At 39.8% G+C, this 115,704-nt stretch overlaps 1 protein-coding gene across 4 annotated transcripts; it reads left to right on the top strand.

Annotated features, from left to right (window-relative positions):
- The first annotated feature begins 17,400 nt into the window (after positions 1–17,400).
- CUL4B (cullin 4B) lies at positions 17,401–64,149 on the top strand. Of its 4 annotated transcripts, none has more exons than XM_043896164.1 (22): positions 17,401–17,429; positions 18,240–18,334; positions 32,907–33,455; positions 35,516–35,631; positions 44,908–45,011; positions 45,673–45,742; positions 46,519–46,592; positions 47,396–47,558; positions 47,846–47,935; positions 48,175–48,257; positions 48,928–48,995; positions 50,221–50,339; positions 50,943–51,135; positions 52,113–52,217; positions 52,708–52,818; positions 53,277–53,362; positions 54,474–54,581; positions 55,516–55,629; positions 56,367–56,472; positions 57,441–57,613; positions 59,678–59,830; positions 61,753–64,149. In XM_043896164.1, exons 1-22 carry the CDS (start codon positions 17,416–17,418, stop codon positions 61,846–61,848), a joined length of 2,790 nt encoding a protein of 929 aa, XP_043752099.1. In that variant the 5' UTR covers positions 17,401–17,415; the 3' UTR covers positions 61,849–64,149. The 4 variants fall into 4 exon arrangements, with proteins under 4 accessions (XP_043752099.1, XP_043752098.1, XP_043752100.1 ...); XM_043896163.1 differs by having other exon boundaries at positions 53,277–53,368; XM_043896165.1 differs by lacking the exons at positions 17,401–17,429; positions 18,240–18,334 and adding an exon at positions 31,976–32,155 and having other exon boundaries at positions 53,277–53,368.
- Positions 64,150–115,704: the final 51,555 nt, after the last annotated feature.

Below are 115,704 nucleotides of genomic sequence, written 5' to 3'. Positions count from 1 at the left end.
TTTTTGTTTGTTTGTTTGTTTGTTTTTGGTTGTTTTTTTTTTTTTTTGAGGTATAACTATACCTCATCCATACTTAAGACTAAGAAAAAAAAAATACTTGCTATCTGAATTTAATTGGGCGTCCTGTATTTTAATCTGGCAACCGTGTTCACTGACCAGTGAGGTGCCCCCAAAGAATTATTCACGAGGTTGCTGTCCCCTGCCTCACCCTCATATGAGTTGAGCTATAAACCTAAAGAGGTACCTCCCTTGAATGGTAGAATGGCCTCTAGGCGATCAATACTAGGCTAATCTGATTGAAGAGATAACAGATAAACACGTTTTACCTGTAATTTTAAAAAGGAGAGCAAATCAAGGGTTTTGATCTGCAGAGAAAGCATGCCTACGTTAGTCGCTCAGCCGTGTCGACTCTGCGACCCCATGGACTGTAGCCCTCCAGGCTTCTCTTCCATGGAATTCTTCAAGCAAGAATACCGGAGTGGGTTGCCATTTTATTCTCCAAGAGAAAGCGTAGAAAAATAAAAAACCTGAATAAGCACTACCCAGGCGGTGGGGTAGGGTGCACTGATCTGTAAAACAAATAATAGCAGTCTCTTCCAAGAGCAAATACTCTGCTGGGGAGATGGACGCTTGGAACAATCACAGCAAACAGCATTATGTGTTTGAATTGTACAACTAACAACTCATCTTGCCTTGATTCTATGGTAGCAACAATCTTCTGATTATAATTTAGCTTCCCATGAAGCTCTGCCCAGAAGGAACTCTATTTTCAAGTCATATTTGCATGAACAACTGTAAATTAATGAATTGTCATTCAGTTTATACATCAGTTTGTTGTAAATGTCTTTAGCATTAATCTGCTTTCCCAGCATTAGTTGACTCCCTAACATTGAAAATATTGTTTAGGAACATGCAAAACTGAAGCCCAGACCCCCAGCTGCGGTTAGTGTTATCCTGCTAGGACTTCTCACAAAGCAGGAGAATATTACTGGCAACTCTCACATCATCCTAGAAGCCTGCCATGGAACAGCTAATACATTATAACAGCCATAAACAGTTACTATTAAGCAGTTTGAGGTGGGAGAAAACAGATATTTTGCATCCAATCTAAACATGTTAACACCATAGTAGTAACAATGTATTCCACTAGTAAATAAATTTTAACTTGATGAACTCCCAAACTAAAAACTTCCCAGGTGGTGTTAGTGGTAAAGAACCCGCCTGCTAATGCAGATTAGACATAAGAGACACCAATTCCAACCATGGCTAGGGAAGATCCCCTGGAGGAGGGCATGGCAAACCACTCCAGTGTACTTGCCTGGAGAATCCCATGGACAGAGAAGCCTGGCGGGCTACAGTCCATGGGGTCACACAGAGTCGGACAGGACTGAAACAACTCAGTACACAGCACAAACTAGTAACACCTTGATGAAATTCCTAATTTCTTGGACTTCTTAATTTCTTTTTTTAATTTTACTTTTTGGCTGAGGCACAGCTGTTCCTGAACCATTGGTGGAACCAGCGCCCCCTGCCTTGGAAGTTCGCAGTCTTAACCACTGGACAGACAGGAACTAATTTTAGACTTATTAAAAAGTATTATGCTGAATATTTGCAGTGCTAGAAATAATAGCCAACATTTAATTCTATAAAAATTATACATACTCTAGGGGACTTCCCCTGGTGGTCCAGCTGTTAAGATTCAGCGTTTCCACTGCAGGGGGTTGTGGGTCCAATTTCTGGTTAGGGAACTAAGATCCTGCTTGCCACCAGTCGCAGCCAGAAAGTACAAAAGAAAAAGAAATTATATATACTCTAAATTATAACAAATCCCACATACATGGAGTAGACATATAGCTATACGTGCATACATATTTTAATCCACTTTCATATACTCTGATAATCACAGAGACCGAATCTGAAGTATTAATATAACAAATGCCAAGTGAGGTCATTAGTATTAATGAGGGAGATATTTAGTTATGTATGCATGCATGAACACCTTTATTCATAACCCACCTACATGGATACATGAGCAGGGTCCACCTTTCACTGTAGTGTGTTTCTGGTTTTGCGTTATTCAGAGGATCATTGTAAAGTGGCTTCTGTTTTTCCAAGACTGCAATTGGGGGGTTATTCCTGACAGAACTCATCTCCAAATAAATCACTGCTACAACAAACAGCATGTCATAAAAGAAGAAATATCTCAAAATAAACCTCTTCAAAAACCGAAACAATGAACTTCATTTATTCACACACTAGTTGTAAAGGACCTTGATGTTTTAAACATATATGCTGTCTCTACTATATTTGATGCAGAAATGTTCTGCTCAGTTTATTTTACAAGAGACCTCAATGTATATGCAGCACAGGACACAGAAAACTCAACTCTAGCATACATTTTACTAAAACAAGTAACCTAGCTATAATAAGCTTTAAACATTGCGTGATTGTATTGCCATCTCAGAATTTTGAAAGAATTTTATAGGGTCATCTTGACATGAGGCTCAAAAATGCTGCCCAAGGAAGCTTACAGCAAGGCCTCCTTTTCTTCTTCATCAACTTCCTCAAGCAACAAGCAAGGCACCAAAACCCTTCAGTGAGTGCAAGTCACTCAGTCGTGTCCGACTCTTTGCAACCCCATGGTCTATACAGTCCATGGAATTCTCCAGGCCAGAATACTGGAGTGGGTAGCCTTTCCCCTCTCCAGATCTTCCTAACCCAGGGATCAAACCCAGGTCTCCCGCATTGCAGGTGGATTCTTTACCAGCTGAGCCACCAGGAAACCCTTCAGAGTGTCCAGTAAAAAATGGTTTCTTTAGGAGGTGGGCCATAGCTTTAAACACTGGGGGAGGTGCTTTCAATGCAAGAAAGAATTGGGCCACTGCCAGACCCCTGAGACCCCTCAGATCCCCTGAGATGGATCTCTCATCTCAGAATATGCAACCTGTGAAGCCTTTCCTTAAGGTCACTTTTCCCACAAACTGCCCCTCACCCTTATACTTTACAGACCCCTGCAGCCTGGCTTTATATCCCCCACAAGATCAAGACATACCTAAGAATCACACCACTAACCCCACCTATCAATCACTCTGCGGACCACAAGTGAGAAAATACACTGGCCCAGCCACTGCCTGGATCTTTCCATACAGAACAATATAAGGAACACCAACAAAACAGCCTCTCCTAACTCCAGTCCCAAATACAGTTAAATCTGGGGAGAGCAGAGACCCCTGTTTATCAGAACTGTTAGAACTAATCATCTTGCCAAATTTATGGTAAGCCAAACGCACTGTGCCTCACTCACATCCCTGTTCTCTTTTGTCATTGTCCAAGGGGCTTCCCTGATATCTCAGTTGGTAAAGAATCCGCCTGCACTGCAGGAGATTCCAGTTTGATTCCTGAGTCGGGAAGATCCGCTGGAGAAGGGAAAGGCTACCCACTCCAGTATTCTTGCCTGGAAAATTCCATAGACTGTATAGTCCATGGGTTTGCAAAGAGTCGGACACGACTGAGCAAGTTTCACTTTCACTAAATATGTAAGCATCCAGTAGAGTCTATTTGCTATGTGACCTTGGGCAAGTCACTGAAACTCTTGTGCCTCTCTTCTCAGCTGCAAAACAAAGGCTCTGCTTTCTGAGGCTGTTATGAGGATTAAACGAGAGAACCCATGCAAAGTGTTGTTAAATTATTTGTATTGCTGTTATTAAACTACTGTTGCTGTTATTCTGCTTCTCTAACTTCATTCCTACATTCCTCTGTGCTTCTCCTCCTGCCACCTGAGCTCTCATTTCTACCTTAACTTCCAGGTGCTTCTGACGCCTCCCTGGAACACCATCCCAAGATGAACAAACTCTCCTACCCATCCTCCAACTCATCCCTGAGTGTCCACTGATATTCCTGGCTCTCCCCTGAGGTTGGAAATTCCCTTTCAGCCCTTTCCACTCACATCAAGACACTACATGTATTGGGGAGTCAGGAGGTGACCTGGCATCCTCTTCCAGCCAAACTACAACTTCCAGATGATTCATCCTTCACTCTCAGGTAAAACACACAACACAACCCTGATCCTCCTTCCTCTAAGTTTCAGACCATCTGGTTACACCTTGACTTCCTCTGTGTTGTCCTCTACTCATGGTTCATTGAGGGCTTCTCCTGTGCCTCAGCCATAAAGAATCTGCCTGCAATGCAGGAGATGAAGGTTCGATCCCTGGGCCAGGAAGATCCCCTGGAGGAGGGCATGGCAGCCCACTCCAGTATTTTTGCCTGGAGAATCACCATGGACAGAGGAGCCTGACAGGCTAGAGTCCATAGGGTCGTAAAGAGTCAGACATGACTGAAGCGACTGAGGACACACACACTCACTCGTTCATTGAAGATCCTGGTTCATTTCATTTTCTGCTACTCTCCACCTCCTTCTCTTCAGTTCAGTTCAGTCGCTCAGTCGTGTCCGACTCTTTGTGACCCCATGAATCGCAGCACGCCAGGCCTCCCTGTCCATCACCAACTTCCGGAGTCCACCCAAACCCGTGCCCATCGAGTCAGTGATGCCATCCAACCATCTCATCCTCTGTCCTCTCCTTCTCCTCCTGCCCTCAATCTTTCCCAGCATCAGGGTCTTTTCAAATGTGTCAGTTCTTCACATCAGGTGGCCAAAAGATTGGAGTTTCAGCTTCAACATCAGTCCCTCCAATGAACACCCAGGACTGATCTCCTTTAGGATGGACTGGTTGGATCTCCTTGCAGTCCAAGGGACTCTCAAGAGTCTTCTCCAACACCACAGTTCAAAAGCATCAATTCTTCTGCACTCAGCTTTCTTTATAGTCCAACTCTCACACCCATACATGACTACTGGAAAAACCATAGCCTTTACTAGATGGACCTTTGTTGGCAAAGTAATGTCTCTGCTTTTTAATATGCTATCTAGGTTGGTCATAACTTCTCTTTCAAGGAGTAAGCGTGTTTTTATTTCCTGGCTGCAGTCACCATCTCCAGTGATTTTGGAGCCCAGAAAAATAAAGTCTGTCACTGTTTCCACCGTTTCTCCATCTATTTGCCATGAAATGATGGGACAGCATACCATGATCTTTGTTTTCTGAGTGTTGAGCTTTAAGACAACTTTTTCACTCTCTTCTTTCACTTTCATTGAGAGGCTCTTTAGTTCTTCTTCACTTCTGCCATAAGGGTTGTGTCATCTGCATATCTGAGGATATTGATATTTCTCCTGGCAATCTTGATTCCAGCTTGTGCTTCTTCCAGCCCAGCGTTTCTCATGATGTACTCTGCATATAAGTTAAATAAACATGGTGACAATATACAGCCTTGATGTACTCCTTTTCCTATTTGGAACCAATCTGTTGTTCCACGTCCAGTTCTAACTGTTGCTTCCTGACCTGCATACAGGTTTCTCAAGAGGCAGGTCAGGTGGTCTGGTATTCCCATCTCCTTCAGAATTTTCCACAGTTTATTGTGATCCACACAATCAAAGGCTTTGCCATAATCAATAAGGCAGAAGTAGATGGTTTTCTGGAACTCTCTTGCTTTTCTGATGATCCAGTGGATGCGGGTAATTTGTTTCCTCTGCCTTTTCTAAAACCAGCTTGAACATCTGGAAGTACGTGGTACAAGTATTGTTCAAGCCTGGCTTGGAGAATTTTGAGCATTACTTTACTAGTGTGTGAGATGAGTGCAGTTGTGCAGTAGTTTGAGCATTCTTTGGCATTGTCTTTTTTAGGGACTGGAATGAAAACTGACCTTTTCCAGTCCTGTGGCCACTGCTGAGGTTTCCAAATTTGCTGGCATACTGAGGGCAGCACTTTCACAGCATCATCTTCAGGATTTGAAATAGTTGAACTGGAATTCCATCACCTCCACTAGCTTTGTTCGTAGTGATGCTTTCTAAGACCCACTTGACTTAGCATTCCAGGATGTCTGACTCTAGGTGAGTGATCACATCGTAATTATCTGGGTAGTGAAGATCTTTCTTGTACAGTTCTTCTGTGTATTCTTGCCATCTCTTCTTAATATCATCTGCTTCTGTTAGGTCCATACCATTTCTGTCCTTTATTGAGCCCATCTTTGCATGAAATTTTCCCTTGGTGTCTCTAATTTTTTTGAAGAGATCTCTAGTCTTTCCCATTCTATTGTTTTCCTCTATTTCTTTGCATTGATCGCTGAGGAAGGCTTTCTTATCTCTCCTTGCTATTCTTTGGAACTCTGCATTCAAATGGGAATATCTTTCCTTTTCTTCTTTGCTTTTCACTTCTCTTCTTTTCTCAGCTATTTGTAAGGTCTCCTCAGACAGCCATTTTGCTTTTTGCATTTCTTTTTCTTTGGGATGGTCTTGCTCCCTGTCTCCTGTACAATGTCACGAACCTCTGTCCATAGTTCATCAGGCACTCTACCAGATCTAGTCACTTATATCTATTTCTCACTTCCACTGTATAATCATTTGGGATTTGATTTAGGTCATACCTGAATGGTCTAGTGGTTTTCCCTACTTTCTTCAATTTAAGTCTGAATTTGGCAATAAGGAGTTCATGATCTGAGCCACAGTCAGCTCCTGGTCTTGTTTCTGCTGACTGTATAGAGCTTCTCCATCTTTGGCTGCAAAGAATATAATCGATCTGATTTCGGTATTGACCATCTGGTGATGTGTCCATGTGTAGAGTCTTCTCCTGTGTTGTTGGAAGAGGGTGTTTGCTATGACCAGTGTGTTCTCTTGGCAAAACTATTAGCTTTTGCCCTGCTTCATTCTGTACTCCACAAGGCCAAATTTACCTGTTACTCCAGGTGTTTCCTGACTTCCTACTTTTGCATTCCAGTCCCCTATAATGAAAAGGACATCTTTTGGGGTGTTAAGTCTCCTCCTCTATTCAGCATCTGTGACTTTCTTGTGCATGTTTTTTCCCTTGGTTACACTAAAAGCCAGTTTCATAGCTTTAAATACCATCTATATACCATGGATGTCCAATTTTAAATCTCCAAACTGGAAATCACCTCTACACTTCAGACTATCCAAAGTTAATATCTCCACTTGAATAATAGACATTGGAAAACAATTCATATCCAAAATAGAATTCTTAATTTCAGCCCCTTCCCCAACATGCAGTCATCCTCATCTCAATAAATGGGAGTTCTATCCACATATTTTCTTGTGTCAAATATCCATGAAGCCCTCTCTTTCTCACACATCCTTCACTTAGTCCATCACAAAATACTGTCTCTATCAAATATTTTTACTTTCAAAATATATCCAAAATCTGATCGCTTCTCACATACCTCCAACAGTATGACTTGAGTCAAAATCACTATCATCTGTCAACTTGACTATCAAACTTGTCTCTTACTTGTTTTGCCTTTTCGCTTTCATTTCTTATGCCTGCCCCCTTACAATCTATTTTTTACACAGTAGGTAGGATGAACCTTTTAAAACATAAGTCAGATCCTCTGACTCCCTTGCTCAAAACCTCCAGTGGCTCCCATCTCAGTGATAATAAGATCCAAGGTCCTCTTCCTGCCCTGAAGGCCCGCCACAGTTCAGCCCCCTCCACCCCTCCATCTACTATTACTCTCCCTTTCCCTCCCTCTGCTCCAGCCACACTGGCTTTTTTGCTACTTCACAAGTATGCCAAGTATGGTCCCTTGTTTCTCAGAGTCTTATTTTTTTCCATTGGGCCTTGGATGTATAGAATTAAATTAATCATAATCTTTGATTGATGGCACATTCTCTTATTAATCCAAGCGTATTCACTTTTAGTTAGTTGTTTTTAATAATATAACAAGCATCCATGAACCTAATAACTAAATCTAACTATATGGCCCCCAATCTCATTTGTCGGCCTCCCCTCAGCCCCTGGCAAAGGATCATCATCCTGAATCTTGTGTTCATCATTTTGTGGTGCTCTATGTAATACAGTTTTACTTTATACATACATGTTGTTGTTGTTTAGTCGCTAAGTGTGTTCTTCTGTCTGACTCTTTGCAACCCCATGGACTGTAGCCTGCCAGGCTCCCCTGTCCATGGGATTTCCAGACAAGAATACTTGAGTGGGTTGCCATTCCCTTTCCAGGAGATCTTCCCTACTCAGGGATCAAACCTGCATCTTCTGCATTGCAGGTGTATTCTTTACCACTGAGCCAGGGAAGCCCACACATATATTCACACACATATATAGATATATATGTATATGACATATATATATATATATAACATACAAATATGTTATATATGTGTGTGTGTATGCATACATATGTGGATATGGGTCTTTCTTAAAGTATATATATATAAACTTTTTGGTGGCATGGTACAGCATGTGGAATCTTAGTTCCCCCACCAGGGATTGAACCCATTCCCTCTGTGTTGGAAGTGCACAAACTTAACCATTGGACCTCCAGAGAAGCCCCTCTTAAAGTATATTATTTATTATAATTTATTTTAACTTTATAGAAAGGTTATTAGGTTGTATGCTGTATGTACTCTTTCAGAACCTAGTTTTTCCTCCTTAATATTTACTTCTCTAAGACTCATCTGTGTATCTTTGCATATTACTATAGTTCATTCATCTTGATTGATGTAGAATATTTCATTGTGTGAATAACACTTCAGGGTCTTGCCACTTTTCCCCTCTGCCTAGAATGACTTCTCTTAGATGCCTACTTGTCTCTCTGTCTCCCTTCATTCATGCCATTATTCAAAGGCCACCTCATCCTAACATGATCTACAACAGTGCCCCATTTTACACTCTCTTTTACTCTTCTTTACCTTTCCCCATAGTATTATCACCCCTTCCCTGAATATTCTTGCTTTGCCTATCCAGATCCACTTTCCCCCTTTCCACCCTGCTCTGTGCCCTGCAGTAGATTTTAATGATTAAATCCTTATCAATCCTTCATTTTAAATGTACCTCTCTTTTCTGCCAGTACCCCGACTGAAAGGACTGCCTGATATTACTTATCTTTTTTTTGATTGTTTCCCCCACTAAATGGTAAATTCCAAGGATCCCTGCTGTATTACCAAGGCCTAGATTGGTGCTGAACTCATAATCAACATGCAATAAATATTTCAGTGAATTGCTCATACACAGAATACCACATTTTAAATGCTTACACACAAAAATTGCCTGCATATATCCCTTTCAAACAAATGCTAATATTTCTTTTTTTTTGCCAATATTTCTTTGAGCTATATACCTAGTAGAATAGTAAAGTTGAAGCCTAAGTGGATATTTAATTTAGTAGATAGCACCAAATTTTCTCTGTTCTCCAATAGAAGGAGCCAGGGCTCCATAGAGAAATGGCTGACTCTAGGACTGGGGCAGGGAAAATATAAAATGAGCCAGGAGCACCATAATTTTTTTGTAATTATATAAAACTGAAAAGCAGATAAACAAGAAACCCCTGCAATTATAGATATATGTTAAAGGGATACAGGAGCCAACTGAAAGAGCTTTCAGTGGCCAAATTTGAAACAATTTGAGTAACAAAATTAAATATCATTGGATTATAATTCAAAGTATAGAATAAATATTAACAAATCCATACTGATATTAACAAATGATTGAATAAATAAATAAAAGGAGAGTAGATAAATCTTCTGTACAGAAGAATTCCAAATAATTTATGTAGATGCTCTCTAAAGCCAGGGGAGCATAACTGCCCACTCCTTAAGTGTAGGATGTGCATAATAACTTCCTTATAAAGAGTGGAGTTTGGAAAAAGAGAAAAAGAGGAGTGTTGCAATAGAGAAAAAAGCCAAACACTGCCTCAGCCAGGCACTCAAGGTGTGCTCATCAATGATAAGTCATGTTGAGAACATGTACCCTTGCTGTGATGTAGAATTATGGAAAATGCATTAGACAAACACAAGCTGAAGGATATTCTACAAAATATCTGACCAGACTCCCTAGAATTGTCAAGGTCATCAAAAACAAGGAAGGTCTAAGAAATGGTCACAGCCAAGAACAGCCTTAAGTGATATGATCACTAAAGATAATGTGGATTTTGGATGGGGTCCTGAAAGAGAAAAGGGGGCATTTTGGTAAAAACTAAGGAAATCTGAAGAAAATATGGACATATAGTTAATAATAGTGTATCAATATTGGCTCATTATTAGATGGCATCACCAACTCAATGGACATGAGTTTGAGCAAACTCCAGGAGATGGTGAAGGAGAAGGAAGTCTGGTGTGCTGCAGTCCATGGAGTCGCAAAGTGTCAGCCACAACTGAGCAAGTGAACAACAACATGGGTTAATTAGTTGTGATAAATGTACCATAGTAATATTAACAATAGAGAAAACTGGATACAGGGTATATTTGAGCTCTCTGTAATATTCTTTCTTTTTTTTTCACTTCTACCACTTTATTGCTACCAACCCATCTCCCTCCACCCTTGTGCACACATGCTCAGTCATGTAACCCCATGGACTTCAGCCCGCCAGGCTCCTCTGTCCATGGACTTTTCCAGGCAAGAATACTGGAGTGGGTTGCCATTTCCTTCTCCACTGAGCTCTCTGTAATATTCTTATGTCTTTTCTGTCAATCTAAAACTATACTAAAAGAGTTTGTTAAATGTTTGGAAAATACCCTATCAGGATGGCTATAATTAAAAATACAAGAAATATCATGTGTTGCAAAGGATATGGAGACACTGGAACCCTCACACATCACTGTGGGAAGATAAAATAGTACAACTTTGGAAAACAATTTAGCTGTTCCATGTAATGTTAATTAGTTAAAGTGTTAGTCGCTCAGTCATGTCCAACTCTTTATGACCCCATGGGCCATAGCCTGCCAGGCTCCTCTGTCCATGGCATTCTCCAAGGAAGAACACTGGAGTGGGTTGCCATTCCCTTCTCCAGGGGATCTTCCCCACCCAGGGATCAAACCTGGGTCTCCTGCACTGAAGGCAGATTCTTTAGCATCTGAGCCACCATGGAAGCCCAATGTTAACTATGGAGTTACCAAATGGTCCAGCAATTCCACTCCTAGGCATCTACACAAGAAATGAAAACATAGCCCCACACAAAAGCTTGTACATGAATGTTCATAGCAACATTATTCATAATAGTTAAAAAGTAGAAACAACCCAAATATCCTTCAGCTGGTGAAATAAACAAATCTGACTTACCCATTCAATGGAATATGATTCAGCCATAAAAAGGAAGAATTCTGAGACATGTTACTACATGGATGAGCTTTGAAAATATTAGGCTAAGAGAAGCCAATCACAAAAGCCACATATTATATAGCTCCATTATATGAAATGTCCAGAATAAGCAAGTACATAGAGACAGAAAGTAGATCAGTGGTTGCCAGGGTATGGGGAAAGGTGGGAATAGGATGTGTCAGCTAATGCATACAGGAGTCTTTTTTTTTTTTCCTGCAGCAAAGAGCTCGGTTTTTTATTAAACATGTTACCAAAAAGGTTTAGTCAAAAAAAGCCAAAGTCCATGTCATCAACAGACTCTTCAGATTCTTCTTTCTTTGCTTTACTTTTTTCTCCTCAGCTGGGGCAACAGTGGGGAAGGGGCAAAGACCTCCTGCCACAGCAGGTCCACCAGCCCCCACATTGCAGATGAGGCTTCAGATGTTGACATTGGCCAAAGTCCTTGCAAACAAGCCTGGGCAGAAAGGCTCAACATTTACACCAGCTGCTTTACCGAGGGCATTGATCTTATCCTCCGGGACTGTCGCTTCACTTCACTGTTGTGCAGGATGAAGACCAGCAGATGCAGGTGAGCTCGGAGATGGAGGCTGTGCTGCAGGTGAATGCTAAGCAGGGGCTGCCTGAAATGATCCTAGTGGCTGGATGAAGTGAGGGCCTCACCTCAACACGGCCTCAACTTCCTCAGAAGGACCGATCACTTTAGAGGCAGCTGAGGAAGGGGACAGGATGTCTTTATGGAGTGGTGACCATGTTCTAAAACTAGAATGTGACAATGGTTGCACAACTCTGTAAATGTACTAAAACCATTGAATTGTCTGCTTTAAAAGGGTGAATTTTATGGCCTATAAATTCTATCTGGAGAAAGCTGTTATCTAAGGGACTTGAATCAGAAAAGAATTCTAAAGTGTGTTAATTCGGGGGACGCTTTTTCTGTTTTTAATTTCTAATGTTATTGTATTGTGATCAGAGAATGTTATTCCTGTGATTTCTGAATTTTTGCAGACTAAAAAATGAGTTATTTCTGAAAATGTTCTTATGGGTATTTGCAAAAATAAATGCATTCTATATTTGTACAAGGTAATCTCATATATTGTGGAAAATTCTGAAAGAGATGGGAATACCAGACCACCTGACCTGCCTCTTGAGAAACCTGTATGCAGGTCAGGAAGCAACAGTTAGAACTGGACATGGAACAACAGACTGGTTCCAAATAGGAAAAGGAGTACATCAAGGCTGTATATTGTCACCGTGCTTATTTAACTTATATGCAGAGTACATCATGAGAAATGCTGGGCTGGATGAAGCACAGGTTGGAATCCAGATTGCTGGGAGAAATATCAATAACCTCAGATATGCAGATGATCCCCCTTATGGCAGAAAGTGAAGAAGAACTAAAGAGCCTCTTGATGAAAGTGAAAGAGGAGAGTGAAAAAGTTGGCTTAAAGCTCAATATTCAGAAAACTAAGATCATGGCATCTGGTCCCATAACTTCATGGCAAATAGATGGAGAAACAGTGGAAACAGTGGCTGACTTTATTTTTCTAGGCTCCAAAATCACTGCAGATGGTGACTGCAGCCATGAAATTAAAAGACGCTTGCTCCTTGGAGGGAAAGTTATGACCAACCTAGATAGCATATTGAAAAGCAGAGACATTAGTTTGCCAACAAAGGTCTGTCTAGTCAAGGCTATGGATTTTCCAGTAGTCATGTATGGATGTGAGAGTTGGACTATAAAGAAAGCTGAGTGCAGAAGAATTGATGCTTTTGAACTGTGGTGTTGGAGAAGACTCTTGAGAGTCCCTTGGACTGCAAGGAGATCCAACTAGTCCATCCTAAAGGAAATCAGTCCTGAATGTTCATTGAAAGGACTGATGCTAAAGCTGAAACTCCAATACTTTGGCCATCTGATGTGAAGAGCTGACTCATTTGAAAAGATGCTGATTCTGGGAAAGATTGAGGGCAGGAGAAGGGGACGACAGAGGATGAGATGGTTGGATGGCATCACTGACTCAATGGACATGGGTTTGGGTGAATTCTGGGAGTTGGTGATGGACAGGGAGGCCTGGTGTACTGCAGTCCATGGGGTCACAAAGAGTCGGACACGACTGAGCGACTGAACTCAGTATATATATATACTGAACCCTGTTAAGTAGTGGTATGAGCTTCTCTATATCCTTACTTATTCACATGATCTGATGATTTCTTAGAGAAATACCTCACTTCAAATATGTCTGAAAGTCTGCCCAGCAGCCCCAGTACTTATGTCTTGTTAGGTTATTCTGAACTATTTCAAACCTTCTCCATGTTTCTCAAATTTTTGCTACCCTTCTCCTAATCATCACATCCTACTTTATATATAAGATATAAAGGGTCAAACTGGATCACCTTCATCTGCCTGGTATCAAACATACAACTTACAACCGTCTACCCTCATCCCGTTCCATTTAACTTTTTTTTAACTGTTTCTTTGCTCACCGCTATTTCTTTTTTTTTTTTTTTCACCGCTATTTCTATTTCACATCATTCTCTTTTTCAGATTCATTTATTTCATTTTGCTGTAATTGGGCTTCCGTGTTGTCTCAGACAGTAAAGAATCTGCCTTCAGTGCAGGAGACCCAAGTTCAATCCCTGGGTGGGGAAGAGTCCCTGGAGAAGGGAATGGCAACCCACTCCAGTATTCTTGCCTGGAGAATCCCATGGACAGAGGAGCCTGGTGGGCTACAGTCCATGGGGTCGCAAAGTTTCAGACATGACTCAGTGACTAACACTTTCACTTGCTGTAATACTTACCTGAGTAATTCATAAAGGTTCTGAATATGCCTACAATGTGTTCTGAATATATCAGAAAATTAGAATCTGCAAATTGGAGCTTTGTTCCTTGTATTACTTCACTCCTCATCCTTCCCCACTCAGGGCCAGTCATTCTATTTACAGTCATCCCTCCGGATCCACAGAGGATTGGTTCCAGGACCCCAGTGGATGCCAAAATCCTCAGATGCTCAACTCTCATATAAAATGACATGGTATTTGCATATAACCTATGCACATCCTGCCCTGTACTTTATTATTATATTTTGGAGTGTATTTATTTTTATTGAAGTAATGTTGATTTATAATATTAAATAAGCTTCATATGTATATTTCTACTTTCGTATACCTTACAATATGCTCACCACCAAAAATTTAGTTTCCATCCATAACCTTACAGTTGATCCCCATTTCATCCTCCCCACCTTCCTCTGGTAACCACTAGTCTATTCTCTGTGTCTATGTCTTTGTTTTGGTTTGATTTGTTCATTTATATTGTTGCAATGGAATATACTAAGCCAAAGAAAAGAAATCTTGCCATTTTGCAACAACATGGATGGACCTTGAGGTTTTTATGTTAAGTGAAACAAGTTAAATGGGAGAAAAACAAATACTGTATGATTTTACTCATGTGCAGAATATACGAAACAAACAAAATCAAAACAAACTTTTAAAAACTGAAGTATGGTTGATTTACAGTATTATACGTTACAGGTGTACAATACAGTGATTAACATTTTTAAAGGTTATATACCACTTAGAGTTATTATTAAAACTCCCATGATACTTTAAATCATCTCTGGGTTACTGATAATACCTAATACATGTCAATGCTATGTAAATAGATGTAAATACAATGTAAATGCTATGTATATAGTGGCCAGCTCTGCAAATTCATGTTTTGCTTTTCAGAACTTTCTGGATTATTTTCTATCGAAAGCCTTGGTTCTTCTTTTTATGTTGTAGGCTTTCTCCAACTATTTCTGGTAATCCTTTGTTGTCTGTGCATATTGGTGAATAAGGGACAACTTGATTAGCAAAGATAGGTTGCCTGGGTTCCCTCTGCAGTTGTGTGTCTCTGTCCCCTCTCCTTAGCAGAAGGACTTTGTATAAGTGGGTTGTGTGTGTTGAACTGTCAGGCTCCCCTTTAAGGTAAGTGCCTCTGCCAGAGTCAGAAAGGGCCATTCATTCTCCTTACTCCCTGCAAACTGCCGAAACAGTTTTACTCTGGCAGTGGAGAACTTTAGTGTATTTCTCTCCTGTTCAAATTTGCTTCTCTCTTTTTGTTTTTCCATATATTTTGTGGAAGTCCAGATTACACCAAGGTCTGTTCTGTTGTTTTCTTCCCCTAGGATCCTGTATTCACACTAGCAAATTTTTGGAAGCAAATAGCTCACTTTCTTTAGTGTGAAATTTTAGGCTTTAACCTTGGAATGGGTTGGGGAAGGGGGTGTAGGACTGATCACAAGGGGGCCCAACTGATCCTTCTTTCCTGAATGCAATTCTTTAATTGACAAGACAGCTTCCCCTCCTCTTTGCATTTATTTATTCTGAAATTTTATTTTCTCTGGATTTAATCCAGTAATTTTCCCTTGCAGGTTTTGAACTGGACTCCTCTTTTATCACTGTGATCATATTCAATTTCTATCCTCAAGGGATCTTCACAATTTCTGAACTGCTGAAGGTACAGTTTGCTTTAATTATACCAGTCTCAGTCCTTTTGCTATTCTGATGTTTTAAGAGATTTGGAGAAGAGAGGATGGAGACAAAGTTACAAGCACTTAGGCTGCCATCTTGATCTAATCTTAACAAAATCATTTTCTTCTGTCAATTTGACTGAGGCAATGATAGTGGCTCACTCTGAGAGACCAGAGGAAAAGGCCTCTTCCAGTTCTGGCTTCTGATTAGTCAAGACTTCTAATAAGGGTGCATTAAGATTAATCTAGTTTTCTGCAGGCCAGTGCTTCTGAGAGCACCAAGGTGACAAATAGCAGGCATGATCTCAGAAAAACTGTACACAAAAAAATGTGCCCCCTCTCGGTGAGCTGATTAGAAAAAGGCACTCCTTTGGGTTGTTCTAGTTTAGTTGATAAGTCATGTCTGACTCTTTGCAACCCCATGGACTATAGACTGCCAGGCTCCTCCTGGGATTTTCCAGGTAAGGATACTAGATTCGGTTGCCATTTCCTTCTTCAGGGAATCTTCCCAACCACAGGATGCAGAGGTAGAGGGGACAAAACCTTAAGGGTATGAGGTGTCTTTCACGGGTTTCAGAAATGTTCTGAAACTGACTAGTGATGGTTACATGTACCTGGAATTCGCTAAAAATCATTCAATTTTACAGCTTGAATGTGTAAATTGTATGGTATGTGCATGGGTGCTTAACTGCATCTGACTCTTTTGTGACCCCATAGGCTGTAGCCCACCAAGCTCCTCTGTCCATGAAATTCTCCAGGCAAGAATACTGGAGTGGGTTGCCAGTTCCTCCTTCCTCCAGGGGATCTTCCCACCCCAGGGATAGAAACCAGGTCTTTTCTGTCTCCTGCATCAGCAGGCGGTTCTTTATCATTAGCATCACCTGGGAAGCCCTTTAAACACAAAGGAAAGTTTAAAGAATTTCACAACGAACACCAATATACCCCCCAGGTAGATTGTACAATTAACATCCTATCATTATATCCCAATAGCTTTATTGTATTCTAGCAGTACTAGAAATAGAAACAGGAAAAAGAAGTATCCCATTTACAAAAGTGGAAAAGTTATGTGTGAAACATCAACTGGCAAGACAAATGAGGACTCCCCAAATTCAGCTGTCCCTAGACAAAGGATCAGAAAGGAGCAACCTAGCAAGACAGAACATTTTAGAAAACTGATGTATTCTAGCCAAATGCCACGGAAAAACTGCGCCCCACCCCTCAGCCATGCCACCCTGGGCAGACTGCCTCGAGGCTGCCATCTTATTTCTCCCACGCCGTTGCTCAGCAGAGACCACGTGAGGAGCCTGCCGCCCCTCCCTCTTCACTGGGATGGTGGGCAAGGAGACCCTGAGCAGAGTCAGAACTTTCCCACTCATTAGTGTTAGTTCAGGAAGTGCACCGGTCTTGAAACTGAACAACTTTGGTTGACCTGCCGATGTCCCATAGGTATTATTATAAAAGAGTGAATAAACTCAGACTTTGGGAAACAAACATGTCCATCGACAGTAGATCTTTTGAGGTGTTCTTTTTTTGGCGCTCACTAGGCTGCAAGAGGGGTTTCCCCTGAAGGGATTGGTCAGATTTGTTGTCAATTATCCTTGAAACCCAATAAGTCCACTGGAAATCCAACCTTGGTAGGCAGGACTTAACTCGACGGTTGGGCACTTGCCGCTTAGCGCGACCTCGTGAGCCCTGAGGTTTTGAGATCGAAGTAGATAGAACGACAAACAACCACCAACCCTATCATGCCTGTAGGACGGTGAGTGAAGTGGCTCCTTTGAGATTGGGTAACGCGGGGAGGGTTTCATGTCTGAACTTACTGACATGGACCTACTTTTTTGGCCAAGAGACCCTAAGTGGTGCCACATCTTTACTGAGGTTTTCAGTTATTCTATATGTTGTAGTTTCGTTCGTTATTCTCTAACATCTAGAAGAGGGAGATTAGAGTTACAGCTTTTATTAATGTGCGGGATGGAGAATTAAAGGCAAAGTATGTGGGAGAGTATCTGTCCGAAAACCGCCGTTGGGAAAGTGATGACGAGAGGAGGACCCTCAACCGCCATTGGTCGGTAGCACTGATGAGGTCACAATAGATGACCATTGGAGACCTGGCTCAAGTCACAAGTGAGCTCATATTTGGGAGAGCCCTCGAGATAGTCGCTGGACAGTTGGAGGGGAGCCTAGTTCTATGCATTCAAGCCAGCGGGGGCTCAAGCCATAGGAAAAAAAAATTTTTTTTTACCTTCCCGCTCTCTCTAAGCCATCATAATTTGAGGTAGGATTTGAAAGGCTACGTCAGACTTCCAGTTGAAGATGTTTGTCTGAACAAATGTGTTTTTTCTCCCCCGAACTAGCTTTCAATGAAAGAAGAGAAATAAGAACAGATCCATAGCCAAAGGGAATCACAAGGGAAAGGTATGATTAGCGGGCCGAAATTGTGAGGATTTTCTTGAAGATAGGAAACAAATATGGTAAAATTAGTTGGGAAACCAGAGTCATTGAATCCATAAGGCCATAGAGAAATGGGAGAGGGCAGCTGTAAAACCAAACTCTCTGTTCTTTAACCTAGATCCCAAATACAGACGATGTCACAATCACCTGGATCATTGGATGGAAGTGATGATGAAGCCATCCCAGAAGGCAGTAAAAGTGAGGCATTTACTGGTGAGTAAACTTGTAACACTTTAAGTCCAAATAATTGTTAAGAATATGTCTAGGGAGCTTGAGTCAATTACCAAGTTATTCCTGAGAAGATCAAGTATAATGAAACCTTTAATAAAAAAACTAATAGCAAGGTGGAAATCAGTTTACCCGAGAGGGATCAGGGGATAGTGATCAAGTGGGCATTTCTGCTTTTACTTTGTTGTGGTGGTTTTAGTGAGAATGAACTCATGTAATATTTTGACAAAAACTTTATAATAAAGGTTGATCATATTTAGTGTTGCTAATGGTGTACACAATCGGTGGTCATTCTGATGGTGGGTGTGTATCTGCAGCATTCCTTAACATTAATATATCTGTCTATCAAAATTTAAATATACCTTCTGCTTGACCCAATTCTATTTCTAATATATCCTCAGAAATACTTCTACAAAGGCACAAAGGTCTGTGTTACAAGATATTCATTGTTTGTAGTAGCAACAATTGGAAGTAGCCAAATGTTCCAAAATAGGGGAATGGTTACATAAAATGTGGCATGTTTTTATTATGAAAGAGTACGCAGCCCTTAAAAAGAATTAGACAGACCTTCATGTACTGTTATATTAGGCTTAAAAAGCAAATTGTAGAGCTATACATATAGTAATGACACCATTTAAAAAAAACACTAAAGCATTCTATTTGAATACATACATATATACACATAAATACTGAGGAAAGCTATACACGAAACTTAGTGAACAGACACTTCCACTTTTTATCCTATGTTCTTCTATACTTTTCATTTACAAAATGTTTGTGTGTCATTTGTATAAACAAACAAAACTGAAAGATAAGCATCAATAGAATAGAAATAGTTTATAGAACTTCCCAACCACTAATAGCTAAAAAAACAAAAAAGGAAATTCAGTCAGTCCAGCAAAAGTAAGGAAAAGGGGAAAAGAAACAATGAAGTGTGATAATTAGAATTTTTTTTCTTAAATGACAGGAATATGTACACCCATAAACAGTTGTGCCTTGGTGTCCACTGGGGATTGGTTCCACAATCCTGTCTCCACACCTGCCTCCCTCCCCACCCCTATTCCCCCATATGCCCCCACCTCCCCCCACCCACTACCTCTGGAATCCCCAGATGTTCAAGTCTCTTATTAAAATTGTGTAAGTCTCATGTAAAATGGTGTAGTACAGTCTGAACTCCACATATGCTAATGTGAACTGGCAGATACAGAGGGCTGAATGTACTACGCTGCCCGTAAAAATGGTAAGGTGAATTCTATGAGTACTGACACAGAAAAATGTCCATGTTATAATATTATGTGAAATAAACAGTCACAGAACAATTCACACAGTGCGATCTATTTTTTTTAAAGCAAAACTCTGTAAATAGCTAAATATATAGAGAAAGATATTTAATTAGAAAACCGTTAACTAAAGTTACCTTTGGGCATTGGAAGAAGCTGTCACCTTTTTTTGTAGTCAAAGATTGTTGAGACTTGGACATCTCTAATTTAGTACAACTGATCATAGTACTCTCTTCCCTGCTTGAAGCCCTTCAGTGGGCTACCCATGACCTAAATGGATTGAATCCAAACCCTGGAGCATGACGTTCAAAGTTCACCATGATCTGAACCCTACCTGATTGTCTTCATCTCCTACCATCTCATTGCATGCCAGTAGCACAGCATGTCATGCTTGCATTTGCTTAAATGTGCCATTCTTTTCCTCATACTTCCATGTCTTTGTACACATTGTTGCCTTTTTCAGTTAACCTGTACGTTTCTAGATGGCACCATCGTGATATGACAAATTAAGTGCAGATTTGTATAATAACAATTCCAAGTCCCCATTTTGTGGACTATGGAAAGTCTATTCTTCCACGAGGTTGGAGGGCAATTCCTCAAGCTCTGGAATAGTTTTGGGGAATCCTCAAGTAATGCATAAATATTCAAAAAATCAGTCCTAGTTGTCACTTGTCATCTCTGCCAGGTATTCATTCTCTAAACTGCTATGCTAGCGTTCAACTGATCACCGCTTGCTGTCTTTATACTTTTTAAAACTTTTTATTATATAATTTTAATATATACAAAATAATATATGTGACAAGTAATTTATGGAGTATAATAAAACAAACATCCAAGAACCCATCATCAGCTTAAGAACTAGAAGACTACCACTGCTTTTTTTTTTTTTAAACAGGACTTTTTTTAAAAATAAATATTTATTTTTGGCTGTGCTGGGTCTTTGTTGCTGAGTCTGGGTTTTCTCTAGTTGCGGAGAACTGGGGCTACTGTAGTTGAGGGGCATGGGCTCCTCACCACAGTGGCTTCTCTTGTTGCAGGGCACAGGCTCTAGGGCCCTCGGGTTTCAGTAGTTGTGGCTTGGGGACTCCAGACCAGGCTCAGTAATTGTGGAAATCTTAACCACTAGACAGCCTGGGAAGTTCCTACTAGAACATAACCAATGCTTTTGAATCTACCTAGATTCTCTGCCCCCTTGCTTCCCCTAAAGCAATCCCCTATCATGGATTTTGTGTTTATTATTTTCTTTCCATATTTTATTTTTATCACATTATATATCCATGAGTTTTCTTATTTTTGAGCTTTAGAAGAAGTATCATTGTATGTATTCATCTGTGATTTGCTTCTTTTCTTGTAACATTCCTGTGATTTATGGATGTAGCTACAATTTATTTTTTAACACTGTAGTATTTTCTTGTGTGAATATACCACGTTTAGTCATTCTGTTGAAGAATATTCTCTTGCCATTCTTTGAAATCTGTGTCACAGGTGATAGAGACTAGGAACAGAAAATCCTTAGCATGTTTTAAATCCTTTTGTCCTTTGTGCCACCACTAAACATTCTCCATATGCGTCTTTTTTTAGCACTTAGCATATTTAAGAGCAAGGATCAGCAATTTTTTTTTTCTGTAAAGGACTAGGTAGGAAATATTTTAGGCTCTGCGGGCCATATGGTCTGCTGCAGCTACTGAACTCTGTTGTTTTAGCATAAAAGCAGCCACAGAAAATATGTAGATGAATGAGTATGGCAGTGTTCCAATAAAACGTTCTTGATAGACAGGCAGCTGGCTGAGTTTGGTCCACTGGCCATCATTTCCCAAACCCTGCTCAAGTTCAGCTGAATTCCTGTAGCATTGTCCACTATCACGGTTATAACATGCATCTGTATCATCTCATTTCTTTTTCATTATCTTATTTCCCGTGCCTCATCACACCCTCATCCTGCCCTTTGTGATTCTGAGCTCCTGTAGCTAATGATGAGGCCAACTTTTAAGTCCAATTCCTAAATGAGTGTGACTCAAAGCAAGAATTATCATCAGTAGCCACAGCTGCAACAGCAAGTAGGGTACAGAAGTAAGGCCCAGTACTAAGAGGCCTAGGAATTGCTATACCAGATTTGAGGCTGGGATGCTGCCTTGATTTCTCTCCTGAGCATTCTGGGGTTTCCAGTTAGGACTAAAGCTGTTCCCTGAAAACTAGTTGCCTTGCAATTTCCTGAATATGCCTTATTCTCTCTCACCTTCAGGATTTAAAGTGAAAGTGAAAGTTGCTCAGTTGTGTTTGACTCTTTGCCATCCCATGGACTATATATGGAATTCTTCAGGCCAGAATACGGAAGTGGGTAGCCTTTCCCTTCTCCAGGGGATCTTCCCAACCCAGGGATCAAACCCAGGTCTCCCGCATTGCAGGCAGATTTTTTACTAGCTGAGCCATGAGGGAAGCCCAATGTGCTCCCTATTTTCCTTCTTTGTGCCCTCTGCTCATTCACACTCCCTTTGCCTGGCTAATTCCCACTTCCCTCTGAGATTTACTTTCTCTGAAAGCTACTCTTAACTCCCCAGCCCAACCCTTTCTCCACCCCACCACACCCTACCTTCCTAAGATGTGCAGAGGTCTCTCCTCTGTGTTCCTTTTCCAGTTCAGTCCCTCAGTCGTGTCCCAACTCTTTGCAACCGCATGGACTGCAGCACACCAGGCTTCTGTGTCCATCACCAACTCCCAGAGTTTACTCAAACTCATGTCCATCGAGTCGGTGATGCCATCCAACCATCTCATCCTCTGTCGTCCCCCTCTCCTCCTGCCTTCAATCTTTCCCAGCATCAGGGTCTCTTCCAGTGAGTCAATTCTTCACATCAGGTGGCCAAAGTATTGGAGCTTCAGCTTCTGCAGCAGCCCTTCCAATGAATAATCAGGATTGATTTCCTTTAGAGTGACTGCTTTGATCCCCTTGCTGTCCAAGGGACTCTGAAGAGTCTTCTCCAACACCACACTTCAAAAGCATCAATTCTTCTGTGCTCAGCTTCCTTTATTGTCCAACTCTCACTTCCACATGTGACTACTGGAAAAACCATAGCCTTGACTAGATGGACCTTTCTCAGCAAAGTAGTATCTCTGCTCTTTAATATGCTATCTAGGTTGGTCATAGCTTTTCTTCCAAGGAGCAAGTGTCTTTTCATTTTATGGCTGCAGTCACCATCTGCAGTGATTTTGGAGCCCAAGAAAATGAAGTATATCACTGTTTCCATTGTTGCCCCATTTATCTACCATGAAGTGATGGGACCAAATGCCATGATCTTTGTTTTTTGAATGTTGAATTTTAAGCCAGCTGTTTCACTGTCCTCTTTCACCTTCATCAAGAGGCCCTTTAGTCCCTCTTTGCTTTCTGCCATAGGGTGGTATCATCTGCATATCTGAGGTTATTGATATTTCTCGTGGCAGTCTTGATTCCAGTTTGTGCTTCATCCAGCCTGGCATTTTGCATGATGTACTCTGCATACAAGTTAAATAAGAAAGGTGATAATATACATCCTTGGTGTACTCCTTTCCTAATTTGGAACCAGTTCATTGTTCCATGTCCAATTCTAACTGTTGCTTCCTGACCTGCATACAGATTTCTCAAGAGGCAGGTAAGGTGGTCTGGTATTCCCCATCTCTTTAAGAATGTCCCACAGTTTGTTGTGATCCACGCAACCAAAGGCTTTAACATAGTCAATAAAGCAAAAGTAAATGTTTTTTCTGGAATTCTCTTGCTTTTTCTCTGATCCGGTGGATGTTGGCAATTTGATCTCTGGTTCCTCTGCCTTTTCTAAAACCAGCTTGAATTATCTGGAAGTTCTTGGTTCATGTATTGTTGAAGCCTAGCTTGGAGAATTCTGAGCAATACTCTGCTAGCGTGTTCGATGATGGCAGTTGTGCGGTAGTTTGAACATTCTTTGGCATTTCCTTTCTTTGGGATTGAAATGAAAACTGACCTTTTCCAGTCCTGTGGCCATTGCTGAGGTTTCCAAATTTGCTGGCATATTGAGTGCAGCACTTTAACAGCATCATCTTTTGCTCATCAATAGCTCAGCTGGAATTCCATCACCTCTACTAGCTTTGTTTGCAGTGATGCTTCCTAAGGACCACTTGACTTCACATTCCAGGATATCTGACTCTAGGTGAGTGATCACACCATCGTGGTTATCTGGGTCATGAAGATCTTTTTTGTACAGTTCTGTGTATTCTTGCCACCTCTTCTTAATATCTTCTGCTTCTGTTAGGTCCATACCATTTCTGTTCTTTATTGTGCCCATCTTTGTGTGAAATGTTCCCTTGGTATCTCTAATTTTCTTGAAGAGATCTCTAGTCTTTCCCATTCTATTGTTTTCCTCTATTTCTTTGCATTGATCACTTAGGAAGGCTTTCTTATCTCTCCTTGCTATTCTTTGGAACTCTGCATTCAGATGGATATATCTTTCCTTTTCTCCTTTGCCTTTTGCTTCTCTTTTTTTCTCAGCTATTTGTAAGGCCTCCTCAGACAACCATTTTGCCTTTCTTTTTCTTGGGGATGGTTTTGATCACCGCCTCCTGTACAGTGTCACAAACCTCTGTCCATATTTCTTCAAGCACTGTATCAGATCTAATCCCTTGAATCTATTTGTCACTTCCACTGTATAATTGTAAGGGACTGTGTTCCTATTACCAGCCTTTATCCACTCTGTCCTATAATTGTCTGCCTCACCCACTAGGCCAGTTGAGAACTGTTTGAGGGCAAGGGTTGTCTTTGTATACTCAGTGACTGGATCATAACTGGTCCTGAGACAAGGTTTGTTCAGTATTTGCCTGGATTTGACTAGGAGAAGGAGCTGGATTCAGTCTCCAGTGAAGATCACCGCTGGCTGAGGGTCCAGCCAGGGGATGGACCGACTTTCTAGAGCCAGATTGCCACTCTCTCCTTGAATGTGCATTGCTTGCTGCTGTGTTCTGTGTACTTGATGATAGCCTGCACTAAATCCAAGAAGCTTGCTCTCCTTTTGGGCACTGTGATTTGGCTCATCTCAATAAAAGAGTTGTTTCATTATTCCTCTTTTTTTTTTTTGTCCTGGTGAGTGGGGCTCTGGACATTTTTTCCTAACTTGTCTATACTTGAAACAATTTTATGGCATATCTCCTTACTAAATTATAAACTATGGGAAGTACTGTATTTGGAGTTAGAGAAAAGCTGGATTTGGTTAAGTCTGCTTTTTTGGGCTTCCCTGGTGGCTCAGATGGTAAAGAATCCACCTGCAGTACGGGAGACCCGGGTTGGATCCCTGGGTTGGGAAGATCTGCTGGAGAAGAGAATGGCTACCACTCCAGTATTCTTGCCTGCAGAATTCCATGGACAGGGGAACCTGGCAGGCTATAGTCTATGGGATCACAAAGAGTCCCACATGACTGAGAGACTTAAATGTCAGTATTCAAATGTTTGTGACTTTGGCAAGTCATTTTAACCTCCTTCCACAAGCCTGTTTCTCATCTGTAAAATTCGGATGGCACTTGACCTATCTCACAGTGTGGTTATGAGGATAAAATAAGATTGTGTGTGAAAGTGCTTTGGAAAACTGTAAAATCAACTGCAAATGGAATTTTGTATTAGTTCTGTATTCCCTTCTGAGATCTAGCACCATGCCTTGCCCAGAGTAGTTTGCTCAATACATTTTTGTTGAATGACCAAATGAATTGGCAAGAGAGATAATGCTATCTGTGGGAATAAAGGACATTTAATAGAATCAGGAAAAACAGATCATTTGGCAATAGAAACATCCATATGGTGAGTGATAATTCAGAAGTTGGGCATTTATGGATAGCTCCAAACCCACATTCCCAATGTCTGCGCTTTGTTTTGCTTATTTTAAAAAGATGAATTTTCTTTTAACATGATTTTGGCAGCTGAGATAAGCTGTTAATTTTGACTTGAAGCTAAATATGCAGTCCTTTCAAAGCAGGGTTGGCCCCAGGCAATACTGTGAGGTCAGCAAAATGTACTCTCAGAAATCTTTCCTCCCTTGATGGTAACTTTTCCTCCTACCAACACTGCAGGGCCTACACAGAGTTCTGTTTCCCTCCAAGCACTGAAGACTTTTGTATTATCCTTTGTTTCTAAGAAGCATTCACCTAAAAGGGTCAGGAACTAAGTCTCTCTGGTTAATTTGCATTTGAAAGAAGGATTCCTAGAGAAGGCGACTATTTTTATCAGAAGGAATGAATAAATAGTTGTGAAATTTCAGGCATTAAAAGAAATACTAAGGGTTATCAGCCTTATTCAGATCACCATGGTACTTCACCTACTGCTGTGGTCTCAATCCTGGAGTTATTTAGAATCACCCAGAGAACCTCTTTAAAATACTGATAATTGAGATTTAATTCCATTGGACTAGGTTCAGGCAGTCCAGTTGCTCAGTTGTGTCCGACTCTTTGCGACCTCATGGACTGCAGCACACCAGGCCTCCCTGTCCATCACCAACTCCTGGAACTTGCTCAAACTCATGTCCATCAAGTCAGCAATGCCAGCCAACCATCTCATTGTCTGTGGTCCCCTTCTCCTGCCTTCAATCTTTCCCAGCTTCAGGGTCTTTTCCAGTGAGTCAGTTCTTCGCATCAGGTGGGCAAAGTATTGGAGCTTCAGCTTCTGCAGCAGTCCTTCCAATGAATATTCAGGATTGATTTCCTTTAGGATTGACTGGTTTGATCTCCTTGCAGTCCAAGGGACTCTCAAGAGTCTTTTCCAACACCACAGTTCAAAAGCATCAATTCTTCTGCACTCAGCTTTCTTTATAGTCCAACTCACATCCAAACATGAAAAGTGAAAGTGAAAGTCACTCAGTCGTGTCCGACTCTTTGCAACCCCATGGACTACACAGTCCATGGAATTCTCCAGGTCAGAATACTGGACTGGGTAGCCTTTCCTTTCTCCAGGGGATCTTCCCAACTCAGGTCTCCCGCATTGCAGGCAGGTTCTTTACCAGCTGAGCCACCACATGACTACTGGAAAAATCTTAGCTTTGACTAGACGGACCTTTGTCGGCAAAGGATTGTCTCTGCTTTTTTTTTTTTTTTTCTCTGCTTTTTAATATGCTATCTAGGTTGGTCATAGCTTTTCTTTCAAGGAGCAAGCGTCTTTTCATTTCATGGCTGCAGTCACCATCTGCAGTGATTTTGGAGCCCAAGAAAATAAAGTATGTCACTATTTCCATTTTTATCCCATCTATTTGCCATGAAGTGATGGGATCGGATGCCATGATCTTCATTTTTTGAATGTTGAATTTTAAGCCAGCTGTTTCACTCTCCTCTTTCACTTTCATCAAGAGGCCCTTTAGTCCTTCTTCACTTTCTGCCATAAGGGTGCTGTCATCTACATATCTGAGGTTGTTGATGTTTCTCCTGGTAGTCTTGATTCCAGCTTGTGCTTCATCCAGCCTGGCATTTCACATGATGTACACTGCATATAATTTAAATAAGCAAGGTGACAATATACAGCCTCAGTGTACTCCTTTCCCAATTTGGAACCAGTCTGTTGTTCCATGTCCAGTTCTAACTGTTGCTTCTTGACCTCATACAGATTTCTCAGGTGGCAGGTCAGGTGGTCTGGTATGCCCATCTCTTTAAGAATTTTCCACAGTTTAAAAAAAAAAAAGAAGAATTTTCCACAGTTTATTGTGATCCACACAGTCAAAGGCTTTAACATAGTCAATAAAACAGAAGTACATGTTTTTCTGGAATTCTCTTGCTTTTTCAATGATCCAGTAGATGTTGGCAATTTGATCTCTGGTTCCTCTGCCATTTCTAAATCCAGCTTGAACATCTGAAAGTTCTTGGTTCACATATTGTTAAAGCCTAGCTTGGAGAATTTTGAGCATTACTTTGCCAGCATGTGAGATAAGTGTAATTGCACAGTAGTTTGAATATTCTTTGGCATTGCCTTTCTTTGGGATTTGAATGAAAACTGACCTTTTCCAGTCCTGTGGCCACTGCTGAGGTTTCCAAATTTGCTGGCATATTGAGTACAGCACTATAACAGCATCATCTTTTAGGATTTTCAATAGCTCAGCTGGAGTTGCATCAACTCCACTAACTTTGTTCATAGTGATGCTTCCTAAGGACTACGTTCAGACCTGGGCATGGGTGTTTTTTGGGAACCTGATTTAAACCTAAATTGGCCCTGCTCTTGAGAGAAGGAAAAGCTGAATGCCATTGTAAGATTAAACCTTAAAGTAGGATGGAGGTAGAAAGACTCAACTCCATAATAAGCAAGTGCTTGGCAGCACCAAAGGAAGAAGTAGTCTGAGACTGATTTGTCCCCCACTCCCAAACCCCCAGAGGAAAACTGCCTGGCCCTATTAGTCCTTAAATCTACTTTCCAGATGGTTCACAGGTAGGACAGTACATAAAATTTCTGAAACAAGGGGATAAATTTACTCCAAGTCAGTAAATCTTCAGTTGATGAGATAACTTTAGAAATGATATAACACAGAAATGATCTTGTTTATTTTCATTTATTTATTTTTTGATCTTGTTTTAAAACATGAGATCTGTGTCATTTATTTACATTTTACTGAACATCATAGATTCAGCATTTGTAATTAAGTTCCTTGCTTTATAAAGCAGTTCCAGGATGGGCAAAGGGTGAATACACAATGTATAGTTGGAGCATCATTGCTTAAGCTTTGGCCTCCTCAGTCATCCCCCAGCAGTCCCTTGCTGCTGATAGCATAAGAAAGCCCTTATTATGATAAAATTTTTACTATGTCACCACTGCTTGGTTTGACGCATCTGTATTTCTCTCCTTCAAAGACGGTCCTTCAGAAAAATGGATAGAGAACATGCACCACCTTTTCCCCAGAAGTTGTCTTTTCTGGACAGATTCTTAAAAAAGGCTTGCTGCAGAAACATATTTCTGGGCAAGCACTGTCTGCTGTTTTTAAGGAAAATCCCACCCATGAATAACAAGGCTTCAAAGAGTAACTATTCACTGACAAGCCCCTCCTCAGAGATGTCTAGAGAAGAACCCAAACCAAGCACCCCGGGGAATCCCCGTGATCAAAAAAGGAAAACTGCTTACACTCTGCCTATTTAGAGAGATGCCTACAGAGAAAGAGGGATGGACAGTAGATAGTCCTGTCTTTATTTGTATCTCTTCCTTTATGCATATATTTACCTTTATAAATAGCTACAGATTTATTTATTTACTTGATTAAAAGAAGGCCAGTAATACTTCATCTGGGGGTATTAAGTTTAACTAATGTTTCTAAGGTATGAGTTGAACTTACAAGATGAAAGATTCTGTGTATGGAATATGTGTACAGTTCCCAATTGGGTTTAATCTGATAATGCCATAAATGTATGGTGTCTACATTGCACAGTTTTATTATTGTGGTTTCATTGAGTTAACCATGAAAAATGTATTTTACTGTTGAGAATGTCTTTAGTATTTGTTGACAAACATTTCAGTAGACACCCAGGTGGCCCTAGAGGTAAAGAATCCACCTGCCAGTGCAGGCGACACAGGAGACCTGGGTTTGAGTCCTGGGTTGGGAAGATCCCCTGGAGGAGGAAATGGCAACCCACTCCAGTATTCTTGCCTGGGAAGTCCCATGGACAGAGGAGCCTGGTGGGCTATAGTCCATTGGAGTCACAAAGAGTTGGACACGACTAAACATGCACACATGATTGTATGTTTTGGTTAGCCCCAATTAGTTGATTCTTGACGTCAAAGATGTTTTACAAAGCAACGTGGGTTTTTCTTCCTTTTAAATTGGTCCAAAGTTCCAAAAAGACACAAAGTTCTAGTCTTCATACATTACACAGTAATATCTAAGTTGGTTTGTGCCACAAAACGTAAATGTTAAATTTTTTTAATTACATAAATTACATATTCATACTAAGATGTGCTAAATATGTAAGAATCGACCTGGACAAAATAAGTTAAGGTTGTAAAATGTCAAAAGGAAGATTTTTATTAATCAAAAAGAAAAAATATTTTCCTCTAAATCTCACTTAAGGATATTTCGCGCAAAACTTAACCTAGTAGGTTAGCTACTGGGTCATTCAAAGTGAGCCTAGAGCTCAGGAGCCAAGGATCTGTGCTTTTAGAGCTAACATGTAACACGGAAGACTGAAGGGCTTAGATAACCACGTCAGATTGGGAGCTATTATTACAACCACATAGTTGAATATTAACAGGATTCGGCTATCCTGTATATTAGCACAAAAGTTTATCTTTGGCACTAAGATTTGTAATTTTTTAAATAGCTAGCACTTCCCTATATTCCTTCTAAGGTATATAATTACATGAATTAGAACATAGCCTACTTTTTTTTTTTTTGGTCTTAAAAGGTCCCTGGTTAAACTGCAAATCCTCCTAGAAAGGATACCACTTTGGGCTATTATCAGTTGGCCCATCCATATAACCTTCTAAGGAATATAACTACATAAATGAGAATGACCTTTACCATTAAGTCCTGAAAATTGGCCAGTTAATCTTCCCTTACGAAGACATGGTGTTATTTTATTCTCATTCAATGAAATATTCAACTCAGTAAGTATTTACTCTGCATTTACAGTTGTTCAGCACTGTGTGAAATGTGAGACACAATAAGGGAGGGTTTAATATTTTGGGACACCTTCCCTGGCCTTAAGAGCTTACATGTCTCATATTGGGCAGGAAGAACAACATGGCACATTCAAAACAAATAGGAGCCCATCTTTCCCCTTTGAGGCCTCTTATCTCTCTTCTCTGTGGCCCTGGGCCCTAAGTTCCATTAGAGCCTGGCTTTCAGCCTGTTGTCATCAAACCGCACAAAGCTGGATAGTGGCCCAAGGTGGTACCTCTTCTAGGAGGATTTGCTTTTTAATGAAGGACTTTTAAGGGAATAAAAAATAAAAAGTGGAACCGTGTAAACAAAATTAGAAAACTGATTTATTCTTAGGATTCTGATTTGTCTATCTCAAACTATACAATACAAACTGCTTTTATTCCCTCACAATCCCCTTACTACCCTGCTTTTAAAAGCCCAGTTTGGTCTCCATACTGTCTACTTTGGCCGACAGGGTAGACTCCAAAATTTTTTACTTCACCTGCCAGGCATCCTTGAGCCTCATCTTTCTTACTTCCAACCAGACATACTACTTTTCAGCCTCACTGCATTTTTCATATTTCCATAAACAGGCCTGGTCCTTTCCCAACTCCCTGCTTTGCCCCTGTTTCCACTGCTCAGGGTGCCTTTCAGTCCTCTCCCCTGTCTTTTTGGCAACTCCCTCTTGGAGACCCAGCATCAACCTCAATTCTTCCATGAAGCTCAAAAACTATTTCAGACTTCTCTCAAATGTCTTTCACCTGTTCCCACAGCACTTTGTACATTATAATACTGTTACAGAAACTAATTTTTAAACTCTTCTCCCACTGCTTCTCAATGACAGGACCTGGTATTGTGTCTGGCATACAGTGTTTCAGTGCATGCTCCTTGAATGTTTCTGCAGTTAGGAAGAGCAACAGGTTGTCAAATTTAGTTTTCTTTGCCAGATTCTCCTACCTCCCCTCCTCCAATACCCTCGGGTTAAATAAAAACTCCCAACAGGGGATTTACATGGCTTATTGTTGTTAATGTAACCAAATTTAAAGGTTTGTTTTTAGGATTAATGTTTTACAATTTGGGCTTGTGTACTATATTGGTAGAAAACATTGACTTTTACCGATATTGTTCTCTTAAAATGTCTGGAGAAATAACATGAACCAGGATTTCGTAAAAAGAAGTGGTTTTGTTTAGTCTGTAAATTACCGGGTTAACGGCTGATGGGAGCTGGAGCTGGGATTGGCCCTAGGAATTGTGCTAGAGGGACGTGTTAGTTACCTTCCCGTTCCTTGATCTTAGAATGTATTACCCTTTTAACTCTAGCCAGCCATCTTAGAGAATGCTCCCGGTAGGAAGGTAACAGGATTTGCATCTCTGTTACTGAGAAAAGTATCAAAACTCAGTATTGAGTCAGCGGCGTCCTTGACATGAAAGAGAAACAATGTATATAGCTCAACTGAATGAAAAACTCATTTATCTTCTTTGTATCTAAGCTCTTTTTCTTTTCCTTTCCTGTCTTATCATGACATCCTCCCTAGCATCAGGCATAATGGCATGACTGTTTCCCTTCATTTCAAGTTACTCCTCTCGCCTTGCAACCCCTCCTTATTCCTTTATCTCTTTCAAAGTTTCTATTCTCCGTTCCTTTCCTTTTACTCCCTCCCTCCCTCTTATTTTCCCAGCTAGCTCACCCCGCCCCTCACCGTCACCACCTTCCCTCCCCTGCAGACTCCTTCCCGCTCCTTCTCCCGCCACCACCCCTCCCTGCCCGCCTCGCCTTCAGGAAGCTCCAATCCGGAGCTCCGAAGGTGTCTCGAAGGCCCGCCCCCTCCTTCCTTTCCCCTTCTCGGCCCCCCCTTCTCCCTACCCCCCCCCAGTCCTGCAGACCTGGGGGCTTCGGGATCTGGGCGCTATGAAAAGTGTCTGCCCAGTCACTTCCGGTAAGGGCGTTGCGGCGCGAAGCTTCCCGCGGGACCTTTTAGGAGAGGGTGGGAGTTACCGGTGGGCCGGGGGAGGAGAGTGCCGCCTAGGAAGGGGAGCTGGAGAGGGAGGGGTAGGGAGAGCGAGCGCGAGGGCAGGAGCGCGAGCGTCTCCGGCGCCTCAGCGGCCCCTTTCCCACCGCCTCCCCCCGCGCCAGCTCCCCCGCCCCCCGGGCGCCTGCAGTGTTTCTCTCCACCCCCCTTTCGCAGACTGACGCCGCGCCTCCCTCGGTGCCGCGTGACCGGAAGTGGCGCCATCTTTAGCCTCCTGTGCTATTGACAATAACAAGCTCCGGTTCTCTCCCCCTCCCCCCTCCCCCCAAGCACTGCATCTCCCCTCCCAGAGAGAGGGAGAAAAGGAGGAGGAGCTGCAGCCTCACAGACTTACTGAGTCGCTCCTGCAGAAAGGGGGGAGAGAGACTGAAAAGCAGGGGAGGGGGACGGCACGGCCGTTTACCTGTCTGCCTCCTCATTCGCTCTCCCCCCTTGTTCTGCCTACTCCTGGTGTCAGCCTATCCTCCTTCCCAAACCCTCCCATTCCCCGGGTGGAGCCCCCCCTTCACTTTCCTTCTCGTCCTCTGTGTTTCTCCTCTCTTTATTCCCTTCCCCCTCTAGCATTGCCACCTTCTCTCCTACACGCACGCAGGCATATAAACGTAGGTTTTTGATGCTCGTCTGCCTGTTGACCCCGCTATTTTCATGTTTCCAACAGGTTTTTCTTCCCCCAATCCCTCAGCTGCTGCTGCTGCTCAGGAGGTCAGATCAGCCACTGATGGTAATACCAGCACCACTCCGCCCACCTCTGCCAAGAAGAGAAAGTTAAACAGCAGCAGCAGCAGTAGCGGCAGTAACAGTAGTAACGAGAGAGAAGACTTTGATTCCACCTCTTCCTCCTCTTCCACTCCTCCTTTACAACCCAGGGATTCGGCATCCCCTTCAACCTCGTCCTTCTCGTGCCTGGGGGTCCCAGTGACTGCTCCCAGCCACGTACCGATACAGAAGAAGCTACGTTTTGAAGATAACCTGGAGTTTGTAGGGTTTGATGCGAAGATGGCTGAGGAATCCTCCTCGTCCTCGTCCTCATCTTCACCAACTGCTGCAACATCTCAGCAGCAGCAACTTAAAAATAAGAGTATATTAATCTCTACTGTGGCTTCGGTGCATCACGCAAACGGCCTGGCCAAATCTTCCACCACCGTGTCTAGCTTTGCTAACAGCAAGCCTGGCTCTGCTAAGAAGTTAGTGATCAAGAACTTTAAAGGTAACCAGGGCCAAAATCCATGATCACGTACTCAGGATTTGACACTTGAGTGGTCACGTGCTCTATTTATGCTAATATGTTAAACAGTATAGAGGTGGCCTAATGTTTTATGCATAATCAATGAGGAGGAGGGAGGTCCTTTTTGGGTGGAGGGTTCATTTTCCGGGGGTGGTTAGTATCCTGCTGAAGCATACACCAGGTATTTCTGTGCAGTATTTTGAGGTCTGTCTCAGCCTATTGTATCTGATCTGTTATTCTTCATAACACTGGCAACCGATATGATTGATCCGGATTTTACAGGTGAGAAATTTGTACTCTAAAAATGTTTATTTATTTCAGGTGCATAGTGAACCTTGGCACTGCTGGGATTTTTATTTTTATGCTTCAGTAGGCCATATTATCTAGTCCCTAGAAATTCAGGTAGCAATAGTGATCTTCTCATGTTCCAAGAAGACTTTTGTGTAGATTTATAATGTTGAATACTACATTCTTGGAACTCATGGAAGCAGTAGTTGGAGAAAAGTATTTATGATCTCTGCATTTCTTTCCAAAGGTAGGGTTTGGAAGTGAAAAATACCGTGTATACACAGAAGTAGTAACTCTAGTAGTAGCTCATCTATTTTTTTTTATCATATCACTGAAATGGGTTTTAAAGTACTGACCTGCAGCTTTTAGGAGAATTTGTTCAAGTTTTTGAGGTATGTGATTGAGAGTATTATGAATGCATTGATGCAAATATAAAAGCAATTTTGCATAATGTAATTGAGCTACTTTTTAATCTATTGAGTGTGTTTAGGTTTCTCTGCCTGACTTTTTCAACACCCTAACTGGCAACTAATGCTAAAATGTTTATTAAGTGGAGAAGTGAAATGAATGAACTAAAGTAATATTGACCAGATCAGTGCCTTGTGGCTAAATATTAGGATTGAGAAAATTAGATTCCCCATGATTGTATTTTCACCATTAGTGTAGAAATCAGGAATATGCTCTATTTTGTCTCAAGCAGAGGGTTATAGTGTTGTTTGTTTTTAACCTTTTCTTTTTCCTGTCACTCCACTCCCACCTCCAGGCTCTGAAGTGTTGTAATCTTTCTGATTTAATAGTAGACCTGTCTGAGTAAATATGAATTGTAATTGACTAGTTTGTTCACTGTTTTACTTTAAATATATCAATTTAATAGCCAAGGATTTTTAAAGATATGAGCTATGACCCTAATTGCATTTGTATACTGGTTTCAGAGATTTTGTTTGGGTTTTTGTTTCTCCCCCTCCTAAAATAGAAACACATTATTAAGGTATCTGGATGTTCTAATAAAAAAGAATTGCTGGTCAAGGAAGTTTAAATTAAAGCCTGGATTAAGATGTTCCTGTTTATTCTGAAAGTGCTACATAGGTTCTGGAGTTATTAGAATGTTTTGATTTCTTTATATTTCATTCTGCTCATAAATGTAGTTTAAATTAAAACATGAATTAGGATGTTTCTCTCCATTTCTGTAGATGGTACATAAATATGGGAGTCAGACAGACCTGAATTAGAATCCCAGTTTTGCCATTGACCATCTGTGGTGACCTTGGGCAAACTTTAGTAAATGAGTCTTCCAGCCTCAGTTTCCTTAGTTGCAAAATAAGGATAATAATACCATCCTTAGGACATTATTAGGAAGATTAAGATGTTTATAAAGTACTTTGTACATAGCAGGCACATAGTATTTTAAATCTCAGATACAAAATTCATGTTGACTTAGGTTTTACACATGTTGGAATAGGCTCAGGATTAGTTTTTATCTGTCATTTTCAGATTTTTGTCTTTTGAAGCAATTCAAACAATAGAAAAAAACTCTCACCTTCCGTTTTAATAGGTGAGATAAAATGACTTGCACAGTGTTCTGGCATTTGAAATTTTATTACGAAGCCTAAATATAATGGTTAATAATTAGGTATGATAATTATAAACATCACAATTTACCCTTGAAGAGCAATAATACTAGTAGTTTATGGATCCTTTTGTTAGTATATCTTGCATGTTATTCTGATTATCAAACCTTTTATTATATCATCTAGATAAGCCTAAATTACCAGAAAACTACACAGATGAAACATGGCAGAAACTGAAAGAAGCAGTGGAAGCTATCCAGAATAGTACTTCAATTAAGTACAATTTAGAAGAACTCTATCAGGTATGTATAGGTGTGGATAACCAGATTTGGTAAGCATAAATTGAGATGCAGTGCATATGGAGTTTACTTTCTGAAATGGGTGCTTATGTAGATTTTTGGTTCCCTTCTAGTTCCAATTTCTTGATTAATGCATGCACTGTTTTATAAACAGACCATATATTCTGACATCAACTATGGCTACAGTCTTATTGGTATAAATTGGGCTTCTTGGACCCTTCTAATTAGGATTTACAGTTTGGAGTACCTTGGTATAGTAAGTTTTACCTGTAATAGAAACCTATAGCTTGGATCCCAAAGATAATTTCTGGTGACATTTTCTATTGTGATACTTCTTGCTAAGTGGTATTACCTATAGGAAAGGCCTCAAGAAATGCTGTATACTTTATTCTACCTCTTTCCTCTTGGCATGCTCTTGTCGTTTATTTCTCTTCTTCTTTATGTTTGTCGTATCTCTTGACCTACAAGACACACCTTAGCCCCCAAAACAAGCAGCAGGTTGTTCATCAACTTGGTCTGAGGTTCAGATTTGTTTCTTTTGCTTAACAAATTGATCTGTCCTTGAAATGTTTAACTTAAAAATACAGTTACAGATTTAGACTTCTTGTTACCAAGATACTTTGCCCTACTGTATTTTTGCCACAACCAATTCAAGAAGTTACTTTCCATTATAGTGTTAGCAGTTTCATATTTTAAAAAAGTGCTGCAATGGCTTGAGTTTTTGTATTAATGAGTACCTTGTAAGAAATTATGTTGGTTCAGTTTATCAAAATTTGTATTTTTCATCTATTCATTTTAGTTGTGGAAGTAGTATGGTGATGGACAAATAGTGGATCAGGAGTCAAGACAAAGGGATCTAGTTTTGGCTATATTAGCCTGTGATCTTGGGCAAGGTATTAAACCTCTCTCAGCTTCTGTTTCCTCCTCTGTAAACAGGGGGAAGAACTGCTGTATCTATTTCACCAAGTTGCCTATAAGACTCAAATAAGATGTTTGTGAAAAATACCGTGAAGCACTATGATAGAAATATAAGTTGATGTTATCACTAGTTCTTTCATAAGCCACAGTATGATTTTTTTACTTAAGAGTGTGTCAATTGAGATCACCAGTTTCTGTTTCTATTTAAATAAAATGTATCAGCACATGCCAAACTCTCAGAATGGTGCCCACTGCATAGTAATCATGCTGTGTGGTATACACACGTGTCAGGTAATAGTAGTAGTGCTAAGGTATTACTAAGGCGAAGCCCACCTCCTTTGGCTGTGTTGGTACGTTACACATGTGGGTCCTGAGTTGTACAATAATAAATGTAGAATTGCAGTTAGACTTGAAGTGGTTATGTGGTCCAGTGTTTTTTCTTCATGCAGTGTCTGTGATAGCCTACAAAGTAGGGTTATCTCATTTAAGCATTATAGAAATGCTTTGTGAACTAGATAAGGTAGTAGTAGTTATCCCCATTCTATGACGAAATGAAGTCTCAAAGGGACTCTGCACTGGAGAGCATATTGGCAGAGCAGGGGACTTAAACTGAGATACCCAAATTTTTAGTCCAGTGCACGCACTCCACGTGCCTCTGTAGTGCAGTGTTTGAAGCAAATAGTCTTACTTTAGGGGAAAGAAAGCCTGTCATCAGAGAAGGTAATTTTTGTTCATACATGCATGTATATGGTGTTTCTTTGGAGATGCTGGCATACAGCTTTAATTTCAGTAATGTGTTATGTATTTCATGTTTATAACATTTAGTTTCTAGTTTTTAATTTTATTTTTTAATTGGTGGAAAATTGCTTTACAGGGTCGTGTTGGTTTCTGCTGTACAACACAAATCAGTCATAATTATATATCCATATATATATATATATATTCCTCTCCCTCTCGAGTGTCCCTCCCCTCCCCTCATCCCACCCCTCTGGGTCATCACAAAAGGCCAGACAGGGCTCCCTGTGTTATATAGCAACTTCCCACTATCTTATCTATTTTACGCATGATACTGTAGTCAATGCTACTTTCTCAATTCATCTCACCCTCACCGTCCCCTACTGTGTCTATAAGTCCATTCTCTACTAGGCTCATCCACTACCGTTTTTCTAGGTTCTGTATAAGTGCCTTAATATACGATACTTGTTTTTATCTTTGTGATGATTATAGTTGTTAATGAACTCTATTTGCTGTACTTTGAATATTTTTCTGGGGCATGTGGGTTAAAAACTATCTTTCCTGATAAATTTTTTTTTTTTTTTTGGCCATGCAGTGTGGTTTTTGGGATCTTAGTTTCCTGACTAGGGATTGAACCCGCACCCCCTACAGTGGAAGCACGGAGTCTTAACCCCTGGACTGCCAAGGACGTCCCTTTTCCTGATACATTGTTTCTGTTAAATCTCTTTATGTTTCAGTAGCTCATAGCTCACATTTTTGTGTGTTTTTCCTTTCTTATGCTTCAGAATTTCTACCTGGTGTTGTTCAGTTGCATTTCTTTAGCCTAAAATCAGTTATAACTTTTTACTGTTAGCATTTTTATAATACTTTACTACTTCTGCTATAATAAATTTAAAAGCATTTGTTTCTAGCTCTTTTGTTGTTTTTTACCTTAATTTTGTAAATGCTCCTTTGGATTGTTCTCAGAAGGATTATATTGAGATGTTCAAGTTCAAAAAAGAGGATAAAAAAGTTAAATTGTTTCATACCATCTGGATTTCAGGTGCTTGTTGCATTTTTGAGTGGTTGTTTCATTTTTGAGTGGTTGAAATGTAATTTAAAAGTACTCTCCTAAAATTGAAACAATATAGAAATATGTAGCATACCAAACAAAAGTTCTCCAAACTCCTCATTCCCCACCTCTCTCTCTATCCTTGATGTAAATACTTATTTGGCATATGTCTATGCAGAACTTTTTTCTATGAATGAAAAACCATTTTGCTTTAAAGCTTCAGCATGGAAGTCTTCCCTAGTGTAGATTGCATATACTTCCTCTTAAGTTTTTAATTTCTAGAAAAGAACTTGCTGTTCTGAGTATATTTGCAATAAGTAAATGTCATCTTTTAAAAGTGATTCAAAGTGAGACTTATCTTTCCTCCACAACCTTGAAATCCTATAAGAGTGAGGCAGTGGTTCATGTTTTGGTTTGGATATTTTTGTTTGTCTGTTTGTTTTTTAATATTTATTTATTCTTCATTGTGGCATGTGAACTCTTAGTTGCAGCATATGAGATATAATTCCCTGACCAGGGATTAAATTTGGACCCTCTGCATTGGAAACACGGAGTCTTAGCCACTGGACCACCTGGGAAGTCTCTGCTAGTTTAATTTTGATTGACAACAGATAGGAGTATGGTTAAATGCACTGACTTTTGAGTTGATCAGCCTGCCTTAGATTAGAGATCTGCAACTCATGATAACTTTGGGTCTGTTACTTCTCTAAGCCTTGGTTTTCTCATTTGCAAAACAGGGAGACTAACACTACCTGTATGGCGTGGTTATAAATAAATACTGCGAAAAAGTACTTAACTACACAGCCTGCTATATGTCTGTCATCGATGATGATAATGATAATAAGTAGTATTTGAGTTTTTAAAAAAAGATATCTTTATTTTGAGATTACATTTTATTATACAGCTCTAAAGCCACACATATTTTTAAATTCTAAATCCACACTAGGCCAGAACAGCTGGCTCGTAAATAGATTACATTCCAAAGGTGCATCAGATCCATGGCTGATTCATGTCAATGTATGACAGAAACCACTACAATATTGTAAAGTAGTTAGCCTCCAACTAATAAAAAAAAAGAAAAGAAACCATCATTAGCCAAACTGAAAAATAATAGAAAAAGAGAACTATCTGGGAACAGTGTCCCTCTGCACTTCTCAAGAATGTGTCTTGTTTTTACATGTGGTATCTTAATAGTTGAAATCTTGGTTTTAGTGTGTGACTTTTACTAAGTAATATTTTAAGTAATGGGATTATTTTCCTCATGTTCTCAGCCTTGTGTGAGTAGCTGTGTAGTGTTGTTGGTGGTTTTTTTTATAATTTTATTTATTTATTTTTGGCTGTGCTGGGTCTTCATTGCAGTGCAGAAGTTTCTCTTGTGGCGAGCGGGGGCTTCTCTAGTTGGAATGCTCAGGCTTCTCACTAAGGTGGCTTCTCTTGTGGAGGACATGCTCAAAAGTTGTGGTGCATGGGCTTAGTTGCTCCATGGCATGTGGAATATTCCTGAATCAGGGATGGAAGCTGTGTCTCCTGCATTGGCAGGCAGATTCTTTACCACTGAGCCACCAGGGCAGCCCCTGTGTAGTGTTTTTAAATCAGCTGCCTCTTTTGGAGCTGGCTGGTTATTTCTGTATGAAAGTGTTACATTTATTCTTGATATAAATGTCTAGTTCTTTTTTTTTTTAATGTCTAGTTCTTATCTTTGACGATTAGTTCCTACTTCAGATCTGATGAAAATAATTCATTAATAATGGGAACTCTTGTTTGGTTTGCTGCTTGTGAAATAAATATTAAATAACGAGCCAATTAGTGATTGTAAATGAATCAATTAGTGATGTATTAATCTAGTGGATGGCCACAATACTAGAAAGAAATAGTACATCCATCCAAGTATAGTTTATTTCCCATTGTAAAATGGGGTTTCTTAAGTAGTCATTGGATATGGGAGACTAGGAAGATTCTTAGCAGAGGTAATTATTGTATTCTGTGTTGATAACTAGCTATTGTGTTCTGTAAGTTTAACTGTTGATATTTTTAAGCTTAGTCTGTCACATTACTATTACTCCTGTTTTTACTGCATTGTTAATACTATCCCTGCTATTTACCCAACCACAAATTCTTAGTCCTTGATAATTTGTCTTAGTTAAGCTGTTTTTACTGGATGTAAAAAGAAAAATAATTTAGGTTTCATTATTTGGCTTCCTTCCTGCAATTCTCAGTTTTTTATATATTCTGATCATTTTATTTTAGCCATTTTTACTAGACATAAAAAGACATAATTTGGGTTTTATTGCTATATCAGTTGAAAAGTTTTGTGATGTGGTTTTTCTTTCTCTATTTAAGCATATGGTTTGAAAAAGAAGCCCCAACTCATTAGATCAGCGACCAGAGTTCAGCACCCTGGAGGGAATTGAATCTTTAAGTGTCTCTTGTTGCTGAATCAGAAAATTTTCTAGATTTCCTCCCTTACCATTAATTTTTGCATTCTTTGTATTTTTTACCCTTATTTTAATCCTCATTTTTAAAATTCTAGTCTTAACCTCATTTCCACTCTTCGTCCTAAATGGAAGCTTATGTGCCTTTGCTGTTTCTTAAATCTTGTATTCCATAAAGCATCTAATTTCAGGAACTATAGTTTTGCATTTCATTTGCTACACATTTATATTTTCTTTGGAGTATTTTTTGTTTGTTTTTCTTCAGATAAACATGTTTCTGATGCAACTTGGAGGGAAGAGGCTGGGATTTGGAACAATAAAAGTTAAAACCTTATTAAAATATTCTTATTTTATAGCTGACACCTGCAAAAAGGATTTAAGGCAGCATATTTAACCAGTAGTGATTGGGAGCTTAAATAAAAAGATAGTTTTTATTTAAGAGTCTTATAGAATTATCTAGATTGTTTACTATAGTTACCTGTGAAATGAGGTTATATTAGTAATAATTATACCAGATCAAGCTTCCAAGGATTTCCAGAGTGTTTAATGAAGTGTAAAATAATACATTTCTAAAATTCCTTTTCAAAAGATCTGGAATAAAATAGAGTTTACCTCAAACTCCTAAGTGGTGATTTAACTCTTATTTGTATTTCTATCCCAGCATCTAACAGGATAGAGTTCTTAGTAAACACCCCATTCTTCTTGAGTCAGTGACTGTTTACTATGTGCAAAGCTAGACAAATGCCATGGACATATAGAGATCACTTAGTCCTTGCCCCTGAGGTCTTTATATTCTAGTAGGCTCATGAAGTTAGTAGTTCATGACCAGCATTTTTTTAAAGAAGTAAAATAGAAAATATCAGAGTAGGTCACATATGGTAATGGTAAGTGCAGGTTCATGAAGATACTGTTTTGTTTACATAAATTAATTTTATGTGCAATGGATTGTGACATAAAATGTATTTTACTGTGGCTTGTCAAAAACTTCTGGAAGCCACTGTTTTAGGCACACATGATTGTTCCAAACAAACCTTGCTTGAAAGTGAGGAAAGCAGAGTATTTAGATCACGGGGTGTATGGAAGATTATAAACAGACATGAGAGTAAATAATGGTAATATTGAACCTTGAATTCCATGCTGGAAAGTATGATGGTGGGAAAGATAGTGTTTTATTGGGGGAGGCAAGTACTTAAATTTTTTGAATATTTTATATATTCATCTGACTCAAAACCCAAAAAAGAGAGCATGTAGTGAAAAGTTTCACTTCCACTCCAACCTCCCTCCTCCAGCAAACAAATGTTATTAGGGGTATCATTCCAGAAATGTTTCATGTGTGCAAAAACAGCTATGTGGAGGTTTTCTCAATTTTCTTTTTTATATATATAAATGATAGTAGACCACCATTCAGCACCACACCATTCAGTCCTTTGTTTTTTTATACCTGTTAGGGAATTTCTCCATAACAGTACCTGAAGAGCGTGATGGAAAAGTTGTTAAAGATGGAAAATTACTGGATCTGGTCTATATGTTAAGCAGTCAAGGCTATATTAGAGACTAGCAAGGGGTTCTATTCCATCTTGACCTTCAAAAACTCACCTTAGATCCTCCTGCCTTTGCCTTTCCTTTTTTTTTTTGCCTTTCCTTCTTCTTTTGCTTCTAATAACTTAAGCCTGGTGACAGGATGAGATGGCTGAATGTCTTCAGCAATGCAATGGACGTCAACTTGGGCAAACTCCGGGAGATGGTGAGGGACAGGGAAGCCTGGTGTGCTGCAGTCTATGGAGTTGCAAAGAGTCGGACACGACTTGGTGACTGAACAACAACAAACAATCTTAAACCACTCTCCGACTAAGCACACGTGAAGCCATATGCATATAATGTGCGTGCACACGCACTTAGTCGCTCAGTTGTGTCCAATTGTTTGCAACTCCATGGACTGTAGCCTGCCAGGCTCCTCTGTCCATGGAGTTCTTCAGGCAGGAGTACTGGAGCGGGTTGCCATTTCCTACTCCAGGGCATCTTCCCAACTCAGGGATCAAACCTGCATCTCCTGCATCAGCAGGTGGATTTCCTACCATTGCTCCACCTGGGCCCAATTCTCTGTTTCTCACTATTCTCATAAGCTCTTTATCCACATCCCTCTGGGTCTTTGGAACTCCACCTCTTTACTTCTGCTCAGCAAACCTTTCCTGACTTTTCCCTGCCATAAAGATTGAGTTAGAGACCTCACCTCTATGTTTATCCCCATCATAGCACCTAATAGTGTGTTGTAAATACATATTTTCTGACCAGTTTTTGCTATATGCTGTAAGCCCCTTCTGTGTGTAGGACACATTGCTATTTGTAAGTACATTAGTTTTTTTAATATTTACTATATTCACCTGGTTTAGAGCCCCAGAAGTATTAAAGAACATACAGGTACATGAGCCCATGGTCTGGTCTCTCTCTGTCATTAAGGAGAGTTGGGGGCCAGGATATACACATTAAAAGATTCAGTGTTGATTCAGTGACAAGTCAGTGTGGTATGATTGTTGATAGCGCCATACGAGTCATTGGTAGCTGAGACAGTTAAGGAAAGCTTATTGGAAGAAGTGGAACCTCGCAGAGTAGTAAGGGAATGTGGTATCCTGTATGAGAAAAGATAAACAGGTGGGATGAGAACTAATGTATGGAAGAAAGTATCACAGCAGAAGGGAATGGTAGAAGTAGGACTTGGAAAAGTACTTGAAGTGGGAAATGTGAAGAAGATGCAGTACAAAGAGAATTTAAGCAGGGAAACAAGAAATGCTAAGAAAATTAGTCATTCAAAAGGAACACCAAGATACAGTGAGAAGGAGGAAGAGAGAGAGTCCATAGAGGGGGGACCATTGTGAACCAGTCAGGCACATGAAATAAACATAAACGCACTCTTAGACATTTGTGGCCTGACCCAAGGCCCCATCGTAAGTGGTGGCCAGCAGGAACTTAGCTTTCTTATTCCTCTTTAGCTGCTGGATCTAAGTGGTCTGCTATTTCCTGGTAAGGTGTAGCACCTTTCCTCCTTTGGTGTAAGTGGTTTCCTTTAAGTTTTCTTTTCATTTATGAGTTTATTTGCTGGACCTGCATGCTGGGAATATGACTTCCAACTACATATTTATAAAATTCCAATCCAACCAACAGGACTTGGATAGTCCCTTAGAGTCAATTTTAATGGAATTTTTGCCTTCTGTTGTGGTGAGAAAGAAATCCTGGTGTTATACTTAAGTCATTACTAGTTGGAATCGTAGATTATTTCAGAGTCCTACCATGCCTGTTGTATTAAATTTGAAAGTCTTTTGATACACCTAAGAAGAAACTCAGTGAAATCTCAGTTTTGTCCTTTTGGGATCTGACTATAAAAGACCAATACAACAATTAGAAGAAATAAAAATTTAGTATTTCTTTAGTAATTAATGTTTATTCCATTGTGCAAAATTTGAAACATCTTTATTTAAATATTCTTAAGCTGCAACATTGGAGACAAATCCTTGTATAATTATTTCATTCTCATAACACTGCTTGCAATAAATTCTGCATTTCTCTGTTCAGGAAACCAAAGAAAGTATAAATAAATTTAAACTCAGTGGTAGTTGGACTGCCCAGTGAAAGTCACTCAGTTGTGTCCGACTCTTTGCAACCCCATGGACTATACTGTCCATGGAATTCTCCAGGCCAGAATACTGGAGTGGGTAGCCTTTCCCTTCTCCCTAACCCATCTAATAAACAATTGGTGAAATTATTTTTCAAACTCAAAATGGAATTCTGCTTATGAAAACAATTAACATTTTTATGAAATAAGAGAATTTATATGTAGCAGTTGTTATAAATTGGATATTTTTAGAAGGGAAGAATTTGACTTGATTCCCCCCCATACTTAAACTGTACTGCCAGAATAAACAGATTAATTTGGGGAGGGGTGGTATAGTACACTGGTTACGAAAAAAGTTCACTACTTGCATTGATATTTGGTTGTTTTACCTTGTGTTTTAAATGGATGAATAATCCTTTTTAATAATTTGACATGGTAGAAATAACAAATAATAGGAATTAGATGTAAATTATCAAGAAATATATACACACAGACACACATTCACTCCTTAAGAAAGTATGTGTTTAATTTTGCAGGCTGTGGAAAATCTCTGTTCTTACAAGATTTCTGCAAACTTGTACAAACAGCTGAGACAGATTTGTGAAGATCACATCAAAGCACAGATTCATCAGTTCAGAGAATATCCTTTTAAAAACAAAAAACCTTGTATTTTCATCTTTTCCTTCCTCTCTGTCCCTCACTTTTTAAACCAGCTTAGAATGGAATGCCTGTGTTTTGTAGATTTGTTGTTTTTTGTTCATCTTGCCTCTAGGGAAAAAAGCAAAATTTCACTTTTTACCTTTAATTAGGGTCCAAATCTACATTGTACTACTAATGTAAATAAAATTTCTTTATGTCTTTACTCTTTTTGTCCTAACAAATTTCCATTTGAGGAAAGATAATCAGGAAATAATAAACTGAAAACACAATGCTGAATTATACCTAAGACTTGCTTTTTGTTGTTTTGTTTTGACCTTGTGGCATGTGGGTTCTTAGTTCCCAACCATAGATTGATCAAACCCATGGCCCCTGGAGTGAAAGCACAGTCTTAACCACTGGACCACCGGGGGAGTCCCTAAGACTTGTTTTTAAAGGTTTTTTTCTTTCTTAGTGGAATCTAACATGTTTTTACAGTTTAAGAAGTAGCATTTAAAAAAAAAAAGTAGCATTTTGTTCTATAAGTATTATTTAGTTTCATTTAGTATGTAGGGCTTTCCATATTTAAGACAAATGTGCTCTTAAACATTGCATGTATTAACTTGTCCTAAGCGTTTTTAAAATATCCTTAACGTGTATCGCACAGACTCTTTGGATAGTGTTCTTTTTCTCAAGAAGATTGATAGATGTTGGCAGAACCATTGTAGACAGATGGTAAGATGGAAAAAAGCATTACATTTCAGTTAAATATTGTAGTTAAAATAAGTTCCTTCAAATACAAGAATATTAGTTTTAAAAGTTTTGCAATAGGGGGACTAAAAACTAATTTTGGAAAAAAAAATAAAAACTAATTTTGGTTGAGTTTTCTACTTTAAAATTGCAAGTTATAGGTAGACCAGTATTTTAGAATGACTTATACCTTAGAATCATTTTTATTTTTGTAGCACTATAAGTATTACAAGTGTAAAATGCAAATAAGTGTTACATTTTGTCAGTCTTAATGGCTATCCCACCTGTTATTTGGTTACCTAGCAAAGTGCCTGCTGGTCCTGCACTTTAGCTTATTCACATCACAACCTTTCCTTTTTCCCTAATCTGGTATTATTTTAAACCTTATATTCTGCAAGTTAAAAATCTTAAAATCTGTCCCACACATCCAAAATCCCACATATACAATTTTAAGACAGTTTCCCCCTGAGAACCGTTGCTGACAAAAAATTATATGCCCCTTGATTCTGTTTTGATTTTTAGTTAATTTTCAAGTTGCAAAGAGGTCATAGACCCCTTTTTTCCTAGAAACTACAGCAAGAATTAAGATTTATTAATAGTTTAATAAAAAATGGTATGGGCATATTCTCAGATGTGTTAATCTGTATGTTTGATCCTAGTAGTCTAGTACATATACAAGTAAACCCTGCAGTCTTATTTTATAAAATATTTCAGCTTCACAACATATAAAAAATTGTTTGATTTCTTTTTTTCATTGACAGATCATGATCAGGAGCATTTTTTTGTTTCTGGATAGGACTTACGTTCTTCAGAATTCAATGCTACCATCCATTTGGTAAGGATGCAAGAAAAAAAATTATGAAAAGATTTGTTAACAAATCATAGTCAAATCTTAATTACACTAATAGAGTAATACAGGGAATATTCTCCTAAAAACTCACATTTAGCTTCTAGACTTGTATTTATAGCAGTTTTACTTTCTTATTTATGTCTTTTCTATGCTAATATTGGAGATAGCTAACATTCCCTGAGCATGTAAAAATTTATGAAGACATTTTTTTGTTAGCCAAAAGGATTGAAGTTTGCTCTGGACTGTCTGAATGTGCATCATTTTGTTGCTGATCAAGAGTTCACTCATTATCTTTTAACATTATTAGGGAAAATTCCATGTATACACAAAAATAGAAGAGTGTAAGGAGCCCTTCCCTCCACCATGTGCCTAGCCTCTACCTACAGCAATTATCAGAGTTCACTGATTTTTGAGTACTGAAGGCAGATGACAAATGAGCAATTAAGCCTTCATTATGAGTACAGTGAAGACCATTTTATAGCTTTGAACTAATTTTGTCTCTTGATTTGACCAAGGAAGAAATCCACCAAAGGAAATAAATCAATAAAACTTAGTTATGGAGGAAGATGGGAATTTAGCTTCAGTTCTCATTAAAGACAAAATGAGTTTCCTGTATGCTTTCATCTAATAATGTTATTTAAAATTAAATATGTGGATTTTATACTTTTACAGTAGTTGCTTCAAAGCCTGGAACCCTAATTAACATGTGGTGAGAAGTTAAGCAAGCCTCTCCAGAAGTGGTATCGTTTTAAATTAATTTAGATTATGTGTATATTTTTTTATTTTAGGGACATGGGACTGGAGTTATTTAGGGCTCATATTATAAGTGATCAGAAAGTCCAGAATAAGACAATTGATGGCATTCTCCTTTTGATTGAGAGGGAGAGGAATGGTGAAGCAATCGATAGAAGTTTACTCCGAAGCCTTCTAAGCATGCTCTCTGATTTGCAAGTAAGTTAACTACTTCACTTACTACAGAACTGATTGCTATACCTAGTCTGATGTTTAAAAAACAAACACAGAATTTCCTGGCGGTCCAGTGGTTAGAACTCCATGCTCTCACTGCTGAGGGGCCTGGGTTCAATCCCTGTTCAGGGAACCAAGATCCCACAAGATCTGTGGTGTGGCCAAAAAAACTTAAAAAAAAAAAGCCAGACTCATAATTCTGTTCACATATAGGGCATTCAGTAAACATTTATTGAATAATTGAACTTCTTTACTTTGTTACCCCCTCCCAGATTTATCAGGATTCTTTTGAACAACGATTCTTGGAAGAAACTAACCGACTGTACGCAGCTGAAGGCCAAAAATTAATGCAGGAAAGAGAGGTATTTAAAAATCATGATGAATAAATCCACTGTGTCTCATAATAGACCCTACTTTATAGAACGTAAGCTGCCCTTTCATTTATCTTCCAAATGTTAGGCTGCGATAATTTTACATGTGATTTTACTTATGATTCAACCCTGTCACATTTGACAGGACTACTCCCAGGATCTTTTGGACTTGACATTTACTAAATGATTTATGGAGAGGAAAACAATATATAAAAAACTTATCTTTGTAGGTTCCTGAATACCTTCATCATGTTAATAAACGTCTAGAAGAAGAAGCTGACAGACTTATTACTTACTTAGATCAGACCACCCAGTAAGTATTACACGCTCAGCCTAATAGCCTTAACCTGTGCTGCGGAATCACTTAAGGCACTTTGGGCATCCCCAAACATGTTAGTAAGTATTTTCAGGTAAAACTTGAGACTTTAACAGTTGTTTTCATAATGCAAACTTCAAGTTGTTCCTTCCCCTACTTAGTTTAGTCAAGGGTTTGATTATTGGTTGTCCATATGTGTTTAGGATATAATTAAAGAATAGTATTAAAAGCTGATGTGATCTTTGAAATCTTTAGGCTGATTAAAATTCAGCGAGCATTCATAGGAGAAAGTATTTCTCTGCTTTCCTTAATATTACCAACCAAAGAATTCCTATAAGCAGATAGGTAAATACTTCCTAGTAAAAGCAGAGAAGTTTAGGAAAAGCCAGCCATGGCAAGACCGTTGAAATATTTATTTCGTGATATACCAAAATTCTGAAATACACAATGTTTTCCTTCTAGGCATAAAGTAGAGTAACTCTGAGCACAATAAATTTATTCAGAAGAATAGGAATATTGAAATTAACAAAGCGAGCTAGTTAATTTTTTTATCCCCCAGGAGAGAGTAAATTTTCAGCAGAATCAATTGTCTAATTCTACACTTGATCTTTGCCTAAAGGCCAAGAAGCGATGTTTGTCTAATTCTAAACTTCTTTTTTCCTTATAGGAAGTCATTAATTGCTACTGTGGAAAAACAACTTCTAGGAGAACACTTAACAGCTATTCTTCAGAAAGGTAATTGGCAATTTACAAATAAGAGATTACTTTTAAAATAGTAGCAAACAAGTAAAAACATTTTTAAAGCTTGCCTTTTTAAAGGTTTGATAGCAGATCACTGCATTCCTGAGGTAGGACACAACGCTTTGCCCCTATTCATCACAGTAAACTTGTAGGAGGTGCCTCTTTCCTTAACTTTATAAAGATACAGGAAGTGAGATGAGAGGAGTCTTAACCAACTCCAGTAAAGAAACAGTAGGAATTTGGGGATTCTTAATTTAATTTTTAAGGATAATTAAATAAGGAATAATAATAAGGAAATGTTAAATATTATGTATTTAATATTAAATTAATATTAATTATATTAAATAATAAGCAATAATAAGGAAATGCATTCCTTTTTGCACTAAAGTGTTTTTGTTTCTAGCATATAAAACCAAGCATTTCTATTAATCCTAAGTGATATATGAGTATACCCTGAATTTTACTTTAACAGTGTTACAAATAGGCAAAAGTCTTACCTTTCTCTCCAGCCATCTTTTGTATAAAATATCTTAGAACTTTAATGCAGTTATATTTTTATTTCATTCTAAAAATCAAATACCTTAGGACTTCATTTAAACTTGGCCTATTGATGCATAATTTTTATATACCACAGGCCTTATCCAATACTCTGAAATATAACTGTGTACAGTAATGCAAATATAATATGGCTGTTGCACATATGAGGTATTTGTAACATGTATTTGAAAGTGAAGTGAAAGTCGCTCAGTCATGTCTGACTCTTTCTGACCACATGGACTGTACAGTCCATGGAATTCTCCAGGCCAGAATACTGGAGTGGGTAGCCTTTCCCTTCTCCAGGGGATCTTCCTAACCCAGGGATCAAACCTGGGTCTCCTGTATTGCAGGCGGATTCTTTACCATCTGAGCCACAAGGGAAGCCCAAGAATACTGTATTTACACAGACCAATTTTTATAAGTTGGTTTATACATGTGATCTACTATGTTAAATGGTACAGACCATTATATAATTTTTGTTTTTATGTAAGTTCCCTATATTTAGTTTTCACTTGGAAAGGTAATTATCTCTTTGAGTTTAATTCAAAGCACACTCTATATTAAAATTCACAGACTAGTCATAGTTCAAACCAGTATCAGAATAATTTTAACTTATTTTTTATTTAAATACCTGACATTTTTGTTCACTTTTTTTTAAAATACCAAATGTTTCAAAAATCAGGTTTAAATAACCTCCTTGATGAAAACCGAATTCAAGATTTATCTCTCCTGTATCAGCTCTTCAGTAGAGTTCGAGGTGGCGTTCAGGTTCTCTTACAACAATGGATTGAGTACATTAAGGTATTAACATTAACCATTTATTTCCTCTCATGGCTTATAATCTGTATACCTAGAGTACATATGAATAAGTGTTTTCTTATTTGTTAGATCCCTTTTTTTTCAAGTAATGGGAGTTTTGAGAGCAGTCAGTCTGAGAATAATAGCCATGTGGCAAATTAACAATAAAACAGTTATCTTCGTGATGTGTGATGTGATTTCTAGCTCCAATAATTGTAGTGAATGTGGAAAAAGGAATAGGACTTTTTTTGGATCCAAATTTCTTTCCTGTGGTCTTACACTGAAGGCAGGTTGCCATTTTTTAAAAATTCAAGCTGACTTTAAAAGTAGGGGAAAAAATCCTAGAAACTTCTACAATAAGATCCCATTATGATATTTTATACCCAGTGGCTGTTCCTTACCTTGTGATTATAGATGAGTGGTATCAGTCTGGATGTTTTATCACTTTATCTTTTCTTTTCTTGATTTCAGAACCTGCTTTATTTTATTTAATTTTTTGAAATTTTAAAGTATGTGGGTATGTGTATATACTTAAAATATGATTTGGGGGGTTGTCTTCATTGCAGATAATTAAATTCTAGTAAAAAGTCATTTTTGTTTTTTTAGGCATTTGGTAGCACTATTGTAATTAATCCTGAAAAGGATAAAACCATGGTTCAAGAATTGCTGGATTTTAAAGATAAGGTTGACCATATAATTGATATCTGTTTCCTGAAGAATGAAAAATTTATCAATGCTATGAAAGAAGCATTTGAAACATTCATTAACAAAAGACCAAACAAGCCTGCTGAACTTATAGGTATTTTTCCAGTCCCTTTTCCCATTTAATGTTCTTCTTTTATAAGGTTTTGTGTATTAACATCTTTGTGCCATGTCTTTCAATAACAGTCTAATTTATTTCTAGTTACTTAGTTGGTGGTTTCTAAGAAGCTGGATGCAAGGAGTAGTCCTTCATGCTAAAGAATATCTCAAAGCCCACGTTATCAAACATGGTCTTTCTTTGTAAGACAGTACATTGGACCCTGTTTACTTTTTATGTATAAAAAGCTTGATAGCTGTTTTACAAGCCTACAGCAATTTAGAGGTGGGACAGGGTACTTTTTCTTGAGGCCCACACACAGGAAAGGCTAGCACAAAATTACAGTTGCCAATGAGAAAGAATGTTCAGGATGAAAATAAACCTAAGAATCTGGGCCTATTTAGAGTAAAGAGTGTGGTGTACTGCAGTTCTTCTCAGTTTTCCCCAACTGGGTCAGAGGAGGAGGTGCCTGAGAAGACCCTTCACTTAAAGGATGAAATTTTGTTGGTTTACTATTTACCCTTAAAATTTTTGCAGTTTTTGCCTCCTACTCTGTAATGTATCTGATTTGTTTTAATAGAAAAGTAGTATTTCAGATTGCCTACCATCAGTGTAAAATGAACATTCCAGAAGATATGCCATGTCTTTCAGTGACTTTGACCTCCTGCACAAGGCTGTAAACACCTCCACCACCATCCCCCCACCAGAGTTTCTTTATCCCATTAGTATGGTAGAAAGTACATTAGGCCTGGAGCCAGAAGACTTGGGTTTGAGTTGAAGCTCTTGTATTTTTTAACTCTGTGACACTGAACAAGTCGCTTGATGATCTCCCTGACTTTGGAAACTTTTTTAAAATGCATGTGTACATGTAAAACATTGAAATACTCAGTATATCATACTCCTGTTTGATATTTATAGTGACCAGTATCTCATGGGTACTGATGATCACTGAACAACAAACTTTCCCCCCATTTTAGCGAAGTATGTGGATTCAAAGCTTCGTGCAGGCAACAAAGAAGCTACCGATGAAGAACTTGAAAAAATGTTGGATAAGATTATGATTATATTTAGATTTATATATGGTATGTATTTTTGTTTTAATATTGTTCTCTTAAAACAAAGCACTCAACAGAGAAACTGGCGAGTAAAATCAACCTGTAAGGTATATTTACTTGGGGGCTAAATATATAAAATTCTATTAAATTCCTTGCTTTTAAATTATTGGGGTACTTGAGGAACGTTGCTTAATTGCCTTGTGCTCTGACTTTTCCACTGTTAAGAGTCTTGAATTTTGCTGCTTATTTTAATCTCAGGAGTATTGATGCTAAAACTACTAGTCAACTAAAGTTTTTCTAAAGAAAAGTTAATTCAGTCTTAATTCTTTTCAGCAAAGAAGTCTTGAAATGTCTGGCACAAAAATCTACCTCTAATGTTTCTTGCATTTAGCAAACTTGTATAAAATGTGTACATTTAAATGACTTGGGTTAATGGTTTGATTTATTAAGCACTTTGAGTCAATTGTGTCAAAACCTTATATTGGAATGTAAGAGTTGTGTTTTATTATTTATATAGGTAAAGATGTTTTTGAGGCCTTCTATAAGAAAGATTTAGCCAAGCGCCTTTTAGTTGGGAAAAGTGCATCTGTCGATGCTGAAAAATCAATGCTGTCCAAACTTAAACATGGTATGTTTGTCATTCTTCTGATCCTTTTCTTCTTTAATTTCTGACAGAAAATATTAGCTTAATTTCTACTCTTTCAGTCAATTGCCTCTTTTGTCAGTCATTGTAAGTTCATATGATTAAAAATGTAAATTGAGTAAGCTCATGAGGTTTCCAACCTATTTACATGTGCAGAGCTGTCATAATTTTTTTAAAAAATAAAATATTGTTCTTGTTTTTATCATTTGTATAAAATTTCCCATTTATCTTGTGCCTTAAAAAGTAGATAAAGTTACTACAGGATTAAGATTTGACTCTGATTTAGTGGGGCATACACTTTGGGGTAAGGCTCTTTTTATTCTTATGAATAGTTACAGACCATATTTCATCCTAAAGTAAGTTTTACATTTCATGTTTTCAATTCTAAATTCTTTGTTTTTAACCACTTTAAAATATTGTAAATGTACGAACATCTTTACTAGAATGTGGAGCTGCTTTCACCAGCAAACTTGAAGGAATGTTTAAAGACATGGAACTTTCTAAAGACATCATGATTCAGTTCAAACAGGTAAAAGTGAGTTAAACTCTTAATTCCTCCAACTTAAATGTTATCTTCTTATTTTGGTTTGTACTGAAGAGGATAAGTAGAAACTTGTATCTGTTATAAATACTTCATAGCAACTTAGATGATAGTCACAGTAGAGGAAAATAATCACCAATGAAAAGTAAGTATATTTGACCTACTTCAAAATTTATTCTCAATATACTCCCAAAATAACACAAAAATAGAGATGAAATGTATTGAGCAGAAGAAGTCAGGACAGGAAAGGCTGTAGCTAGTGAAAACAGGGCTTCTAGCATCTAACCACTGGTGGTGAGTTGCATGTTCAGAGCTAGTGATAGAGATGGAAGAGGTGATAGAGTGGTTGTATAAGGCGTTTGGGGACCTTGGGAATGAAACGCTAGATCTATATATTTTGCAGATGTTGGTAGAAGCTAGTTTTGAAACATGTAAGATCATAGGTAATAGTGATAGCAAGATAGATTTTCCTCTCCTAGGGTTTTAACAGTGATTTCTTTATCACTATGTTGCTATGGTGGGAGATGAGAGTGGAAGACTCAAGAGAAAGATCAGGATTAGTAGGATCATGGGTCCTGTAGTAGTAGCTACAGAATAGGATTTACCTGCTTTGCCCTCTCCCCTTCTTCTTCCTTCCCCATTTCAGGTCACTCCCTGCAAACACACAGTGGAACAAGTGAAAAACCAGACACTTGGGCTTGCTGGTGGGGTGAGGAATGGGGGGTTGCTGCCGGGTTTTCCAAGCCATGTAGGGTTCTCCAAAAATGGATACTGCAGGTGGTATGGGGAAAAGAATGGAGAAGAAATCCTGTAACAGCCCAGTCATATGAGAAATTATTTAAGTTGTTAATGCCTCTGAAGGAGTCACCTGATCCGTGTGTACATTGTAGCAAAATGTTACCTGGTGTACTTTTCTGGAGCTTTTAATATAGGCTTCATTTATAGTTCTCTTAATAGTTTTGCCTTTTATTTTAAAGATGGTCAGTATTCACATGTAGTTTTGTAGTGAGGAGCTTCTTATAATGGGTCATTTTTATGGCATGAAACGTATGCATTTTAATTTTTTAAGATCTCAGTGTATGTGTTGATCTTATTGTAGTATATGCAGAACCAGAATGTACCTGGGAATATTGAATTAACTGTGAATATCCTGACAATGGGTTACTGGCCAACATATGTGCCTATGGAAGTTCATTTACCACCAGAGGTAAGAGTTACTGTTTTAAAAGTTCGTGTAAACACACCCATACCAAATGTCAACTGTTTTTAATGTTTTGTTCTTTTATTTATATTACTTCTATACTTGTATGATTAGAGCATAGCTTAAGATGCCAATTCCTGAGTTTGGGGCTAATTTCCTTGACTCTTCTTTCAGTTCCCCGGATTGTATTAGTACCCATCACTGCCCAGCTCTCAAAAATTCGTGATGGTATATTACCTGGGCCGGAGGGTGGGATTGCTGAGTGATGGATACTTGGGTAAATCCATCCTAACTCCTGGGGAAATGTCTTAACCCAAGACTGAAGCTTAGGAAAGGGGTTAAGGCTAGAGAGATAGATGCTGAGTCCTTCATGAAGATGATCATGAAAGCCCAGGGAACAGATCTCCCTCATTAAGAGAGAAAATGTGGAAACAAAAAGAACAGACCTAAGGCAGAACTTTGAAAAAGGCTCACAATTGGTAGGTGGTAGGAAGAGGTACCTATGAAGGAAACTAACGAAGAAGCACTAGTGAGATAAAGGAACCAGCATGATGCAGAGGCACAAAAAACACTGGAGATGAATGTTTCAGAAGAGGGGATGGGACTTCCCTAGTGGTCCAGTGTCTAAGACCACCAGCCCCCAATGGAGTGGGCCCGGGTTTGATCCCTGGTCAGGGACTATATCCCATATACTGCAACTAAGTTTATAAATAAATATTGTTTTAAAAAGAAAGGATGATAAAATGTTGCAGACAGATCAGAGAGGGTAAATCTGATTAATACTATTAAATTTGGTGGTTATTAACCTTACATCAGAGTGATCAGTGGCCCTATTGGGTATAGTCTTTAAAACTTCCACAGATTTTTACACATGTAAATATAAAAAAGTAGTGAATGTGATACTGGATACAGAGCTTAAATAAAGCATTATTTATTGTAGATGGTAAAACTTCAGGAGATTTTCAAGACATTTTACCTTGGCAAACATAGCGGCAGGAAACTTCAATGGCAATCAACTTTAGGACACTGCGTGCTAAAGGCAGAGTTTAAAGAGGTAAGTGGATATTCCCCCAACTTAGTTTTCATCTTCATCTTTTATACTGAGGTCATCCCTCTTAACTTGAAAGTTTTTAAGGTGTTTTTTTTTTAAGGTGTTTTATAACTTTGTCTTATATATGTGCATGACATAGTGATAGCTTGTCACAGCTCTGTGTATGTGAATGTGGTCTTTTCCACACTTGATTGGGCTCTACTACAAAACAAAACCAGTAACTCTTTTCTCCCACATCCTTTCCCCACCTGTGGATGCAAAATTCAAGCTGCCACTTTTGACAGGAAACTTCTTTTTTTGTTGCTGGGAGCTAGAGAAGAGAGTGGGTGTTAAGGGGAACAGTTCTCATATCTAATTTCAAAAAAATCCTACAGCTTTTCATGACTAATCTGAATCAGACATATTGAAAATGCATTGAAATAGTGGTTTCTTACTGCTCGTAATAAATATCTGTAATGACACATAAAGCTGAGTTATTAATTTTCATTACTTTGTTGTTCTGTTTTAATTATAAGACTTAAAAAAGACCTGTAGAAAGGTCACTCAATCCTTCCTCCTATTTTAGGTAGGATCACACCTAAACCCTCCATTTAACATACTGACTTTTCTGGATAATGTTAATCTGTGGTTTTAAATCCACTAATTGAAAAATGCTTTTCCAGTAAGAGATTAGTTACTTGATTAATTTTCATGTGCTTTTTTTAAAAAATGATGGCTAAACACTGTTGTTTCTCCAACAGGGTAAAAAAGAACTCCAAGTCTCTCTTTTTCAAACACTGGTGCTGCTAATGTTTAATGAGGGAGAGGAGTTCAGTTTAGAAGAGATCAAGCAGGCTACTGGAATAGGTTTGTGTTGAATCAGTTGATTAGCAAGCATTATTCAGTGTCCACTATGTGCACCTCACTTGGTTAAGTGGTCTGGGGGACTCTAAGAAAATAATCCCTCTCCTCAGGACTTAGACCCATGGGGAAAGGGGGAAATGACACTTAAAATAGTTTCACAACCAGTGAGTACCAGTCTGTGGTGCTGACGGAGTGTGTTAGTTCATTCAAGCAAGAGACCAGTGTGGACTGGCACAATGGGGAACGCCTTCATGAAGGAGGTAGGGTTTGAGCTGGGCCTTCAAATTTTAGTTACATTGCAAGAGGAAATACCATGAGAAAAGGTATGGAGAAAGGAATGAGCACACCTTGGGCAGGAGTCATTTGGGCAGCGCGCCTAGAATCAGTAGATAGTAGGGCAGCTTGGAAGTTGAAGAGATTCCAGGCCAGAAGCTCCTGGGGGTAATTCAGGCATAAAGTGATAAAGAGCTTAGACTACAATGAGACCAATGAGAAGAGAGACAAGGCATCTCTAAGGAAGCAACTACTAGATACATGGAGGATGAAGGAGAGGAAAGAGTTAAAAGATGATTCCAGGATTTCTCACCAGAGTAGGTTGGTAGCTTCATGACTAACAGTTGGAAAGAAGATACAGTTTTATGGGGAAGAGGATGACTAAAATATTGGACATACTGGAATTGATGAGCATAAAAGAGCCAGGTGGAGGTAGCCTTTAAATGTGGGGCTGGGGAAAAGTGGGATGTCATTTCTGAAGGTGTGATGGTTATCCACATGGAATGATAATTGAAGCCTTTAGAGGATGACCAGGAAAAAAGTGATTGGGTGGGACAAAGAGGATGTTGTTCATGAACCTTGAGGAAAAATGAAACAACTGTAATAGATGGGTAGGGTAGAAGCTAGACTGAGGTTGAATGTAGCTGTCCATGTTGATGTGCTAGTAACAGATAGCTAAACCACTCTTTCTTCTTCAGAGGATGGAGAGTTAAGGAGAACATTGCAGTCATTGGCCTGTGGCAAAGCCAGAGTTCTGGCGAAAAATCCAAAGGGTAAAGATATCGAAGATGGTGACAAGTTCATTTGTAATGATGATTTCAAGCACAAACTTTTCAGGATAAAGATCAATCAAATTCAGATGAAAGAAACGGTACTTTTTTTTTTTTTGCATTCTCCGCATCCTGATGTACTAGAATTATATGTGTTCATAGTAATAAAGATTTATAAAGAAGATTTTAGCCTAGAATACCACCACCAGCATTAATATTATCTGGGCCTGTATCTAGCTCAGTGTATTTCAGTATTTGATTTTGTAGGGCCTAATACTCAACATAGTTTTATATACTGCTTTTTTGTGTGTTTTAGGTCTTTATTTTTCCATGCTATTAAACATCTTTGTAAAATGGGAGATGGCCACACAATATTCTTTTACGCAGCTCTAATAATTTATTCAGCCAATGTCTATTGTTGGGCAGTTAAATTTATAACTTAGTATTATAAATAAAACAGCAAGGTGCATCTCTGTACCTAAATCTTAATCTTTCTGATCTTTCCTTATAAATTTATCATGGAAGTAGATCTTTTGGGTTAAAGAGTGTGAACGTTTTAAGAGTCTTAATACATTATGCTATTTTGTGTTCCAGAAAGACTGGACTAATTTACACTAATAGCATGAGTGCCTGTCTCACTGTGCCCTCGCCAGCACTAAAGATTATATTTTCTTTTTCTTTCTCTGCCAGCTTCTTTGGTGAAAAATTGGAATGATTTAGTTAGCACTTTTTTGATCAGCAGTGACTATTTTGTTTCTGTCATTTGAGTTTGTTAGAGACTTTTATTAAGGAAACCAGCAACTGCAGCATTTCCTGAAACCAGTTGGTTTCAATCTCAACAAGGTTTAATGTAGTACTTGAGAAAAAGTTTTAATATGGGGTAGAGGTCAATGTGGGCTTCCCTCATAGCTCAGTTGGTAAAGAGTCGGCCTGCAGTGCAGGATACCCTGGTTCAATTCCTGGGTCGGGAAGATCTGCTGGAGAAGGGAAAGGCTACCCACTCCAGTATTCTGGCCTGGAGAATTCCATGGACTGTATAGTCCATGGGATCACAAAGAGTCGGACACGACTGAGCGACCTTCACTTTCACTTTCAGAGGTCCATGTTAAGCTTCCCAGGTGGCGCTAGTGATAAAGAACCCACCTGCCAATGCAGGAGACATGAGAGACACAGGTTTAATCACTGGGTCAGGAAGATCCCCTGGAGGAGGGTGTGGCAACCCACTCCAGTGTTCTTGCCTGGAGAATCCCATGGCCAGAGGAGCCTAGCAGGCTATAGTCCATAGGGTTGCAAAGAGTCGGACACGACTGAAGTGATTTAGCATAGCACAGAGGTCAGTGTTGCAGACAAGTTCCTCTTTTGTTAACATTCACACCAAAGGTGTGATATTCCCTTAAATTACTGTGTCATTTTAAAACATGTATACTGTATCAGAAAGAAGCTGACTACAAAATCTCCAAACTAGGGACTTCCCTGACAGTCCAGTGGTTAAGACTCTGTGCTTCCACTTTAAGGAGCATGGATTCGATCCCTGGTCGGGGAATTTAGATCCTACAAACTGCACAGTGTGGCAAAAAATAAAAATAAAGAAGCCCAAGCTACTCCTCTAATTTAAGTACTAAAGAGGAACATGCTAGCTGTAACATTAAAATTGGTTAACTGGCTTTTTAAACTGTGTATTTCTGACTTGTGTATTACAAAATAAAAATAAATTTTAAAGTTTGACTCTCAAAAAAAAAGTTTGACTCTAATTAGCTTAGCTGGATGGTACCATATTTTGTTTGAGTCAGATGTCAGTGTCAGTCACTTTTACAGATAAGCTAATGTCACACAGAAATCTGGTCAGCAACTGCTTGTGACACATTAAGATTTTGAGAACAGAATAAAAGGAAATGATACATTCTTCATCAGCTGTCTCTCTAGAAAAACCAAGATGGCATTTTTCTGTTAACTAATATTGGTATTACTTCATTGATACAGGCCACTAGGACAATCAGGAATTAATGTTTGTAGGGGTTTTTTGTCATTGTATTTATGAGGTTTCTTTTGATTAATTCAGCATATTTAAAGCGTTAATTGTGTCATGGCCCTAAAACATACAGTTTGTATAAGTAATCAGGTTTCACTTCAGGTACAGTTCCTAAGTTTGAAACTTTTTTTATTAGGTTGAAGAACAAGCTAGTACCACAGAAAGAGTATTTCAAGATAGACAATATCAAATTGATGCTGCAATTGTTCGAATTATGAAGATGAGAAAGACACTTAGCCACAATCTCCTTGTTTCAGAAGTGTACAACCAGTTGAAATTTCCAGTCAAGGTAGGTACTTCTGTATTTTATTACTGAGCTGCTTATATATAAAAATTATATTGTTTTATATGTATATATAAATTAGATTTTTTAGACACAAATCTTACAAACATAGAATAAAACCTCAAGACCATTTAGAGGGACAAAAGTTTTCATTTCTCATGCTTATATATATGATTTTTAAAAAAAACCTTTATTGGCATATGTGGGCAGCTGTGACAAAGGGGGAAAACAATTTATAAAAGTTCTTATACTGAAAATTGAAATTTTCAAGTTTATTCACTTTAGTTTTTTTTTTAGCTTATTTGTTATTTTTTAAATTTTTTTTCTCCTAAGAATACCTTGCTATTTGACAGATTTGGTTATTTTAATTAAGTCTTCTGTTTAGTTAGCTTTTGTAAAGGTCCATTAAAAACCATACAGGCAATTATATTCCAATTTAATAAAACTATAAAGTCATCATTAGGCATCTTTTTGTAAAGTTTAGTGATAGTTCTGGCAAACTAAAATTAGTCATCACATGGATATGTTTCAATATAAATTCCCAGTAATGAAGCACCTTAGACAATGTGGTGGTGTACTGAACTGTATCTCATGTTATAGAAGATTCCTAAACTCTTGTGATGATAGATACTTTTTAGACTTTGGATAGACTCTTGACTGTTTCACCTTTTGAGCTTGTTTTCCTCTTTTGTAAAATGGAGATGATAATAGTACTTACCTCATAGGATTTTGGTGAAGCTTAAATGAGATGATATTTTTAAAAACTTAGCACTGGGCCTGACACATAAATGCTTGTTAGCTGTTGATACTGTCTCCTCATGACCACACTCTCACCCTCATCCTATGCCTTAACAATCATTTCACCTCCAGCCAGAGAGCTCACTGATACTGGATAGCTAAGGAAGTTATTAGGACCACTATAATAAATATGCTGATATTCTTGGTCTTTCACCATAATTAAGAGCAAGTCATTTTGATTTTCAAACCTTGGAATTCAAACTTCACTGAAATTTTGACTGCCCGATCAAACTACTTTCGCTCTTTAACTTTCTTGATCAAGTACGCATTTTACACAACCTGAAAAGCTATTAGCAAGCAAGATTATATTCTCTTTAAGGCTAGATACAAAAGACAGTAGACTTTTGTTGCCCAACAGCTAAGAATGCAATTGAGAACAAGCTATAAGCTTTCTTAATGATTTTTCAACAAGTAGAATTTAAAAATTCAAATCATTTTGGGCAAGTAACAGTTAAATCTCACATTAAACCTGGAATACAGAGATTTGAATTATGAGATGATACTTCACTTACCAAGCCAGTTGTTGTAGTAGTCGTGTAAATAGTGATTTCCATAGTATATCTGTAATTTATAAAAATGCAACCTGACTTTGAATTTGAGTAAACTCTGGGAGATAGTGGAGGACAGAGGAGCCTGGTGTGCTACAGTCCATGGGGCCTCAAAGAATTGAACACAACTTGGCTACTCAACAACAACAACAGCAACAAAACCTGACTTTGAGAACCAGCTTTTTTCCAAATTTAGGATCTAGTTATCTTCTCAAACTATCTTGGCAAAACTAAATAGTATTCTGTTTCCTTAAACTATAACATGTTCTTCGTGTGAAGTTATGATGGTCTTTTGTATTTGTGCAGAGAATAGCTGGTTCTTAGCAGACCTCTTTAAAATAGAGAATGTACTATATAACAATAGGACAAGATATGACAGTATGTGTATAGCAGAAAAACATTTTTAACCTGATTTATTTTCATCATGCTTTCCTCTTTAAGGAGATTTGAAAAAGAAAAAAAAAATAAGGAAATTAAATACATTCAGTGAGCCTAAGCTGTTTTTTTTAAATTGAATATTGATAAAGGGGTTTGAGCCAGTGGGTTATGAACTATGCACTGAAAATTTGCCTTCTCTTACAGCCTGCTGATCTTAAGAAGAGAATAGAATCCTTAATTGACCGGGACTACATGGAGAGAGACAAAGAAAATCCAAACCAGTACAATTACATTGCATAAAATGTTGTTGGCCTTGAAGCATTTGCTGTCATATACAATAGCCAGTGGATAAACTAACCTGTTGTTGTTTGAATTCTTTTATACTACCAATGACCAAATGAAGCAGTGTAATGGGAATAGTTGAGTGACTTTTCAGTGGTTAACATGCCCATTTAAAGAGTAATACTTACCTTTAAGAAGAATGTTGTCGAACTCTTTGCATGTTATTTAGTATGATGTGCAGAAAACTCTTTTAAGAAAGTACCCGGTTTTCATGATTCCTATTTGGAACTGGGGAAGAGGTCCTTATGGCTATTAAAGAAGGAGGAAGGGGTTCTTATACACCATTTAATTATGAAGCAAAAGGTTTATTTGCTTAAAATGTCATTTAAAGATACTTAAACTGCATGCAAACTTTATTTACTGTACAGAGTTCTGGATGTATTTATCAAATAGAAAAACCACCCTGGACTTGATTGTTCACCTGTTTTGTGATTGCCCTTGAAGAGAAAAATACGTTGTCATAGCTCTTGATATTTTACTAAGTAATGTTCTGTTACACTGAAAGGGATGTTTTTAAAATTTTTATTTGGAAACAAGTTTTCAAGTAGAGGGACAGTTGCTTACATATTGTCTTATATACACACATCCTAAAATGTTCCATTTATGAGATGTGTGTGTATGGTTCAGCCCTCAGTTTACTGTGCTGATTAACAGGTACTTATAAAAATAGCTGAAATAGAAAATTGCTGATCAGTTGTGCTAGAAGAACATGGTTGGAGAGAAAAACCCAATGATTTCTTCATATTAAAAATGAATATAATATGAGCATTGCAAAAGAGACCAAACCCACATTTGTAACTTTACAAAAGCAAAAATTCACAAACTAGTTTTCAACTTCCTTTAGACTTCAACATTGTTTGGACAGTTTTGTCTTTAACTTGGACCAATTGTAGATTGTTCCAGGCTTCCTGGGATTTAGCATTCCTATTTTCTCTACCAAAGTTTTTTTTGGAAGCACCTCAACTCCTTTTCGTTGGCATATTAGTCTTTTCCTGTCATCCTTATTTTAACTTCCTTAAAGCCCTAGATAGAACTAGATCCTTCCTCCTTTCCCCCACATACCCCCTAGTTGGGATTTCAAATTCTGTATTGTGCTGATCCTCTTCTCAAAGTTGCTTAAAGATAAAGAGTTCTCATAGCCACTGGACACCTGCTTTTCAGAGGAACGTCCTAGGATTGTTCATACATAGAAAACAGCAAAAGTATTGTCTTTTTCAAATTGATAATGTGAGTAAAAAGCTTCTCTTTACCATCAGTGGTTTTTTGTTTTTGTATTTGGGGTTTTGTTTTGCTTCCTTGTTTGTTTTTCCTTGAAGCTTTGAAGGGAATTAATCTTGGAAGAGAAGCAGAAATTTTGTTTTGGTTTAAAAAAATCAGAACTGCTATAATGCTTTTTGCAGTAGTTTATTTCCTTGACTATTTGAAACTATTAGGAAGAATAGCTAGGTCCTAACCCTGGGTCGGGAAGATCCCCTGGAGAAGAAAATGGCAACCCACTCCAGTATTCTTGCCTGGAGAATCCCATGGACGGAGGAGCCTGGTGGGCTACAGTCCACGGGGTTGCAAAGAGTCGGATATGACTGAGCTACTTCACTCTCACTTTCACTTTCAACCCTCAGCTGAGAAGACCTTCAGCTCTAGTGTTTGCTATTGATTGTTTTCTTGAGTTCTCAAAGACCTGTGACCATATTTTTTTAAGTTGCCTGTTTTCTAATTGCATCACTTTACACACTGTTGTCTAATAATATGTGGTATTTAGAATGCCTTCTTAATTACTTTGAGCAGCCATTGCCTGTATTTTCTTAGCACCGCCTTGGTTGTCTTATGTGAACTCATCTGACAGGGAAATGCAGCTTTTTTGTTTGCCCTCTCTGCATACTGGACCGTCTGAGTCAGTGTTCTAACTAATCCCTGATGGTCTCTGAGCTACTGTTCTACCAGACTCAGTAGTTATGTGCTTCAGGAATTTTTCGGTAGAATTGGTCCTATTAGGAGACTCTTGGTGTCACCTTTGTTATCTTAAAAGCTGGTCCCTTCGCTGAGGCTCTTAATTTTTTGAAAACTTGATTCTATTTCAGCTGAAAATTGGCAAGGCTATTTAAAAAATTGGTGGAAGCCATTTAAGAAATTGAAAAGTAATCGCAAACAACATTGGGTAGTTGTGACTTTCAGTTCTGTATCAGTTGAATTTTTGTGCTCTTTTCCCTGTGTACGTGGTGGTTCTATTTTTCTCCAATAAAACTTTTTATTTAAAAAAAATTTGTGGAGAAGATCTTTAAAATTCAGATATTCTAAGAATGTTATAAAACCACAGAACTTAAAATCTTCTTCCTAATGATTAATGAATTCATAGTTGTCAATTTTATTTTTAAAATTTCTCTTTATTTTTGTGGTGGTTTGATGATAATGCTATAGGAGTGTAGAGGGGAAGGGATGGTAACGGGTGATTTCCAGGAATCCTCAAGGTGAGTATTTATTCTTAACTGTCCTATTTTAGAAAAATCAAGCACAAGTATAAACATCATTTCATCCAAATCTTTAAAGTCAAATAGTTTATAAAGTCAGTATGAAACTAGTCTAGATTAAAGTTGAGAAGTTACTTGTTGTTTTTGTCCCTAAGTCGTGTTTGACTCTCTTACAACCCCATGGAGTGACTGTAGCCTACCATGCTTCTCTGTCCATGGGATTTTCCAGGCAGGAATATTGGAATGAGTTGCCACTTCCTTCTCCAGGGATCTTCCTGACCCAGGGATTGAACCCGACCACATCTCCTGCATTGTTAGGCAGGTTCTTTACCATTCAGCCACTGAGGAAGCCCCAAAGTTGAGAAAGAAAGAAAGTGAAGTTGCTCAGTCATGTCCGACTCTTGGTGACCCCATGGACTGTAGCCCTCCAGGCAAGAATACTGGAGTGGGTTGCCATTTCCTTCTCCAGGAGGTCTTCCCAACCCAGGGATTGAACCCAGGCCTCCCACATTGTAGGCAGACACTTTACCATCTGAGCCACCAGGGAAGTCCTCAAAGTTGAGGATTGGTGTTTTTAAATATTTACTAGAAATCACCAATGGAGCTATCTGGTCCTGGGCTTGCTTTTATGGGGAATTTTTTGATTATTGATTCAATGTCTCCACTTAACAGTTTTTTTTTTTTTTTTCAGATTTTCTATTCTTGAGTTGGTTTTAGTATTTTAAAATAACTACTATGACTTTTGTCTAGTATTTGCTTATTGCTTAACAGCCTTTGCTTATATTCTCATATTCTCTTCATGTTAGATGGGTTTTCCCATTTTTTCCCTTAATCTGACAATTTTTGTCTTTTTTGCATAATACACATTAAATTTTTTTTTTACTGGAGTATAGTTGACAATTTCTGTCATTTAACTGGAAAATTATATCTATTTGCATTTGTTTCTAATGTCTTACTGGTTGCTCTCTATCCTAATTTTCTTTGCTTTTTCTCCTTTCTCAGCTTTAAAAAATACATATATTGAGTTCTGTTTGTTTACTTTCTTATTCCATTTTCCCCACTATTTATTTGGAAAGTATATATTCTATTTCTTTTCTTTTACTGATTACCTTTGATATCTTAGTATGTATGCTTAAAATCTAAAATGAATGTCTAAATTTTCCTCCCAATTAATACAAAGATGTTAGAAAACTTTAATACTGATCACCTCTTCCCCAACTTACACAGTATTATTGTCCAGTGCTTTAGTTTTGTCCTCTTTTTAAAAAATGAATACCACAAATTAAAACATTAGTCTGCTCATATACCACCTTCTCAGGGAAGCTTACCATAGCCATTATATTTAAAATTTCAACTTGCCCACCAGCCCGACCACACACTACCAATTCCACACTCACCTTACTTTTTTGCCTTTCTCACATATCATTTGTCACCTTTTACATGCTATGCAGTTTACTTGTTAATGATACTCATGGCATATTGTCTGTTGAGAATAGAGTTTAAGTTCTGTTAGGGTAAAGACCTTTGTTTTGTTCAAACACGTAGGGAAGTTTCTAGCCATGGTAGGTTTCTGTGGCTGCTGTAACAAATTACCACAGATGTCATGGCTTAAAACAACAGAAATTAATTCTCTCACAGTTCTCGAGGCCAAAAGTTGGAAAGCAGCTTTACTGGGCTGAAATCAAGGTGTTGGCAGGGCCACACTCCCTCTGTAGCTACATTCCCTGACTCATGTCCCTTTCCTCCACTTTAAAAGCTGGTTCCATAGCATCTTTTCTTTGACTCTGCTTCTATCACATGACTGACTTCTGTGTGTAATTTCTCTTTGAAGTAGGTAAATTCGCTCAGTCGTGTCCAATTCTTTGCGACCCCGTGGACTGTAGCTTACCAGGCTCCTCCCATGGGATTTTCCAGGCAAGCGTACTGGAGTGGGTTGGCATCCTTCTCCAGAGGATCTTCCCCACCCAGGGATCCAACCAGGTCTCCTGCATTGTAGACAGATGCTTTACTGTCTGAGCCACCAGGGAAGGTTAATTTCTCTTTACCTCTCCTTAAAGGACAGGTGTGATGGCATTCTGGACCTACCAGATAATCCCAAAATAATCTCATCTCAAAATCCTTAAATCACATCTGTAAAAGCCCCTTTTCCAAATAAGGTGTGACATTTTACATGTTCCAGGGATTAAGACCTAATATCTTTAGGTGAACATTATTCAGCTTACTATAGTAGGTGATAAATAATACATGCTAAGTAAATGAATGATTTATTTTATACCAAATATAGATTATATACTTGTCAGATTTTTCCTTCACCATACCTCCTGGCATCTCAGATCTTCTTTCTCAGTTAATTTTCTTTCCTTCTTGAAGTACATCTTTTAGAAGTGTATTGGGTGTAGGTACATTGTGTAAATTTGTTTCTTCTTGACCAAGAACATTTTTGTTTCAAGTCTGTGTTTTGAAATGTTACTTTTCAAGCCACACAATTGTTGGTTGCCTGTTACTTTTTCTCAGCACTTGGAAGATACCATCATACTGCCTTCCAGGTTCCATTATTGTGATAAAGAATCTACCTGTTAGCCTCATTTTTTTTCCTTTACAGATGATCATGACTTATCAGTCTTGATTACAGTTTAGATTGCCTCTTTGCAGCAGATGTTCTGCAGTTTCAATATGGAGAACTGTGGATTTGCTTTTATTTATCCTTGGCATATAATTGTGCTTCATTTGCATGTGAATTCATGTCTTAAATTAGTTCTGAAAAATTCTCAACCATTATTTTGTTTTTCAACTATTGCCTCCTCCATTCTTTCTCCTTTCTCCCCCTGGAACTAAGTCAGACATACAAAGCTTCTTATTTTATTTACCATGTCTCTCTCACATTTTCCACCTGTAAGGCTGCATTCTTGGTAATTTCTTCAGAACTGTTTTCCAATAAACTAATTCTGTCTTCACTGCCCAATCTTCTGTTTAATTCATCTGCTGAACTTTTAAACAGTTTACATTTTTTTATTTCTAAAAATCCTGTTTGCTTCTTTTATAAATCTACCTGATCATTTCTATAGTCTGCTGTTGATGGCTCATTTTTGTGGTTCTTTTAATATTTTTTTACACTAGCAACTTTGTTTTCTGTATTGGGTAATTCCAATATCTAAAGCACTTGAGGGATATGTATTTGTTGTTTATTATTTCTGCTGATTCATTGAGGGTGGTTTGTTTCCTTGCATATTTGTTATCATCTGCATTGTGATTTTAATTTACATTTTCTTGATTACTAATAAGGTTAAGGTTAAGCATGTTTTTCATATATTAATTTAACCATATGGATTTCCTCTTTTGTAGTGTTCTGTTCAAATACTTTGCCATTTTTCTTATGGATAGTCTGTCTTAGCCTTTTTTTTTAATCTTTCTCTTTGTTTGGGGTTTGGTTTTTTGTTTTTTTTTTTTTTGCCACTTCACTTAACTTGTGAGATCTTAGTTCCCCAAGCTGGGATTGAACCCAGGCCATGGCACTAAAAGTGCTAAGTCCTAACCACTGGACTGTCAGGGAATTCCTTCTGATTTCCTCTTTGAATAACATATTTGGTATTCACTTGTTTGTACTTTTCCATTTTCTTCCTGTATTGGTTTCTAGTTTCATGCCATTATGATTGGGGAAAAAATGCTTGATACAGGGAGTTCCCTGGTGGCCTAATGGTTAGGAATATTAGCTTTCAGTCTTTGTGTGTCCTTATAGTCATGTCTGACTCTCTGCGATCCCATGGACTGTATAGCCCACTAGGCTCCTCTGTCCATGGATTTCTCCAGGCAAGAATACTGGAGTGGGTTGCCATGCCTTTCTCCAGGGTATCTTCCCAACCCAGGTCTCCTGCATTAGCAGGCAGATTCTTTACCATCTGAGCCACTGGGGAAGCCCTTAGTCCTGAAGTGAATCTCTTGTAGGCAGAATATTGAAATATATGTTTTTTTTTTTTTTAAATCGTATCACCCTATGTCTTGATTGGCAAGAACTCGATGTGGTTAAGAACTCTTTATTATCACTTAAAGTAATTATTGATCCAGGGAGTTGCAAAAAAGTTGGACACGACTTAGCAACTAAAACAACAACAATGTACTTATTGCCAGTTTATCACTTGTTTTCCAGTTGTTTTTGTAGCTCTCTGTTTATTTCTTCTGTTTCATCCCGTGTAGTTTGATGATTTTCTTTAGTAGTATACTCTAAGATCATGGCATCTGGTCCCACCACCTCATGGGAAATAGATGGGGAGACAGTGGAAACAGTGTCAGACTTTATTTTGGGGGGCTCCAAAATCACTGCAGATGGTGACTGCAGCCATGAAATTAAAAGACGCTTACTCCTTGGAAGGAAAGTCATGACCAACCTAGACAGCATATTAAAAAGCAGAGACATTACTTTGCCAACAAAGGTCCGTCTAGTCAAGGCTATGGTTTTTCCAGTGGTCATGTAGGATGTGAGAGTTGGACTGTGAAGAAAGCTGAGCGCCGAAAAATTGATGCTTTTGAACTGTGGTGTTGGAGAAGACTCTTGAGAGTCCCTTGAACTGCAAGGAGATCCAACCAGTCCATCCTAAAGGAAATCAGTCCTGGGTGTTCATTGGAAGGACTGATGCTGAAGCTGAAACTCCAGTACTTTGGCCACCTCACACGAAGAGTTGACTCATTGGAAAAGAGTCTGATGCTGGGAGGGATTGGGGGCAGGAGGAGAAGAGGACGACAGAGGATGAGATGGCTGGATGGCATCACCAACTCGATGGGTATGAGTTTGAGTAAACTCTGGGAGTTTGCGATGGACAGGGAGGCCTGGTGTGCTGCGATTCATGGGGTCACAAAGAGTCGGACACGACTGAGCGACTGAACTGAACTAAGTACCTATCTTTTTAGTTTTTGTGTATCTATTGTTTTTAATTTGTAGTTACCATAGGGTTCATGCATGTTTACCTACAATTATATCTACTTGGTTTAAACTGGTAGTCATTTAAATTCAAACACATTCTAAAAGATAACATGTTTCTATATCCCCGCCCCATTTTGTATTTTTGATGTCCTATTTTATATCTTCATGCTTATCCCTTAATTGTTTGTTATAGTTAGTTTTTATGAATTTTTGTCTTTTTATCTTCATACTGGCCTATTTAAGTGGTTGATTTTCAGTCCTACTGTATAATTGCCTTTCTGAGTGGGATTTTCCCTTTCCTGTAGATTCTTCTTATCCACTTAGAGAATTTTTTCAGGATAGGTTTAGTATTGATAAATCTTTTAGGTTTTGCTTGTCTTAGAAGGTTCCTTATCTCATTTTCTTTTCTAAATTGTAATCTTTTTCAACTTATTATTTTATATCAGAGTATAGCTGATTAACAATGTTGTGATAATTCCAGGTGGACAGTGAAGGGACTCAGCCATACGTATACATGTATCCATTCTCCTCCAAACTCCCCTCCTATCCAGACTGCCATGTAACATTGAGCAGGGTTCCCTGTGCTATACAGTAGGACCTTGTTGGTTATCCATATAAATGATAATCTTACTGGGTAGAGTATCCTAGATTGTAGGTTTTTCCCTTTCAGCACTTAAAATATATCATGTCATTCCTTACTGGCCTGCAAAGTGTCTGCAGAGAAATCCATTGATGGCCTTATGGGGATTCCCTTGTACATGACTCTTCGTTTTTCTCTTGCTGCCTTTAAAACTCATTCCATGTAACATGCAGAATTTTCCCCAAACAGGGATTGAACCCATGCTCCTTGCAGTGGAAGCAGAGTCTTAACCACTGGACTGCCAGGGAAGTCCCAAGAACTCTTTTATTTTTAACTTTTACCATTTTAATTATGATATGTCCTGGTGTGGGAATGATGATATGTCTTGTTTGGGAATGTCTGTGCTTCCTGTACAGATGTTTCCTTCTTCAGGTTTGGGAAATTTTCAGTCATAATTTCATTAATACATTTTCAATCTTCTCTCTCCTCCTGAGACCCATATGATGCAAATGTTGGTAAACTTAATGTTATCCCAGAGATGTCTTAAATTGGTTTCAATTTTAAAATTTTATCGTGATCTTATCACCAGCCCAGGTTGGATGCATGAGACAAGTGCTCGGGCCTGGTGCACTGGGAAGACCCAGAGGGATCGGGTAGTGAGGGAGGTGGGAGGGGGGATCGGGATGGGGAATACATGTAAATCCATGGCTGATTCATGTCAATGTATGACGAGACCCACTACAATGTTGTAAAGTAGTTAGCCTCCAACTAATAAAAATAAATGAAAAAAAAAAAAACATTTTATTGTGAACCTAAATGAAATATGTAAAACTATAAAACTTTTGGGGAAAAAAAACAGGGAAAAATCTATGGGGACTTATGCTAAAATGTTCTCAGATCAAATCAAAATATGATTTGATTCATAAATGGAAAAAGTGATAAATTTGACTTAATTAAACATTATTTTATCACTTTTACTGGTTTATTAACTATAACTTCTGAAGGTATTTTAGTGGTTACTTTATATATATTTTTTTTTTTAGTGGTTACTTTAGATTTTATAGTCATACATTTTTAACCTGTCATATTCTACTTTTGGGCGATACTGTACCACTTCATTTATACTACAAGAATCACACAATAGTATTCTTCCCTTCTATTTACATATTTTATAAACTACATGAAATGCTGTTACTGTTTTTGTTTTAATAAAGAGATTTAAATGATTTTTAAAACTCTTAGATATTGGGACTTCCCTGGTGATCCAGTGGCTAAGACTCTGCCCTCCCAATGCAGGGGGCCTGAGTTCAATCCCTGGTCAGGAAACTAGATCCCACATGCCACAACTAAGAGTTTGCATGCCGCAACTGAAAGATCCTGCAAGCCACAACAAAGATTGAGGAACCATGACAGCCAAATAAGTAAATAAAAATTTTTATTCTAATTTTACATATTTACCCATGAAGTTATCATTTGCAAAGCTGTTCATTCCCTGTGTAGATCCAGATTTCCACCTAGCATAATTTTTCTTCAGTCTGAAGGACGTCATTTAACATTTCTTTTAGTGGGGGATCTGTTGGTAATGAGTTCTTTCTGTATTTTTTTATGTCTGAACATGTTCCACCTTCATTTTTGGAAGATATTAGATATATAATTCTAGGTTTACAGTTTTTTCTTTTAGTACTTTAAATATTTTATTCCACTGCCTTCTTGTTTGCATGGTTTCCAGTGAGAAATCTGATGTCATTCTTTGTGTACAAAACTTCTTTTTTTCTCTGGTTGCTTTTAAGTTTTTCTGTTTGCCACCTGTTTTGAAATATTTCATTATGATGTTCCTTATGGTGGTGTTTCTTCCTGTTTCTTGTAATTTGGGGTTCACTGAGCTTTTTGGATCTGTGGGTTTATAGTAGTCATAAAGTTTGGAAACTCTTTTGCCTTTTTTTCAGACATTTTCTCTGCTCTCCCTCCTTTATGAACTTCAGTTAGGCCATTTAAGATTCTCTTACAGTTCATTTATGCTTTTTGGTCTGGTTTTTCTGTTTCCTTTTTTTTTTTGGCCATGAGGTATGCAGGATCTTAGTTTGCCAACCAGGGATCAAACCCTCACCCCCTGCATTGAAAACTCAGAGTCTTAACCACTGGACTGCCAGGGAAGTCCCTTTATATTTCCTTTTGGGTAGTTTTGTTTGTTGCTTGTTTTCAAAAGCAGGTTTTATCGTAACAGTTATCAGTTTATATCAAAAAATGGGTCAAAAATAAATGAGCTGTTAAAGACTTGGGTTAAGGATCACTGCTGTCATTTGCAAATGGATCTATCTTAAGATAAATGATTCAATGATCATATACGTCTGATATTTAACTGTTACAAACTTCATTGTTATATACAATGTATTCAAATTTTTCAATATGCAATGTATTCAAATTTGAAGTATTCAAGACCATGGCAAATATTTAATAGAATAAATATTTCTTCCTTTAAAACATTAATGCAGGTAGCATTTATCTAGGTTAAAAACCAAATAGGTGATAACAAGAAAATAATCTCCACAACTCAACTTTAAAAGAAGAGTCTCAGGACTTCCCTAGTAGTCCAGTGATTAAGAATCTTCCTTCAACATAGGGGACACATGTTTGACCCCTGACCGGAGAACTAAGGTCTCATGTGCTGCGGGGCAACTAAGCCTGTGTGCCAGCAACCAAGAGCTGGAAGAGCCCATGTGCTATGAATAAGACCCAATGTGGCTAGATAAATAGTAAAAATAAAAGTCTCTTAATGGCTTAATTTTTATGTAAAAACCCCTTGCCACTAAAAAGAATATTTCTGATCTGTGAACAATTCAAAAGTAACCCAATAAAATTAATTTTCTGTTTACAATTTTGTACTATTTTAAGACTTTCAGTTAATAGTTTGAATTCTCTAAGTAGTTTGTTAGCAAGAAATCAGGAGTTATAAATTAGGACCCATGAATAAATCACTGTATGATTTCTCAAGCTTTGGATCATAGAATGTTTGTTTTAATTTTTCTCTGCTTTTCTAGATCTGCCTGTTTTCTCTTTTTTATTATTATTATTTATTTATTTGACTGTGTCAGGTCTTAGTTTCAGCACACGGACTCTAGTTGTGGTTCATGGCCTCTAGAGCACAGAGGCCCAGTAGTTGCAGTACTCAGGCATAGTTGTTCCATGGATGTGGGATCTTTGTTCTCTGATCAGGAATCTAACCTGCATCCCCTGCATTGCAAGGTGGATTCTTTTTTTTTTTTTTTTACCTCATCTTTTTCATTTGCCACTGGTCACCCTGTGATAGTCATACTGAGACTCCTGACTTCCTTCCAACATACCAGCATGCTGTCATCTTCCCAACCTTGCCTTAGTCATTTCTTCCCCTAGAATTCTTTCTTATCAATAATTACATCACTGACATTCATGCAAGGTGGATTCTTAACCACTGGATCACCAAGGAAGTCCCTCCTGCCTGTTTTCTAGGATAAATACACGAACAATAAGAGGGAGGGTGTACTACATTATGTAATTTTTTATATAATTATTTATTTTTGGCTTTGCTGAGTCTTCATAGCTGCACAAGTTTTTATCTAGTTGGGGCGAGTGGGGGTTACTCTCTGGTTGCAGTCTACAGGCTTCTCACTGCCACGCTTCTCTTGTTGCAGAGCATGGGCTCTAGGGCGGGTGGGCTTCAGCAGCTGCAACTCCTAGGCTCTATAGCACAGGCTCAGTAGTTGTGGTGCACAAGTTTAGTTGCTCTACAGCATGTGGGATCCCCAGGCCAGGGATCAAACTTGTGTCTCCTGTATTGGCAGGCAGATTCTTTACAACTGAGTCACCAGGGAAGCCCTAAATAATCTTTGAGTAAAAGAAAAGGTAAGCCATCAGACTGATTATATTCTTTGTAGCCAAAGATGGAGAAGCTCTATACAGTCAGCAAAAACAAGACTAGGATCTGACTGTGGCTCAGATCATGAACTCCTTATTGCCAAATTCAGACTTAAATTGAAGAAAGTAGGGAAAACCACCAGACCATTCAGGTATGACCTAAAATCAAATCCCTTACGATTATACAGTGGAAGTGACAAATAGATTCAAGGGATTAGATCTGATAGAGTACCTGATGAACTATGGATGGAGGTTCGTGACATTGTACAGGAGACAGGGATGAAGACCATCCCCAAGAAAAAGAAATGCAAAAAGGCAAAATGGTTGTCTGAGGAGGCCTTACAAATAGCTGTGAAAAGAAGTGAAAAGCAAAGCAGAAAAGGAAAGATCTACCCATTTGAATGCAGAGTTCCAAAGAATAGCAAGGAGAGATAAAGCTTTCCTCGGTGATCAGTGCAAAGAAATAGAGGAAAACAATTGAATAGGAAAGACTAGAAATCTCTTCAAGAAAATTAGAGATACCAAGGGAACATTTCATGCAAAGATGGACTCAATCTTTATTGACAGAAATGGTATGGGCCTAACAGAAGCAGAATATATTAAGAAGAGGTGGCAAGAATACACAGAAGAACTGTACTAAAAAGTTCTTCACGACCCAGATAATCACAATGGTGTGATCACTCACCTAGAGCCAGACATCCTGAAATGTGAAGTCAAGTGGGCCTTAGGAAGCATCACTACGAACAAAGCTAGTGGGGGGTGAGGGAATTCCAGTTGAGCTATTTCAAATCCTAAAAGATGATGCTGTGAAAGTGCTGCCTTCAATATGCCAGCAAATTTGGAAAACTCAGCAATGGCCACAGGACTGGAAAATGTCAGTTGTCATTCCAATCCCAAAGAAAGGCAATGCCAAAGAATGTTCAAACTACCACGCAATTGTACTCATCTCACATGCTAGCAAAGTAATGCTCAAAATTCTCCAAGCCAGGCTTCAACAGTACGTGAACCATGAACTTCCAGATGTTCAAGCTGGATTTAGAAAAGGCTGAGGAATCAGAGATCAAATTGCCAACATCCGCTGGCTCATCAAAAAAGCGAGAGAGTTCCAGAAAAACATCTGCTTTATTGACTATGGCAAAGCCTTTGACTGTGGATCACAATAAACTGTGGAAAACTCTTCAAGAGATGGGAATACCAGACCACTTGACCTGCCTCCTGAGAAATCTGTATGCAGGTCAGGAAGCAACAGTTAGAATTGGACATGGAACAACAGACTGGTTCCAAATAGGAAAAGGAGTATGTCAAGGCTGTATATTTTCACCCTGCTTATTTAACTTCTATGCAGAGTACGTGATGAGAAACGCTAGGCTGGATGAAGCACAACATGGAATTGAGACTGCTGGGAGAAGTATCAATAACCTCAGATATGCAGATGACACCACCCTTATGGCAGAAAGTGAAGAGAACTAAGGAGCCTCTTGATGAAAGTGAAAGGAGAGTGAAAAATTTGGCTTAAAGCTCAACATTCAAAAAAAAAAAAACAAAAAAATAAAAAATAAAAAAATAAAGCTCAACATTCAGAAAACTAAGATCATGGCATCTGGTCCTGTCACTCCATGGCAGATAGATGGGGAAACAGTGGCTGACTTTCTTTTTGGGGGCTCCAAAATCACTGCAGATGGTGACTGCAGCCATGAAATTAAAAGACACTTACTCCTTGGAAGTAAAGTTATGACCAGCCTAGACTGGGGTCGCTAAGAGTTGAACACGACTGAGCGACTTCACTTTCACTTTTCACTTTCATTCATTGGAGAAGGAATGGCAACCCAGTCCAGTGTTCTTGCCTGGAGAATCCCAGGGACAGAAGAGCCTGGTGGGCTGCCGTCTATGGGGTCGCACAGAGTCAGACACGACTGAAGCAACTTAGCAATAGCAGCAGCAGCAGCAGACAGCATATTAAAAAGCAGAGACACTATCTTGCCACCAAAGGTCCATCTAGTCAAGGCTATGGTTTTTCCAGTAGTCATGTATGGATGTGAGAGTTGGACTATAAAGAAAGCTGAGCACTGAAGAACTGACGCTTTTTTTTTTTTTAATTGGGTGGAGAGGGAGGTGGGAGGGGGGATCGGGATGGGGAATACATGTAAATCCATGGCTGATTCATGTCAATGTATGACAAAAACCACTACAATATTGTAAAGTAATTAGCCTCCAACTAATAAAAATAAATGAAAAAAAAAAGAACTGATGCTTTTAAACTGTGGTGTTGGAGAAAACTCTTGAGAGTCCCTTGGACTGCAAAGAGATCCAACCAGTCCATCCTAAAGGAGATCAGTCCTGAGTGTTCCTTGGAAGGAGTGATGCTGAAGCTGAAACTCCAATACTTTGGCCACCTGATGTGAAGAACTGACTCGTTGGAAAAGACCCTGATGCTGGGAAAGACTGGAGGCAGGAGGAGAAGGCGACGACAGAGGATGAGATGGTTGGATGGCATCGCCAATTCAATGAACATGAGTTTGAGTAAACTCCAGGAGTTGGTGATGGACAGGGAGGCCTGGCGTGCTTTGGTCCATGGGGTTGCAAAGATTCAGACATGACTGAGTGACTGAACTGAACTGTATATATATCAAATTGCCACAATGTGCTTTAAATATCTTACAATTTTGTCAATTATACACCTTGATAGAACAATGTTTTTTCAAAAAGTTATTTTTCAGAGGATGTCATTTGGGAATAGTCTTTCATTTTGACTAAGGGCCGATCTGAATATGAAAGAGGTCAACATGTGTAGTAAACAAACATTTCAAAGCTGATTGTATAACTTTTTTTTTGATTGTACAACTTTTAAAATTTCTCATCCTATTTGTAATATAAAATATACAAAGAAAAAAAAAGGGTTAGAGATTTTCTGGAGATTTCTTTGGAAAATTTATGGCCATGTTATGCTTCATGAATGGAGAGGTTTGGGATAGGGAGGGGAGAGGCAGATGAGTTGTTAACTCCTTCAGCTCAAGCTTAACTTGGGCTACTTCCACTGAGATTACTTGAAAGCTTGAAGTATGTTTATAGCAATTCAGCACCCTGAGACCTGGTTCTGCCATATGCCTGAAAACTAAAGAGAACTAAGGCAACAAGATCGAGGGATTTGTCTGGGAAGCAAATACACTTTCTCTGATTGTAGGACTGACACATTTTTACTGACCTGAACTTGAAGTTCGGGACTATACCATCCATGGAATTCTCCAGGCCAGAATACTGGAGTGGGTAGCTGCTCCCTTCTCCCTGGGTTGGATCTTCCCAACCCAGGAGTCGAACCCAGGTCTCCTGCACTGCAGGCAGATTCTTTACCAGCTGAGCTACCAGGGAAGCCCCATATTAAATATGTTAAAGATGTATCATTTATCTAACATTTCTAAATATCATATTTGGTACAATGCTGAAAATCTAAGATTTATGTTACTTTATAGATATATTGCTTACTAATCTCTTGCTTAAACTACATCAGAGTGATTCATATTAATACGGCTTCAGTTCAGTTCAGTTACTCAGTCATGTCTGACTCTTTGCCACCCCATGGACAGCAGCATGCCAGGCCTCCCTGTCCATCACCAACTCCCGGAGTTTACTCAAACTCATATCCATTGAATCGGTGATGCCATCCAACCATCTCATCCTCTGGCATCCCCTTCTCCTCCTGCCTTCAATCTTTCCCAGCATCAGGGTCTTTTCACATGAGTCAGTTCTTCAAATCAGGTGGCCAAAGTATTGGACTTTCAGCTTCAGCATCACTCCTTCCAATGAATAATCAGGACTGATTTCCTTTAGGATGGACTGGTTGGATCTCCTTGTGGTCCAAGGGACTCTCAAGAGTCTCCTCCAACACCACTGTTCAAAAGCATCAATTCTTTGGCACTCAGCTTTCTTTATTGTCCAAATCTCACATGTATGGACATGACTACTGGAAAAACCTTAGTTTTGACTAGATGGACCTTTGTTTCAAAGTAATGTCTCTGCTTTTTAATATGCTGTCTAGGTTGGTCATAACTTTTCTTCCAAGGAGTAAGCATCTTTTAATTTCATGGCTGCAGTCACCATCCTGGAGAAGGCAATGGCACCCCACTCCAGTACTCTTGCCTGGAAAATCCCATGGATGCAGGAGCCTGGTAGGCTGCAGTCCATGGGGTCACTAAGAGTCGGACATGACTGAGCAACTTCACTTTCACTTTTCACTTTCATGCATTGGAGAAGGAAATGGCAACCCATTCCAGTGTTCTTGCCTGGAGAATCCCAGGGACAGGGGAGCCTGGTGGGCTGCCGTCTATGGGGTCACAAAGAGTCAGACACGACTGAAGTGACTTAGCAGCAGCAGCAGCAGTCACCATCTGCAGTGATTTTGGAGCCCCAAAAAATAGCCTATCACTGTTTCCCCATCTATTTGCCATGAAGTGATGGGACCAGGTGCCATGATATGAGTTTTCCGAATGGTGAGTTTTAAGCCAACTTATTGCTGAATCATGTGGAAAGACTAGTTTTAGGTTTTTGAGGAACTTCCATACTGTTTTCACCAGTGGGTGCACCAACTTACATTCCCACCAATAGTGTGTAAGTATTTCCTCTTCTCTACATCCTCTCCAGCATTTGTTATTTGTAGACATTTTGTTGATTTGTATTCCTTTTAACAGGCATGAGTTGACATCTCATTGTTTTGATTTGTGTTTCCTTGATGCTTAATGATGTTGAGTATCTTTTATTATACCTGTTGGCCATTTGCACGTCTTCTTTAGAAAAATATCTGTTCAGCTCCTCTGCCCATTTATTGATTGGATTTTTTGTTTTTGTTTTGTTTCTGTTGAATTCTATGAGTTCTTTAGTTTATCAATCTAGGTCTTACATTAAAGTCTTTAATCCATTTTGAGGTGATATTTGTGCATGGTATAAGATAGGGGTCCAATTTCTTTCTTTTTTGTCAGATATTTTCAATTGCTATACCTTTAAGATCACTAATATGTTCTTTCACAATGTCTAATTTGCAGTTAATTCCATCCAGTATATATTTCATATTAAACATTGTAGTTTTTATCTCTGTGAGTTCATTTGTGTCTTTTCTATATCTTCCATGTGACTACTTAATTTTTTGAACATATGAAATACACTTATAACTGGTTTAATATTTCCTGCTACTTCTAACATTTCTGCTTTGTTTTTGATCAATTGATTATTCTACTCATCATGGCTTGTGTTTCCTTGCTTCTTTGCATGTCTAGTAGTTTTAATTGGATGCCGGGCACTGTCAATTTTACCATTTGGGTCTTGTATATTTTTGTACTTCTATGAATCTTCTTGAGCTTTCTAGTGTTAATTATTCTCCACTACTCCAGCAAGACTTGTCTGTCTACTCAATGCCCTGAATGTCATGAGGTTTTCTATTCAGGCTGGTGGGAACAGGCACCATTCCTGGGCTTACAGGAGCACCACGCATTGTTTCTTCACATTCTTTCAGATGGTTCTTTTCTGTGTGAGTTATTTTCCTCACATGAATGCATTGCTTAGTTTTCTGCTGAACACTTGATGGGCACCACCTGCAGATCTTTGGAGATCTGCCTCTGTGCAGTTCTCTCCTCTCTGTTACTCTGTCTTAGGTGCTCCAATTACCTTGGAGTCTCCAGATGCTCATCTGTGTCTACTCAGTCTAGGAAGTCTGCCAGATGCCTTGGTTCATCTTTTTTGGTAAACAAGGCTGGCTCCATGGACCTGGGACAGTAGCGCAGGGCCCCAAGCTCCAAAAGAGCCCATGTTTGGCTTTAATACTCTGTGGCCACCATCTTGAACTTCATAATAATTTTATCTTTGTGTTTTGTAAGTGAAATCCCATGAGATGAGAGAATATACACTGGGGGCTTGGAGCCTGGGTTCACACGCCGGACTTTCTCTCTCTGTCTCACTACTTCTTTGGATAGTTTCTTGCTGACCACTCTCCACTCTCGACACCCCAACCTCCTCCCTCGTCCCTTCATCTAATAACTAATGCTGCTATCTGTCACCAGTGGGGCCTTGGGCATGGGCACAAGGAAAGTCAGGATCAAATGCTTGTCCCTGTGGCATCTCAGGGAGGGGCATGGTGGCAACCATCCCTGCCGCAAGCTGGCAGCCTCACAGGAGATTCAGCTAGGGTGAACCTCTTGCCTACTTTCTTAGTTATCTACCCATCTTGGCACAGAAGTTTCAATACTCTTGGGGGCTGCCCATCCACAGTGGTTTGGGGTGTCAGAGCCATGGGAAGTGGAGATTCCTGGCTCACCTTTCTGAGGGCACTGATTCAGTGGTTGGTATGTAAGACGGCAAAAATGGTTGTCTGAGGAGGCCTTACAAATAGCTGAGAAAAGAAGAGAAGCAAAAGGCAAGGGAGAAATGGAAAGATACCCAACTGAGTGCATAGTTCCAAAGAATAGCAAGGAGAGACAAGAAAGCCTTCTTAAGTGGAGAGGGAGGTGGGAGGGGGGATTGGGATGGGGAATACGTGTAAATCTATTGCTGATTCATGTCAATGTATGATAAAACCCACTGAAAAAAATAAAATAATTAATTAATTAAAAAAAAAAGAAAGCCTTCTTAAGTGAACAATGCAAAGAAATAGAGGAAAACAATAGAATGGGAAAGACTAGAGATCTCTTCAAGAAAATTAGAGATACCAAGGGGACATTTCATGCAAATATGGGCACAATAGAAGACAGAAGTGGTATTAACCTAACAGAAGCAGAAGAGACTAAGAAGAGGCAGCAAGAATACACAGAAGAACTATACAAAAAAGGTCTTAATGACCCAGATAACCATGATGGGTCAGTCATTCACCTAGAGCCAGACATCCTAGAATGTGAAGTCAAGTCAAGTGGAAGTATCACTACGAACAAAGTTAGTGGAGGTGATGGAATTCCAGTTGAGCTATTTCAAATCCTGAAAGACGATGCTGTGAAAGTCCTGCACTCAATATGCCAGCAAATTTGGAAAACTCAGCAGTGGCCACAGGACTGGAAAAGGTCAGTTTTCATTCCAATCCCAAAGAGAGGCAAATGCCAAAGAATGTTCAAACCACCACACGACTGCACTCATCTCACATGCTAGCAAGGTAATGCTCAAAATTCTTCAAGCTATGCTTCAGCAGTATGTGAACTGAGAAATTGCAGATGTACAAGCTGGATTTAGAAAAGGCAGAGGAACCAGAGATCAAATTGCCAATATCTGTTGGATCATTGAAAATGCAAGAGAGTTCCAGAAAAACATCTTACTTCTGCTTCATTGTCTATGTTAAAGCCTTTGACTGGGTGGATCACAACAAACTGTGGAAACTTCTTAAAGAAATGGGAATACCAGACCACCTTACCTGCCTCCTGAGAAACCAGTATGAAGGTCAAGAAGGGACAGTTAGAACCAGACATGGAACAATGGACTGGTTCTAAATTGGTAAAGGAATACATCAAGGCTATGTCACCCTGCTTATTTAACTTGTATGCCAAGTACATACAAAATACCAGGCTGGATGAATTACACCCTGGAATCAACATTGCTGAGAGAAACATCAATAACCTCAGATATGCAGATGACACCCCCTAATGTCAGAATGTGAAGAGGAACTAAAGAGCCTCTTGGTGAAAATGAAAGAGGAGAGTGCAAAAGCTGGCTTAAAACTCAACATTCTAAAAACTTAAGATCATGGGGACTTCCCTGGTGGTCCAGTGGCTAAGACCCTGTGCTCCCAATGCAGGGGGCCCAGGTTTGATACCTGATCAGGGAACTAGATCCCATGTGTGGCAACTAAGGCCTGGCACAATCAAATAAATCAGTAAAAACATTATTTTTTAAAAAACCCTAAGATCATGGCATCTGGTCCCATTACGCCATGGCAAATGTGTGTGTGTGTGTGTGTGTGTGTGTGTGTGTGTTGCTTGGTCATGCCTGACTCATTGCAACCCCATGGACTGTAGCCCACCAGGCTCCTTTGTCCATGGGATTCTGGCAAATAGATGGGGGGAGAAATGGAAATTGTGACAAGCTTTATTTTCTTGGGCTCTAAAATCATTGCGGACAGTGACTGCAGCCACGGAATTAAAAGATGCTTGCTCCTTGGAAGAAAAGCTATGACCAACCTAGACAGCATATTAAAAAGAAGAGACATTACTTTGCCAACAAAGGTCCGTCTAGTTAAAGCTATGGTTTTTCTAGTAGTCATGTATGGATGTTGAGAGTTGGACCATAAAGAAAGCTGAGCACCGAAGAATTGATGCTTTTGAATTGTGGTGTTGGAGAAGACTCTTGAGAATCCCTTGGACTGCAAGGAGATCCAACTAGTCCATCCTAAAGGAAATCAGTCCTGAATGTTCATTGAAAGGACTGATGCTGAAGCTGAAAGTCCAATACTTTGGCCACCTGATTTGAAGAACTGACTCATTGGAAAAGACCCTGATGCTGGGAAAGATTGAGGGAAGGAGGAGAAGGGAGCGACAGAGGATGAGATGATTGGATGGCATCACTGACTCAATGGACATGAGTTTGAGCAAACTCTGGAGAGATGGGGAAGGACAAGGAAGCCTAGAATACGGCAATCCATGGGGTCACAAGGAGTCAGACACTACTGAGCGAATGAACAATATGGGGCAGAAGCCAGCAGCTGGTTTGCTGCAAGCATGTGTGTGCATGCCTTGTCAGAGGGCACAGCCTCTGGGCACCTTTGTGAGGGTCTGCACTTGCCCTGCAAGAATCCCATGTCTGAGAGAGTGTAGCATTAAACAGCACATAAAAGCCACCATGGTGGGTTAAGAGAGAGACTATGAGGGGAAAAGGAAAACTTTTTTTGTGCCTTTTGCATAAAGGCGTTTACATTTTCATTTTGACTGGGCCCTGCAGCTTATGTAGCCGGCATCCATTAAAAGACTCATCTAATTTTTTAACCATCTTTCAGAGATCAGTTTTTATTTATTGCCTGATGTGTCTTTAAAAACCAATCATTGTTTCATGAATTTAGTATGTTTTTTTTTTAATCTTTTTTGGTTGTTTCAGGCAGAACGTAAATTCAGTCCTTGTTACTCCATCTTAGCTGAAGGCAGGAGTCCTCTACATTTCCATACATTTATCTTCAGTATTATGCATTAGTATTCTGCATAAGTATTACACAACTGCATAAAAGCTCAACATCAGATTAATGGCAAGCTAAACTAATAATAATATTTGAAATTCTTAAAGATAGATACGTCAGACATGGAAACAATATTGGGGACTTCCCTGGTGGTCCAGTGGTTAAGAATCTGCCTTCCACAGCAAAAGAGACAGATGTAAAGAACAGACTTTTGGACTCTGTGGGAGAAGGCGAGGGTGGGAGGATTTGAGAGAATAGCACTGAAACATGTATGTTGCCATATGTAAAATAGATGACCAGTTTAAGTTCAACACATGAAGCAGGGCACTCAAAGCTGGTGTCTGAGACAACCCAGAGGGATGGGTCGGGAGGGAGGTGGGAGGGGGGTTCAGAATGAGGGGACACGTGTACCTGTGGCCGATTCATGTCAATGTATGGCAAAAACCACCACAATACTGTAAAGTAATTATCCTCCAGTTAAAATAAATTAATTTTTTTAAATTGGAAAAAAATAAAACAGAATTCACCTTCTAATGCAGGGGATGTGAGTTCAATCCCTGGTCAGGGAACTAAGATCCCGCATGCTACACGGCAACTAAGCCTGTGCACCACAATTAGAGAGCCCCTGCACTCTAAAGCCCATGTTTTGCAATAAGACAGGCCTGTGCGCTGCAACTGGAGAAGCTCCCACACCACAGTGAAGACCCAGCACAGCCAAAAATAAAATCAATTTAACATTTTTTTAAAAAAGAAAGAAATGGATACAATCTCATTAAAATGAAAAACATATAGCTCTCAGGGAAATCATTTCAGGAAATTTGACCAGAATCTGTTCTCAGGGTTTAATATCTGCTCCGGGACCCTGGCACCCTCCCAGGCAGCCCTGAGTTCCAGGATAGCATAGTGAAAGTGTTAGTTGCTCAGTCAGGTCTGACTCTTTGCAACCCCATGGACTGTAGCTCACCAGGCTACTCTCTCCATGGGATTCTCCAGGCAAGAATACTGGAGTGGGTTGCCATTCCCTTCTCCAGGGGATCTTCCTTATCCAGAGATCGAACCCAGGTCTCCCACATTGCAGGCAGCTTCTTTACCGTCTGAGCCACAAAGGAAGACCTATAAAGCATTAATCCACAAATGGGTCATCCTGTGCAATTTCCCTAAAGACACAAGCTGGCAATTAATCATACAAGACCAGTGTGTCACCAAACCAATTTTCTAGAGGCCTCCTAATCCAGAACACAGTGTTTTGAAAGGACACACGAAATCTATCATACCCCGTATAGCCTGGCCAGGATTGCATTTGAAGAGTAAAGGTCAACAAGGGACACTTTCCATCGGACAGATTAGGAATGCCACTAAAAGCCCAGGGCAAGGGCAAGGGCAAGTACCTAGAAGCTAGGGGACAAGATCCAAGGGCCAGGGCCTCAGGTGCGGCTCCCTCCCTCATCCCACCAAAAGAGCACACTGCCCCTCCCTTACCTCTCCTCAGGCACACACTCCTCGGCAGAAGCAAAGGTATGGTCACCTGGAAAGAGCGCTGGACTTAGAGATAAAAGATTTGAGTTTAGGGCTTCCGTGGTTAGAATTCTGGGTTTTCCCTGCTGTGGCCCAGGTTCAATCCCTGGTTGAGGAACAAGATCCCGCAAGCGGAGAAAGAAAGAGAGAGATTTGACTCTACCTCTGTTTCCCACACTTCCTAGTGGTGGGACCTGGAGCATTTCTGGGCTTCCCTGCTTCATCTGAAGACAGAGAAATACTTTTCTTAACTTCATTTGTATGACTGTTGTGAGGATGAAATTAGATAAAAGGAAGGCTTGTTGGTGTAGTGAAAAGAGCATGTTGGGACTTCCCTGGTGGTCCAGCGGTTAAGAATCTGCCTGCCAATGCAGGGGACATGGGTTCGAGCCCTGGTCTGGGAAGATCCCACATGCCTCAGAGCAACTAAGCCCGTGTGCCACAACTACTGAGCCCGAGCTCTACAGCCAGTGCTCCACAACAAGAGAAACCACCGCAGTGGAAAACCCATGCACTGCAACTAGAGAGTAGCCCCCATTTGCAGAAACTAGAGAAAGAACCTGTGCAACAATGAAGACCCAGCAGAGCCAAAATTTTAAAACTTAGTTAATTATTTAAAAGAGTAAGACATGAGGCATGTAGGAAACAAAAGTAGAATACAGGATGTAAATCCAACCATATCAATAATAAACTTGAATATAACGGGATGAAAATTTAAAAAAAATAAGAGCATGTTGGATTCAACAAAATTATGCTTCCAATTCCAATATAAACACTTCATAGTTGTGGGACTTTAGGGAAGTGGCTCAGACAGTAAAGAATCTGCTTGCAGTGCAGGATATCTGGGTTCAATCCCTGGGTCGGGAAGATCCCCTCGAGAAAGGCATGGCAACCCACTCCAGCATTCTCACTTGGAGAATTCCATGGACAGAGGAGCCTCGTGGGCTCCATGGTGTCACAAAGAGTCAGACACAACTGAGTGACTAACTCTTTCATATGTTTCCAACTCCAGTATAAATACTCCATAGTTGTGTGACTTTCAGGAAGTTACTTAACCTTTCAGGGCCAGTTTCCTAATCTGTAGAATGGGATAACAGTATCTGTCTCACAGGGATATTGTGAGGATTAAGTGAGATAATGTTCGGAAGTGCCTGACCTCTAACAGGCACTTAAGAAGTAATAATCAATTATAAAACCTAGATGATAATATTTTATAAAATTCTATACAAATGGAACAAGGGTATATGCAATGGGGGCAACTTGCTTTTTTTTTTTTAAGGATGTAGCCCTTCTTCATAAAGATTGATTATCCTGGCTCTTGGCTATAACATCTTTAAATTCAAGATTTCACAATAATGGTTTTCAATGAAGCTCTGACAGTAGTGTCGTTAAAGGACTGAAAAATGACTTCCAGAAAGTTGGCAGAGACCTCTATCTCTCCCCATAATAAAGTGCTCTCGGAATTAGCTTAGGACATTAATTTCCTCAGGCCAAATACCTAGTTCTTCTTGATTGTTTGGCCTCCATAGGCTCCAGGTTGTTCGCATGTTGCATAATCTAGTGTTTGCCCATCAGAATATTTACTATTCTTCAATTATTCATGTATATTTTTGTACAACACTGGTAATTTTCATATCTATTCTAACCCTATGTCACTTATTACTAGGACTTTCAACACTCTTACTGCTTTTGTATGTATCATATATATTAACAATGTTCATTGAACTGGTCAAACCTAGGCAAAATCACAGCAAACACACCTGATGAATGCCAATGCCAGAGATCAAAATGACAGTCAGTAAGCTGCTGGAAGCAGAGAAAGTTGATGACATTTGCCCTCCATAAAGCTTTGTGGCTCTAAGAAAGGTCTCAAGTAGAGGAGTTTCTGTACATATAGGGAACTTACTTATGCCAGGCATTGTGCCAGGAGCTGGGAGTGCAATGGCCAGCAAGAGAGACCCAGTCTCTGCTCTCCCCAAATTCTCAGTCTATTCAGCCTCTCTTTATTTTCTAATTTGCCTTCCATGACTTTATATCTTAAATATTATCATGCCTCTAGTGACAATATCTTCTGTCTTCCTCAGTCAGTCTTTATTTGAAGCTTGCTGGTTCTGTGGCTTCCTCCTCTTCGCGTCTAAATTGATAACCTTGGGAACGGGCGCCCTCTGGCGTTCATCCTGTATCAGTTCAAGAGACAATGTCCCATTGTGATCTGTGGTCCCCTGCCTATTGCCTTTTGTGCAGAAACTCTCAGTCCCAGAGAATGTGAAGGTTGTTAAAGCTGCAGGTTTTGCAATACAAAACCTCTGGCTATCATAAAGTGTCCTTGGCCTTGAATTTTCAAAGGTATCAAACAGCTACTTATTACCCTCAGTTCACATTATTGTTGTTACCGTTGTTTAGTTGCTCAGTCATGTCTGACTCTGCGACCCCATGGACTGCAACACGCCAGGGTTCCCTGTCCTTCACTATCTCCTGGAGTTTGCTCAAACTCATGTCCATTGAATCAGTGATGCCATCCATCTATCTCATCCTCTGTCGCCCCTTTCTCCTTCTGCACACACTCTTTCCGAGCATCAAGGTCTTTTCCAGTGAGTTGACTCTTCGCATCAGGTGGCCAAAGTATTGGAGTTTCAGCTTCAGCATCAGTCCTTCCAATGAATATTCAGAGTTGATTTCTTTTAGGATTGACTGATTTAATCTCCTTGCTATCCAAGGGGCTCTCAAGAGTCTTCTCCAACACCACAGTTCAAAAGCAAAAATTCTTCGGCACTCAGCCTCCTTTGTGGTCCAACTCTCACAACCATACATGACTACTGGAAAAAACCATAGCTTTGACTTCACAGACCTCTGTCAGCAAAGGGATATCTCTGTTTTTTTAATACACTGTCTAGATTTGTCATAGCTTTCCTTCCAAGAAGCAAGCGTCTTTTAATTTTGTGGCTATAGTCACCGTCCACAGTGATTTTGGAGCCCAAGAAAATGAAGTCTGTCACTATTTCCATTGTTTCCCCATTTGTTTGCCATGAAGTGATGGGACCAGATGCCATGATCTTCATTTTCTGAATGTTGAGTTTTAAACCAGCTTTTTCACATTCCTCTTTCACCTTCCTCAGGAGGCTCTTTAGTTCTTCACTTTCTGCCATCAGGGGGTTATCATCTGCATATCATTACTCTTTGAGCCACCAGGGAAGCCCGAGTTGGACCATAAAGAAGACTGAGTGCCGAAAAATGGATGCTTTCAAACTGTGGTGTTGGAGAAGACTCTTCAGAGTCCCTTGAACTGCAAGGAGATCAAACCAGTCAATCCTAAAGGAAATCAACCCTGAGTATTCACTGGAAAGACTGATGCTGAAGCTCCAATACATTGGCCACCTGATTCGAAGAGCCAACTCATTGGAAAAGACCCTGATGCTGGGAAAGACTGGGGACAGGAAGAGAAAGGGGCGACAGAGGATGAGATGGACTCAATGGACATGAGTTTGAGCAAGCTTGGGGAGATGGTGGACAGGAAAACCTGGCGTACTACAGTCCATAGGGTCGCAGAGTCAGACATGACTGAGCAACAACAACATCTGCATATCTGAGGTTATTGATATTTCTCCTGGCAATCTTGATTCAACCTTGTGATTCATCCAGCAGCCTGGCATTTGGCATGATATGCTCTGCATAGAAGTTAAAAAAGCAGGGTGACAATATACAGCCTTGACATACTCCTTTCCCGATTTGGAACCAGTCCGTTGTTCCATGTCTGGTTCTAACTGTCACTTCCTGACCTTCATACAGGATTCTCAAGAGGCAAGTCAGGTGGTCTGGTATTCCCATCTCTTTCAGAATTTTCCACAGTTTGTGGTGATCCACCCAGTCAAAGGCTTTGGCGGAGTCAATGAAGCAGATGTTTTTCTGGAACTCTCTTGCCTTTTCTATGATCCAACAGATGTTGGCAATTTGATCTGTGGTTCCTCTGCCTTTTCTAAATCCACCTTGAACATCTGGAAGTTCATGGTTCATGTACTGTTGAAGCCTGGCTTGGAGAATTTTAAGCATTACTTTGCTAGCGTGTGAAATGAGTACAATTGTGTGATAGTTTGAACATTCTTTGGCTTTGCCTTTCTTTGGGATTGGAATGAAAACTGACCTTTTCCAGTCCTGTGGCCACTGCTGAGGTTTCCAAATTTGCTGGTATATTGAGGGCAGCACTTTCACAGCATCATCTTTTAGGATTTGAAATACCTCAACTGGAGTTCCAGCACCTCCACTAGCTTTGTTCATAGTGATGCTTCCTAAGGCCCACTTGACTTCTCATTCCAGGATGTCAGGTTGTAGGTGACTGATCACACCATCGTGATTATCTGGGTCGTGAAGATCTTTTTTGATTAGTTCTTCTCTGTATTGTTGCCACCTCTTCTTAGTCTCTTCTGCTTCTGTTAAGTTAATACCATTTCTGTCTTTTATTGTGCATCTTGGCATGAAATACTCCCTTGGTATCTCTGATTTTCTTGAAGAGATCTCTGTTCTTTTTCATTCTATTGGTTTCCTCTATTTCTTTGGATTGATCACCAAGGAAGGCTTTCTTGTCTCTCCTTGCTATTCTTTGGAACTCTGCATTCAGTTGGGTATATCTTTCCCTTTCTCCTTTGCCCTTGCCTTTCACTTCTCTTCTTTTCTCAGCTATTTATATAAGGCCTCCTCAGACAACCATTCTGCCTTCTTGCATTCCTTTTCCTTGGGGATAGTTTTGGTCACCACCTCCTGTGCAATGTTATAAACCTCTGTCCATAGTTCTTCAAGCACTCTATCAGATCTAATTCCTTGAATCTATGTCACTTCCACTGCATAATCATACGAGATTTGATTTAGGTCATACCTGAATGGTCTAGTGATTTTCCCTACTTTCTTCAATTTAAGTCTGGATTTTACAACAAGGAGTTCATGATCTGAGCCACAGTCAGCTCCCAGTCTTGTTTTTGCTGACTGTATAGAGCTTCTCCATCTTTGGCTGTGAAGAATATAATCGATCTGATTTTGGTATTGACCATCTGGTGATGTCCATGTGTAGAGTCTTCTCTTGTATTTTTGGAAGAGTGTGTTTGTTACAACCAGTCTGTTACTCGGCCAAACTCTGTTAGCATTTGCCCTGCTTCATTTTGTACTCCAAGGCCAAACTTGCCTGTTACTCCAGGTATCTCTTGACTTCCTACTTTTGCATTCCGGGGCCCTATTATGAAAAGGACATCTGTTTTTTGGTGTTAGTTCTAGAAGGTCTTGTAGATCATCATAGAACCATTCAACTTCAGCTTCTTTGGCATTAGTAGTTGGGGCACAGACTTGGGATTCTGTGATGTTGAATGGTTTGCCTTGGAAATGAACAGAGATCATTCTGTTGTTTTTGAGATTGCACCCAAGTACTGCATTTTGGACTCTTTTGTTTACTATGAGGGCTACTTTATTCCTTCTGAGGGTTTCTTGCCCACAGTAGTAGATATAATGATCATCTGAATTAAATTTGCCCATTCCTGTCCATTTTAGTTCACTGATTCCTAAAATGTTGATGTTCACTCTTGCCATCTCCTGCTTGACCACGTCCATTTTACCTTGATTCATGGACCTAACATTCCAGGTTCCTATGAAGTATTGTTCTTTTTTTTTTTACTTTTTTTTTTCATTTATTTTTATTAGTTGGAGGCTAATTAGTTTACAATATTGTAGTGGGCAGTATTGTTCTTTACAGCATCGGACTTTACTTCCATCACCAGTCACATCCACAACTAGGTGTCATTTCTGCTTTGGCTCAGCCTCTTCATTCTTTCTGGAGCTATTTCTCCACTCTTCTCCAGTAGCATATTGGAGACCTACTGACCTGGGGGGCTCATATTTCAGTGTCCTATCTTTTTGCCTTTTCATTCTGTTCATGGGGTTCTCAAGGCAAGAATGCTGAAGTGGTTTGCCATTCCATTCTCCAGTGGACCACAATTATTACATACAAAGAGACTTTCCTAGAAGAAAAGACATAAGGATTTGGAGACCTGGAGTCAAGACCTATGTATCTATTATTATTGTGTGACCTTGGGGAAAGTCCTTCTCCCAATTAGGTCTCTCATTTTTCAAGTGAAAAAGTTAGACAAGGACTTCTTGGTGATCCATGGTTAAGAATCCACCTTTCAGTGCAGGGGACATGGGTTCCATCCTTGGTCCAGGAAGATTCCACATGCCTCAGGGCAACTAAGCCTGTGCATCACAACTAGAGAGTAGCCCCTACTCCCTGAAACTAGAGAAAGCCCTCATGAAGCAATGAAGACCCAGCATGGCCAAAACTAACTAACTAAACAAATAAAATTTTTAAAAAGTTAGACAAAATCCATGTTTCATGGAATGTACTTTGTAGACTACTCTATTAATTTTGAGATACCACATACACATAATTGAGAGAGGAGAGGTTACCTTAGCAAATAAATCTGGAAAATGGAGATTAAACAAAATAAGTTTCTTGACTGCAGGAGCTCTCAGATTTTGCAGTGCTCATACAGTGCATGTTGTGAATTTGCAAGACGTGACTATAGCTTTCCAGTGTCTCTTGACTGCAGAACCCTTTGCTGGCAGAGCATCTTGCAATGTCAATATTGTAAGAAAAATATGCTTGAAAATGCTGGTCTGTGCTATAATTTAATTTGGCGAGTCTTCCTGATCACCCATGGCAAGGTTAAGTGAGCAATCTGCTAATGTCAGGACACCACATCAGTGATAAACTCTGACAATAATCAAGATCATAGCTTCTTAATAATCATAACAACAACCATGGTAATGATATTTATCAGTAATTCAATAATGGTTATTCAGGGCTGGGTAGGCCAAGGCATTGTGCCAAGTGCCTTACACGTGTTATCTCATTTCATCCTCACAACAGCCCATTGAAAGAATTTCTGTTATTTTCCCATCTTAAAGATGAGGAAATCGAGTTTGAGACAGATCAAAGAAGTTACTTAAGGTCAGTTCAGTTCAGATCAGTCACTCAGTGGTGTCTTACTCTTTGCAACCCCACGGACTGCAGCACGCCAGGCCTCCCCTGTCCATCACCAACTCCCGGAGCTTGCTCAAAATCAAGTCAGTGATGCCATCCAACCATCTCATCCTCTGTAGTCCCCTTCTCCTCCTGCCTTCAATCTTTCCCAGCATCAGGGTCTTTTCAAATGAGTCAGTTCTTCACATCAGGTGGCCAAAGTATTAGACTTTCAGCTTCAGCATCAGTCCTTCCAATGAATATTCAGGACTGACTCCCTTTAGGATGGACTGGTTGGATCTCCTTGCAGTCCAAGGGACTCTCAAGAGTCTTCTCCAACACCACAGATCAAAAGCATCAACTCTTTGGCACTCGGCTTTCTTTATAGTCCAACTTTCACATCCATACATGACTACTGGAAAAACCGTAGCCTTGGCTAGACAGACCTTTGTTGGCAAAGTAATATCTCTGCATTTTAATATATGCTGTCTAGGTTGGTCATAACTTTTCTTCCAAGGAGCAAGCGTCTTTTAATTTCATGGCTGCAGTCACTATCTGCAGTGATTTTTGCAGCCCCCCCAAAACTAAAGTCTGCCACTGTTTCCACTGTTTTCCCATCTATTTGCCTTGAAGTGATGGGACTGGATGCCATGATCTTAGTTTTCTGAATGTTGAGTTCTAAGCCAACTTTTTCACTCTCCTCTTTCACTTTCATCAAGAGGCTCTTTAGTTCTCTTCACTTTCTGCCATAAGGGTGGTGTCATCTGCATATCTGAAGTTATTGATATTTCTCCCGGCAATCTTGATTCCAGCCTGTGCTTCATCTAGCCCAGCGTTTCTCATGATGTACTCTGCATATAAGTTAAATAAGCAGGGTGACAATATACAGCCTTGACGTACTCCTTTCCCGATTTGGAATCAGTCTGTTGTTCCATGTCCAGTTCTAACTGTTGCTTCCTGACCCGCATACAGATTTCTCAGGAGGCAGGTCATGTGGTCTGGTATTCCCATCTCCTGAAGAATTTTCCACATTTTGTGGTGATCGACACAGTCAATGTCTTTAGCATAGTCAATAAGGCAGAAGTAGATGGTTTTCTGGAACTCTCTTGCTTTTTTGATGATCTAACGGATGTTGGCAATTTGATCTCTGTTTCCTCTGCCTTTTCTAAATCCAGCTTGAACATCTTGAAGTTCATGGTTCACGTACTGTTGAAGCCTGGCTGGGAGAATTTTGAGCATTACTTTACTAGTATCTGAGAGGAGTGCCATTGTGTGGTAGTTTGAGCATTCTTTGGCATTGCCTTTCTTTGTGATTGGAATGAAAACGGACCTTTTCCAGTCCTGTGGCCACTGCTGAGGTTTCCAAATTTGCTGGCATATTGAAGGCAGCACTTTCACAGCATCATCTTTTAGGATTTGAAATACCTCAACTGGAGTTCCATCACCTCCATTAGCTTAGTTCATAGTGATGCTTCCTAAGGCCCACTTGACTTCTCATTCCAGGATGTCAGGTTCTAGGTGACTGATCACACCATCGTGGTTATTTAAGTCATGAAGATCTTTTTTGTATAGTTCTTCTGTGTATTGTTGCCACCTCTTCTTAATATCTTCTGCTTCTGTTAGGTCCATACCATTTCTGTCCTTTATTTTACCCATCTTTGCATGAAATGTTCCTTGGTATCTCTAATTTTCTTGAAGAGATCTCTAGTCTTTCCCATTCTATTCTTTTCCTCTATTTCTTTGCATTGATCACCAAGGAAGGCTTTCTTGTCTCTCCTTGCTATTCTTTGGAACTCTGCGTTCAAATGGGTATATCTTTCCTTTTCTCCTTTGCCTTTCATGTCTTTTCTTTTCTCAGCTATTTGTAAGGCCTCCTCGGACAACCATTTTGTCTTTTGTCTTTCTTTTTCTTGGGGATGGTCTTGATCCCTGCCTCCTGTACGATGTCATGAACCTCCATCCATAGTTCTTCAGGCACTCTATCAGATCTAATCCCTTGAATCTATTTGTCACTTCCACTGTACAATTGTAAGGGATTTGATTTAGGTCATACCTGAATGGTCTAGTGGTTTTCCCTACTTTCTTCAATTGAAGCCTGAATTTGGCAATACGGAGTTCATGATCTGAGCCACAGTCAGCTCCTGGTCTTGTTTTTGCTGACTTGTTTTTGCTGACTCTCCATCTTTGGCTGCAAAGAATATGATCAATATGATTTTGGTATTGACCACCTGGTGATGTCCACGTGTAGAGTCTTCTCTTGTGTTGTTGGAAGAGTGTGTTTGTGACCACTTAAGGTCACAAAGCTACTAAATTGCAGAGCTGTGGCTGAAGCCTGGCCAGCTGCTGCCCAGGCACATATTTAAGTATGCTATATCTATGGTGATAAAACTTCTTGTCCAAACCGAGACATTTTTGAGAGTGAAGGAACTCTAAAAATAACTATATAATTTTTGAAATATTAAGTTTTTTTCACCAAATCTGATTTAATTATCTACTGTGCAAAACTTACAGCCAAAAGTAAAATCTTTTGTTAAAAAATGAAAATTAAATCTACTTGTATATATTAAAGCAAAATATAAGTTACTTATATTGATTGTCTGAACATCAAAAAGTAGCATAAGTAGAGTAATTTTTGTTGGTACATATTCACATAATCTGATCAGTTTCTTAGTCCTGCCTTTTACAGTGAATCATTAATACATCTTCATGGAAAATGTATTTTTTTCAATATGGCATTCTTATTTTTAAATTTCTAAAATAAAATTGTCTGCAATAATTTTCAACCTTGAATTTGATGGTTAAGAAATTTCAAATTGTTCATGTCTTCAATTGACACATTTCTGTAAATCACCCTATTTTTCTTTCTTTAACATACCATCTAATTTATCTATTCATTTTTGGCCACACCATATGGCTTGTGGGGGCTTAGTTCCCCAACTAGGGATGGAACCCATGCCCCCTGTAGTGAAAGAGCTGAGTCTTAACCACTGGACCACCAGGGAAATCTCTGCCTATTTTATTTTATTTTTTATTGAAGTATAGTTGATTTACAATATTATATTAGTTTCAAGTGTATAGCACACATAGTGATTCAGTATTTTTATAGGCTATACTCCATTAAAAGCTATTACAAAATAATGGCTATATTTCCCTGTGCTGTACAATATATCCTTGTTGCTTACTTACTTTATATACAATAGTTTGTATCTCTTAATCCCATACCTCTCTCTTGCCCCTCCCTGCTTCCGTCTCTCCACTGGTAACCACTTGTTGGTTTTCTATATCTGTGAGTCTGTTTCAGTTTTGATAGATATATATATTCATTTGTTTTATTTTTTACTTTCTGCATATAAGTGATATCATATAGTATTTATCTTTGTCTGAGTTATTTCACTAAGCATAATAATCTCTAGGTTCATCCATGTTGCTGCAAATGGCAGAATTTCATTCTTTTTATGGCTGAGTAATATTCCATTGTGAATATATATGCATGCTAAGTCGCTTCAGTTGTGTCTGACTCTTTACGACCCTATGGACTATAGCCTGTCAGGTTCTATGTCCACTGGAGTGGGTTGCCATTTTCTACTCCAGGGGCTCTTCCCAACCCAGGGATTGAACTCCACATCTCTTATGTCTTCTGCATTGGGAGCCGGGTTATTTACCACTAGTGCCAGCTGGGAAGCCTATATACATACATACATGTATATACAATATATATATATACACATACATATATATATGTATGTATGTAAGATATTACCACATCTTCTTAAGCCACTCTTCTGTTGATGGACATTGGATTGCTTCCAACTCTTGGCTACTATAAACAGTGCTGCTGTGAACACTGGGATGCATGTATCTTATCGAATTAGTGTTTTTGTTTTTTCTGGACATATACCCAGAAGTGTAATTACTGCATTGTATGACAGGTCTATTTTTAGCTTTTTTGAAGACCCTCTGTACTATTTCCAATAGTGGCTATACCAGTTTACATTCCCAACAACAATATAGGAGGGTTCCCTTTTCTCCATAACCTCGCCAGCATTTGTTATTTGTGAACTTTGGATAATTGTCATTTTTGACAGGTGTGAGGTGATATCTTGGGATTCCCAGGTGGAGCAGTGGTATTCCACCTGCCAATACAGAAGGTGAAGGAGACATAGGTTCGATCCCTGGGTCAGGAAAATAGCCTGGAGTAGGAAATGGCAACTCACTCCAGTGTTCTTGCCTGGAAAATTCCATGGACAGAGGAGCCTGGCAGGCTACAGTCATGGGGTCACAAAGAGTCCACCATGACAGAGTGACTGAGCATGCATGCATGAGGTGATATCTCATTGTAGTTTTGATTTGCATTTCCCTAATAATTATCAACGTTGATCATCTTCTCATGTTCCTGTTAGCCATCTGTGTATCTTGGGGAAAATGTCTCTTCAGGTCTTCTGTCCATTTTTTGATTGGGTTGGATTTTTTTTAAATATTGAGTTGTATGAGCTATTTATATATTTTTATATTAATCCCTTGTTGGTCATATTATTGGCAAGTATTTTCTACCATTCTGCAGGTTGTCTATTCAAAGTATCATGCATCAATGTACCCACTACTATATCCAAAATAGATAACCAACAAGGACCTACTGTGTAGCACAGGGAATGCTGCTCAATATTCTGTAATAACTGAAATGGGAAAAGAATTTGAAAAAGAATAGATCCATGTATGTGTATAACTGAATCACTTTGCTATATACTTGAAATTAACACAACATTGTTAATCAACTATGTTTCAATATAAGTTTAAAAAGAAAATACCACACATCAGGAAATACTTCCACAGAAGTTATTTAAAAGAATTTCACAATTAAATCCTAGTTACTGTTTACCATAATTTGCTCCAGTCCTTTATTAGGGATACATTTGAATGCCTTCCTGTTTTTTTCTAACTGCTATTTTGCTATGCCAAAGCCTTTGATTGTGTGGATCACAACAAACTGTGGAAAATTCTTCAAGAGATGGGAATACCAGACCACATGACCTGCATCTTGAGAAATCTGTATGCAGGTCAGGAAGCAACAGTTAGAACTGGACATGGAACAACAGACTGGTTCCAAATCGGGAAAGGAGTACGTCAAGGCTGTATATTGTCACCCTGCTTATTTAACTTATATGCAGAGTACATCATGAGAAACGCTGGGCTAGATGAAGCACAAGCTGGAATCAAGATTGCCGGGAGAAATATCAATAACTTCAGATATGCAGATGACACCACCCTTATGGCAGAAAGTGAAGAAGAACTAAAGAGCCTCTTGATGAAAGTGAAAGAGGAGAGTGAAAAAGTTGGCTTAGAACTCAACATTCAGAAAACTAAGATCATGGCATCCAGTCCCATCACTTCAAGGCAAATAGATGGGAAAACAGTGGAAACAGTGGCAGACTTTAGTTTTGGGGGGGCTGCAAAAATCACTGCAGATAGTGACTGCAGCCATGAAATTAAAAGACGCTTGCTCCTTGGAAGAAAAGTTATGACCAACCTAGACAGCATATATTAAAATGCAGAGATATTACTTTGCCAACAAAGGTCCGTCTAGCCAAGGCTATGGTATTTCCAGTAGTCATGTATGGATGTGAGAGTTGGACTATAAAGAAAGCTGAGTGCCAAAGAATTGATGCTTTTGATCTGTGGTGTTGGAGAAGACTCTTGAGAGTCCCTTGGACTGCAAGGAGATCCAACCAGTCCGTCCTAAAGGGAGTCAGTCCTGAATATTCGTTGGAAGGACTGATGCTGAAGCTGAAAGTCTAATACTTTGGCCACCTGATGTGAAGAACTGACTCATTTGAAAAGACCCTGATGCTGGGAAAGATTGAAGGCAGGAGGAGAAGGGGACTACAGAGGATGAGATGGTTGGATGGCATCACTGACACAATGCACATGGGTTTGGGTGGACTCCGGGAGTTGGTGATGGACAGGGAGGCCTGGCGTGCTGAGGTCCATGGGGTCACAAAGAGTCAGACATGACTGAGTGACAGAACTGAACTGAACTGATTTGCTGAGAGCTTCAAAAGCCAAAGGGATTTTTTTAAGGACTCTATTTATTGAATGTTTTTATTAAACAGTTCCAACTAATGTTGAGTAAAATAACCCCAAGTTCACAGAACTCATTATAAAAAGTTCAATACCACTGTAGTACACTTAGGTGGACTAACAAAGGGTTTCAAAAGCACAAACATTTCTAACATCTGACTGATGATGGAGGGCAAAGAGAGAAAGCACATGCTGAGTTTTTCTTTCTTATTTTGGATATTCAACATAAATTTTGTCACATACAAAAATAATAGTTCAGACCCTAATTGTTTTTATAGAAAAAACATATTTGTAAACTTGACACTTCATAATCTCTTTCAATAAGGATCCAAACAGCTACTTTGGAGGCAGTCATCAATTGTATGTGAACTACAACCATCCCAAGGATCTTCCTGCTCTACAGATTTCTTAATCAAGTCGGAACACTATTTTTTACCATGACAATTTCCTCTGTTAAAATTTATGCTCATCTTATCACAAAAAAAAAAAAAAACCAAATAATTTTATCTTCAATGTTAAACATTTTTTACTGAACTTACAATAGTATTTACAATGCTGGCAAATGTTTCACCTTCATCAAAATTTACTTCCAAAACTGTTATTTGGAAAATTCCCTTGGTGGTCCAGTGGTTAGGACTCAGCACTTTTCACTGCCAAGGCCCTGATTCAATCCCTGGCTGGGGAACTAAGATCCCATAAGCTGTGCAGCACAGCTAAAAAAAATTAAAAAGTCAAAATTGTTATTTGATTGCATGTGTTGGATGAAATAACTGAACCATTATTAATTTAGCTTCTGTTTTATTTGAAGCACCTGAAGGCACTAATATAAAGTTGGTGTCATGGAACCATTCATTTGGCTAATTCAGCCAACATTTTCATGGCTACTGTTTCACTTTTCATACGTGCACAAGGATATTTAGAGTAAAAAGTAAGCAAAATAATTTTAGGACAACCACTTGATATACTTGACTAGTCACGCTGCACAGAGTTACATGTAAACCTTCTATACCAGCACGTGGAAATCTTTGAACCCTTCTTCTGAAGTAGATGGTGATTCTTCTTCAGCAGATAGATGTCTTCTGGTTTCTGTGTGGTTATATCACTGTGGCCTCCATGAATAGTAAACATCAATAGACATTATGTGTGAGCTACATATATGTCATCAACTTCAGTGCCTGGATTTTTATAAACACATACTTTCATCTCACTTGTGCTCCTTACCTCTAAGAGGATTTATTGCAAAATAGAAAAGCATTATCAATCAATAAAATATACTTGTAGATTTCTACTATGGAGAAATTACACAACCACAGTTGCAAGAATCTTCAGACTGTTTGGAAGGACTGCTAGCTTCTGTTCCCGACACATCTTTCCTGTAGACCTAACCTTAATTTCCCACATCTCCCACTGACCCTTCCAGCTAGAGACCTGATAGCTTCTACAACTCATTATCTGGAACTCACAGGCAAGAAAACAACCGGCCAGTGTGCAGGGGGCGGGCAGTGGAACAGTGTCAAATACGTCTTCCAACACCACCTGAAACCTGACGATGATAGCTGTCCCTGGCTGCCGTGATCTGAGCACATTTCCTTTTATCCCTCGTGGGAAGGTTAACTATGTTTGTCTGAAAAGGGTCAGAAAAGGAGATGGATTATCACTGGTTGTTGTTCAGATGTGCAGGGTTCTCAAACTGAAACTTGCAGAAGAAGCAGTGTGGGCTGCTCTCGCCTTATGAGATGGTCCACACTCTCTGTGGAGTATGCTTCTCTCTAAATAAATCCATTTCTTACCTATCACGTTGTCTCTGGCTGAATTCTTTCTTTGATGAGACATCAAGAGCCTGAGAGTCCTGAGATAGGCGTGTGATCTCCGTTAAAAGACCGTGGTGCTCCAGTGGCTAAGACTCTGTGCTCCCAATGCAGGGGACCTGGGTTCGATCCCTGGTCAGGGAAATAGATCCCATATACCGCAACTAAGGACTGGCACAGCCTAATTAATTAATTAATTGATTTTTAAAAAAGAAGCAGCAGTGATGTGGATGCCTATTATACACGCTGATCCTGGGTCTAACCTGAGAGATTCTAATTGGCTAGAACAGTGTAGTGACCTGGGTCTGAGAATTTAAGAAGCATCCCAAACCATGAGAAACATTGTTATGAAGCCAGATTGATCTCTGGGGCAGCCCTGAGCTAAGAGTTACTCTGCCTCTAGCCCCTGGGCTTCCATGATAGCTCAGTTGGTAAAAAATCTGCCTGCAATGCAGGAGACCCCGGTTCAATTCCTGGGTCAGGAAGAGCCCCTGGAGAAAGGATAGGCTACCCACTCCAGTATTGTTGGGCTTCTCTTGTGGCTCAGCTGGTAAAGAATCCATCTGCATTATGGGAGACCTGGGTTCAATCCCTGGGTTGGGAAGATCCCCTGGAGAAGGGAAAGGCAACCCACTCCAGTATTCTGGCCTGGAGAATTTCCATGGACTGTATAGTTCATGGGGTCGCAAAGAGTCAGACACAACTGTGCAACTTACTTTCAGCCCCTGACCTCCCCTCATTCTAACTTCTTATTTCCATGCTATAGAAAAGCCTACCAATCACACAGGACCCACTTGGCAATAGCTTGCTCTCCTTTCCTCTTGGGGAGAGCAAACTCTGCTCTTACATGTACAAGTGTCTGGAGCACAGACATTTCAACTCACTTTTCCTATTATCCTCTATCAAAGGAGGACTGCCAATCTTCCTTAACATGTTGAGATATGCTTGGAATTCAGTGTTCCGAACAGTCAGCAATTTGGTGTGTGTTTCTGCACCATTGGTTTACACCCTAATCTGATTCCCGTTCAAGGAAAGACCTGATGCCCAGCTGCAGAGAATGTGCTCAGACCCCAGCATCAGCCCAGCCACTTTGGGGTCCGCTTCCATGTCAGATCTCAAGGTCATGGGGGTAGCCTGCTTCAGATGATTGAGAGAGAGAGGCAAATAAAGGCCTGGCCTTGTCAGCCCATTGGGGACAGTCTGCCGGGCAACACTCGCTCCAGACCTCCCTGTGGGGTTGTCCACGGTTTGTAAGCCTGGCATCACTGTTCCACATTCCCCTTTGTCCAATCCTGCCTCCCACGCTGCCCTTTCACAGATATTGATCTCTAAACATCTTGCACCCCCAATTCTACTTCAGCGTCTGCTTCTGGAAAACCCAAGCTGTGACACCCCACTTCTTGCCCTCACAGCAACTCCACTAAAGTACATAACGTCCAGGGCAGCACTTCAGTGCAAACTTAGATGATTCCCGGCAGTTCAGCACCAGATGACACACCCTGGGTCCCCGCTCGAGGCTTCCCTGTGTCCCGGGCCTTAGCCACGAGAAAGGCCGCAGACACTGCCTTGAGGGACGCGAAGCAGGGAAAGCCTCCTGGAGTGGGCTGAATCTCAGGTGAACATTTCAAAGCAGCGAGAGAAAAGAGGGAAGAGAACCAGCACCCACTGAGTATCTCTTTCATCTAGGGCTCTCTGCTAGCAACTTATTTTATTTCATTAATGCGGTACTCACAACACTATGGGGTAGGTAGTTCCCCCACTAGTAATAACAAAATAATAGGTATTTTGATCGAGGGAGTGCATTGCAGTCGGATTTTTTTTACCAACTGAACCGCAGAGCCAGAAGCCAAACCAAAACAACGAAAAAACTATACATATTTAAAATGTACCATTTGATGGGCTCTGACATAGGCACATTTACGAACCAGTTGTGGTGTCTAAGTCACGTATAGCCAACCCAGCAGAGGCGCCAGGCTTTGGTGCAGATTCTTGCAGCCATAAAGGATACCAGGTGACTAAGTGCGCCGGAGAAAGACGTCAAAGCACCTACTGTCAGCGAACTTCTGAAAGCACCAACTTTGGACATAAAGGACCGTACTTTACTGTTCTTTTCTCCGAGAGGTCGTGATTAACTGCTAAGAATTACAGGCTACTCGGCGCCGAAGCCAAGAATAAAGAGTATCACATTGCAAAAACAAACTGCGTTTAAAGGCTAGGCCTCCAGGGGTAGAATGGTCCTGGAGGAATGCCTGGAAAGCGACAAAGCCTCCGGAGTCACTAGCTCAAAGTACAATTGTCGCTTTGCTGAGCAAGGTCGCCTTGACCGCTGGCAGCGAGCACAGCCGCCCACAGCTGCAGCCGGCCCTCCGAAGGTACCAAACGCAGGAGACACAAAAAGCCAATGTTTCGCCCAGATCGATGTGTTCCACCCGAAACGCTGACCCACGTGTTCCGAGGCGCGCCTAGCTGGCCCAGACCCCCCTCCTTCTGCCACCCCTGCCGCTCCGGCCCTCGCCCGCCGAGGATCCAAAGCATAGAAACCCACACTCCCCGCTCGTGTAACACCACCAAGAGGGGGTGGAGAAGGGAGGGAGCCAACCACTTCTGGCTAAGTTTCGTTTTTATTAAAAACTTCACGTGACTGCCCGACTCTTGACTCAGCGATTTCTCCAAGCCGCCTCCTTTAATGTCTTGGTTTGTCGTCACCGCCTTCACCTTTTTTTGATATAGTCCTACCTGCCAGTTTTGAATTTCTACAGGGAATTCTCCCGTTCGGTACAAAGAACAAATAACTCACGGGTTAAATTCCTTTCACCAATTCATTTCAAGCCGGTAAAATGATGAGATAGGGGTTTTAAATAATCACTTAACATAGTTCCCTCCCTCATTTTCTCCGGAAGCAACTGCCACGCATTTTCTTGAAAAGATATTAAAAGGTGTTGGTTTTTTCCCCCGTTCCTCTCCCATAGTTACTGAATTATTATAGAATTATTCTTAAGCAAATGGGAAATTAGCTGAAGATGATAAACGGATGTGCTGAAATTCCGACCCCCCTCCACAGGCACACCCCACCAGTGACAATTCTGAAAAGTTTTGCAAATTGAATTTTTAGAACTCAAACCTTGATTTTTGCTTTTAAAGGCTTATTTTAATCTTTGTGACAAAAATACTACACTTATTATAGAAAATATGGACAATCAGACAACTCAAAAGACAAAAAGGAAGTTGTTTACAATCTCAACATTCAGAAACAATCCCTGTTAATAATTTGATGTCTCTCCTTCCAGGCTTTTTACTATGGATTTTAAAAAATCATTATAATGATAGAATTTTGTTTCCAATTTATGTTCCCTCATAACAAGGCTTGCATATCCCCATTGTATGAAAAACATAACTTTTAATGACCCTTGGATAGTCCATTGTATGAATGTGACTTGGTTCACTTAATCCTCCATTTTGAGACATTCAATTTCAACATTTTCAATTGAGCAAACCAACTGAAATAGCCCTGTGGTAAATTCGTCCTGTGAACTGAGGCATCCTTTGAAATGCAGATAGCCACTCCCAGGTCAAATCTACCTTTATATAAGTGTAAGGGCAGAAAATTTCTCTTCCCTTCTCGATTCTTTTGCTGAGTTGACATAAGACAAGTTAACAGGAGAAAAATAATTCAAATTACGTTTACTTACATATATACAGAAGCCCCACGGAGAAAATGAGGAGTCGGTAGCAGTCAGATACTTGAGGTTTCTGTACATTCCAGAGCTGAGGAGAAGGGGGTAGGGTTCTGGGGCTTCAAAGGAAAGGAAAACCATTCTCAGGGAGATGAGAAGAGGAAATGTTTGGTAAACAAATGTTTCCCAGGCCAGTCAAGGCAGTCTTTCTGATATAATAAAAGTTCTCTGTTAATTGCTCTCTTCCTGGTGCAGGCTGCCTACCTCAATTCTTCCAGGGAGTTAAGGGGGAGGGGAAGAGCTTTTCCTGAGTCTGTTGGGGTTTGCCACAGTGGCACATTTCAGGGTGGAGTGTTGTACTCCCCCCTCATGAAGTTTCTGAGTTCTCATTTATTTGGTTTGTTTGAGGTAATACGGGCTTCTCAGGTGGCGCAGTGGTAAAGAATCTGCCTGCAAGGCATGAGATGCGGGTTCGATCCCTGGGTCGGGAAGATCCCCAGGAGGAGGGCATGACAACCCATTCTGGTATTCTTGTCTGGAGAACCCCATGGACAGAAAAGCCTGGAAGGCTACAGTCCATAGGGGTGCAAAAGAGTCGGACACGATTTAGCGGCTAAACAACAAGCTAATATAGGGGCTGCAGTATGAGTTTTCTGTTCCTGCTTTAATGGATCACCACAGACTTGGTGACTTCAAAAAACACAAACTTATCTTACAGTTCTGGAGGTCAGAAATCCAAAAATCGAGATGTCAGCAGAGCTGGGTTCCTTCTGGAGACTCAAGGGGAGATTAGTTTCCTTGCCTTTTCTTTTTTTTTAAAAAAGTATTTTTAGTTTATTAATGTTTTTGCCTGCTCTGTGCAGCATTCGGGATCTTAGTTCCTTTACCAGGGATGGAACCTGTGCCCCCTGCAGTGGAAGCGCAGAGTCTTAACCCCTGGACCACCAGGGAGGTCTCTCCTTGCCTTTTTTAGTTTCTATAGGCTGCCAGCATTCCTTATCACAGAACATCACTGTCTTTTGTATTTTCATACATGTGTAAATTCCCTCCTCTAACAACTACTGAGGCACAAGGAATTTCAGGAAGCTTGTGGGATCCAAGATGATAGTGCCTAGAAGTCATTTTACCTAACTTTTCTTTTAATGCTGAAATGCATTGTCTGGATAAATGCTCCTTCAGCTTCTTTGTAAACACTTCCCGTGACTCTGAACAAGTCACTGTGAGTTATTACTTTTTAAGATCTTATTGTTAGAAAGTCTTCCTTCCTACCGACCTGAATTCTGGCTCCTTGTGACTTCAAGCTTCTCTTCCTATTTTCTCTCCAGAGTTCCGCAGGACACTGTCCGCCCTCTTCCTTGTGCTCGTCCTGTAGGACTTTATAGACAAGCTGCCCTCTTAGGACTTCGGTTCTCCAGCCTGAGCACGTCCCCATGGGGGGATTTCTCAGTGCCTCTCCATTCTGGGCTCCCTTTTCTGGAGGCTCTCTAGTTTAATGTCCTGAAACTGTAGTAACCAGAAGAGGAATCTTTTTTCTTTTTTTGGCTGTGCCAGGTCTTAGGTGGGGTATGCGGGATCTAGTTTCCTGACTAGCGATCGAACCTGTCCCCCTGCATGGAGAGCATGGAGTCTTTGCCACTGGCGTACCAGTGCACTGGAATATTACCGCCTTTGACTCAAGTTTTCTACTCAAGTGATCCAAGCTTGCACTTGACGCTTTTTCTTTTTTTTTGACTCACATTGAGTCCGTCAGTAATAAGAACCTGCAGATCTTTTTCATGTAAGTGTTCACCAAGTAGGATCTCTTCCATCCTGTACGTGTGAAACAGATTAAAAACAAACAAATGAAAAGTAAAACCAGACTTTATGTTGATCTCTGTTTAATTTTACCTCACTGGTTTGGAGCCATTATTTCAGCCTAGACCAAGTCCCTGGAGGAGCATGCCTTCTACTAGGGTGTTTATCCTCAGCGCTGCCCACAGTGCTTAAGAGGGTGCTGCAGTCATCTGCCTTCCTTGTCTGAATGCTGATGGTATCTGTAAACTATTGGAATGTTCAGTGCTGAATAAAAGGCACCTTGTTAGAAATATTGATTCATTTGAATCTCAGTCATCGGAATAGCTCAATCTCCTAGACTGGGATCATTTGCAAAGTTTATGACCATTTAATTTTAGGGAAAATGTTTATATCATTTAAAACACATTTTTTTTTCTTTTCCATACTTACAGTCAATTCTAATGCACTGGAAATTAACATTGTCCTTCAGTGTGAGTCATTAGGCTAACAATGAACAAATGTTTTTTTTTCCCCTTTTCTTTAGAGCAGAGAACCATAACTGCTTTTCCCATATCTGGCTTATAACAGCTACAGATGCATTTTCTGCGAAAAGTTATGTTTTTAAGCAAGTAAATGGACCACAGACTTTCCTAGATATATTTTCATTTAGAACAGAGTTCCTCAAAATGTATCCCACAGACCTAGTACACCTGAATAACCTGGCTATTTTCTAAAAAATGCAGATCCCTGGGCCCCAACCAGACTCTTAGATTCTCTGGTACTGAGGCTCAGAAATTATCATTTGACTGTAAGCACAGAATATTCTTATGGACATTAGAGTTTAAGAACCCTGCTTTAAAAAAAAAAAAAACACAAAAAACCCCTGCTTTAGGACTTCCATGCAGTGATCTATAGTAGTGGGTGTGAACCCTGACCACACAAGACAATCATGCAGAAAGTGAAACTTGCTCAGTGTCTGACTCTTTGTGACCCCATGGACTATATAAGTTCATGGACTTCTCCAGGCCAGAATACTGAAGTGGGTTGCCTTTCCCTTCTCCAGGGGATCTTCCCGACCCAGGAATTGAACCGGGGTCTCTCCTGCATTGCAGGCGAATTCTTTACCAGCTGAGCCACCAGAGAGCTCTTAAAACCTCTGCCACACAGATCACACCTGGTATGAAGTCCGAATCTCTCGGGAGGGACCCTGGCATTTGTATGTTTTTAAAAGTTCCTGGTTTTTCCGGTAGTTATGTATGGAAGTGAGAGTTGGACTATAAAGAAAGCTGAGTGCCAAAGAATTGATGCTTTTTGATCTGTGGTGTTGGAGAAGACCTTTGAGAGTCCCTTGGACTGCAAGGAGATCCAACCAGTCCATCCTAAAGGAAATCAGTCCTGAATATTCATTGGAAGGACTGATGCTGAAGCTGAAAGTCCAATACTTTGGCCACCTGCTGCAAAGAACTGACTCATTGGAAAAGACCCTGATGCTGGGAAATCTTGAAGGCAGGAGAAGAAGGGACGCCAGAGGATGAGATGGTTGGATGGCATCACTGACTCAATGGACATGAGTTTGAGCAAGCTCTGGGAATTGGATATGGACAGGAAAGCCTGGTGTGATGCAGTCCATGAGGTTGCAAAGAGTCGGACATGACTGAGCAACTGAACTGAGCTGAACTGAAAAGTTCCTCAAGTGATTCTAATGTGCAGTCATTGTTGAGAAACACTGATTTTTTTTTGAAGTACAGCTGACTGAGAAACACTGATTTATATGTTCCACAGTACAGTTTTTTTTCACATCTTTAGGTTAAAATCTATGTTTTATATAAAAAATTCTATACCTAAAGTTCTTTTTTCTTTTTTAAAAAGTTTTATTGAAGTATAGTTGATTCACAATATTGTGTTAATTTCTGCTGTCCAGCACAGTGTTTCAATTATACATATATATCCATTCTTTTTCATATTCTTGTCCATGATGATTTATCACAGGATACTGAATATACTTCTGTGCCATACGGTAGGACCTTGTTGTTTATCCATCCTATATATACTAGTTTGCATCTGCTAATCCCAAACCCCCCATCCATCCCTTCCCCGCCCCATCCCCCTCTCCCTTGGGAGCCACTAGCCTCTCTATGTCTGTGAATCTGTTTCATTCCACAAGATAGATTTCAGGGTTAAATAATATTTTAAAACTTGTGAAATCTCAAAACAAAAACCCTTTTAGCTCATAAAATGTCACCCACTTACTTTGGACTTTGAATTACCTTGTGCTGGAGTAAAAAAAGAACTTGTCTCTGTGAGGAGATATACAAGGTGCCTCTTATTCAACACTAAACATTCCAGTAGTTTACAGACACCATTATTATTCAGACAAGGAAGGTTGATGATTACAGCACCCTGTTAAGCACTGTGGGCAGTGCTGGGGATAAACACTCTAGTAGAAAGTATGCTCCTCAAGGGATTTAGTCTAGCTGGAGAATCAAAATGAACCTAGGAGGGACTTTCCTGGTGGTCCAGTGGTTAAGATTCTGCGCTTCCAATGCCAGGGGCATGAGTTTAATCCCTGGTAGGGGAAATAAGATCCCACAACCCGTGTGGTGCAGCCAAAAAAAAAAAAAAGAGCCTGGAAAAAGAGTGAAAAGCAGCTATACAAAACCTCATCACAATGAAGTACCAAACTGCAGAACACATGTTAAATGCTAGTTTAGAAGCTCAGCAGAGAAGGAGGATTTGAGCTGCATCCTGAAAACATTTCAGGATTAGAATTGTTGGTGGGACATATGGACAGCTTTCTGGATGCAGGGTATTATAAGTTCAGATGACTTCAAGTGCCAGGCAACAAAGTTTTCCAACTAACAGTGACTTAAGGTCATTTGGACTTCTATTATCCTACTTAACAAGAAGTTGGGGAGTGGGCAGTTTCAGGATTTGTATAGCAACTCAACCATATCAATATTTTGTTCTTTTTGCTCTGACATCCTCAGATGTCTCACCTCTTGGTTCCAACAATGATGTCTCCCCTCATGGTTCCAAGATAGCTGCCACAGCACCAGACATCATACCCTAAGTCTACTACTTAACTCAAGAGGTTGATGGAGTCCTTTTCCACATTTATCTCATTTTGGAAGAAAAAAAAGTCTCTCCCAGAAGTGCCCTCAGAATCCTCTTCATGTCTAATTAGCCAGAACTAGGTTATTTGATCATCCCTATATCCATCATTATCAAAGGCTTGTATCAATGATTTAGAGCAACTGTGTTTCACCTCTTGGAGATGTGCATATTGTCACCCGTAACATAATCAAGTTTCTGTTACTTAGGAACTAGAGGGAATGACTCTTTGGTAGGCAACAGGCCGTGCTTGTGACAGGTGTAATGTCAATGAAAACTTATGCAGCAATGAGGAGACCAACCAGCTAGAGCAGATAATGTATAATGTATAGATAAGATTGGCTTGGTAGAGAGGAACTAAATTTTGGATGCCTTAAAAGCCAAGCAGAAAAATCTAGAGTTACTATAGTTGGAAAGAGAGCTAGTAAAGGGTTTTGAGGAGGAGGAGTATGTGATAAGAACAGTCTTTGAGGGAGATCAACATGACATTGGTGTGCAGGAAGGGCTGGAGACAGGGAGACCAACTAGGCAATGAGGACCTGGTCTAGGGTGGGAATAAAAAGCTAAGGATGGATTCAAGAGAAATAGTGAAAGAAACATCAACAGAATTTGGTGAGTGGCTAGTTTGGGGTGTGGAGGAGCTGGATTAAAGATAATGTCAAGATATTAAAAACAATGTGTAGGGACTTCCTTTGTGGTCCAGTGGTTAAGACTCTACTCCATGCCTCCGCTGTTGGGGAGAGAGGACAGAAGTTCAACCCATTGTTGGGGAACTAAGATCCTATGCCTTGCAGCGCTGCCAAAAAATAAATAAATTTTAAAAATCGCATCAAAAAATAAAAACAGTGTCTAGAAATCTTTGTGAGGACAAAGGGAATGAGGAAGGACACTGGGCTTGGGGAACAAGAGAAATGATTAATTTGGTTTAGGAGAAATGAAGTTTGCGGTGACCATGAGCTGTGTAAATGGGTATGACTAATGGGCAGATGGATTTTCAGAGATCAGAAATAGGACCTAGTGTTAGAGACTTTTGCACAGCAGTGTAATTGATAGAAACAGCGACACTGGAGCGAGACTACTAGTGGTGGTGGTGGTTTAGTTGCTCAGTTGTGTCCAACTCTTTGTGACTCCATGGACTGAGGCCTGCCAGGCTCCTCTGTCCATGGGATGTTCCAGGCAAGAATACTGCTATTTTTTTTCTCCAGGGGATCTTCCCGACCCAGGAATTGAACCTGGGTCTCTTGCATTGCTGGCAGATTCTTTACCGACTGAGCCACCAGGGAAGACTGCTAGGGTTTGCACTTAATAGATACGTTGTCATGGGCAATGCTATGATTGAATGTCTGTGTCCCCCTAAATTCATATGTTGAAGCATTAATGCCCAATGTAATGATGTTCGGAGGTGGAGCCTATGGGAGGCAATTAGGTCATGAGGGTGGAGCTTTCATGAATGGGATTAGCACCTTATGAAGAGAAACATTAGAGAGATGACGTCTCTACCATGGGAGAGCACAGAAAGCAGGTAGCTGTCAGACAGCTCTAACTGTCACCAGACACTGAATCTGCCAGCACTTTGATCTTGGACTTCCCAGCCTCCAGAACTATGAGAAAGAAATATTTGTTGCTTACGCCACCCAGTCTATGGTGATTTGTTACGGGAGCCTGAGCTGACAAAGACAGGCAAGTTGTTTAGCCTTTTTGTGCTTCTGTTTCCTTATCTGTAAAACAGAGACAATACCTACTTCATAGAGTTGTTGTGAGAATTACATGTGAGAAAGGCTTACAACAGTCCCCGGCATATAGAATGGGCAGCTGTTACTATTTTTTTTTGGTGTCACCAGCTTAGAGGTGACCCTAGAAGCCTTCCATGGGTGTGCTCTTTAAGTCTTCTCGTTTCAGCTGTTCTTTTTAGAACAAAAGATACCAGAATCCTTCATTATCAGACAGGCTTATCTTGGAAACCCAGAAAACCTTGGGTTTTATTTATTTATTTGGCTGCACTGGGTCTCAGTTGCAGTAATATGACCTCTTAGTTGCAGCACGTGGGATCTATTAATAGTTCCCTGACCAGGGATCGAACCTGGGCTCCCTGCATTGGGAGTTTGGAGTCTTAGCCACTGGACCACCAGGGAGGTCCCAGAATCTAGGACTTTAGACTGTTACAGCTGAAAGTGATCATGGTGATTTTCCAGTCCAATGTTTCTTTTTTTTTTTTCCCAATGTTTCTTATAAATATTTTTAGCCAGAGAGCCCTTTGTTCAAAAGTTTCCCACAAATTCCACCATCTAAAAGAGAAAACTGGAGCCATTCCGGTTGGTGTGGGTAGGACATCCCACCTGCCTACTCTGAGATACATCCTCTGAGCCTGTGGACTCCCTGGAACGCACTTTGGGAAACTCTGCTGTTGTTCAAACCCTAAGCAGCAGAGGAAAGTGTGATTAAGTGTCCCAAAGAGAGAAGGTGCCTGAACAGGCCACAGAATGAGTAGTGGCCAAACTGGGCTCAGGAAGCAGTTTTCCTGGGTTTTACGTTGAGGAGCGTGAGCGAGTATAAGGTGCTAGCCCTGTGCTGGATGCTGCAGGACGGTCAGTATCTCCATTCTGGTTTGCAGGGCTTCAGGTGGACGTGCTACCCCTGGAAGCCATCCTGGCTGGCAGAAATCACTGAGTCTGGGGAGAAAGGGTGGGGAAATACGGATGGAAGGAAACGGATGGAATCAAGTGAAGTGAACTCATTTTTCTTGCCTCCTATTACATCCCTAATGAAGTTGGCCAGATGGACTGTTTCCCAAAGCCCATTGTAAAGGCAGCAAGGACTTCCATGAACAGTCAGCCAGAAAAAGGAATAAATAACATCTGGAAGAGTGAAGTTGCAGAGGGCTGGGTGATGGGATGAATGGGAGATTGGAACTGACATATATACACAACTATGTATAAAACATTGGCTTCCTTAGTAGCGCAGATGGTAAAGAATCTGCCTACAATGCAGGAGACCTGGGTTCGATCCCCGGGTCGGGAAGATCTCCTGGAGAAGGGAATGGCAATCCACTCCAGTATTCTTACCTAGAGAATTCCATGGACAGACCATAGGGTCACAAAGAGTCGGACATGACTGAGTGACTCACACACACATGTATGAAACAGACAACGAGAACCTTACTGTATAGCAAACTCTACTCAATGTCCTGTGGCGATCTAAATGGGAAGGAAATGTAAAAAAAGAGGGGATGTGTGTATACTTATAGCAGATTCACTTTGCTGTATAGAAACTAACACAGCATTGTAAGGCAACTATGTTCCAATAAAAATTAATAATAAAAAAAGAATGAAGTTGCTAGGAAACTTACATATTTCAATTCACAAGAGTGCTAAAGTCTCCATGTAATAAATTCCGGAACTGAACAGGGCCCTCAGCGTTTTCCTGGCCTTTCTCACTGACATGAAAATTTAACGAAGGGGGCCTTTTAGAGCACAGAGTTTGAGCCAACGGAGAATAGAGCACTACAGAGCTAAGACTTCTACTTCCAGCTCTGCTGCCTATTTGGCCAAGTAACTTGACCTCCCTGGGCAAAATCAAGGGGTTGAAGCAGACAAGAGCTCTTCTGATTTTAAATGACTGTCATTCCCCATCAGGAGCCTGCAGTTAGTGGCTGCCATCTTATGCCAAAGAGCTGGCAGCAGCCTTCTCCATTACACTTGAAGCCCAGGGTGACTGTCACCATCAACAGTGTCATAAAGGAGGGGGGTGGTAAGAATCTCTGATTCTGAACCCTCTCCTCCAAACCCTGACTGCAAAGGAAGGGAGTGAGATGACATGATTGCTTGAGCAGCACACCATCTCACAGTTCCATGGGTCCTGAAGTTCTGGGTTTCCTCTCCTTCATAATCTACTGAGTGCAAAGAGAATCTGGAGATTCCAGTGAAGAGCTAAGCGAGGAATGTGTGAGTGTGTGTGAGAAAGAGAGAGAGACTCAGATAAAAGACAGAGAGTGCGACATAGAGACAAAGAGAAAGTGAGAAAGTGGTAGAAGTGGAAGTAAGAAGTGAGTTCATGATCAGCTGGCTGGCCTAGTGGAAAGAAGGCATGTATGTGGTCCGTTTCCCTGATGTGATGCAGATGGAAAAACTTGGGAAATACCCTGCTGGGAAGACCATTCCGCCAGCTCACCACTTAGGTCGTATGATCTCCAAAAGTCAGAGCCTATTCTTAGATCTGCCATTTATTTGTGAATTCAACAAGTATTTACTGAGCACTTACTATGAACATAAGATTGGTGGAAAAATGGCCATGTCCTCTGCCCTAAAGAAGCCTGAAGGCTCGTGGGCTCTAGGCCAGTGAACAGTCAATTAGAACATGCTGGATGTCATGATGAGGGAAGTGCAGGGTTTTAGGGAAGTAGCCAGTGAAACCCCCTTAATTCAGCCTTGACTGGTTAATGATTTCTTGGGAGAGGCTCATGTCACCTGAAAGAGAAGCAGAAGCCAGCCTGGTGTTGCCGGAGGTAGGAGGAGAAGGAATGTTCTAGGCAGCAGTCAGACCACAGGTTATTTTCATTTTCTTCTTTGTATTTAGCAGCGTGTCACAAATGTTCTTCATTGGCTATGTGTTCATTTATATAGAAAGAATTCTAGGGACTTCCCTGGTGGTTCAGTGGCAAAGACTCCAGGATCCCCAGGCAGGGGGCCTGGGTTCCATCCATGGTCAGAGATCTAGATCCCACATGCCACAACTAAAGATCCTACATGCTGCAACTAAGACCTGGTGCAGCCAAATTAATAAACATTAAAAAATAATTTTAAAATATGAATATGAAGGAACGCAATGGTCCTCCCTCAAGCAGTGAGCACCAGTGCCGACTTCTTTAGGTCTGTGACACAGTGGCAGAGAGAAGGGAATGCGACAATTGCTACTACTAACAGGGACAGCAGTGTTTGTGGCGTGCACTACACGTCAGCGTTTTCGATGTACCTCATTCAATCCTTACCATAATCGTATGTGAAAGATACTACTATTATTACCTCCATTTTATGGATGTGAAAACTGAGGCCCAGAGGTCACACAATTAGTAAGCAGCAGAGGAAGGACTCAAATCGCTGCAGTCCAATGCTAGAGCCAGCACTCCTACACTATCCCAGCCCCCTTTAAATGATGAAGATCATTTAAATGATGAAGATCACAAGAAACTGATTAGTATTTAAAGTTGGCCCTCTTCTAAGAAGCAACTTCCTGCCACCAGCTGAGCATGTTCCTTCTCCTCCAAGTCAGGAGGGGGTGTGTGAAGGGGAAGACTAGATGCACACAGTGCATGGACTGACCTTCCCAAGTTTGCAGGATAATCTGACGGCTGAAAAGGGTGCCAAAAATCCACTTCAGCATCACAACGGCTGGACCCCACTCCGCTCTGGCCACACTAGCAGTGCTTATCTCATGACAAGCTTCCACTTTTGAAAACAGCATAAAACTTATGCTGTTTAAATAGCATAAAACTTAGGCTTATGAAAACACATAAGCCTAAATGATTTATTCAAATTCCTTTATTATTGTGGGGCTTCCCTGGTAGCTCAGATGGTAAAGAGTCTGCTTGCAGTGCAGGAGACCCAGGTTCAGTCCCTGGGTTGGGAGGATCCCCTGGAGAAGGGAACAGCTACCCACTCCAGTTTTCTGGCCTGGAGAATTCCATGGACTGTATAGTCCATGGGATCGCAAAGAATCGGACAGGATTGAGAGACTTTCACTTTCTTGTGATGCAATTCCTATGCTAACCACAGGGTGGTGCTGCAGACAGATCTAGGGATTTGTTTGGGGGAACGGGTTTAACAATATTTGGGTTTTTATAAATGGAGGTACAGCTACACAGTGAAAGCTAATTAAAAGAATGAGGTCAAAAAAAAAAGAATGAGGTCAAGATGTACGACTTTTAAGGACCGTCTTCAAAATATGCCACTAAGTGAGAAAAGCAAGTCACTAAACAATATGAAGAGCACGCTTGTAATTATGAAATTTTTAAAATGTAAATATATATGCAGGTACATGCATCATTTCTTCCTGATAGTTTAAAAAATAGATTCCTACCAGTTATTACTTTGAGGAGTGGGACTGGAGTCCAGGGGGAGGTGAAAGTGTGCTTCTTTTCGGTTCTATAAGTTAAAAAATTATTTGATTTTTTTAAATGATTTGCACTCCCTAATTTTAAAACCATCATTACAAAAACAATCTGATTGCCACAAAAATTGAAATACTGCAGGAGTTAACAGAAGTCCCTTCTCTTCCACCTTTTAACCCCATTCCCCAGAGGACAGGTGACCTCTGTTTGGTTTCTGGATCAGCAGCATCAGAACCACATGGGAAATTGCCAGAAATGCAGATTCTCAGGCCCCACTCCAGACTTGCTCGAACTCCACAGTGGGGCCCAGTAATCTGTGTTTTCGAAAGACATTTTGGTGACTGTGATACACTCTCCAAGTTGAGAGCCATTAGCAGGTTAGGCCAGCTCTTTGGCGGGCAGGTGAAGAAGAATACTGCTGCAGAAATGAATAACTCCAATGGCCTGCTTCCACTCACCCAGTGTACTCTAGGTTGAGGTTGGCAGCCCTTTCAGTCCACTGTGACCTCTCTGTTGGGGCTGAGTGACAACCATCTTGTCACAGTTTGGAGTGGAAAGGAAAAGAGGAGTGTAGTAGAAACTTAAAAAAAAAAGAGTAAGGAAATGGGAAAAAATGGCAGAGAAAGAATGCAAATAAAATAATTACATGATTTGGAGACAAAAAAAATGTTGCCAGCCATTTCAGTAAACAAAGAATGTTCCCCCCCCCCCAATCAAGCCATCAGCCACTGCAGGGCATCTGCCCAAAGGGATTCAGGATGGAGAAAAACAGGATACTGCTCCTAAATCCTTAAGATGCATATCTAAGGAATAATTTCAATGAGCCTAGATTCTTGCATCTTCCCATGCGGAGAAAAGCAGTAAAATCATTAACTTGAGATTTTTTTTTGTGATTAGCAGTAATTTTTTTTTGATGTTCAATTACTTGTTTTTTTCCCAGCAAAAATTCCTGGCTCCTTCCTTACCTCTTTTTTTTTGATAGGCAAGAAATAGATTTATTAATATTTGGAACAGTTCCTCAGCGCTATTTGAGAGGCTTTCTCATGGGCTATAGACCAGTAAGTTTCTCAAATAAAACCTAACTTTTAGATGGTGTTTTTCTTCAGCCAACAGATGGCAGGGAGATGAGACTAGAGCCTCAGGGCTGCTCATTCATTCATTTAATAAGCATTTATCATTTTTCCATTCTAAATCTGTATGTTGATGTTCATTTCCTCCCTCTGACCTACACGTTTCATTGTCATCATTTACCAAATCTGAGAGGGTCATTATCTCTTCCACCCTTCGCTGTGTTCACTTTTAGGGGAAGTGTTTACCAGCGATTCCTTGCTCTCCAAGCTGCTCATAAAGAGTCAGAATCTACCTGGGGTGGTGTGGGGCTGGGGGTGAGGGTGGGGGGGGGGGACTGAGGAGTTTTGCGCAGGCAGGTGGGCGCGGGGTCCCCTAAGAGAGGAAGTGCATGTGAAAGCGCTCCCTTTCCTGGCAACAACAATCAAGTCCACAGCTGGGAAGCTCAGATCCCAGGGGAATCTCACAGAGTTCTTCAAATCACCGACCCTAGTCCCACTTAGGAATCTGCCTCTCCTGCAGAAGAGTCAGGGGCAAGCTCCTTCAACTGGCGGGGTGATGGGAGACAGTGCAGAAAAAAGCGAGTAGTTCTCGCAGTGTCTCCGAGGGCGGAGACATTCAACAACTGCGTGAATGGACGCTCAGCCCAAACAAAGGTTTGAGAATTTTGAGCCTGTGTCTTCTGACAAAATAACCCAACCTTTACTCACCA

The sequence above is a fragment of the Cervus elaphus genome, chromosome X, assembly GCF_910594005.1.
Source record: "Cervus elaphus chromosome X, mCerEla1.1, whole genome shotgun sequence".
Taxonomy (NCBI): domain Eukaryota; kingdom Metazoa; phylum Chordata; class Mammalia; order Artiodactyla; family Cervidae; genus Cervus; species Cervus elaphus.
Note: the sequence above shows the minus strand (reverse complement) of the source record. Positions and strands in the feature narration are given on the sequence as shown.

Excerpts from the sequence above, each read along its gene's own strand:
- CUL4B (XM_043896163.1), top strand. Across the intron at positions 18,335-32,906 it reads TAAAAGTGAGGCATTTACTG|GTTTTTCTTCCCCCAATCCC; the intron begins GTGAGTAAACTT and ends TGTTTCCAACAG. Across the intron at positions 50,340-50,942 it reads AATGGATTGAGTACATTAAG|GCATTTGGTAGCACTATTGT; the intron begins GTATTAACATTA and ends TTGTTTTTTTAG.